Here is a 118,976-nt window from a genome sequence, read left to right as displayed (position 1 = left end):
GGGGCAAATGAGCCTAGCCCCCCCCCCCTGCCAGACAGAAGACGCCATCCAAGCAGTCTTGATATATAGTTGTCAGGCATTTTGTTTAGAAACATTAAATGAAGGAAATCTTTCAATGTTGATGTGAAACTCAAGATCCTTGACATCTGTTGAACATAAAAAATGTAAGATTAAACATTTGTTTTAGAAGGCAATAGGGCAAGAAGGGCAAGAGGTGAGCTGGTAATTAAGATTCCATGTAAGATATATTATTACTTATATGTCATATATATAGCTCTTTGTCTCCCTTATAAGGGCAAGGAAGTGGGTGTATCTTTTGTGGGTGTATCTTTTGTGATTGGTTCTACCAAACAGCCAATAGGAATTTCAACCAGGCTGATTGGACAGAGGCAGCCACAGGAGGAGCAAAGGGGGCTGGATTAAGGGAATATAAGTGCTGGCCAGAATGGCAGGAGGCCAGGCCAGAGCTTGGTAACCATGTACCACTGTGCCTCTTATTTATTTGTCTGACAAATAAATTACTATTTTAATTTCTCTATTGCTGCGTTGAATATTTCATTCCAGCTAAGCGTTAACCACAAGCAGGGTGCTACATTTTATGGTGCCGTGACTCGGATAAGTGGTCTGCTGGAACGCAGCCCCTTCGCCCTACTGGGCAGGGTACAAGAGAGAGGACAACTGCTTACCCAAAGCGCGCACTGGTAAATTTTTCCAGGGGAACGCAGAAGACTCGTCTGTCTGATACCCTGCTCACTGGCGGCGACGGACCGGGGGAAACAGGGAACCAACCAAGGGTAAGTGCACAAAGGGATTTTTGGCCCTCCAATTAATTAGGAGGAAGAGAAGTCTTGATCAAACTTCTGCGTCTCAGTAAGGGGAAACTGAGTACGCTAGGTGGTTGGGTACATCAGATGGTGATCTGGTGTAGGGAAAGGGAAAAATTGGGAGGTAGAGTGTGGTGAAGTATCCAGCGCATTGTATGTGTGAGAAAGTACAGAGCAATCTGTAGCTGACCCGAGTGTGGAGTGGGCAGTACTTCGGTTCCTAGTAAGGCGACTTCACTAGGCAAGGAAACCCACAAAGCGCGTCTGTGAGTGACTGAGTGGATACTTCACAGGGCCATACAATGGGAGTTGGGGGTTCAAAGGGGGAAAATACACCTCTTGAGTGTATGTTAAATAATTTTAAGAAAGCCTTCTCAGGGGCATATGGAGTCAAAATGACGCCAGAGCGCTTGAGAACGTTATGTGAACTAGAATGGCCAAAACAAAATACTGGATGGCCATCTCAGGGAACTTTTGATATAAATTTAGTGAGCAAACTTTGGACTGATATCGCCAAAGAAACTGGAGGGTGCCCAGAACAATTTCCATATATAGATTCCTGGCTGAGCACATTAAATAAAAATCCTCCATGGATAAGGGAATGCAAAGTCAAACGATGCAAATTATTGGCTGTAAAAGCCGAAGCTAGGAAAGGAATCTTGCCAAATAAACTCAAACCCATTTTTGAGGGGCCAGAGGAAGAGGTGCTTCCACCTCCACCCTATGCTCCACATCGAAGGGAGCTTAATCCAAACACTCCACCAGTTGTAACCCCAAGGCAAGAAACTGGAATGAATAATGGGAGTGGAGTCACAGAGTTTGATTCCTTGATAGATTATGATAAATATCTTCAGGAGGCATTGGAGTCCTATAATAAAGCCCAAGCAGAAGTGGTTATTCCACCTGTGACTCCTAATAGACCTCCATCTACAGTCTCCTTTAGTGGAACAACTGATTGCCCACCCCAAACCCCTGTACATCCAAGTCCCAGAGAAATATTACAGAAGTTACAGGGAGACCTTGCTAGGTCAGCAAGCAATACAGCCAGGCGTATAAAGCTGCTAAAAGAACGCCTTGCGACAGATACCATCCCCTATGATTTGAGGCCCCTAGAGCAAAGTGAAGAGAAAGGTCACGTAGTAGCCCCTCTTAGAAGAGTATTTGATGCACTTGAGGAGCCTGCGCTGGTTAATGGGCAACCCGGACCACGGCCACCTCGAACTTCGACCCTGCAATATATTCCATTCACAACTACAGATCTGATGAATTGGAAAACACACACCCCATCTTTTGCAGAAAAACCTCAGGCTATGATGGACTTGGTGACTTCAATAGTAAATACTCATAGTCCTACTTGGACAGATTGCCGCCAGCTCCTGAATACTCTGTTCACCACTGAGGAAAGGAGAGACATAATTGAAAAGGCACAGATATATTTGCGTGAGCAGGCCAGAGTGGGAAATATTTATAATATTGACCGTCATCTCCAAGATAACTTTCCCTTGGAAGATCCTAATTGGGATCCAAACAATGCAATTCACCTGGCCAGACTTACCACCTACCGCCAGACACTTGTGCAAGGTATCCGCAGGGCATGCCAGAAGCCCACTAATATGTCTAAAGTCTCAGAAGTAGAACAAAAACCAAATGAGAGTCCGGGAGACTTTTTAGAGAGGCTGCAAGAAGCCTATCGTATATGGACTCCTTTTGACCCTGAAGCCCCTGAAAACAGTAGAATGATTACTGCTACATTTGTGGCCCAGTGCGCTTCTGACATTCGTAAGAAAATTCAGAAATCAGAAGGATGGGAAGGGATGCTGATGAGCCAAATTATGGCCATTGCACGCCGAGTTTATCGGAATAGGGATGAGGCTGAGAAGCAAGAGAAGAAGAAGTGGCAGAAGGAAAAGATGGTAATGCTAGCCACAGCAGTGAAGCAAGACCACCGCCCCTTAAATGGAGGGCGAGGGCGAGGAAGGAATCCACCACTGGGAAGGAATCAATGTGCAAATTGCAAGAAGGAGGGTCACTGGAAGCGGGAGTGTCCTGAACCCCTGAGGTTGGAAGAAGTACGCCCAGGCCCAGGCCCAGGCCCAGGTCCAGGCTCCGGCCCAAGAAACCAGGGACGGGGACGGGGAATGATCCGAGATGGAAGATATCAGAGACCAGGACAGGGACGGAGTAGAGACAATTTCATTGGACTGGCAGAAGAGGATTTTACTCAAGACTAGGAACGACCGGACTCCATAAAGTTAGGCTTCCAGGAGCCCACGGTCACGATTCAATTAGGGAGCCATTTAATAGACTTTATGATTGATACTGGGGCTGAATACTCAGTACTCCCAGAACTATTGCAGAAAAAGGCATCCAAAAGTGTAATCATTAAAAGTGCCACTGGACAGTCAGCTAAGAGGTCTTTCCTCCAACCTTTGGAATGCCAGATTGGGGGACATCGTTTAACCCATCAGTTTTTGTATATACCTGAGTGTCCAATACCTCTCTTAGGCAGAGATATGCTGTCCAAATTGCAGGCCCAAATCACTTTCACTCCTCGAGGTCCAGAAATGAAACTGCCATCAAAAGCAGCAGGAATAATTACCCTCTCAGTACCTAAGGAACAATCATGGCGCCTAATGTCAGCCTTGCAAGTCCAACCCACATTGGATACAGAATTAAACAAGCTCCTCCGAACTCTACAGGTGCCACCAGGAGTATGGGCCGAAAATAGCCCACCAGGAATGGCTAAGAATATAGCTCCAATTGTAGTAACCCTAAAACCTATGGCTACCCCTGTATCTGTAAAGCAATATCCCTTACCCCGGCGAGCAGCGGAGGGCATCCAGAAACATTTGGACCGCCTATTAAAATATGGTCTGCTTAAGCCTTGCCAATCAGAATGGAACACACCCCTTTTGCCTGTTCGAAAACCTGGGACAGATGAATACAGGCCAGTGCAGGACTTGAGGCTCGTAAACCAGGCTATCGAGACCTTGCACCCAAATGTACCAAACCCATATACCTTGCTGAGTTTGATCCCACCAGAAGCAACATTTTTTACTGTATTGGACTTGAAAGATGCATTCTTCTGTTGCCGGCTGGCACCACAGAGCCAACCTATATTTGCCTTCCAGTGGGAAGACCCTTTGACAGGAACAAAAGGCCAGCTAACCTGGACAAGATTGCCCCAAGGATTCAAAAATTCCCCAACTTTATTTGGCACTGCCTTGGCGAGGGATCTAACAAGTTACCCCTCAACACCGGGAGAAAAGGTGGTTCTGCAATATGTGGATGATCTTATACTAGCTGCAAAGGATTTTGATACCTGTAAAGAAGGGACAGAGGAACTGCTCCACTTGCTCTGGGAAGCTGGCTACCGAGTTTCCCAGAAAAAGGCACAGTTATGTTTAGAAAAGGTCAAATATTTGGGCTTTGACATCTCACACCAACAACGAGCATTGAGACCAGAGAGGAAAGAAGCTATTTGCCTTATCAAGGAACCTACCACAAGAAAACAACTTAGGGGATTCCTGGGAACAGCAGGGTTTTGTAGACTATGGATACCTGATTTCAGTAGTCTGGCCAAGCCCTTACATGAAAGCACTCGAGGTGCAGAAAAGGACCCATTCGTATGGGGACCTGAGCAGAAACAAGCCTTTTTAGTTATCAAACAACGACTTATGGAGGCACCAGCCCTTGGATTGCCTAATTCGGAAAAACCCTTTCAGCTGTATGTACATGAACAGAATGGGATTGCAGCGGCAGTCCTGACCCAGAGATTAGGAAGTTGGAACCGTCCAGTAGCTTATTTGTCTAAACAATTGGACTCAGTAGCAAAAGGATGGCCTCCATGCCTAAGGGCAGTAGCAGCCACTGCGAGCCTTGTCAAAGAAGCTGATAAATTTACCTTTGGCCAGACGATGTATGTGAATGTACCTCATGCTGTTCTGACACTCATGGAATATAAGGGTAGTTATTGGCTAACGAACCCAAGGATGGCTAGATACCAAGGCCTATTGTGTGAAAATCCCAGGATTCATCTACGAGTAGTGAATATGCTCAATCCAGCGACTTTGCTGCCCCTACCAGAGGTAGATGATGAGGAATCACATGATTGTCTCCAAGTAATGGATGAAGTTTATTCCAGTAGACCTGATCTGAAAGATGAGCCATTGAAAAATCCAGATGTTGTATATTATACGGATGGTAGCAGTTACCTGCATGAAGGTGCCAGACGAGCAGGATATGCTGTGGTCACCAATGAGGAAGTTGTGGAAGCTGAAGCTTTGCCGGCTGGCACCTCAGCACAAAAGGCTGAACTTATAGGTTTAACTAGAGCTCTGCAATTGGCAGCCGGATGTAAGGCAAACATCTATACTGATTCAAAATATGCCTTCTTAACCCTGCATGCACATGGAGCTCTATGGAAAGAAAGAGGTCTAATCGGAGCCCACGGGAAGGCCTTGAAATATGGACCTGAAGTAGAAATCCTGTTAGAAGCAGTATGGGCTCCAGAACAGATTGCTGTAATGCACTGCAAAGGTCATGGACGAGGAAGGGATCCAATAACCAGAGGAAATCATGCTGCTGACAAAGCAGCCCGAGAGGCAGCCCAAAAGCCTGTGGGAGGATTTATAGCAGCCCTCATACCAGAGGTAGTTCCAGAAGATGTTAAACCTCACTATACCCCAGAAGAGAGGAAGTGGGCTGAACAGGAAGGAGCAGTTGTGAAGGACGGTTGGATGATCCTGCCGGACAATAGGATTTATGTACCTCATCATCTAGCAGGCACAATTGTAAGAAATTATCATGAATCTACTCACCTTGGCGGTACTGCAACTAGAGAGAGTCTCAGTCGGAAATTGTATATTATTAATCTATCACAATTAGCAACTTGCATTTCACAGAAATGTGTTCTTTGTGCTAAAAACAATCCCAGGCAGGGACCAGTACAACCTCCTGGAATTCAGCATGTGGGATACGTCCCCATGGAAAGCCTAATTGTGGACTTCACAGAGCTGGTCCCTTCTAAGGGATTCAAGTATCTCCTTGTGTTTGTAGATACTCTTACCGGATGGGTTGAAGCTTTTCCCACCCGAACTGAAAAGGCACGAGAGGTAACTAAAAGACTCCTCACTGAATTGATCCCAAGGTTTGGATTACCTAGATGCATTGGAAGTGATAATGGGCCAGCGTTCATTGATCAAGTAGTACAAGAAGTATGTCGAGTCCTACAAGTAAAATGGAGACTGCATACAGCATATAGGCCTCAGAGTTCAGGGAAAACTGAAAGAATGAATCGGACTCTGAAAACCCAATTGGCAAAATTAACCCAGGAAACGGGATTGGGATGGGTAGATGTGTTACCCATAACACTGTTTCGTGTTCGGTGTGCACCCACAAAAAGACTTAAGTTGTCACCTTTTGAGCTCCTGTATGGGAGACCGCCCTCCTTTGTTCAGGATATTCCAGCTGACCTTAAACAAATAGGAGATCATGTGACACAGGGACAAGTGCAATCTCTCTCCCGTGTTTTTGTTTCTCTTAACAGGTGGGCCCTCGAGCGCACGCCGTGCAGCATTGCCGAGCCGATTCATCAGTTCCAGGCTGGCGATAGCGTATGGGTGAAAGTGTGGAAACGTGATCCACTTGCACCTAAGTGGCGTGGACCTTACACCGTCTTGCTCTCTACTCCAACAGCGGTGAAGGTAGCTGAGGTGACCCCCTGGATTCATCACTCTCGTTTGAAGAAGTCCGAAGGCAGTTGGACGTGCAAAGGTGACCCCTCTAATCCTTTAAAACTAACTCTCTCCAAAAACCCCTGTATCTAGCCCTACCGGGAACGGGCTAGGTCACGGGCAACATTTGACGACCGGCCTGCTGCAGCCACAACCTGGAAGCTGGCTGACCTGCGCACGCCTGAAGCTTGAGGAGCGTCTGAACCAGCGACTGTGAACGGAAAGATTCTCTAATACAATTGATTGACTGCCCCCCTTGTGGAACAATTATCAGAGATATTACTCATTGGGGATCCTCGGGATATATGTTTTGGTCTTGGTGGTTCCCCATTTCTGTCACTGGGGGAATTATATTGGGGCTAATAATTATTTGCTATCACAATAAGGTAATCTTTTGTGGAAGGAATGCATATACTAGACATCAACATGATTTTATTATTAATCCTGATCCCTTGGGAAGGGGAAGGGTCCTTGAATCTGACCAAATTGGCTAAATATGGATTCAGCCATGACCACAATATGTGGGTAGGTTTAGCTGAAATGGTAGCTAATGTTGCAAATAGGACCAATTGCCTTGTTTGCTCTCTTGGGCCAGATGATTCAGAGGGAGGTATGCCCTTATTACCGATACCATTAGATGCTATTGGTATGGTAAGCGAAATGCCACACCAAACTGAAATACAGAATTTCCCCGGATGGAACTCAACTAAACCATTACGAGTTATACCTGTACAAGGGGAATTCTGTGTACATAAATCATCAGATGCAGCTGATTCTCCCATGATAGGCTCTTCTCATTGTCACTATACTTGGGATTATAAGAAGAATAGTCATACCTGGGCACACGGTACTACCTATCGAACTCGGAATACCTTGCCCTGTGCACCTCCTTTTATTCACGCATGGAAAGTGGTGTGGAACATAACTGTGACAGAGAAAGGCAATCTAACATACTGCACTGTAAACTCTCTACCCCTTTTGGTATTTCGCCTTCTGTATTCCCCGTACCAAAAACCTCAGACCCGATGGTTGTGGTGGATATGTGGAGAATGGGCGTACAAGAAACTCCCTTCCAAATGGAGTGGGACTTGTTTCTTGGGTTGGGTATTACCACCAATGTGGATTATGCCCACTAGTTCGGCCAGGCGAACACGAAGGAATGCTGATATTTCTCATATAGCAGGAGGAAGTACCCAAAGTTGGAGCGGTACTGATTATTGGCCGCCAGAGCGCATTATAGCCTATTATGATCCTGCCTCCTGGAATCCTGGTGAGCTCATACAAGGGGCACGGGATCCTATTTATAATCTAAACAGAATAATTCGATTGCAAGCAGTAGTGGAACTTGTAACCAATGCAACGGCCCAGAGTTTGAGACTTATTGCACAACAGTTGGATGAAAGTAGAGCCGCCATTTTGCAGCTGAAAATGGGAATGGATTATGTACTTGCCAGGCAAGGAGGCCTATGTGGAGTCTTGAACTTGACAGGGAATGCCTGTTGCTTTAACATTTCTGATAATGGTGAGGCAATCCGTGTGTTGGCCACAAAGATGGAGAATATAGCACATGTCCCAGTACAAACATGGGAAGGATGGGATATGGGATGGCTCACCAATTGGTTACCTAATGTCACAGGACTCAAAGGGATACTATTGTCTTGCTTGTTTTTCTTGACAGTAGTAGTATTGGTTTTATGTATGATGCCATGTATCATTTCATGTTTTAGAAGTACAATTAGCAAGATGGTTTCAAATGAAACTCTACCTCATATCATGGCCCTATACAGAGCTTTACCTCAGGAATATGATGAAGGTCAAGCTATCAAGGACACTTGGGATGAAGGTCCTTGAGCTTGAAAGGGGGGAATGAGGCACCTAACCATAAGCCTGCATTTTTATCAAAGCTTCTATATATTTCAATCAAGGCTTGTATTTAAAAATGAGCTTAAAACGGATTTTCAAATGTTTCATGCCAGGCAGAGAAAACCTTGGCCATTCTCCTAAGACAAGAGGGCCCCATTGATTTATAGTAGAAAAACAATTCTCAAAGTCATAAAAAGGGAGAATTACATATGCTGCCCCAAGGCTGAAAAAACACCATTAGGAATGGGGTAAGATAATACTAATGTGCCTCCCAGTAAAATGAGCCAGATCTTCTTTCTAAGGTTGAAAGGCCAGGAGCAAATGGAAAAAAAAAAACATTTAGCTAGAAGAAAGAGAGCATTTTTGGGGAAGTCTTTTTCTAAAGCCATTCTTTCTTAAACTGAAGAGGCTTCTTTTAAAAGCTGTTTTACTGAGTTTCTTCCTTTTTACTTTGAAAAGCTTTATTCTTTTAAGAGGCTACCTATGATAAATGTATGAAATATATTAGCTTAAATATATTGGCTTAAATGTAATTATGCAAAGGATTTAAGGAATGCTAGATTCTTATTTCATAGAGTCATATTGCAATAGGAGACCAGAGGGGCAAATGAGCCTAGCCCCCCCCCCCCCCGCCAGACAGAAGACGCCATCCAAGCAGTCTTGATATATAGTTGTCAGGCATTTTGTTTAGAAACATTAAATGAAGGAAATCTTTCAATGTTGATGTGAAACTCAAGATCCTTGACATCTGTTGAACATAAAAAATGTAAGATTAAACATTTGTTTTAGAAGGCAATAGGGCAAGAAGGGCAAGAGGTGAGCTGGTAATTAAGATTCCATGTAAGATATATTATTACTTATATGTCATATATATAGCTCTTTGTCTCCCTTATAAGGGCAAGGAAGTGGGTGTATCTTTTGTGGGTGTATCTTTTGTGATTGGTTCTACCAAACAGCCAATAGGAATTTCAACCAGGCTGATTGGACAGAGGCAGCCACAGGAGGAGCAAAGGGGGCTGGATTAAGGGAATATAAGTGCTGGCCAGAATGGCAGGAGGCCAGGCCAGAGCTTGGTAACCATGTACCACTGTGCCTCTTATTTATTTGTCTGACAAATAAATTACTATTTTAATTTCTCTATTGCTGCGTTGAATATTTCATTCCAGCTAAGCGTTAACCACAAGCAGGGTGCTACATATTGACAAGATAAATCACCATGAGGAAAGTATCTAAGACTGATGTCAAAAATCACACCGATCTGTGCAGACGTGCCACCTTCAAGTCCCCCTCCCAAGAAAAGACATATTATGAAAACCCTATTCATGTGTGCTTAAAGTGGAGATGCAATGTGATGCACTGTATCTAGCATGATTATATAAAATTATCATTTTCTCTCTCTGCAACCTACACTTCTTTATATTGCTTACCTTACCACTGCAACCTACACTTGTTTATATTGCTTACCTTAACAGTATGATTTATAATATAACAGTTCGCTGCCTGTGAGACTTGTGACAAAGCAACAAGACTAAAAGCTTTGGGATCATGGTTCTGGTACTAGGCTTATTTATAAAAATATTTATATAGTGCTATTTCATTTTTAAAAAATCAAAGTGCTTGACAACAATAGTACATAAAGCCAGACACTGACCCACTGAAATGGACTTTCCACTTCATTAGATGTACAGTATGTATATATCTATATCCAACACGTACGCACATCAAAAGGAGAGAAAATTTAAGTTAAGAGGTTCCTGGGAAGCAAAGCCCATGCAAAATTGCAGACTGACAAAATACAGCTAGCGAAACCTACAGCCGACCTGCCAGGAAATCCTTAATGATCCACCATGATTTGTATCTCAAAACCCTGAGCTGTGTCACCTCCTCTAGAGCAGGAGTGAGGACTAGGTTCGTAGGTTTCCCTTTGCTTCTTCCTAGTGCCCCTAGGATCGCCAGTGGGAACCAAGTGCCAAACAGCGGCTCAGAAAGTGGGAAGCGAAGGGCTCCTGCAAGGCACACATTGCTGCTGTCTTCAGTCCCAGAACTGGAGCTCGCACACAAAAATATGTTCCTGTTTGTCCTCCTCCACCCGGTCTTCCTAATCTAGGCAGCCTAATTTAAGAAGGGAAGAAGAGGAAAGGCTTTGGACTGCCGCGCGCCACAATCTACCCGGGGGATCACTCAAGAGATCCATCTACGAGTATCCCGATCTACTTTCTGCCTGCCCTACTATAATCTAAATTTCTCCAGCTACTTGAATTTCCCGGTGCCAGTGGCGGAGTGGAGGGCAGGTATTTTAATTACCGGCTCTTTATTTAAAGCTCTGGAAAGCCTTGACTGCAAGAGACAGTGAGCACAAAACCCCAGCATGTTTGGTACAGAAACTCCACCCGCCCCGAGCCCCACCTCCTTCCCTCCGTCCCCAAATGGCCGCGGCAGGCGAAGTCACGCGGTTACACCAGGCGCGCGTCTCGCGAGACTTCCTGGGCTAGTTCTGGCGGAAGCGGAAGGAGGCGTGTCCTTTCCCTCTACGAGCGAGACGGCAAGATGAGGTGAGTCTGGGTGCTGTTTCGGGCCTTTGGGTTATCCGTCGCCATCCGTGCTTTCAGGGCTGTGTTCGAAGGGCCGCCATGAGGCGGAGGCGGAAGGCGCTTCAGCGGGGCGAATATCGAGGAGGATGGGCTCTGGCACGGGAGGCGTTCGCGTAGGAGAGGCTCGCAGGGATTCATGGCTGCCTTCGACGTGGCACCGTTCTGGCTCCTGTCAGAAAGTTAGAAGGGTTTTTAGAGGCCCGTAGCTGCTCCTACAGGCTGTCAGATCCGAGCAACACAGGGAGTCTCGACCTCTGAAACGCTCTAGAGGCTGAGGGTTGTAGGGCCGGCTTCCCTTCCAGGACCTCATGCTGGAAAGAGAGGCCTCCCTGACAGAGTCCCTGAAAAAGGCCTGAGTTCGATGCGCTAACTTTCATTCCCCAAACCCTGGATAAGGGGCGCGGAGTGTGTATACACACACACACATTGTAATACCAGCATGTGTTGTAATATGGGACATATGTGGTGTCACATATTCACATTCAGGAGAAGGGGAATAATAAATCCCACCGTCACATAAACGCATAGAGTACCTGGATATGCAGGTGTACAACATAGGGTGTGGACTTTGGGGGAGAACGTTTTCTTATACCGCTTAGCCTAATTTGTGTATTTTGTGACTTTCTGGAGTGATCTAGTTTAGCAGGTTTATTTGAATTCTATTTTAGCAAACGGAACTAATTTTTTAAGAGGCTTAATCATTAGCAACTGGTAGGAATGTACAAATTTGCGAAGCCATTTATGAATCCACTCATGAATATACAAAATCGCCTTTTTCAGAAAATATGCTGCCCCCAATAACTTGATTTTGTCACCTGTTGCCTTCTGCATTTAGTCATTGCTGCTGGCACCCATTTCTGGCTGTGGAATATGTGTACCAGGTCCAAATGTCACATTAGTCCTAAAGCATTAACTGTAAAAGTCAAACCTATGTCAAGAGTGCATACTGATTTACACATTCTTTTTCATTGCCCTTTCAACTGTTGGTAGAACAGTTGGTGCATTACAGTAACAGTAGTATGCACCTGTACCACCATTCACATGTTTAAAACTTGCTCTAGATTAGGCTGGGCTTGTATGTGGTCCAGCAGTTTTTGATAGGAAATGTTAGGGATGTGAGATTAAAGGAAGTGCTACATCAGAAAGGCAAATGTATAAAGCAGTCCTAAAGCTTGATATGAACCCCAACTATGCAGCCTAGTGGTTGAGAAAATTATACAGTACTTCCAAATACTTTGCCATTTCTGTCTTTATGGCAGCCAGGAGGGGGAGGGGATCATGCCTCAAGTGAAAATGGTAAAGGTACTGAAGTCTGTTCTTAGTCTTGGCACAGCTTTGACTACCTAGGTATTCAAGTCCTCTTATTCGTAATGTGTTAGCCATCCTGTTTGTGGTTCAAGTGATTAAGTCTATGGGTTTATTAACTGGGAACACCTTGTTTCAAGTAATTTCTGCTTTGCCAGACTCAATGATTCAGGCAACATTTCCTGTGCCCACCTTAGGCAAATGAGTGGCAAAATCTAGAATAGAACTAAGTGATTATTGCAGATAGGTTGATATTGAACAGTGCGCACGCCAGAATGGGCACCCCTAAATTTCACAACTGCTGGGGAAAATAGTTTTTGAATTAACTCCCCTCAGCATGACCAGCAGTCAGGGTGATGCTAGTTGTGGTCCAACATCTAGATCAGGGGTCGGCAACATGCGGCCCATGACCATTTTACTGGCCCACAAGCCACCACCCACTCGGTGAGCCCCCACTCCCCGCACTGTGCTAAACCGGTGCAGCACGGGGACTTACCGAGCGGCGCCGGAAATCGCTTCTATGCAGGCGCAATTTCTGGCACTGCACCGGCCCGGTCCACAGACAATCTCCGCAGAAGTGATCCAGCCCATGGCTGGTAAGCCTTGCCGACCCCTGTTCTAGATGGCCACAGGTTTTCTATTGCCCTAGCCTAAATAAGTATGTGCAACATGGTTATGTTTTTTTTCTTTCCTCTGCAGCAAAGTCTCCCGTGACACGCTCTACGAAGCCGTGAAGGAAGTCCTTCAAGGGAGTCAGGCAAAGACACGCAAGTAAGAAGTTTCCTGCACCTTCTTGTTCTGTGCACCACATCAAAAATTCTTCTGTCTGTGAAAGCCCAAGCAAGAAAGTGGAGATTTAAAAAGAACTTAGGTTGCATTCTGGCGTGCGCACCCCCTTTCTTCTCAACAGCAAATCCACAACTTCTATGGTTATGCAGAAGAGTCCCATTGAAATTCATGGGCCTAGGTTAGCCGTGTTTCCAAACTAGGGAACATGGCGGGATGCTTTCTGCGCCTTTGGCAGAGAGGGCAATGCAACCTTTAGCAGATAGCTTGTACAATGGTCCTTTCTTCCCTTTCTGTTAACTGAGGAGTGAAAATATGACCTGAGAGCATGTAGCTGGGCAGTGCTGCAGCTGCTAGTATTCGGTTGGCAGCATTGTTGAATCTTGTTTGCATTAGAACTGGAAGGTTCTTCCCAGTGTCTTCTTGACAGCGTGAATAGAGGCTTGCAGATGTCCAAGCACATCAGTTGTCCGCTTTTCCTTTGTGAATCAAGGGGAAAGACACTTGCATAGCATGGAGTGGGGCATTTGGGTAGCTGTTGAAATTTAGGGGAAGCAACACAAGCTGCTCCCTCAAGGAACAACTGCAGCAACTTTGCCTAGAAATTGAGAAGGAGGGGTTGGTGATGCATAACAGGATGATCATCCATCCCTTGGGACTCTATAATCAGTTACAGAAGTTGTATTTGTTAAATTTATAAGGACTAGAAACATTTGTTTATTTTGTATGTGTTCATGCGTATCAGTGGATCATACTATGAACAGCCACTCTTTAAATTTCTGTGGTTTGCACTGTCTTAGTTTTTGTTTGTTTTGTTTTTGTAAATAATTGTAAACTACACTTTCATAAGAACTATCATAAGGTAGTGTAGAACATGAAACAAAATGTTGCAATAATAACATCAGTAATGGCATGCCTAGAAAATGGTTTTAAAAAAAGTTTTACAGGCCTGATTAAAGTGTACAGTTTTTAAAAGATTCCTGGCTCATGCACCTTCCAAGAGCAGTAGATTATTCCTTGGGTGGGGGCAAAAGAGAATAGGATTGCTATCTTTGCTTTTTCCCCTGGCAGGAAAATGCAGCTAAAAACATACCCTGATGCTATATCTGTACTGCTGGGAGAATCCAGGAGCAAGAATAAACAGTGCTGAATAATTGAGTAATCAACATGACATCGTTTTACAGGAGCTTATTGGTGATAGATACATGTGGTTGAGCTGCAGAAATTAGGAGAACATAAGTATCTTGCCCACCCACTTCTCAAATAGTACTTGGGTGTACAGCTTAATTCATCCGTTGCCTAACTGGTTTCTTTTCCTGTTTCTTTAGGTTCTTGGAGACTGTGGAGTTGCAGATCAGTCTGAAAAACTATGACCCACAAAAGGACAAGCGTTTTTCTGGCACTGTCAGGTTTGGCACTGTTCCTGTACCACCCAGCCTTCAGCCTGCACCCCTCTCCCTGTTACTTCAAGGCTCTTCATTCAGCCTACCTACCCTGCAGCATGGTGACTGAAAAGTACATGGCAGCTGGGTGCAATGCTGAATTGCCCGGGTAGTTCAGATCCCCCTGCTGCAAAGTGGGTGTGGCTGGACGGACCCCTACCCTGGGTCTTAAAACATGAGGGAAGGTGTGGTGAAGCTCTTCTGCTGATCCCACCGATCACTTTATGAAGCCAGATTAGACGCTGGTGGGCGAAGACGTTCTAGCTGGCTGCGGTAAGGCTTTTCAGCCATTGTGCAGTGCATCCCTTTAGCGTTTCATATCGCTGGCAGTTGTGAGGTGGCTAATGGTGATGCTTCCTTTTCCTCTTCCACCAGGCTCAAGTCTGCTCCACGGCCTAAATTCTCAATCTGTGTATTGGGGGACCAGCAGCACTGTGATGAGGCCAAAGCTGTTGACATCCCTCACATGGACATAGAGGCTCTGAAGAAACTTAATAAGAACAAGAAGCTTGTAAAGAAACTAGGTGAGCAAAATTGGAAAAGGGCTTCTGAAGCACCAAGGATATTGTACAACATCAGCAAATAAGAATTAGCATGAAGGAGCAAATAAGAATTAGCATGAAGGACATAGCTGTCAACGTTTCCCTTTTTTAAGGGAAATTCCCTTACTCCGAATAGGATTCCTCGCAAGAAAAGGGAAAAGTTGACAGCTATGATGTAGGAGTAGTTAAATATAAGGCATGGTTAAGATATCATTGGTCTTTCAAGCAGAAAATGGCTTAATTGCACCTAGGCAAAAACCTTCCCCCACCTATCATAGAGTTGGAAAGGTACCCCAAGGATCATCTAGTCCAACCCTCTGCAATACAGGAATGTGCAGCTGTCCCCTACGGGGATGAACCCTGCAACCTTGGTATTATCAGTGCTGTGAACTATCTGCATATTCTGGCTACCATCAGAGCATGTCTTTTTTATCCAGTGCAGTCAATACACATAAAAATTTCCACTTGTGCAGTGTTGCTGCTGCTGCCGGCGCCACCACACACCTCCATAATCTGCTCCAGGTGGTTGGGAGAATTGTGGGACAGAATTTGGCATTGTGCTGGGTAAGGAGAGGATGCTGAAATCTTGTGCCAACCAAAAATCTGCCAAGCAACGTTGGATTTTTTTTGTTTGGTAGTGCTCACTGTCAAAAGTGGGGAAACATTGATAAGAGTGGGAGAAACAAACCATGATCACTGTCTCCCACATAACATTAAAGCCAGCCAGCCACTCTATGCCTTGTTTTCCTAGAGAAGGAGGAGCAAAGCTGAGATAGTTCAAGCTCTGTGCACCAGCACACAGCTTTAACACACATGCCAACTTGCCTAACCACAGTTTGCAGCTAGCATTATGTGCAAACATGGCTGCTATGTTGGGGTAACTTGTGATTTCTGAGCATCTTATCTAACTGGTGCAGTAAGAATGCTCAGAAGTCTTGTGCAAACAAAAGTCCTTACATAAGCCTTTGGATTGAAGGCTTTGTTTTCATGTAAATTAAATTTTGTCATACAGTTGAAAATGAACTAAAGTACAGTGGTGCCTCGCAAGACGAAATTAATTCGTTCCGGGAGTTTTTTCGTCTAGCGAGTTTTTCGTCTTGTGAAGCACGGTTTCCCATAGGAATGCATTGAAAATCAATTAATGCGTTCCTATGGAGACCGCTTGCCAGGCTGGCGGTGCCGAGAAGGGCTTTTCTCCCCACCGCAAGCCTTCAGGACAGGTACGGGAACAGAGGGGAAGGCGCGCAGCGCTTCTCCTCTGTTCCCGGGGCTTGCGGTGGGAGGAGGGTTTTTCCTCCCCACCGCCAACATTCAGAACAGCATTCTGAAAGTTGGCAGTGGGAAGGAAAACCCTCCTCCCACCGCAAGTCTTCAGGACAGCCATCCGAAGGCTGGCGCAGGGAGAAGGTCTCTCCGCCCCACCGCCAGCCTTCGGAGGAGGTCCGAGGACAGTGGGGAAGACGCGCTGCTCTTCCCCGCTGTCCCGGAGATTTCCCTATGGGCTTTCGTCTTGCGAAGGAAGCCCATAGGGAAATTCGTCTTGCGAGGTGTTCGTCTTGCGGGGCACCACTGTATATGGAACCCAAACTGCTTCTCTTGGGATCCTGTTGGATATGGTTAGGTTAGTTCTCATTTTCATTTCAGGTTTTATTTAACCTCTGGTTTGAATTTCACTTAAAAAGTAGGTGTATACAAGGAAAGTATCTCATTGGTGGTTTTTGAAGATGTCTGCTTTGCAAGCTTTTGAGATGGGCCTCAGATGGTCTTGATGCCATATGCTCATCCTTCTGTTTTTTTACAGCCAAGAAGTATGATGCTTTCTTGGCCTCCGAGTCCCTGATCAAGCAGATTCCTCGAATCCTGGGGCCAGGACTGAACAAAGCCGGCAAGTTTCCTTCTCTCCTCACTCACAATGAGAACATGGTGGCAAAGATTGATGAGGTCAAATCCACAATAAAGTTTCAAATGAAAAAGGTAATTTTCTTTTAATTGCACAAATATTTCCATTTTCTGATGTAATACTGAAGCTAAAGAACTTGATAGTCATCTTTACTTGACTGAATTTGGTTGCATTTCCCTGGGTAAGGTTTATTTACAGATACACAAATCTGGCTTATGAATGGCTGAATTTAAAGTACTATTGTACTCCTCCTATAAGGCCCACAAAAAGTCTCTGTTAATATCCCTTCAAAAATCCACAATACAGAAGGAGACTTCTTCCAGCTCAGTTCCTGATTGCACTGGCTCAGTCTCTCTTGTTAATTAGATTTATATACCGCTCTTCTCTCAAAAGATCTCAGAGCAGTTCACAAAATAGCACCCTTCCTTAAAGTGGTGAAAAATAACTTGTCTCTGTCATCAAATTCAGTGGTAGCTGATGCAGGTTCCTTTTTCTGCTTAGTGGGGCAGGTGATTGGTGGTGGTTTTGCCTTTTTCATTTTGTGAGTTTATTCTGTTCTTTTAGATGTAGCAACCATTTTGTGTTGTGTTATGCCCTTGTGGCAGCCATTTTGTGACTCGCCCACAGTGTTCTCTAAAGAGTTTATTCCCTAGTAACTATTTAGGAATTCATCCTGTGTGAGCCATTGTAGTTTGCTGTGTAACAGAACAGGATAAGTACAGTGGTACCTCGCAAGACGAAATTAATTCGTTCTGTGAGTTTTTTCGTCTTGCAATTTTTTCTGTGAATGCACAGTTTCAAGAAAAAGGAAACAAACTTGCAAGACGTTTCCGTCTTGCGAAGCAACTCAAAAAACGAAAAACTCTTTCGTCTTGCGAGTTTTTCGTCTTATGAGGCATTCGTCCTGCGAGGTACCACTGTACAGTGGTACCTTGGTTCTCGACTTAACCCGTTCCAGGAGTCTGTTCGACTCCCGAAACGGTTCAAAAACCAAGGTACGGCTTCTGATTGGCTGCACGAGCTTCCTGCATTCAATCGGAAGCCGCGTCAGATGTTCAGGTTCCGAAAAACATTCACAAACCAGAACACTCACTTCCAGGTTTGTGGTGTTTGGGAGCCAAGCCATTTTAGTACCAAGGTACCACTGTATTGGGACAACCCATCTCTCCCCCCCCCCCCCCCCAATTATTCTGCTCACTTGGGTGAGGCCTTGCTGTAAGACTTGTGACATTTGGGATTTTTTGTATGCTTGTGTTTTCCCAAGCCCTAACCGCTTTTATCTTATTGAGACAACTGAATGAGTAAATACTTTTCTGTGTCCTCTCAGGTGCTCTGTCTGGCTGTGGCTGTTGGGCATGTGAAGATGACTGAGGATGAGTTAGTCTACAACATTCATCTGGCCATCAACTTCTTGGTCTCTTTGCTGAAGAAAAATTGGCAGAATGTGCGGGCCTTGTACATCAAGAGTACCATGGGGAAACCCCAGCGCCTTTACTGATGAAAATATAAATATTTTTGACTACCTTAACATGTGTGGATTTTGGCTTTATAAAAGTCCTAGTACCTGGAATCTCTGAATACTTGTCGTTTTCTGTTAAGCAGAGATTCCCCTGCATGCTAACAGTGTTGGGGAATGTACAGAACACTTGAAAAGGCCAAGGACTGGTAGCACAAAGGTCCTTTCCAGCATGAAAAATGTCAAGGGGTTTAGAGATAGAGCAATTGTTACTTATTTGATTTATATACTGCCCTTGCAAGATCTCAGGGTGGTTCACAGGATAAAAATGCAGTGTAAAAGCACAAATAGTTAAAACTAAAACAACAAAATAAGGACACCCCCCCCCCAAAAAAAATACCACATTTAAAATGCTGTAGAATGTTAATCAGCTAAATGCTTGCTAGAAGAGGAACATTTTTGTCTGGCACCTAAATATACATAATGAAGGCACCAGACAAACCTCTCTGGGGATAGCGTTTCAGGAAGCTGCTGCATAGAAAGCCCATTCGTGGGTTGCCACCCTCCATGCCTCTGTACTGTGGAGGGGCACACAAGGACCTTTGATGATGAATGCAGGGTCTGGGTCAGTTTATATGGGTGGAGGTGGTCCTTGAGGTATTTAGGTTCTGTGCCATTGGGAGGCTGAGGGTGGGAAAGGAAGCTGCCCAATACAGAGTCAGACGAGAATAGCCCATCTAGCTCAGTAATATATTTACTGATTGGCAGTGACGCCAGGATTTCAGAGGATGGAGAATGTTCTCCTTTCAAGAAGAGCAAAGATGGGGATAGGATGTCCTATAGTTTGTTACTTCCCAGTAGCCACTTCAGTACTTCACCTGAGCTGCTGAAGGCACCTAATTCTGTGGGCTGAAGCTTTTCTCAATGTGCTACTCTCCACCTCACTATGGAGCATAGAGTACCATATTTTTCTGTCTATAAGACGCCCCTTATTTTGGGGGACTCAGATAATGGGAGATGGCCCAATGTATAAGACTCCCCCTAATTTTTTGACATTTTTTTAGGGCAAAAACCTAGTCTTATGCAAGGAAAAAAATAGTTTCATCTTGCCATGATCAGTATGATATACTTACAACTTGCTCTTAAAATTTGGTTTCCAGATTCCTAATCGTCTTGGTTGCTTTCATCTGGACACACTCCAATTGCTCAATGTCCTTAAAATGTTTCCAGAAGAGGACATGCAGCCTGACAAGTGCAGAATAGAATGGAAATAGTATACTAGTGATCTGGACAGTAGGTGATAACCAGCTAATTTATACTCATGAGTAGACCCATTGAAATAAACTTACTTATTAATGGGTCTACTCTTTTTAACTTTGAATATTTTATTTACAGTATTTTTAGCCTGCTCTTCATTTGAGTATTTTCACTTTCAGAACGGAACAAAGTAATAATAAACGGGGGGCGGGAGGGGATACAAAAAATACAAAATCATACTGACTGGTCCAATAAACTAACTAACCTTCTGTCATAAGATAAACAAAAATTAAAATTCATACTCTTTCTAAATAGGTAAAAAGCAAATTCAGGACATTCAAATATGAAGCAACCAGTGGGCTTGGCAACAGTTCCAGCCTCATTTTTCACCTAGGGCAGCCCGCTGTGTGCCAGCAGCCTCTCACTATGGCTTTGGAGCAACTTAACACCTTTGACTTTGTATAAGAAAAAATAGTCTTCAGAATCAGTTTAGGGTTTGAAACTGGCAAGATCTCTGCAAAGAAATACTGCTTTGCAGAGTTACAATGACCCAGCAAGATATTTTTCCGCTAATCGGAAAGCACTCTGGCCCAGGCAGAGATTTACACAAATTTGTAGTACAGTGCAGTCACATTGCAAAAAAAATCAAATTTGTAGTAAAATAGGTGGGGTTGTTTCCTGCTCCAAGGGTTCTGTGTATACATGAAAATTGTGTATATTTGGCCTCTGTGCCAAGTGGGTCTTGCTTTATGTGGCTTGGGGTTATTTGCTCAAAGTCCTGACATGTACAGTGCCTATATCCATGCTATGGAACAGATGTTACAGTACTGCAAAAATAAGAGTTTAGCAGACCTCAGCAAGATACTGAAAATCTGATGGGTGTTTGGGGAATGCAGGTTCTACAAATTCATAAAATTATTGTGTCATAACTACATAACTTTTAAATAACAGAGATTTGACAATATCAAATCTTAGTCATTTATTTTATAAAATAAATGACAATATATTTCATTTATTTATATCAACAATATATTTCACAATGCCGTCAGGTTTTTCTTATAATTCAAACTGGAATTTGCAGATAGAAATACGAGCTCAATGCACCTTTGTAGTTTGTGTTCAGATTCATGCCTATGTCGGAAGGGAGATTACCCAAGGTCTACTTTTGAAAATGCAATCCCATATGATTAAATTTGATACTTTGCATCAAAGAATAAGGGAGACGACTTGTGGGTTTTCAATAACTTAAGTCTATGGAGTCAAGAGGTCTATTACCAAAGTAGATTTCAAGAACAGACTGGCAGAAACCTACACTGCGTTTTATCATCTATGGCTTCAGTTAGAATTGTTGCTGAGTACAGCCTAGTTTATAAGTTATCAACAGAGCATGGAAATCTCTTCCATCACCTTAAATAGGGTACCTATGAGGAAAGCTCATACACTTTTGAGGTTTCAGTTAATACTATTTTGTCATTTTAGATTAAAGAATTAGTCATTTCATATAGTCTGGCGCCATATAGAATGGGAAATAGAAGATTTATAATGTTTTGTTTTCTAGTACTGAAACAACATCAAGAACAGATTCATCCTTCAACTGGGAAAGAAGCTTGGGATAATATGCTGAAATTTAATAATCTGTTTTCAAAAAGTGTCCAGGAAGTTTACCAGCAAATGAAAATTTTTGCATTGAATGATGTCAAAACAAAAAATTACAGTAGCTCATATCCATGTACTTGAAATTGACCCAAAATGCAAATCATATACTCAGTTGTGTAATTAGGATGTTCAGTTTCATCTCGTCTTAATTTTATCTGAATTGTATGGCAGTCTTGATATGACTGAACAAAAATAACATAAGAAGAGCCTGCTGGATCAGGGCAGTGGCCCACCTAGTCCAGCATCCTGTTTTCATAGAGGCCACCCAGGTACCTGTGGGAAAATCACAAGCAGGATTCAAGCACAAGAGCCCTCTCCCCTCCTGTGGTTTTCAGCAACTGGCATTCAGAAGCATGGCTGCAACTGAAGGCAGAGCATATAGCCACCATGACTAGCAACCATCCATCAATTTGTCTAATCCTCTTAAGAGTTATCCAAGTTGCTGGCCTTTACTGCCTCCTGCGGGAGCAAGTTCCATACTTTTAACAATGCACAGTGTGAAAAAGTACTTCCTTTTATCTGTTCTGAATCTTCCAACATTCATCTTCATTGGATGCCCTCGAGTTCTAGTGTTGCGAGAGAGGAAAAAGTCAGTTGTATACATTTCAATTATATATTTATTGCCGTACCTACATGTAGAAATAAATTTGGGGAGCTGTGCCAATAGGGAAGGTGCAGAATCTGGAGAAACATCCTATTTCTTATTTGAGTAATGTCAAAACTCCGCATGTTCCATGTGTGCTTGCTTTGCAGGCATAAAAGGGAGTAAGATGCAGAAGTTTCAGGGCGACCCAGCAGCCCTGTTTGCTGAGCTGCTTCAGCAGGGCACCTTCACATCTGATTTGACATGGTCTTGAGCGTGTGACATTAAGGAGCCGGTGAAGCTCCTTTCTGGCCAGTCAAACAATCTCTGCTTATCCTTATGCACAGGCATCACTGTAGCTTAAGTCTGATCAAAAGCAACAAAGCTGCTTTGAGAATGGATGGGGGAGAGATGAGGTTAGTTGGCAAGAGCAGCTATGTTGTGGATTAGTTCAGTGCTGGAGGTGGAGGGGTGGAAATTAGCCAGAAAGCAAGGCTGCCCTTAGCCACTTGGTTGCCTGAGGAAACGAGTTGACGGGGTCAAAACTAGCTTGCTAGCTGTGTAAAATGTGATGCTTGCAATTCAGTTTTTAGCAATTCTGTACTGAAAATAATTTAAAATTTTCTCTTAAAAATCTGCCCATTTAATTGGGCACATTTTAAACTGGTTTATCTTAACTGAATTGGTTAGTCAGTCAGCCACACACATGTTCTACAGTTCAGTGATGGAATGTCGAATTCTGGATACAACTTCTGTTGAGGCTTCATCATTACTTAGATAAACCCTGACTGGGCTTACCATGGACACAGCTGCAGTTTAAATGTCTTGAATTCTGCTGATGCAATTTCTGAAATGATACTCTTTCTGGAGGCAACAGTAGACTTCTGGGCCCTCCCAGTTAGGTTAGTATCTGAGAGATGCTTGCAGTTCTTGCACAATTTGTTCTCCAACTGCAGTATGGCATTGGGGCAGGATTTTGCAGAAATCCAGGGTCCCACTTAGCAGAATGAACAGGAGGGCCCCAAACACAGCAGGGCTGGCTGACTGCATTTGGTAGTAAGTTTACTCAGGAGGGAACCACTCCCTTTCCAAGCTGAGACACTGGAACTGAGACAGTCTCCTTGTCAGTCTGTAAGCTGCTCTAACATACGACTAGAAAGAGCTGAAACCATGACAAGCATGCAGTGTTTACAAGGCAGCAGCCATCCGGCTTATAAACAAGGGGCTTCTCCAGCGAGCAGCAGCAGCAGCAAAAGTGCATTCCAAAGACTGCAAGCTTGGCAAGAGGAAGTTGCTTTGAAGGAGGAGAAGCACTGCAGCCTGGTCTTCCTTAGCGGGCGGTTTTGTTTAGGGGCAGACTGTTCCTGTCTGTCCAGCTTAGGCTCTTGCACTGCATTCATCAACGTAGGAGGAGCACCCTCTTCAAAGGGATTTCCTTCGGTGCTCATGCTCAGACTTTGCGGCTCAGCACTGGACAGTCCTTACATCCCTGTGTCCAGGTAGGTCCGTTGTCCTTATATATTTGCTGCACAGGCGGGGAAACAAGCACAAAGGGGGAAAGGGTCAGAGAGCGCTTGTGGCCATTTCATGGCAGGACTGCACACACTCAATCTGCCAGTGTCCCAGATCCCTTAATTTAACAGTAGAGCATGTGCTTAAGTGAGGTTTGAAATGAGATGTGGGAGAGAAGAAATTTTAAAAAAGCATTACTCTGTCGAAAGGGTATGATGCAGTATTAATGAAAATATCCTTGCCCAGCCTGGTGCCCTCTGGATGTTTTGACCAAAGCTGTCATTCTCCAGACAGTGTGGCTGCTTTCAGACACTAGTAGACCTGGATGCCTGGATGTGACCTAGGAGGCCAGCTGAGTGAGCCCAGACACATCCAGCTGTCTGGATGAAGAGAAATTCCTAAACAAGAAAAACAATGGAGTGGATCAGGGTTGGGGAGAACCTGTGATGCTCCAGATGTTGCTGGAATCCAGTTCCCATCATCCCTGACCATTGCCATGTTGACTGAGGCTGATGGGAGTTGGACTCCAACATCACTGAGTGAGGATGGGGGCAACAGATCTCTCTGTGTTATAGTTGTGGAAATGAGAAGAATGAATTTCCAAGGATAACTTTTGTCTAACTTGGATATCTTGACATATTTTACCCTCTAAACCAGGGCTGGATGTCAAATATATGTTGCCCTGCTCTCATGCTTTGTTTTCCTCCTATTTCTTATGTGCTCTAATGGTTTACATACCTCTCTCATTTTAATTATTGTGTTTATCTTATGTAGTATTGCTTTAAGTTGTACAACACATTGGAGACCATGCAGTCAAATTATTGTAAATAATAAGCCTCTGCTCCCAGGTCTCCTGAAGTCTCAGCATGTGGCCCTTAAGAGTAGATTCCCATGGCCAAATCCAGCCAGTTTTGCAAAAGAAAAAGAAAAAAGCACCTGTTAAGTTTGTGGAGAATAACAATATCAATGCAGCCTGTGTCCATCTGATTTAGAGGTGGGGAGCCGACACATTGAACATGTTTACTAGTATACAGGGAGATACCTGTTTTGAAGCAAACAGTCTGATGGTGGAAATGACAAATATCTGACTTCCTACTTATCCCTTCTCTATTGTCTTATGAGTTTGGAAGCTTTAATGTTTGATGTGGCTAAGGATCCTTAGATGGAAAAGAGCTAAAAGCGTTAAGTCAAGCAATCCCTTCCTGCTTACTGCTTTGGTCCTGGACTCCCGGCTCTGTGCCCTTGGCCTGGATTAGAGTTGCTTTCTGTGGGAAAAGCTTTGGAGTGGGAGCTCCCAATAGCACCTGTGTTTTGCAGGGATGATAAAGAGGCTGTGAGAAGAGATCCATCATAGGCAGGTGCTCTCAGGGGAGAAGAATGTCCCACTGGGCATGGCGGTGAAGGCGCTGGTGCAACAGCAGCGGCTGTGAAACCCCCTCCATCGCTTTCTCCCTCTCTCACCTTCCTGACAGCTGCTGCTTTAAAGCCAACTTGGGATCTCCAAAAGGAAGAAGGGCCCCAAGGTGAGATGAGGCAACAGCTCTCCCTCTTTGCACACATAGAATTGTTGTTAGAACAGTAGTCTCGAAAAGAGTCAAAACTGTTTGTAGTGACCCCGGAGACTGGCTCCAACCAAAAAATATTTCACAAAACGCTGAGGCATGTATATTTCATGAGTGTGTTTATATAGTGGATTAGTTGCAGTGCGTAATTGCTCTTATATGGCTGCTCTGTTGGTGAATGCATGGCTGAGAGAGGCTTTTATGAAACCCTGCTCTGTCTAGGCATTCAGCCCTGCTGGTTTCCATTACATATTAGTAGTACATCTTGGGGGGGGGTGTACGTTTTTGACTGTATATGTCATTGGTACAGCTGTGATTGTACATTCACTTTATTATCTCTACGGTCTGGGGGCAGGGAGAGGATTAAAATGCTATTTGGCTCTATTCCCTTGTATTTTATGAGCTATTAAAATATGCAGTTTTAAGGAAGTGTGAAATGAGAATAACAATGAAGCTGTGAGGGTGGAATCCTCCTTTACGAACCAAGATAAAACTTCCACTTGCAGCCTTGTTGCCTCTCAACTGTGATATGTACTTATTGACCATCTCTATTGGACATTCTATTTTTCATCTTCCAGTCTCTGTCTTTTTTACCTAGGCATTCTTTCACGTGTCTTCTGCGTTTATCTGTAAGGCCAGACTTTTCACAAAACCCTCAGAGCTTATAGGCTGTTGCAATGTTTCTCTCACATTTGCAAACCTCCCAAAGTGTGTGTGTGCAGCAGCTATTATGGTGAGCAGCTTAAAGCAGCCTTCCATGTGATAGCAATTTTGTGTGTAGAAACCCTCAAAGCTTGTCTACACACCAGTGCTGAACTGAATTTGATTTACCTGACAGCTAGTCTTCAGTGTCTGCTACACTGAATACATGTGACCATCAGTGTACAGGTGCTACTAAATCTAATATTTGATCAATTTACATTCCACCACTTGGAAGAGTATAGCAATCATATACACCTGCTTTTCATGGTCACGACTTGTCTTTCTGTGTACTTCCTTGTCTCTTCTAATGTGTTTCCTCACTTCTCCTGTTTACTGCAAAACTACATGTTAATGCACCCAACTAAACTGTTTGTTTTCCACCTGCTTTGCAGTATTTTGTTGTTGTTGGGTGCGTGGGACTTGCACAACTACAGATTTGCTGCCTGTCCATGAGACCAGAAAAGAAAACAATGGCTTTTATTTAGAACAACTCCTGGAGTGAGCGTTCTTCGGATGTACTTGAGACTGAAATATTAAGCCTCCCCAGCAGATGGCCTGCTTTCTCCATCCTGGAACAAATTTCCATACCTCCTGGATTACAGCAGATAGTTACTTAACAGTAGCAGCCTGGAGACTGCAAGGCCCATTTGTCAATGTAGTTGAAATGTGATGAACACAAAACCTTTGCCAGAGGTTTGTGACTCATAGCTTTCCCCCCCCTGAAAATGCCTTTACAGGGAGCTTCTTTGTCCAGTTTACCAGGGAGGGAGAGGTCACAACAAGGACTCTGCAGTCTTGGCTGCCAGCCACCTGGTCCAGGATGGCGAGTGGAGCGGTGCTGCAGAGGTAAAGATGCTGAGTCCATGCCAGCCAGGATCCGTGGAGTAGGGGATGCTCAGAAGGGAGTGGGATGGTTGGGAAGCTGTGCCTGCAGCACATCAAGCCAGATCACACTGCAGAAGGTGACCCAGCACCATGAAACTTTCCCTTTGACACATTACTGGCAATTGCTCCCAGGGTCTCCCTTCTGGAGTGGCAAAACTCATAGGATCTTGAAAGCCTGTGGCGGGGTGGGCAGAGGGAAGAGTTACTTGCCTGCTTGGACTGCACCTTCCTCTCCATGCTGGTGAGGCTCTGTGGTCGTTAATCCAGCCTGTTTATCTTTCAGCAAAGAGCCGCTGATGCAGCATCGGGCAGAGCTGGATGGAAGTAGGCTATCTTTGGATTCAGGTAAGGAAACAGAGAAAGCCTGGGGATGGAAGGAGCAGTGGCGTAGCGTGGGGGGTGCAGGGGGGGCCGGCCGCACTGGGCGCAACATCTGGGGTTAGGGCAAATCCACGGGTTAGGGGGCGCAAATCCACGGGTTAGGGGGCGCAAATTACTTGCCTTGCCCCGGGTGCTGACAACCCACGCTACGCCACTGGGAAGGAGGAATCAATTTCCCTGGGTAGGAGGAGGCTCTCACAATGCCTGATGTGGTTTGTAAGCACTGCTCTAAATCCTGGAAGTTGCCAGGGTCTTCATTGCTGAGCAGCTGATTTAAAGGCTCACAACCCTACAGGATGGTGGGGTTAGCTGCACTTCTAGGAGGCAGCCCTCTGACAGCTGACCTCTTGCACAGGCTACCTGCAAAGAAATGCTTTCTTCTTGCATGGTTTAGTGGCTTGACTTTGAACAGCATCTCTGACGTCAGGTACTGGTTCAGTGCTCCATGAGCACCTCAGGCTCCTATTGACCAGGTGAGAAGACTATGCAAACTCACTCTCACAGAACAGCATCCAGATCTGGGTGCCACAATTTAAGGAGGGTATTGATAAGCTGGAATGTGTGCAGAGAGGGGCAACCAAGATGATCAAGGGTCTGGAAACCAAGCCTTATGAGGAACGGTTGAAGAGCTGGGTATGTTTAGCCTGGAAAAGAGACTGAGATGAGATATGATAGCCATCTTCGAATATCTAAAAGGGCTTTCACATGGAAGATGGAGCAAGCTTGTTTTCTCCTGCTCCAGAACCAATGGCTTCAAGTTACATGAAAAGAGATTCTTACAAAACATATGATAATAAGAGCTGTTTGACTGTGGAACAGACTCCCTTGGAAAGTGGAGGACTGTCCTTCCTTGGAGGCTTTTAAGCAGTGGTTGGATGGCTATCTGTCATGGATGCTTTAGTTGAGGTTCCTGCACTGCAGGGGGTTGGACTAGATGACCCTTGGGGGTAGGCTTCCAACTCAGTAATTCTATGATTCTAGGCCCCAGTTTCTGTTCTCTTTCTCCCATCCCAACTACAATGGAGCCACCACTCCCTGGTCTTAGATTTTGGATCACATGTCTAGTGTGCATTGACATTAAACAGGCATGGTCCGTCCTTCCTTCCTTCCTTCCTTCCTTCCTTCCTTCCTTCCTTCCTGAGACTGTGTACACACTATATTTTTCAACCACATTTGAAGCGCTTTCTTTCCTGAAAAGAATTCTGAGCACTGTAATTTACCCCTCACAGAGTCACAATTCCCAGCAACCCTTAACAAACCACAGTGGCCAGAATTTGAGGAGTGGGGCGGTATTTTGAATGTGCTTTAAAGGTATAGTGTCCTTGGGAGCCGCTAGCTATCTTGTTCCACCCTTGTTGTTCAAGGGACAGGGAGGTGTATGTTGATGCCTCTGATTCTGTTGCTAGCTTCTGGTTTGGAGTTGACTGGGAAATATTCCATGCTGACTTCGCTGACCCAGCACATTAGAAGCTGAGATGAGTACAAGTCTGACCTTTTGCCCTCCATTCTCTAGGAACAATGGCCAGTTCAGAAGGTGAATCAGAAAGGGTGATGGATGAGAGAAGGCATAGCTCTGATAGCACAAACAAGGTGAGCAGCACTATGGGGACCACTTTACTTTTAGTTGACTTATTCTTAACAGGAAGTTCCCAAGAAGTGTCCATCTTAGGTGCTGATCAGCTCCAGAACTGCTTAGTTTCATACATAGCACTGTGGGGGTGGGGTCCCCCTTCTCATAATCCATTTACCAGCTGGAACCTGCCTTGTTCCACCCTAGCAAGTCTTTCCCCTAAAAGGATGTTCCAGCGTGCTCTACATGGAAGGAGACATTTTCTTCTGCCTCTGCTCCTCACTACTGTGTGAGCTTAGCATCACTGGGGTTCCTACCTGTGTCACTCCTTCCCCTTCTAGGAGAGCCTAGTCCATCACCGCAGGGCTGTGTGTCCTCCTCTACACCGGTCTGCTGCTCTTTTCCCTTTGCAGTGTTGTGCTAGGAAACTCCAAGAACAGGCATGCAAGGAGAGCACGAGGGGCAGGGAACCAACGGTGCACTTTGAAGATAGTGGTGAGAGTGATGAAGGTTGGTGAGTGAGACTTTGCCATGGCTTTCCTCATTTGCCCTTCTCCTCTGGGAGGGTCCCCTTCCCTTCTTTTAATGTTATTTATTTACATTTTCTAGACTCTCCCATCCACTTTCTTTTCTGCCATTCACTCTCTTTTGTTTTGCTTCTCCTTCTTTCCAAAATATTTTTTATTTGATTTTACAATTATAAAAATATAATACACATCCATAGTTAAAAGATTCCTCTGAATTTCTGGACTTCCCACCTTCCTCTCCATGGGTTCAGTTGTTAGTTTTTTTTTCTACTGCATCTTTTTCAGTAATCCCTATTTTTTAATAACTCCATTATCTCCATAGTACCCGGTTACATTACAAGTGTTATTGCAAACCTGCTAATGTTTTCATCTATTTACAGTGGTTCCCAAGATAAATTTTCCCCCATTCCTTATTAAAGTTTTGGTCTTCTTGGTTCCTGAGCTTCCAGTCAATTTTGCCATTTCTGCATAATCCAACAATTTAATTTACCATTTTTCTCTCGCAGGGACTTTATCTTCTTTCCTGTTTTGCTTCTCCCTTTTCTTCTCTCTTTCTCTCCTTTTGTTTCTACTTGATTTATTTATTTATTACATTTATGTACCGCTTTTCCTCCAGAGAGCTCAAGGTGGCATACGTAGTTCTCCCCGCCCCCTCCATTTTATCATCACAACAACCCTGTGAGGTAGGTCAGGCTGAGAGACTGTGACTGGACCAAAATCACCCACTGAGCTTCATGGCCAAGTAGGACAAGGGTCTCCCAGGTCCTAGTCTGACACTGTAACCACTATGCCACACTGCCTCTCAGTTCTGTTTCTGTCTCCATCCATAAAAGATCAACACATTCCTTTCTAAGCCCCAAGGAGATTACCTGGAGGAGTGTTTCTTCCGGTGTAGGTCACCAGGAACTCCCCTTGGTGTCTTCCGCACAGGTCTTGTCCTGCCCTTCCTAGCTGCCCTGGTGAAACTGTTCCTCCCTCCCTTGTCTTTCTTCACCCTCAGCTGCTCGCCTTCTTAAACTTCCTTGTTTGGTGTTTCCTGCTGAAAGTGACAGGCTGTAAGCAGCTAGAGCCTACCTTTGTTTTGCGTTGAATCCAGGGTTATGAGACAATGTACACTGTTTTGCAAAAGTTAGCATATTTTGCTTGACTTCCAGGTTCAGGTGGCCCTTTCCATCATTTCCCCTATATTCTTCCCTTATTTTTTGTTTAAAACTGAGCAATAATAATCTGTATTTTGGAACTGCATCATTTTAAAAAAAGTGTACTTGCTGCTCTCCCTCCTAATTTCCTTGTCACAAAAATCCTGTATGGTAGGCTAGACTATGAGAGGTAATGATTGGCGCAAGTTAGCCCAGGGAACTCCATAGCTAAGCAGGGATTTGAACCCTGGTCTCCCGGGTCCTAGTTCCCCACTGTTTTATTTCCTGCTTTATTTTAGCTATGTCATTCTGTTTGCTTGTTTCATGGCTGAAGAGCAACAGATGGATGGTTTGCCTCTATCCTGAGTGGGAAAAATCTACATTGCAACTGGTCTTGATCTAGGCTAGAAAGATCTTGACTATAAAGGCCTGGCAGTAGCTGGTATCTTGTAAATCTAGTGTGTGGGTGACCTGTAAATCAAGTGCTTTTGACCAACCTCCAACTCAGGGGTCAGAAAACATTTTCAGTAGGGGGCCGGTCCACTGTCCCTCAGACCTTGTGGGGGGCCGGACTATATTTTGGAAAAATAATAATGAATGAATTGCTATGGCCCACAAAACACCCAGAGATGCATTTTAAATAAAAGGACACATTCTACTCATGGAAAAACGTGCTGATTCCTGGACCATCCACGGGCCGGATTAAGAAGGCGATTGGGTCGGATCCGGCCCCCAGGCCTTAGTTTGCCTACCCATGCTCCAATTATTAGCTTGCCATAGCTTGGTGTTTTCTACTCAGATACAGAATGATGTCATGGAGCTCCCATAGTGCCTTGACTTTCCTTGTCTGGCTCTGGTTTGGCTCTGTTTCAAGGCTGGTCTTTCTTTACCTAGACCCAGATCCCTCTGAAGATGCGCTGACTACCTCCGCGATGGAACTTTCTGTGCTGCAAAGGCTGGGCCTGCATAGGTAGGAATCTTCCACGTATCTGTTTCTTGTGAGCAGGGAGGGCTGTATGAAGCATGGCACCTATTCCAAGAAGGTGGCACGAAAATGATCTTGCAGTCAGACGGAAGCAAACTGCTGCATTTGGGATCATGTCGACCCACGTAGACAGTCTCGCAGGACATTGTGAAGCCATGGGGAATCTTACCATATTATTTCCCGACCGGTTCCCTTGTATACCTTGGCCTAATATTGGTGCTGCAACCCCTTTGCCCTTCTTCTTGTACAGAGGTACCGGTATTCCCATCTAGATCTCTTTGCTCAGAGTTTTTGCAGATAAGAGGATCAAGAATGCAACATGTTGTGGATGTCATGAAATCTCTTATGGCTCTGCTTTCTCTTCCTTCGCAGGGTAGCTTTGACAGAGCAGGATGTGGAGGTGAGTTGAGTGCTGTTGTCTCCACTTGGCTTCGATGTCTAGTATCACTTTTGTGTGCCACTTTGAATGAAACATTCTGAGGCTTAGCGAGACCATCGTCAGAACAGCAAATGATCATAGCAACCAGCTTCAGTCTCGCAGTTAATTTGGGGGCCTTGCTTTCCAGCTGGTAGTTAGGCAGTGGCCCTGGTCCCTGTGATGCTCTGACTATTCAGTCAATCAGGTTGTTATTGTTCGTAGCCCGTGGCCATAACAATATTAAATCACAAAACAAACAAACAAGACAATCCGAGCATGAGATAAAACATCCATGAACTGCAAATTGTCAAAACTTAAAGTTTACCCAAATAATTTAGCTTTCAAAATTCCCTTGGCAATTTACACTGTTTTAAATAGCTAAACTATACACAACAAATTTGTCTACGTTGGTCAACAGCTTTCTAATTTTGAAATCATTTCATTTACCTTCTTAACAATTCTGGAATGAACAGAGAAATCTGTCGGAACCAAGTTGATGGACTATGCCAAAATGGGAAAAATGGGAAGCTCAGAAATCAAGAAGACAAGAACTTTAAAAAAGAATGGGGAAAGTTCATAATTTATTTACGAGACCATTGTTAGCAGGTTAAAACATTAGGAGGATTTTAAACACCCTTGTAAAGTAATGGAAAGTATGGATAATTTGGAAGGATAAAAATTTGGATAAGTGTTGACATGCAGTTGTAAATATTACCATCAGGACCCATGGAAGAGATGGGGAGAAATCAGGAGATTCAGAATAATTTTGATAGTTAGATCTTGAATTGTTTTTTGTTGTATGTTTACATTTTTAAGAAATCAAACTAATATATATATAATAAAACCACAACAATAACAAATCTGCTGGTAGGTGAGGGTGTGTGTGCAGTTCCACCCATCCTTGGGTGAGAGTCTTGGTGGAGCACAGCAAGCTGCTTGAGAGCCAGATTGCTTGGAGGAACAGTCCATCTGCGTGACTGATGGGTGGGGTGGCTGTTTGTATTGTTATTTACATTGTTCTGTCCATGAATGGCTTCATTGTCTTCTTGGTTTTTCCTCTTCATTTTTGTTGAGTGGAAGGAGTGACTGGTGTTAGCGGTTGGTGACTGAATGGGTGACATTAGAGTGATTGGGTGGATGATGTGTTTGTGTGTATTGGTGGGAGCAAAATGGGACAAGTGATACTGAATGAGTAATAGGTATTTGTGATTTGTGCAGAGGTCAGGTAGAATTTGAGTCTCACATGTAGTATTTTGCAAGTCAGGGTGTGCCTTGGTGAGAGGCAAGCTGGAGACGGAAGGGATCCCTGACTCTAAAGATGTTTTTAAATGTCATTAGTTTTAGTGATTTTATTGTTTTATTGCATTGCAGTTTTGCCGTTTCATTGTTTGTTGTATATGTCATATTTATTGTTTTGTAAATCACTTAGAGACTGATTTCAGTATTAAGTGGTATACAAATATTATATAATGCACAATGTTTCCAGTATGGCTGATGCTCTGACTAACCACCTGCTGCCCTTGGTGGGGAACATCCCGCACTCATCTAAAGTTGTCCATAGAGCAAGTGTTAAGCTCATTGCACACAGTTGGTAAATCTCTACATTCATAACTGCTGATCATTCCCAATCCATTTGCAGCACGTTCCAAGGGCCTTGCTAGAAAGTATAGCATGGGAAAATGCACTGTTCCCAATATGTAGTCAAGTCACATTTTCCCAATAGTTAAATCACAAATTATTATTGCTGGGAGGGTGCTATACTTTCTTCAGCTATCAGGGCGTGTCTTGAACAATTAGGACTTTGAGATGTGCCTGGAAGATGGATTCGCAAGACTCCACAGGCACCTGCTTGATGGTCATGATGACGCCAATAACAATGGGCCTCCCAAAGTCTTACTATCTCCACCCAGTGCCCAGCCTGAATGTGTAGACATTAGACTAGAAACAGCCAAAGTTGACTGACCAGTCTTCAGGCACAGCCTTGAAGTGCTTCTTATCAGTTTAACTCACACACAGAGATGTATACACAACTGGCAACCTGATTTGCCCTTCTCCCCCCCCCCCCCGACTGGCTGTTGAGGTGAAACTGAGCCAGTGTGGTGTAGTGGTTAAGAGCGGTAGTCTCGTAATCTGGTGAACCAGGTTCGCGTCTCTGCTTCTCCACAGTCACCCTTCTCTGAAGTCTCTCAGCCCCACTCACCTCACAGAGTGTTTGTTGTGGGGGAGGAAGGGAAAGGAGAATGTTAGCCGCTTTGAGACTCCTTCGGGTAGTGATAAACTGGGATATCAAATCCAAACTCTTCTTCTCTTCAAGAGCGTGAAAACTTCAGGAATACATTTGCATAAAATTATTAAAATATTTAAGCAAAATATAGATGCTTGCTTCTAGAACTGGCCTTCCTTTTCTCACAAGCCAGGCCATAAACATTTCCCCTAAAATGCTTTTATTTTTGCAATGGTGCTGGTGAGTTTGCTTTCCTTTTTTTTCTTTTTAAACCTATGCTTGCATTTGAATGCCGGTTCCTGAGAGTCGTTTGCTGTGTTTTGACCTGCCCCCTTTCTTGGCAGGCAGCTTTTGCACACTTGGCTCTTGCCTTCCGCTGTGACGTGTTCACGCTGAGGCGGCGAGTGCAGGTGGAAGAGCGAGCGAGGAACACAGCTGAGGAGAATATTCAGCATGAGCTTGGGGAATGCCGGGCGATGCTGCAGGTCAGTGAAGCCATGTCCCAAGAACCCTTGGCCATTTGGACCATTCGTTTGCTGCATTCCTCTTAAAGCATTGTGACTAAATTTGGTATGAAGGTTCCTGAGATTTTGGTGTTTTGATGCAGTTGGGTGCCATTTTGAATCAAGATGGTGGGCTGAACCTTTCAAAGCCGCACTGATTATTTTGGTTTCTTAGAATTCTCAAGCAGTGCCAGGTATGAGGCTGCTGGTCTGTTGCAAGGTACAAACAGGATCACTGTTTGCTATAAGCACTTTAGGGGATGTGGTGCTTTTTGTTGCTTGTGTCGTGCTGTCTTGCATCTATATAGTACACAGGACATAGTCCAGTGAGTGGTGCTGTCTTCTCCCCTTTACTGATTCTCATGGTTACCATATACCTCTTTTCTCAACATTTTTAAGTGGGTGTCCCTCACCATCATTTTTGTACCCCATTTAGTGTGTCATTTTAAAATTATGTTGCTTGCACTATTCCACCATGGTGCAATTGCAGAAATCTGAAAACTGCAGTTATTTCCGAATATGGTTGGGTGACAGCTGTTGGTAAGCAGCACTTAGTTTCTATTTAAATAAATGAGACTTAAATAAATTAACTTGATCCCATGGATTTTTTATTGTGCCTAATTTCAACTATCTTCATTTTGATCTAGCTGTTCACAGAATATCATAGATATTCACAGAATATGCGGTCCTGTTGGAGGAAAAGTGGGAGGTGATTTTGACGGATTCCCCCTGAAGACCTCATGGCTACCTCTCCACACTATTTCAGAGGTCCCACAATCCTCCAGAGCCACTTTTTCCTCCGGAGGAGGGCAAAAACAGAGAGGAGGAATCAGCAAAAACCACCTCCCTCTGCTTCCTTCAGCTGGAGTACCCTGTAAACAGAGGTCTGCTCATGGGAACTGTGGATCCATGCAATTGTCTAAACCAAACCTGATTAAACTGCTGGTGAATATGTCTAATGTGTAAGTAATGATCCATTGCTTGGGATTGCCTTTTTATCAAGGTCTGGTGAAGAACCTCAGTTAGGAGTTAGGCTGATAGTCCAGTTAATCCAATATTTTCCATCTTGTGTTTTATCTCTCCAGAAGCTGGATCAGGCCTGCCTGGACCCCAGGCACAAGGAATTGGTAGAACATTTGCAAAGCACTCTTGCTGTCCTAGAAGGAGCAATTGAACGGGCAACGGGCGCAGCTGAGAAATTAGGAGCTGTCCATCAGGTCAATTACCAGGCTAGGTGGTGAACATAAGGCAAATGACTGTGGGCTCTTCTACAAGTGTGTCTTTTTGCCAGTGTAGAACTTAAATTCACACTATCGGTTGTTTTAAAGATTTGCCATAGGCATGAGGAATCCCATTTAGCCCTAGAGTCAATTTCCCTTCTAGCCAACCTTCTTGGGGGCCACATGCCACAGCAAAAGTGGGCAGAACAATTGCTATAAATTTTACCTTTGTACAGCAGGCTAATTTTTGCAAACACTTGCACCCCCCCCACACAACCCTTCATCCAGACAAGTAAGAGGTGTTTGCAGAGTCCAAGGACACATTCCAGCCAGGCAAAAACACCCAAGGAGAGTGGGAAGCAGGGCTCATGAGGGATGTGACTAAGGAGGGAGTCTGGCCTGTGGAGAATTCTGAGGGCCAGATTGCGTTTGGCTTCTGGGCCTGAGCTCCACCAACTTACTGTATCGAGATCTTGAAGCTCTTTTATTAAAAGGACTCTTGTTGTTTTCTTTCGAGAGCTGATACAGCACAATGGCAAAGAGAATGTGCTCTGGAGGACCAGGAATTCCTCAGTTTAATCTGCTATTAACTCTATAGGTTATTAAATCTATAGGCAATCCACCACCTCTCACCTCCATGGCCAATCTGCCATACAGAAATAAGTAAACCCGCAGCAATATCTCCAGGCCCCTTCCCAAGAGGACTGTGCTGGCTTTTGGTCTCTGAGCTACCTTGCCCCACTGCTTTGCTTTAAACCACCCCTTGCACTCTCTCCCACAGGAGGCCCGCATGAGCCGGGCTGCAGAGGTGATGGTGCAGCACGTCGAGAACCTGAAAAGGCACCACCTGAGAGAGCACACGGAGCTGGAGGAGATGAAGAGGCTCATTCAGCAGAACTCGCGTAACCGGCAGCTGGCAGAAAACAGGGGTGAGGTGGGGCCCGCTTTTGTGCAAAGAGTGGCTGTGCGGTGCCTTGAGATGAAAACATAATGTGAACAAATGCTGATGTGTGGACAGAAGGGGCATTAGCGGGAATAAGAAGACACCAGGCGCTGGAGTCAGTTCTCAGGAGCAAGTTGCATGGGGCTTTTTTGGGTGTTGAAATGGATTATAGATAACAGCACACTGGTGAAAAGCCAACACTTGCAGTGCATCAGTTCAGTTGAACTGCAAGTACATGAGAGGTGATTCTAGATAAACAAAGCCAGCTCTTTGCTACTGCTGCCACTCTCCTCATAACCCCAACAGAGTCCTTCCCTGGCAACTTGCAGCACATGTACCAGTGAAGCCCTTGAAGCTTTGTTCAGCTGCCAGCAGAAGAAGCTGCCTTATACTGAATCAAACCATTGGTCCATCCAGCTCAGTATTCTCTACACCCCAGGGTTTCAGGTCAAGGTTTCTTCCAGCCCGCCCTGCAGATGCCAGGGATTGCGCCTCAGACCGTCTGCATGCAGGTGCTCCTATCCTATAGGGAAAATATGGGTGGAAAGACTTCATACTTGACTGATATACTTTATTTTTTTTGACTAAGACCCTCTCCCCAAAAGATCTACCAACCAGTACTTGGAGCAAAGGCCATATACAGTGGTACCTCTGGTTGTGAACGGGATCCGTTCCAGAGGCTCGTTCGCAACATGAAAAGAATGCAACCCGCAGTGGCGTGTCTGTGCATGTGCGGGTTGTGATTTGCCGCTTCTGCGCATGTACGTGATGTCATTTTGCACTTCTGCACATGCGCGAGCGGCAAAACCCGGAAGTAACCCTTTCCAGTACTTCCAGGTTGCCATGGGACATAACCTAAAAGAATGTAACATGAAGCGGACATAACATGAGGTATGACTGTAGTTAGAATTAAAGAACAGGGTGCCTTTGTGTACATTATGAGCCTAGGAATTTGTTTTCAGTACCTCACAGTCCTGTCAAACAAAGTACTTTCCTAGCTGCCCTTTCTGTACTTCAGCAGTCTAATTTACGATGGGCTTTTTGTTGTTGTTGTTCCAAATATTTTCCATTATGTTATGAAATCATAAATTATCCATATTATCCACAAATTGTCCAAGTTATTGCAGATTATCTGCAAGTTGCTACTAAATTCCAATCTACCTTCTGCTCAGGTGTGCTCTAGAGCATAAAGCAGTTCAAGGCAGATGCAGTGATTGCCTTTATGAACATGGGAGGCCTTCCCATAGTCAGGCCATTGGTTCATTGACCTCAATGTTGTCTACACTGACCAGCAGCATCTCTCCAGGGTTTCAAACTGGAGATTTCCCCAGCCCTACCTGGAGATCCCAAGGGCGGAACCTGGGACAAAGGGTGTGCCGTACCACTGAGCTACAGCCCTTCCCCTGTTTTTGTCTCCCTAGACGATAGTGAGCAGAGACTGAAGCATCCTCCATTGCGAATGTTCCAGCAGGTAAAGTGACAGGGTGGAGGTGGGGGGGACTGTGTGCATCTCCTCCTATGTTTTATGGAGCACAGGACCTGTGCTGCTGCTGCTTTCCCTGAGATCATGCCAGAAGGCAAATGGGTCATTTTGGCCCTTCAAGTATTGTTCAGTTTCATGAATAGCCCCTTTTACAAATGAGCTCTTGAGCAGAGGTCTACCTGCCCTAACCATACTAGATAGATTTTTTGGGGGGTGGGTGGGGGGTGTATATGCTAAAGGGACATCCAGTGGATGGGGGAGAAATCCATTCAAAACCAAAAGGCTTTCAGTACAGGTGACCCAATATGTTAGTTATTTTAATGATACTACATGTTAATAACATAAAATGTAACAGAATCAAATGTTTTTAAATGCCTGCTGCTTGTTTCAGTTTCCTTGCACTCATTGACTTAATGCAGCAAAATTGGCTTTCTTGTTCCTGAGCAACTGGGTATAATATTACCTGCAGACTTTCCCGTATATTCCATAACCCAACATACCACAAGTCTCTTTAATGAAAGCTGAACATTCAGGGAATATGCATTCTTTGCAAGCCTCCCTGTAACTACTGCTCTGCTAACTAGGGTTGTTCTTCTATGTCCCAGGGATCAGCTCGTCGTAGAGTCAGCATTGCAGTGATTCCCAGACAGCTGATGGTAAGGAAGGTCTCCCTCTATGATGAGCTTTTTGCAATGAAGGATATGCCTGATCTTCATTGCTTGCTGGTTTGCAATGCACCAAAACACAGTGACGTCCCACATTCCAACTGAACTGCCCGTTATGCATTGCACACATGTGTCTAATTCCACCTGGGCACATTCTGGAGTTCCTCCATGAGTTTATTCAAATCTAAGTTGAGATCATTTTTGTATTGCCTGAAGCTGGAAAAGCAAGCTTTTACTAAGCCATGTTTATTAAAGCTTACCAGTATTGAAGGCTGTGTAATTCCTAAGTGCCATTGCAATGCATGATGGGAAAAGAATCTGTTCATTCCCAGTCTGTTCCAATTCCCAGCATGCACCTTTAGGCCTGAAAGTGATCTGAAAACTTGTTGGTAGTGATGATCTGGTAAATATGTTCTTATTATCAATTTGTTGTTTTACATTGGTATGCGTCAATCCCATTCATTTTGTGGACATTGTTTCCACAGCACCACATTCAAGACCAGCCTTGGGTTGCTCCAAGACGGGCAAGTTTATTGAACATGTGTCCTGATTTGCTTGCACAATATCTGCAAGAAAGTTATATGGCGCGGCCATCAAGTGGTAGTTATCCCACAGTTCCAGTGCTTTTCCCTGTCACTTTTCTTACTGCAAAGTTTTTGTTTTAGCACAAGAGCTCTGTATTGCAATGTGCCCACTTTCACGGGGGTGAGTTATGAAGGTGTTTTTTATTCCATGAAAGACATATGCTGGCATCCACTTGAATGGGTGAGAGGTCAGTGCAAAAGTCCTGACAGTCTGGAAGCGAACTTAGTTATAAGGATTCCAAGTTCTGTTCCAGATGCAATATATGCTATTCTAACAAGCCTGGGGCAACAGGACACGGTGCAGGAGTGGTGCCTTCTCTCCTGTTGCTGCAAGTTTGCCTATTCTCCTTATCCACTGGCTGTGAAGCTGAACTGGAAGGCCTTCTTTACATTAGCTTCTTCAGGATTAAGCAAAACTGCTATACACAAAGGAACTAGCGTCAACAAAAGGGACTGGCTGGCAAAAATGAGAGAGAAGTAACTGCACATCATGCTTTTGTCTGCTTTCAGTGTCCATGTGAGTCCATGTGACTCACTTTTATCTGACTCTTTGCTTCATGCGGCTTTTTGTTTTCATTAAAGTTAACAATCACTGGCAAAAGTGCTTTGTACCAGCCTCTGAGGCTTCTAGTGAGCTACAAATTCCTAGCAGCACTGTTAACCACAGGGAATCAGCAGCCATGAGTCATCCCCACACCCTCCTCCTCAGATCCTGGGATTCAGAATGCCACATTTGGAATTCCCTTTAGTTACTCAAGTTTTCAGGCTTGAGGGCTAGGAGACTCCCAACTGCCAGTATTTTGTGGGAGGGATTTTGAGTGCAAACTGGGAAATTATAGTTTCCACAATTAAAGTGGATCAAAGTGCTCTCACTCTAGTGTGGTAAATCCAGTTATAATTTTGCAGTTAGGAACGTGATGAGGAAATTAACTGAAAAGTGTGGAGTGAATAAATAATTAACAGGAAGATGTGTAAACACCCTGCAAGAAAATCAGGATGGATGCTCATTGTTTTATAACCACCCGGCAAACAAATCAGAACAAATGCTCAATAAATATTGGATATAATTTAATCCCCGTGTAAGCTTTGTACCAAGAGACCAGTGTTCAAATCCCTGCTGAACTTAACAGGTGAACTTGGGCCAGTCACAACCTCTCTGTCTAACCTACCTCACAGGGTTGTTGTGCGGGTAAAATTGGGGTGTGTAAGAACCATGTACGCCACCAGGAGCTCCTTGCAGGAATGGTGGGATGTAAGGAAATAAAAATTCCAAAAAATAAAATAAATACGTTAAGCTCTTGGTTAAGCTCTGGAAAAGCTCTTGGTACTACCAAATCAAAGCTGTAGTTCTCAGAATAGTGCAGTTACAAACGGCTCACGCTCCATTATTCTGTTGATCCAGTTGTTTATGCTTGTTCTGTTTGAATTTTGTTACTTTCCTCCAAAGAGCACCCCCCCTCTAGTCCCCAGAAGAGATGATGCAAGTGGCTCAAGGCTTCCCAGCCTCTCTTCGTCTTTTGATCACAATCTTCCTTGATTCTTATTGCAGCACTTTCACAGCCCTGAAAATGAGCAGAGCTCTGAGGGGGAAGCAATTAAGTCAACGGCAGTGGAGGAGGAGGAGGAGGAGGAGGAGGAGAACCCAGACAGGTAGGGATGGGTTGGTGCAAGAGGCAAAGCTTGATTCAAGTGTGCGGAATAGTCTTGCTTGGTCCTTGGCATGTCCAGTGTGGTAATCTTATAATTTCCTTCCCACAGACAACCCCACAGTCTCCAGGAAGACTCTGCTGACAATTACTTTCTCCTGCATGCAGCATCTCCCAGCTTCTCCCAGCAGAGCATGGCAGGGATAACCAGAATCGAGTATGATGTATTATTATTATTTATTAATTTTGTGTAACACTTTTCATCTGAAGATCACAATATAAAAATGCAAAATGTGAACACAAAATATGTAGTTACAGATAGGTAGCCGTGTTGGTCTGCCATAGTCAAAACAAAACAAATTCCTTCCAGTAGCACCTTAAAGACCAACTAAGTCAGTTCTTGGTATGAGCTTTCGTGTGCATGCACACTTCTTCAGATACACTGAAACAGAAGTCACCGGACCTTTCTATATAGTGAGAAGGTGGGGAGGGGTATTACTCAGAAGGGTGGTGGGAATGGGTGATTGGCAGATAGCTGTGATGAGCCTGTTGACGACTCTTAACGACTGCAATAGGTCTTACAGGAAAAAGCAAGGGGTGAAAAGGTGAAAAATGGCTTTGTCATGTATAATGAGATAAGAATCCAAGGTCTTTGTTCAGACCAGGTTTCTCCATGGTTTTAAGTTTGGTGATAAGTTGTAATTCAGCAGCTTCTCTTTCCAGTCTATTTCTGAAATTCCTTTGTAGTACAAAATATGTAATAAAACAAGTATAGTGGACGCTTGGGTTGCGAACGTGATCCATGCGGGATGCATGTTTGCAACCCACAGCGTTCGCAACCTGCAGTGGCGACTGCGCATGTGCGGGTTGCGATTTGGCGCTTCTGCACATGCACAAAGTGCAATTTAGCTCTTCTGCGCATGCGAGACCCCCAAAACCTGGAAGTAGCCCGTACTGGTAGTTCTGGGTTTCGGCGGGTCCGTAACCCGAAAAAATGCAACCTGAAGCGTCTATAACCCAAGGTATGACTGTACAAAACAAAACCAATAACCCCCACTCCAACAAACACATTTAAAAGGCAATAGGATGCCTGGTTGTAGACAGATGTTTTCACCTAGTGCCTAAAGATATGTAATGAAGGCACTAGGCAAGCCTCTCTGGGGAGCGCATTCTACAAACAGGGAGCCACTGCAGAAAAGGCCCATTCTTGTGTTGCTGCCCTCTGGGCTTCTCGTGGAGGAGGCGCATGAAAAAGGGCCTCACATGTTGTAGACAGAAGCCACTACACAGAAGGGAAAGCAGTGTGATCTCTGCCTCCTGGAGGGAGAATCTGGCCTCTTTAAATGAGAGCAGACATCTGAGTGATGAAGACATCAAACTATGAACTGAGACCCAGGGTTTGTTTCCCAGATAATATGTTTTGGCTATTCACTGTGCAGCAGGCATTTTGCTGCAAGTGGATTGCTGGTTTCTGCAGCAGACAGGCCCATGTTTTAAAATACACACACCTGGGAGCTCCCAGCACATGTACACAGGTGCTGTGAGGCTGCCACTTGTCAGTCACACTCCACTTTATTTGATGAGAGAAACACCGGTATGCCTGGGTATTGCCATGTAAAGTGAAGCTGTTCTTTGTGCCAGGGGACATGCCAATTAGTCTATCTCTGTCTCAGGGCCCGTCTCCAAAATGGCTCTCGGTCTTCTTTAATCACCTCCTTGGGAGGACAAATATATTTTAGGCTGAGTCAATCTGCTGTTGCAAAGATGGGAGCCCAAAGAAGCTCCTTGAGTGATAGATAGACTCCATTTCTCTGAAGTTTCATCCAGCATTACTAGAAATGTACTCCATTGCTAGCTGAGCTGTGAGCCTCTTTTTCTGGGGTTAGTTGACCACTGCAGGATGCACACTGTCTTCTCAGGAGGGAGTCAGAACTTCGGTGCAGAAGCAACATCAGTAAGACTGTAGAGGAAGAACTCAAAGAGGAATCAGGCATTGAGGAACTAGATGAAGAATGTGAGGAACTGAGGGGAGAGACGCTTCTGTAAGTGAACAATGCTTTCTATGCCATAGGATTGTTCTAGCCCTTCTCCACATGGGAAGTTTTCTTTGCAGTCTGAACAGAACTTTCTGTAATCCACAGTTTTGGTTGCCATATCTCAAAAAAGAAAAAGGATATTGTAGAGCTAGGAAATGTGTTCTATTGAATTTGGGGTGTTCTGCTGAAACAGATTGGCCAGAGATTTGGAGCGAGACAAAGGGACATACTCTTCCTCACATCACAAAATTAGTTTATGGAATTTGTTGCCACTGGATGTGGTCATGGCCCCTCTCTTAGGTGGGTTTAAAAGGGGGGGGTGAGACAAATTCATGGGGGTGAGAAAGTCTATTAGTGGCTACTAGTCATGAGGAGAAGATTCAGAAGCAGCATTGCCACCAAATGCCAGCTGCTGGGAGTAATCTCAGGAATGGGCTTCTGTCTTCATGTGCTGCTTGTGGACTTCACTGAGGTATTTGGGTTGGCTACTGTGGGGGAAACAGGATTCTAGTTTGGGTGGATCTAGCAGGCCTGTTCTGCTGTATTTTCATTTCTGGGAATTCAGCATTCTGTGAGGGACTATTTTTGTAAAAGAAATGTAAAATGTTTAGCCTTTATGACCATGGAATTGATAAACGACATGAAATAATACAAAAATGTGTGTAAATGTGCACATTCAGTATAGATTGCAGAATTCAGCTGTTTCAGGAGGGATGTATAAATTTGTGTTTATACATTTTACATAATTTAGTGTTTCCTTAGTGTTGTTAAAAGTACTCTCATTCTTATGAAGGCTACAAATAATGGAAGCCGGAGCTTACTGGGCCTAGCTTATGGCAGGGCATCAGACTGATAGTTGACTGACTGCACCAGGTGATTATTTTCTCTCTTTTTTTTTCCTGGCAGGTGCAAAGGATCTAAAATGGAGCTTTGCAGAGCCTGGTTCTCCATGCCCACCTACTATTGGGTTTTGTTGTGGCTGTTTTTTCTGGGGGTTGCTTGCCTCATTCTGATCAGGATCCTGGAGCTGCAGAAACAATACCCATTTACAACCTCTGACTCTTAAAGTCACATAAGGAGCAGAATAACCATGCCAGGACTTTGCACCATCAAAATCCTGGACAGTTTACTTCTGAAAAATAAAAATAGAAAGGAGGCCCTGTTTCATGTGTGACCAGTGAACACTGCCTGGGATGTGGTTCTAACAGGCTGGCTGGTGCGAAAAGAGCTGGAGAGGTCTGCAGGAGGGACTTCATCTGAATCCAAGAGGTGGTTTTAGCTGCTACTACTCCATTGGTGTCCTCAGCATAAGCCCAACAAGCCTAACAGTTGTCTAATAGAGATAATGTTTGCAACTCTTCAGAGAACTCCAGCTAAGACATTTCTTCTATCTTTGGAGGTTAAATATCCTTCAGAGTCCCTGTGAAGTGGCAGGTATATTAGAACATTAGGTTTGTATAGTGTTGTTCACACTGAGGTTCACCAGAGAGTAGTTTGGGACTATAGGGCTCAGACCACCTTTGTATCTTGCTACTTCATTTTAGCACTGCTCAGTTGAAATTGAATCTCATATTTACAGCCTGGCATGTGAGTAACCCTAAGCCAAGCCATAGCTAAATATGAATGAGAAGTTGTGCAGGTGCACCATTAGAAAATTGCTTCACTCAGGGCTGCTGACAGCGGGGTATTGGGGGTATGCATGTACCAGCAGGAACCACAGATTTTTAATTTTCACTTTTTAAAAAACATGACTTTGGCCCTCAACAGACAGCACCATTGCTCAGGAGGCTTGTTCGCTTAATCACTGTTGCTAAGTGACCGGAGGAAAGAAGGTTGACCACCCCCACCAGGAAAAACAAGCTCCTTGTTGCTGCTACCGCTGGCATGAAACACTACTCCAAACCATGGCTTCTCTGTCAGTTGTGCAGCAGCAGGAGGAGGAAGCAGCAAAGCGCACTCGCATGCTTGCTTGTTCACTTAGCTCATGGTTAGGCTTACCATTATATGCAAACAAGGCACGTCAGCAGTTTTCCTGCCCTTTGTTTAAAAGGTTGCCCTCAGGTTTTGTTTGCATTGCAGCAGCAGTATGGTAGAAGCACATCATTGCAAACATTGCTCTGCGAGGCTACAAAACGTTTTTAAATTATTATTATTATTATTATTATTATTATTAAAGAATCCGTAGTGAACTTGGATCATTTTAGCCTCCAGATCACCTTACCGGGGGATCCTCCTTAGATGAGGTGTATTACTTCAAAGTGTGATAAAACGGCCCTGTTGTGTTTGGGGAGCCCTCCTGCTCCTTCTGCTGTGAGTGGGGCTCTGAACTTCTGCTCCTGAATGTACCCAGACGTGAACACGGAAAAGGATTTGTTGTACAGTGACAGCTGTTGCACGGTCGTAGTGCATACAGATGGGTTGATGTGTGGCGCAGCATTTCTCTCCGCCAGCAGGTGGTGCCGATGCCCACTCAGTGCAGCTGAAGGGCATTGCTATGAGAAAGGGTATTAACTTCCTCATTCACTACTACAGTGGTATTAAGTACTTAATTCGTTCCGGAGGTCCGTTCTTAACCTGAAACTGTTGTTAACCTGAAGCACCACTTTAGCTAATGGGGCCTCCTGCTGCTGCCGTGCCGCCAGAGCACGATTTCTGTTCTCATCCTGAAGCAAAGTTCTTAACCTGAAGCACTATTTCTGGGTTAGCGGAGTCTGTAACCTGAAGCATATGTAACCTGAAGTGAATGTAACCCGAGGTACCACTGTACAATCCTAATCGTAATTATTTGGGAGTGTGCCCCATTGAATTCAGTGGGACGATCTTCTGAGTAAGGATGTAGACGGCTGGTCTGCAAGAAGGAAAGGAGAAGAGGGCGCCTCTCTTCTGCCCGATAAGTGCCATTGCGCCAATAAGGAAAAGACAATAAAATTGGATGGTGAAGAAAGTGCTCATCTTTTGTGAAGCACAGTGCCTCCTGCTCCCATTTGAAAGTCAAAACAAAGCTGGATTTATTATCTAGGAACATGGGATGGAGGGGGGGGGGAGTTGAAAGAAGGATGCAAGGCAACCCTGTAAGAAGTTGTTTAATGTGACAGGTGCTGTTTACCTCAGGAAAGGATGCATGCAGAGGACAGGAAGAAAGCCGGGAGAGAGTCAATAAGACCTTTCAGGAGCATTGACATATGTGTCTCCCGCAAACACAACACACCTTCCTTCAGTTGCAATCTGGGACTGTGGGTGGTGGAGGCTCAAAAGCATGACTGTTAGAGACTCTCTCTCTCTCTCTCTCTCTCTCTCTCTCTCTCTCTCTCACACACACACACACACACTATCAACAATGCTCACCAAGTTTTGTATACAGAGGGAACAATTATTACTCCACCCAGAACAGTCCCGTGCCCAAAGGTTGTGTGCCTCTTAGGAAACTCCTCCAACCAGCTCAGTACTGTGTACACTGACTGGCAGCAGCTTTCCAGGGTTTTTGTATAGGGAACATCCCCAGGGCTACCAGGAGAGAAGCTTGGACCTTCTGCATACTAAGCAGATGCTTTTACCAGAGCTAAAGGTAAAGGTAAAGGGACCCCTGACTGTTAGGTCCAGTCATGACCAACTCAGGTTGCAGCGCTCATCTTGCTTTATTGGCCGAGGGAGCCGGCGTACAGCTTCCGGATCATGTGGCCAGCATGACTAAGCCGCTTCTGGCGAACAAGAGCAGCGCATGGAAACGCCGTTTACCTTCCCACTGGAGTGGTACCTATTTATCTACTTGCGCTTTGGTGTGCTTTCGAACTGCTAAGTTGGCAGGAGCAGGGACTGAGCAACGGGAGCTCACCCCATCGCAGGGATTCGAACCGCCGACCTTCTGATCGGCAAGCCCTAGGCTCTGTGGTTTGACCCACAGCACCACCCGCGTCCCTCTTTTACCAGAGCTACAGCCCTTGAAAAGCAAAGTTAACAGATTCAAAATCTTTTATAGGGCCAAACATGGCCAACTAGAAAAAGAGACGATCACAGAATTGGAAAGGGATCCCAAGGGTCATCTAGTTCAACCCACTGCAGTGCAGGAGTTTCAGCTAAAGAATCACAGAAGACCTGCCTGTACTTCTGGCCAGAGGGGTTTTCAGGTGCTGCAATCTGAATTTGGCACACCTGGCAGCAGCAAGGGCTAAGGCAGTGGTGGTCAGACTTTTTTCTCTAGGCCACACTTTTGGAATGAAAATTTGTTCACGCCACACTGAATTTTTTATTGGAAAACAAAAAGAAACAACTCATAGTTGAACACAGAATACAACAATTTTATAATATGTTCATGGGACATCCAGAAATTATAAAACAATGCAGCTGCATAATCATACTGCTACTGAATATAGCTACTAAATATTTCCTAAAATAAAATATTGATTGTCCTTGAATCTTCCTGCCACACTTGCCGTCCTCTCCTGCCACACCAGGTTGGCGTGCCACATCCTCTGAGAGCCACTGGGCTAAGGGGACTGTCCCCTGGTGCCGAGTGCTGTTAGTCCAAATGGCAGATTGGGAGCTTAAAAGATTGTTGCAGGTGCTGACACAATTCAACAAAACAGGAACTGAAATATACAACCTTCAAGCTAGTTGGTACCTCTTCCCTCCTTGCTGTACTTCCCCTCTGCCTCTGGTCGGGCACTAAATCAGCGAGACAGGAAACCACCATCTAAATGTAGCCTTCAGGCAGAGAACGAGCAGATAACCAAGAGGAATATGAAGATGTGAGAAGAGAGGGGCATTTGCAGCAAACGAAGTTGATGCTGAAAGCGGCAGATGACGCAGGTGAACCTACAACTATATTTTTAAATAGCATGTTAATTTCATGGGTTGCCTGTTCTTGTTGTAACGTTATGAACTGAATGTTCTTGTAGCATTTTGCACCACAGCAGGGCCAGCTGTACCATGGCACCCCTATAGTTAGCCTGCTGCCTCCTGGTGGAGGCCATTGCCATCGTTGAAATATTATTCAGCTGTCCTGTTGACTTATGTACCTGGAACAGTGAGGGCACTACCATGTCCTTTGCCTCAGGCAGAAAATGACTTCAGCCAGCCCTGCACTACAGAAAACACAGGTGCTTTATTTTCTTTTCAAAGCTATTTATGATCATATATATCCTATTGTCTTTTGATTGTGGCGACACAACCAACACACTGTGTATGCATGTGTTTCATTGCGCAGTACTAGCACATGCGAACACCCAGGCCCTGCAATTCTCAAGCATCACCACAGATGAGCAAAAGGCGGTGTGTGGTGAAATCGAGGTGGGCTGTCACTTCATGCATGTCATCAACCCATCCAGTGGATCAGGATAGCATTTCCTGTGCAGCCACCACACACGTATGAATCAGCCCTAAGGAAAGGGCAAGTAATGCTTAAAGGAATTTCTCCCCTCCCTGCTCTCTGGTCACAAGTGACGCTGAATTTCCTGTCCCAGACCACCGGTCCCGGATAAAGTCGGAGGGCACAGGATGAAACACCCTCGCTGAAGCTAAGCCGATCTGGGATCCCGCCGGTGCCTGTCCGGGAAGCTTCCTGGCTTGAGGACCGTGGAAGAAAGGTAGGATATAATTAAAAAACGTTGCACCGGCAGAGCGTTTTGGGGGCAACTCGTTTCCGGTGGGAGCAGCGCGCATGGGCAACACGTGAGGCCAAGAGGGCTTCACTTTTAACTCGACATGTGTGATGGCTACACGGCAAAATAAAATAAAATAATAGTTCATCCTAGGCTCCTCTATGCTTTATGTTAGCATTTGTAAACGGATCCCACGCTAAGCATTCGCGCATTTATTTGTTTTTCCAAAAAACAAAAAAACGCCAGTGAAGGGTTACCCTCGCTTTTGGATTATCTCCCTTGCTACTGCAGTCTTCTTTAGGTTGCACAAGGAGTTTTTAAAGTGCCCGGGCAAGAAGCTCCGCCTCCGGGCTCTGTGGCTCCGGCAGACTCGCAGCCCCAGCGCGCGATGCTGCCGTCCCCTCTCCTCCGCCCTGCGGAGCCGAGGGAGCAGTTGAGCCGCGTTTTCCGATCCAGAAAGGCAGCGAAGGGGGGGTGGGGAAGCAGTCTCTGCTGGCGAGGGGTGTCTCTTCCAGCAGCCTAAGCACAAGCCACTCCTAGCGGGGAGAAGCCGAGGAGCCCCGGCGGCGGAAGAAGCGGAGCGCAACCGGGAAGGAGGAGGTAAAGTGGCGACGGAGCCGAGGGGCGCCCTCGATCGCCAGCCGGGCTGCGTGCTCGGCAGCCCCAGAGACCGGCGCTATCGCTGCGCGCCTGACTCACCCGACCGGGCAAGGCGGGCAGAACGGAATTGCCGTGCGCCTCGGGTGCCAAGGCTCGACGGGTCGGTCTAAACGCGCGTGTTCGTGGCAAGCAGCCGCGGCTCAGCCTTGGAACGCGAGAGCCAATGGCAAACCCGGGGTCCCTCTGAGCATGTACAGAGTGCGCGGCTGCCCTGTTCTCTTCCTCCCTCCGCGGCCAGTCATAACTAGGCCCTCTTTGGGTATGCGCTGAGCCGTGGGCGCGAAAGGTAAAGGATGCGGGAAACGGCTTTGAGAAGCGACCTTACGCGTGGGACAAGGAGCTCAAAGGAGAGGGACGCCCCTGCGGTCGGAGTTTAGGTAGGAGGGAGCCTCTTGCAGCTTAAAACTTTGATCTGGGAGGGGGTCCCCGCCCCCCTTGCCTTCCAAAGCAGCAGAGGCTAACCAGGAAATATTAGGGCTCGGGTGTCCCCCATTAAAAGTGTGGGGGAATCTTGGCCCCTGGGGGCTCGGGAGAGGTACCCATCACAATGGGGACGGGTAGGACTGCGGGCTGATGGTTGATGGGCGGGGCAAGGGTAGCCATAGAAGCGCCCAATAAAAGTGCGTGATCTGCGAGCTGCGCCCCAGCATTCTCTGCGACCTCGCAAGGGATCCTCTTGGATCCTGCGGTGTGGATGATTGAGGGCTTGGAGCCTTGGACCATCCCTGTTGGTTGGATTACGGGCTCGGCTTTCTAGACCACGTGCCTAGGGAATGGGAGGGGTTCTTTGAGAGCTCCAGCTGGCTTGAGTATGTTGTGTAAGATGACGTCTTTGTATCGCCTTACTTTTTACGACTGGTTGAAAGGGCTCGGTTCCTCGTTTTTTCAGTCCCGAAGTAATACGAAGAGTGCGAGTCTGCATTGGCGGTGGTGGAGAATGGGCACTTTGCGCATCTCGGGTTAGTAGCGAGGCTGTTAATTCACACTGTGGCTTTCAAACTGACTTAAGTCTTACATTTTTTTTAATTCTACAAATTAGCACTTGCCTCCAGCAAATTAACCCTTGCCAACATCTTGCCTACACCTTTTGCTTTCGGGGCAAATGGTATTAACTGCATCTCCACACCTGAAAAAGTTGCCAGTTGAATTTCTGCCTATCCTGCACCTGCAATCTTACTGACAACCCTGTGACCAAGTTCATTCATCCTCAATTTGGAGACAAGGAGTGTAATTTTAAATTTTCCCAACAATGAGAGAAGATGCAGCTATTGGGCTTCCTGCCCTATTCTTTCATTGAGCCTTGTGACCATCCGAAACCAAGACCTCCCACCCCTTTTGCCCCATTGCAGGTGCCTTATGTTTAATAAAACTAGGGCACATCTAAATTTGTGCAGATAATGTGCATGTGCTACCTGCACCCTTTAGCACCTACGTGTGCTTGGCAGGCTTGATAACCACTGCAGCACCTTGACTAACAGAGTTTACACTTCCTGGTTCTCATGCTTACTTCCTCCTTGGCTTAGGCAATTTTAATTGCTGAAACGAAGTTAAGCTTATCTTCCATCTACTAGGTGCTTTGCTGAAAACAGGAAATGTTGCTCTTCTAGGTGTTGGAAGGTGAAGGGGAGAAGGACCATAAAATTTATTTCTGTGTTGTATACCTACTTGTAGCTGGTTAGGGATGCATGACTATGAAAGGGAGATTGGTGTGTAAGGCCTCCTATAAGCCACCTCCACAGAATAAGCAGAGAGAACTGCTTGTGTGTGTGTGTGTGTGTGTGCTGGTAAAGTGCAATGCTGAAATATGAATGCAAGTTGCGGATGCTGCTGGCTACCAAGGAATAATCAAGATTGGCTCCTTTCTTTTTTAGCAGCCAGGTGGCATGTCTTTTGCTGCAGCAGATGTGCAGACGACAAAAAGGGATGGCTGTAGGGCTCTCTCTAGTTCTTACTCACATCACCTGTACCTCTAATTGTTTAACGGTCATGGCAGCCGAATTCTCTTGCAGGAAAAAAACAATTACCGTATTTTTCGTCCTATAGGGTGCACCAGCCCATAGGACGCACCTCATTTTTTGGGGGGGGGGGAATGAATAAAAAAAAATTATTTCCCCCCCCCCCAGCCGCAGCTGCAGCCCCAAGCCTTGCGGACACCCGCCCAAAGCACGGGGAGCCGTCCGGAGGGCTCCCCATGCTTCAGGCTGCCGCCCCAAGCCTCACGCGTCCGGCGGGACCTCCCGCCGGGCGCGCAAGGTTTGCAGACACCCGCCCGAAGCACAGAGAACCCTCCGGAGGACTTCCCGTGCTTTGGGCGGCAGGCTGCTGCCCGCAAGCTTTGTGAGCCCGCGGGAACTCCCGCCGGCATTGCAAGGCTTGCGGATAGCTTCCTGAAGCCTGGAGAGCTAGAGGCATCGGTGCGCACCGACCCCTCTCACTCTCCAGGCTTCGGCGAAAGCCTGCATTCGCCCCATAGGACGCACTCAGATTTTCCCTTCATTTCTGGAGGGGAGAAAGTGCGTCCTATGGGGCGAAAAATATGGTAAGTGTAACTCCTTGCTGACTTTAAAGGAAAAGAGTGTGTCTGTTGAGTCCTTGATGTTGTTCCTTACAATGTAGAGTGTAGCTCAGTTCCCTGGGGAGGCATATTGTTCAAGCCTGTCCCATGTTGCTGGCTTTTTAATTAAGGACAGAATGAGCATTAGAGTGGTCTTGAGGGTCTTTCACAGCAGAAGTAAACAGCATGTGAGAAGTGTCTTCTGGAGGAGAGCAAAAATCCAAAAGTTTGGTTCCAGATCTAGACTTCTGGGATTTCAGTTGTTGAGCTTACTCAATTAAGTTGTAGGTTGTTCTTTAGTTGAACCAGCAGCACTAGAAGCTTTCGGTGGGTTCTGAACTCTAGATGTTGTCCTACATTTTTGTAAGCTTGCTACATTTTTTGTAAGTATTTTTCTTTTGTGTTTATATTATGAGAACATATAACTGAATGCACTTCATTTCCACATAATAAATAAAAAAGGAAGGAAGGCGGTATGTGTGCTCACATGTCGCCCTAAACAAGGTGGCTTGTTTTAAACAACCCATAGTTAATGTTAACCTCAGTTTGCCAATTTGGACAAAATGTTTCTGAATTACTCCTGACTGTGCAGGAGCAGGGGAGAAGCATGCAAACACAAATCATGCTGCAGCTAGTTCAAGTTTGTGCATGTCACACTGAACTATGGTTTAGCACAGGCTTCCTCAACCTCGGCCCTCCGGATGTTTTGAGACTACAATCCCCATCATTCCTGGCCGCTGGTCCTGCTAGCTAGGGATCATGGGAGTTGTAGGCTAAAAACATCTGGAGGGCCGATGTTGAGGATACCTGGTTTAGCATGATGGTTTGTGTGCATCAGTTCTGTTGTGACCAGATTGGCTCGCTAAATGAACTGGGAGGGAAACCCAGCAAAAGTTCAACATTTTTGTCAGTTATTATCTGGCAGGAAATATGAGGAAAAGCCTAAAGGTTCAGAAAGTATGAGGGGTAGAGGAGGAAAGTTCAGAATGTTCTATTTGTTTCCCTTCAGCTCATGCCCTTTTAACTGTTGCAAGTCTAATGCAAAGCATGATTGCATAAGCAGCAAGTATCCTAAGCCTGCCCTACTGGATAATCTGTGACATACAGACCAACTTGCTCCTCCAGCAACTTCTACCCTTCTTCTTGTGATTTCATTGTTCTGAAAGATCTTATTCTTCAGCACTGTAGAAATCCAATGTGCAGGGCTCATCCAGGCTTTCTTTTTTTTTAAAAAAAGTGACAAGTAACTTGCAGTGAAGCCCTGCCATTTCCTCAACTGCTTTCCAATGTGTGTGCAAACCATCCTTTTGTTACCTATATATCCAATGTTTTCTGCAGCATCAACACATTCTCCCTGGCTATTCTCCCTCCACAATTATCAACACATACTGTCCCATCGATAATGCTGAAAGGCTTTACATTTCACATTATGGCTAAATTAAGTTGGTGTGATGCTTTCACTGATTGCATGGGAAATCCTTAAAGATCTTAAGTTTTGCTTTCATCCAGCATGTGCTTATTGCAGCTTTGCCCTCCAGATGTTTAGGGCTACTGCTCCCACCAGCCCCAGCCAGAATCACTGTGCTGGCTGAGGCTGATCAGAGTTGTAGTCCAAAACATCTGGAGCCTGCCTTATTGCATCTGCATTAAGTTGTCATATTATGTCGGTTGACCTTCTTGGTGTGATCTAGACATTGGCTTTCATATATCTGACTGTGTATCATTGATGGAATGGGGTGATCACCACTAGTGTTATTGAGTCATGTGTGTACACTATGTTGGCATCTGTCTGCTGTCTTGAGGGACAATGGAGCTAGAGAATCACAGCACCTGCTGTGGCTGCAGAGACTGGGAACTTGTAACTGCTGCCTCTTGCCTTGTTTTTGTTATGTTAGCAGAGCTGAAGTGACCTTTCTGAGGCCTCTTATGGGGCACCAGTGCAGTACCAGGTGTGAAGAGATGGAGAATGTATGATTCTGTGGTCCTTGGAAATTACACAAATGCAGTGTCCCCCTCTCCTGGTATATTCCTTGATATTGCTAGCTTGATACCCATTGTAGTCACCGGGGAAGAGTGCTGGGGATGTGAACACTTTTTTTAAAAACTTAAAATAAGGACATTTCTGCAGGGGGATAAGGTTGTGGGGACCATTTGCTTTATATTTCAATGTTTGTAACAATTCATAAAGTGGTAGGGGCATGGGAGGAAGGGTTGTGTTGCTGTTCACTAATTATGACAAATATCTAACGGGCACCAATTAATATATGTGGAGCCACACTACATTCTACTTGGTGTATTCATGAATAGCATGATTCCAGTTTGGGAAAGAATGCAATTTTCCTAAGTATGATTGGCTGAACAGGACACTAGGGAAACATGATATTTGGAATTGCAATCTAGTGCAGAATGTCGGAAGGAAATGGTAGGCAGGTGCAGTTTACAGTGCAAAGTCTTCAGCACCATACTGTGCCACCTCTTCTGTTTTGCTTTCGTTGCCCAAGGATTAATAATTAATTATGCCTTTTAGCACTCTTTTAAATGTCTTCCTAGGTCAGACCAGAATACTTTGCATTCAGATTGCTCCTAGCACCTCAGGGTTTGTTCCAGTAAGGAAGTAACATTGTACAAAGGGTCTTCCAACCATTGTGAAATGGTTACTCCTCATGGTTGCAATTTTGTTTTTTTGCAGCTTCCATGCAATATTGGTGGTATCGAAATACTAGCCTGTATTCCTCACCCTGTTTTTAACCTGGATTTACCCTATATGCTTTTTAAAAACAACCCATCTGCAATAGCAGAAGAATATGTTTACTGTGTTATTGCGCCCCCCCCCCAAGCACCCTAATTCTCCTTCACCTCACTGTCACATGGGTGTTTTGGCATCTCTTATCGCCAGATCTTGTGAAATTGTCAACTGAAAGCCTGCTAATCACTGTGATTCATGATGATGTCCTTGGTCTAGAGTCAGTGGTCAGTCTTCAGTCATTCCTTCCTACCACTCAACAGAGAAGTGTATTGTCTGTGATGGTTATAATCACCAACCAAGAGCTGTAGATAAGGACTGCAGAACCTTGACAGTTGCTTTTTCTTCTAGCAGATGTTAACATTTCGGGATGGGGAGAAAGTGCAAAAAGGAAAATGCTTCCTTCATCTAGTTGCGCCTGCTTTCTTTAGAGTGAGGACCTGATTTTTAATGTGCAAGATCTCCTTCTTCATAACATGGGTAAACTAAAGATGTAACATTTTGTAATACAGTCCCAGAACAAGTTTGTAATCTGTTAGATGGGGAATAAAGCTCGGGCAGGCTGGCAAACAAGTTTGGGTGGTGAATTTCCAAGCGATAACAGAGAGAAGGATTTGGATGTTTGTTTTTGCAAAACTGAAATCGAGTTCTGGATAGGTTTAGTGAAGAAATGGTAGCTAAACTGAAGCTCAGTCTAGGCAAGACAGAGGTACTGTTGGTGGTTTCTTCTGCCCTGGAAAGTGGTGTTCACCCCACTCCAGAGTAGGTTGCATTCCCCCTTAAATCAGGGGTGAGGAACCTGTGGTCCTCCAGATGTTGATGAATGACAACTCCTGTCCATGTTGTCCAAGTTGGCTGGGGCTGCTGAAAGTTGGAGTCCAACAACACTGCAAGGGCCACAGGTTCCCTAACCCCTGATCTAGACTACGGTTGCACCAGCAATCCTAGAGTGAGCAATGGGTGCTAAACTTTTTTTTAAGAGATGTTTCTTTGCCCTCTGGATTGCCACAGACTCTGTAACCTTTTATCTTAAACTCTGCTCACCCAGTGCATTTGAAGCTGATTATTCCCCCCCAAAGTGTTCTGGGAACTGTAGTTTGATATGGGTACTAGGTATGATAGCTGTGTGAGGTGTAAAGTTCCCAGAATTCTTTGGGGGAAGTAATGTGCTTTAAATGTATGGTGCATACATCCTCTTATCCCTCTCCCACAATGTCCTGCACTAATTGCCGAAAAATAAAAGCAGGTTAGGGTTGGCTAAAGGAGAAACGACTTTCGAACTGGACTGAAGTTAGCTTTTTGTAAGGCCACCAAAGTGGAAGATAGCCCAGTCTGCATCTTAGTGGTGTGCTGTGTTTTTTTTTAATATCTGTTGTAAATGTGAGTCACACAACTAGGTGTGTAATCATGCCAGTTGTGTAATCACTCTTGATATGCAGGTTCTCTGATGAAATGTGTAGTAGCCGAGAGGTGCACAGTCTGTTTATTTCTCTGCATAAGCTTCTTTCAATCCTGCACTGCATTGGGGAAGGGCTTTTGTTTGTGTGTAATGCTGTTGCGTGCTTTTGAAAAGATAGGTTCCTTCTTTGGTTAAGGCAGTGGTTTGGGATTTGGAAGGTCATTGCTTCAATCCTCTCTTCCTGTCTGGGAGCAATTACTCAAGATCACTTAGCAGGATCACTTACTCCTTTAATCTTCTAGTTGAACTCACACCTACAAAAGCTGAGGAGTCCAGTGTCAGGGCTTGTTCCTCCCCTGTGCAGTGCATGCTTGTGGGTGAAGAGAGGGTTGTGAGTATGAAGTCTGGGGCTGGCAGTTCTTTTCCATCAGAGTGGTGGATGCAAAGCACAAGGATGTGGGGGGGGGCATAGGAGTCACTGTGAAGTTTCAAAATATTTGGAAGGATCTCAGAGTAGGGGTGTGGCTTTCACAGGTATTTAGTATGCAGAAGTTCAAAACAAATGCATGTGTTTGGCAGCCCTGGAAATCAAGCCGCACACGGGGTGTCGGGGGTTTAGACAGTCCTATTCAACAGTGGTTGCAGGATGGAGGCATGATGAAGGCAAATATCTGCAGTGCTCTTTGTATCTTCCTGCTTATGTGTGCAGTATTGACAAACAGATCGTTTTCAGGTCAGATTGCTGCTCCTGCAGTCTATTGCTCCGGTTAAGTCTCTTTGGAATACAGTGGTACCTTGGGTTACAAACACCTCAGGTTACAAACACTTTGGGTTACAGACTTCACTAACCCGGAAGTAGTACCTCGGGTTAAGAACTTTACCTCAGGATGAGAACAGAAATCACGCGGTGGCAGCAGGAGGTCCCATTAGCTAAAGTGGTACCTCAGGTTAAGAATGGTTTCAGGTTAAGAATGGACCTCCGGAACGAATTAAGTTTGTAACCAGTGTTACCGCTGTATATTGAATAGAGACAGAATCTGATAGACACAAATGGTGTCTCCAGGCCTCCCTCTACATTGCTTGATGCAGTCAGTGCTGCAGAGCCTTTAAACAAGCTATGCTGAGCCTGCCTGTCTGAGGGCGCAAGCATTTCCTCATTGGTTAAGGAACCAGCTGGTTGCTTAGGATATTACATAAATAATTCCAAGGTGCAATTGGTTAATGTTCTTGAGTGTCTCCCCTGATCTCTGTCTTTGTCTCTAAAGCAGGTTTTTCTATATCAGTGCTATTGGCACAAGGGTGGGTGGGGGAATGGATTCTGAGATGTTCTTAGCACTGCCCAAGGCTTTTGCTTCAACACAATGTTGCATGCTGTGATGATCATATGATTACTGTCACTCCACTTCACCTGAGTGGATCTCAGGGCGGTTTACACCACAAAACCACAATATAAAAAATGCAAAATACATAACAAAAATAAGATAAAAAAAAAACCAATAATCTCCCCTCTCACGATACATTTGAAAGTATATCAGATGTTAATCAGCCAAAGGGCTGGTTGAAGAGAAACATTTTCACGTGGCGCCTGAAGGTATATAATGAAAGCGCCAGACCATGGGTAGGCAAACTTAGGCCTGGGGGCCGGATCCAGCCCAATCACCTTCTAAATCTGGCCTGCGGACGGTCCAGGAATCAGCGTGTTTTTATATGAGTAGAATGTGTGCATTTATTTAAAATGCATCTCTGGGTTATTTGTGGGGCATAGGAATTCATTCACCCCCCCAAAAAAAAATATAGTCCGGCCCCCCACAAGGTCTGAGGGACAGTGGACTGGCCCTCTGCTGGAAAAGTTTGCTGACCTCTGCGCCAGATGAACCTCCCCAGAGAGAGCATTCCACAAACAGGGAGCCACTGCAGAAAAGGCCCATTCTTGTGTTGCCACCCCACAGACCTCTTGTGGAAGAGGCACATGAAGAAGGACCTCAGATGGTGATCTTGGGGTCTGGGGATGGGATGTAGCCAACAAAGTTAGCGCAAGAATTTCCACCTGTGCAGTAGTACTTCCTCTTCCTCTTCTTTCCTCTCCTTATGCAACTCCTGTGCCCCTCTAAACAGATCTTTTTTTGCACTGGTGAGGTGGGTTGCACAGGGAGTGGAGTGGGACAAGAAACCCTATTGCATAGGAGGTCCTTGCGCTAACAGGATGACTCCGTTAAATGCAACCAGATTTTGCGTGTATCTCAAATATTTCCCTGAGTTGAAACCTTGGGAAAGAGTCTCTGGGAAAGGGTCCTATATGCTGTTCAAACAACTGGCAAAGACAGTTACTGATTAAGCCTGGGCAGCATATAGTTTGTCATGATTCAAAGTTTCGAGGAAAACAAGCTTTACTGAAATATTCACAAAAGTCTATGCCGTAAAATATTTCTTTGTCTTTAAGGTAACTTCCGTTGTGTGTTTTCACTAACAAGGTAGCTCGTTTCACAAATTTGTTTCAAAATTTTGGTGGGTGTTTTTCCCCACAGTCAGAGAAATTTATTGCATGGCGGTTGGGGTCTGGATTACCAAGTATTCAGAATGTGAGACGTATGCTTTCAAATTGCAAGTGTCAGAAGATACTTAATCTTTAAGTTTCAAGGACTGAAAGGAGAGGGCATTGAAACAGCCCTCAAAGACTTCCTTAGATAGCGAGTCTCCTGGCTAATATCCTGTTTACTAATACTTGGCACTGTTGGTTCCCTCCATACCTATCCCCCCCCCCTGTTTAATTTACAAGTCAAATGTACCCAGACAGTTTCCTGCCTTACATGACCCTCACTGGGGAATGAGGAGGAATTAATCATACATGGGGAGGGATTATAGTCTTGGTTCCCATTGTCCTTTGTGTTCACTGTATAACGAACAGCTTCCAGTTCTGGATGATGTCAGCATAGGCTTATTAATCCCAAATGTTTGAAATGTAACAGTTAGCATTAAAAAAAAAAATTTTTTTTTTGGTTGCTTCTAGGGTTAGCATGTACCCTCATGCATACATTTCCAGCAGTAAACACCACTGGGTGTACTTCTGAGTAAATCTTGCAGCACAGAGCACTTTTCAATGTTATATATTCAAATCCTCCTCTCCAACCATAGCCAAAGTGTAACTCCTGCCAGAAGAAAATGATTGAAAGAGAGGAACTCATTGGGTTGCCAGACCCCAGTGTATTTCATGTCTGGAAGATAGAGAACAGAGGAAGTGGGAAGGCAGGCAGGAATGATGTAATAATCCTCCCCTGAACCCCTCATTTTGAGGGAATAACCATGTGACACACTGGAGATTTGTAAAAGTGGTTCCCAAGACAAACAGCATGCTTGACAAACTGTGCAAACATTTGCATGTAATCAGGAAGTGTCAGTGAAATGCACTTTCTTTGTATGTGTGCGTGTCCAGGGTTGGTATTCGTTTGTCTCAAGGGACAATGGAGTGCGCCTCTAGGGGTGAGGTAAAACCACTACATTAGCAGCCAGCACTAAAGTGACCTCTTTGGGACGCAAGCCTGGGCAGTGTGTGGGTCCTGGGATGCCCAGGAGACAACACACACACACACACACACACACCACCTTGCTGATACGGTCCAAAGGAAAGCAGAGCAATATGTTTGGTACCAGCTTGGCTGCAGGAATTGCTGGAAGGAAGTGTACAAGGCACCATCCAAATGCCTTAGGAACTCCACTCCAGATTTGTGTAGGGTTTGCTCCTTAGTCTTGTCTTCTTCCAAAGATATCCCGCAAGGCAGCAGAGGTTTAAGATCAGAGTCTTGCTTCTCCTAGTTGAGCTACCTTTCCTGGTTGACGAGTTCCACATGCACCCTACATCACATGCAGAAACCGCCTTCTTGACTGTTGGACCCACTATTGGTCTCATCCGCTCAATCCACTAAAGCCTTTCTTCACATGCAGGGGAAATTCCTGACTCACAGAGGGTTTGAGACCCATCAGCTACCCTCACCTGGTTTAGCTGGCCAGTTGAAGCCGTTTCCTGGGGTGTGGCCACTGTTGCATGCTGACAGCTTCTAGGAGTCACAGATCAGAGCTGAGTGCAGGGTGAGGACCAAAGGTGGACAAGCTACCCTAGAGGGAGCATTATGTGTCCCCACCTCATGGCATACTACCCCCCAACACCCCAGGGTAATGTGTGGTAAAGGGTAACTCTTGCATGTCCTCTCTGGGGAGAGGCTTGTGCATCTCATGTGGGGGAATTTTTTGCACTAAACCAAATTATTTCCTTCATACATTTCTCCAAGTAATCCAGAAAGAGGATATGTGCCTCATGTTTTCTTTGCCATACCACGAGAAATCACACTGGGTTTGTTCTGGCTGAGTGCTATGATGCCACCAACCAGCCTCCCCATTTTTTGGTTCATGTGGGGCAACTCTGGAGATCTGTGAAAAAAGCAAAGGGAGTCATGTTGGTTCACAAGAAATATTCCAAAATCCACAGCATTCTAAGAACCAACAAAAATGTTACAAACTCTGTAGTGGACATAGCTTTCAAGCCCAGAGTTTTACAACTCAGCTGTTAACACTGAGCATAAAGATGTTTGTACAAGATGAAACATATATTGGGGGAAAATGTATTTTAGAGTTGGAAGGACTCACAAACAGAGCAGGACATCCACTGCCACACCACCACTGATAGGTAACTGTCCAGCCTCTGCTTAAAAACCTTTAACTAATGAGAGTTCACCACCTTCTATGACATGAGAGCTGCAGTGTTTAATGTTTAGCTAAATGCAGCCATGGAATTTGTGAGTGCTAATTTGATTAGGGAAGAAGCACAGAGGTGAATATTTTAAACTTCTTATCCCTGCACTGTTTGCCTGATTTAAATTGCTCTCACACAGATGTGTGTATATGTGCACACACACACGCGCGCGCGCACACACACACTTGCTATTTCTTCCATTCAGAGAAAAATACTGGCATGATACAAGTTCCTGTATCTTTTTTTTTCCCCCTGCATAATTTTTATTGTTTTTTAAATCATAACAAACAAGAAAATAAAACAGTTTACACCTTGTTATCGCAGATTTCTTTCTATAAGACTTCCTTCAGCTTCCCCTGAAATCATCCATACCCTAATTTAACAAATTCACACAAATCCTAGCTTATATTGACATTATTTTCTCTTTCCTTCTTTTTCTCTTTAGACAATATTCCAACCTTTTCACAGAGCTTTTTTAAACCCAACTAGTGTTATCTGACCTTCACTTATATTTTCCAGATATTCCACAAATTTCCCCCAGTCCTCAATGAACCTTTGGTCTTTTAAATATCTAATTTTCCCCGTCAATCTGTCCATCTCCGCGTATTCTAGTAGTTTTGCTCTCCATTCCTCAAGCTCGGTATGTTCTGTGGTTTCCAATTTTGAGCCAATAGGACCCTTGCGGCCGTTGTTGCATATTGGAAGAATTTACTGTCATTGTTCTTTATATCACTTCCTGCTAGGCCTAACAGAAAAGCCTCCGGCTTTTTCCCAAAGTTATATCTTAATATACTTTTCATTTCATTATATACACTTTCCCAAAAGCCTTTGACCTTTCTGCAGTCCCACCACATGTGGAAGAAGGATCCCTCTTTTTCCCTGCGTTTCCAGCATTTATTGCAAGTTTTATATATTTTTGCTAATTTTGCAGGTGTTATATACCAACGGTAAAACATCTTCATGAGGTTCTCTTTTAACGTTATGCAAGCTGTAAATTTAAGGGTTTTTTTTCCAGAGTTTCTCCCATTCTTCATAGTATATATTATGGCCGATGTCCCTTGCCCAATGAAGCATCACAGACTTCACTTCCTCATCTATCAAGTTATACTCTAATAGCATATTATACGTTTTAGAAAGAATTTTGTAATCATTGTTTATTATTTCAGTCTGGAATTTAGATTCTTTATCCGCGTATCCTCTCTCTTTAACGTCTTGTCTAAACATTTCGTTTATTTGGAAATAGTGTAACCAATCATAGACTTTTTCTTTAACCTGGTCATATGGTTTCAGTTTCCTGTATCACACACAATAGGCATCTTGGGGAGGGCGAGTTCAATCAGGAAAACATGGGGCAGATGGATTAAACACCTGCACCAAAACAACACTTCCTTGATCAAATTGGCTGCCCACTGACTTCACAGCTGCATTAAGTAAAAAAATAAATTAATGCCCTGGTGCTGTGATAGGAATTTTGAGGTCTTAAATATATGGTAATGTTCATAAGTGTACCAACCAAGCACGTACATAGATCAGCACAGGAAGACCAACCTGGAACCATTTTACTTCCTAAACTGAGCAAATGTTTTCTCTGCAAGGTCAAAGTGGGAAACCTCCCCATTGTCTCTTTCCTCATAAATCCTGTCTTAAGGGCACATTGAATAGGGTGTGAGCCTGTGACCTGGCTCAGGAACTAAGTATTTATCATTACAAAAGACTGGCCAGGCTCCCCAGTCAATCCAATCAAGTAACCTGCCAGACAGGAGAAAAACAATGACAGGAGAAAAACAACTTTCAAATTTCTGTTTTAGACCGCCTTTTTTGTGATGTAGGTGTGATGTATCTGGGGGGTGGTCTTAGGTTACACCACTTCTGTGATGTATGTATGATGTTTCTGGGGGTGGTCTTGATCTGTTGTTTAGTCGTTTAGTCGTGTCCGACTCTTCATGACCCCATGGACCAGAGCACGCCAGGCACTTCTGTCTTCCACTGCCTCCCACAGTTTGGTCAAACCCATGCTGGTAGCTTCGAGAACACTATCCATGTCGTATTTTTCTTTACAGCATTGGACTTTCCTTTCGCTTCCAGGCATATCCGCAACTGAGCGTCCTTTCGGCTTTGGCCCAGCCGCTTCATCAGCTCTGGATCTACTTGTACTTGTCCTCCGCTCTTCCCCAGTAGCATGCTGGACGCCTTCCGACCTGAGGGGCTCATCTTCCAGCGTCATAACTTTTATATGCCTTTTGTCTTTGTCCATGGAGTTTTCTTGGCAGGGATACTGGAGTGACTTGCCGGTTCCTCCTCCAGGTGGATCACGTTTGGTCAAAACTCTCCACTATGACCTGTTCATCTTGGGTGCCCTGCTTGGCATAGTTCATAGCTTCTCAGCATAGTTCAAGCCCCTTCGCCACGGCAAGGCAGTGATCCATGAAGGGGTGATCCATGAAGGTCTTGATCTACAGGGTGGCAATTTCAAAAGTCTTTATAAGGCCTTGCGCGCCATTGTTCTGGGTTCCTCCTCCCTCCCTTGTGTGGTAAGTGAGGACCCTGTTGCAACAGATCAATAAAGATCAGGCTTACTAGCTGCTTTGCTTCTCAGTATTCTCTGGTTGGCCTCTGTTATTTTCTCCTACCAACAGGGAACCTATGTAAGGACTCTGTATGGGCTCCTCGATACCCCATAAGGGAAAAGGGCAATTTTTGTTTACAACAGTGCTAAGAAGCCAGCATTCTAGGCAAGGAAAGCTGACTGATTTCAATGAAAGACAACTTTCTCCATGCAATGCATGCCTGAAGATATGCAAAGCACTTGAAAGAAACTTCATTAGCAGAAGTTACACCAGTCAACTGTTTTATTATCCTTTCTGTGTGCAGAAGGCAAGACGGAAATAGCTCTTTCTCCATGGTTAGTAAACGAGATTATATATATATATAATGAGATGTGTGTGCACATTGGCTTCCTCAAACCAGAAAGAAGTCACCTTTCTCTTTAGACACTGCAAGGAAATTTCCCAGCCTGTGTTAGTCTTCTTTAGCAACAAATGTGGTTGAGTGGGCGCGCAGGAAGTTGCTAACCACGAAGCTGGGGGAAATTAGTACAGAACGCCGAGCAAGTCACTGTGTTAGGAAACTTAGGGCTGCGGTTAGGAAAATGTGCAGGCTGCTTTGTAGTGCTTTGAAATTACAGCTGTATCATTGACAGCAGGTAAACACATCACTCCTTCTTCTCCTGAATATGAATAAGCTGCAGCAGGAAAAGTATATCAACTGCCCATAACATTCTTGTTAGAAATATACAGACTCCTTTCTTGAAAATCAGTACACATGTGCAGATTAATCACTTCATCAGTTTCCTTGTTTGCTACAGTCTTTTGTATTCCTGCCTTCTTTGCTAAAGTCTATATATCTTGCATTCCAGAATTAATATTGATTAAGAAAGAGCAGCCGAATTTTGTGTAACCTCCAGTCTTCTATAGATCTGCTGTTTAGCACAAAGCAAGCCTGAATTAAGACTTTTCATGCGTACTCTGTAGGCCAGACTTGGTGAGTGGGATGCAAATGGACTAAGGGGAAAAGGAAGTGGTTTTTCCCCACTTCAGATAACTTCCCAGCTATTTCTCTGGTCCCGACATGCATGAGTCAACCATGGTGTGCAACATTTTCACACTGACTGCTGGCCTTGTTTGTGAAAGGAGACAGACCTTTGCTTGGAGGTAGAGCTTGGATTTTTCCTAATGCTGCTGAGGGCAAAATGTGCGCCCTAACTGGGAATAAGCATATGTTTTTATGCTCTTTCCATTTTCTGTGCTAAGTATGACTTAGGGCTTTTCAAATACGTAAATATGTTTCTTTGGGATTTGACAGTCTGTATATACCTATCACAGTTAACATCTGACCTCTAGATGCTAGAAGTGTTGTTGTTGTTGTTGTTGTTATAATCAGGAGTGGGGAGCTTCTAGGCCGTAGGCCAATCTTGACTAGGCAGGGGTCCAGTCTGGCCCCATGGGGCCATTTCCCCCATATCAAGCCCACTTGTCAATCAGCTGGTGTGCTCACTATTTCTCTTGCATCTATTAAGTTGGGTCATGGGGTGCAGGAAGATAAAGACCTGGCCTGCCAGGCCAAAGAGTTCCCCCACCCCTGGAATAGCTCATATAAGACACATTGCCTTCAGACTTAGGCGTCTGCTCATACTGCATGCATAACTCTAAGAAAGATGACTTTCTGTATTGAGCTCTGCTCTCATGCCTAAGCTTGAGCATGTCTTGAGTTCAGACATAACCCTTCTCCTGAACAGGACCTATGTATAAGGCTGCATATGGGTGTAAACAGATAGGCATGTTGCATTCCCCTTCATCTCCCAAGGGGGGAGCAGCTGGAAGCAAGGAGTTATCTCCTGCTGTTGGGTGTTGCCTTGCAATGCCAAAGGAGCTGTTGATGCTCACCTGTTGCTTTCTTTCTTTTCCAGGCTTCTTCTTTGCCCCTGAGTTCCCAGGAGGATGAACCAGCAGAATGGGGAGCAGTCCAATCTGTCTCATGCGCTCTTTGACACTTTTCTCCATGCCAAGCAGTGCAAAGAGGTGCTGGGAAGTTTTGAGGCGCTTTGCAGACACCTGGGACTGGAGCATACTGGCCAGCTCCAGTTCTATCACAAACTCAAGTCTCGCCTCAACTACTGGAGTGCCAAGGCTTTGTGGACCAAGCTAGACAAGAAGGCCGGGCACAAAGACTATGATCAGGGGACAGCATGCGCCAACACCAAGGTAAGGTGGCAGAACTGCAGTTGCTATGCTGCAGAGAATAGCCTACTTCAGGGTTGGGGGAACCTTTTCAGCCTGGCGGGCCACATCTTTATCTCCACCACCCTGAGCGGCCAACTTTTGACAGGTCATTTGTGCTGCCCACCTGTCAACGTTTGCCCACCAGGGGAGATGCTACACAAGGGAGGACTGAACTTTCTATGCATCAGCTGATGTGCCAGGAGTTCAGTTTTTGCAGCCGTGTCTCTACCTGCCTCACACCTGATGTCACAAATGACATCAGATGTGCAGCAGGTGCAAGTGGTTTTAGAAAAATGGCCGTGTGGGCCAAATAGGAACACCTGGTGGACCAGGTTTGGTCCATGGGCTGAAGGATCTGCAGCCCTTGTCTACTTGATGGTCATCACATGAGATGCTGAACATACTAGGCCTCTCCCCTGGTGGCCAATACCAAGGACCATCTTCCCGTGTTTCCCAGATGCTGAAGCAGGCCTGTTTCTTAAATGTGTGCTAAACTTCAGCAGTACAGATGATCATATCTGGGTTATTTTTCTTATTCTGTGGTTGCTGCACCTCTAGCTCCAATTCCTGATTTGTTGCTATACGTAATGTAAACATTAGTTCTGCCTACCTCTACGTGCATTGCTACAATGTTTTTATCATTACTTCCTAGTTCTTAACTTACAGAAGTAGATTGTCTGTTGTGTTCCTGTTATTCTAAAAGATAACTCGCACTGATAATGGTGGGGTTTCCATTGATTTCCAAACGTGTAGGCAATTGTGCTCCTGAAGAACCCTTCCAAAGTTCACTTTATGCATTAAAATCAAGATTTAATTGCATTGTCACCAACAAACCGATCATCACATAGCACATAAGCAAATGGAGATGATGCAGTATGGTTTCTTCATAAAACCTCAAAACAACAAAACGTCAATTAAAATTAAAAGGAACAATTGAGAAAGACCAGTGTTGTGAAAATCTTTCAAAATATGTAAACACTTGGAATTGTGAAACCTGAAGGAAAGAAAAGAAAGAGAAGCCATTCCTTTATATATATATATATTAATTTTATTTATTAAATTTCTATCCCACTCTCCCTCCCAAAGGAGCTCTGAGTGGCTGTTAAAAGATTCTGTCCATGAAACCCTGTAGCTCAGGAGAACCTCCTTCCCTGCTTAACATCACACCCAGGGATGCCTAATATAATTGACAATCCAGCCATGTGACAAATGCAGGGAGCCCTTGCGGTCGAGACTCCAACTGTTACCGCACGTAAGAATGTGTTGCAGGGGGATTAAATGCCCTACTTTTGTGCTAAATCATATGGCCAAGTAACCACGGGACAGAAAAGCCTACAGGATGGTAAATTGGTACTTTGTATTGTTTCCTAGTTGCATTTCCTTGGGGGTGAGCTTCTGTTTCAGAAACACTTAACATCTTCCTAGCACTTAAGCAGCAACAGGTTGTTGCTGGGAAAACGTGACTCTTTGCTGAGCTTGTGGAGCTTTGGGAATGTGAAGTGTTGAACATTCTGGACTCTGGTTGTGTGAACATCGCCGCTGATGATGAGTGACTCTTAGCTCCATGTCACTTTGTGACTCTGTACTCTGTCCAGGGCTGGCTCTAGGTTTGAGAGAACTGGAGACAAAGGGGACTCTGGAGGGCCTAGATGGGCTTACTTAGTGGCAGCACAAAGCACTGGATGGCAAGGAAGGTGCCCTGTAAATCTCTCTGAGCCTTTGCCAGGCAGCTAGGGATGGTTGATTGAATTTCCCACAATGCCCTGTCCTGGAACAAAGCTATGCCATCTTATGGGAGATTGCCATTTTGTGGCTAGACTCGGCTAGGAGCATCAGGCTGAATTTCTTTTTAAGGGGGGAACCACTGGCAGGAATGGGGTTGACCTTTGGCAGCTTCCCAAGGATGTTTGGTGCTGGTCTGTGAGGTTCTGCTCTATGGAGCAAGGGCTGCCTTCCTTCCAACCCCATATACGGATTAAAACTGCCTTTGAATGGAGGCTAAGCAGTTCAGCTTGAGGCGATTGCCAAGATAAACCTTAAACGTACGCTCTGAGAGTAGGGCTCAGAAGTATGTAGCAGATCTCGGAATGCTCTGCAAAAATAATGTTTGGATCTGCAGTGACTTGTTGGGGTGTACAGGCAAGATGGGCAGCATCGGGCCTTAGGTGGTTTAGAGTGTAAACATCTGTTGCAAAAAATCTTGGTGGATGTTTAAGAACTTCCCGTATGGCTGGATCTGTTGCAACAAAGCATGATTCAAATTCTGACTGTCCGCTCATGTGATTGAACGGCTGCTTTGCTGAAGGAGACTGAGACAAGTCACTCTGTGTGGGTTTACCATACTTTTAAGTTCCGTGCTAAAACAGGGTTTTTTTTGAAAAAAAAAATCCCTGAAGAAGGCATTTATAGTAGTGAGGGGACAAGACCATGGTAATGGCAAAAAACAGTTAACTGCAGAGTAGTGGTATCCAAACTTTTTTCAAAGAGGGCCAGATTTGATGAAGTGAAGGGCCGTGAGGGTTGACCAAAGGGCCAACCAAAGTTGTTAACCTTTTTTTTTAGGACTGAAGTTGTTAACCTTTTTTTAGGTCACTCAGGAAGTAAGCTGCTACAGGGGCCAGATTAAACCAACTGGCAGGCCGGATTAGGCCCCTGAGTTGGACTTTGGACATGCCTGCTGCAGAGGCTCCTGGGTCTTCCTTTGCCTCTGAAAAGCAGCATTGTGCCCGCCTCCTCTTTTGACACAATGCCAAGCTCACAGTCACTCTTATGGATTGTATGTTACCTGCCCGCTCCAGAGGCTGCGGCCACGGCAGCTTCAAAGTGTAAGCACTGTCTCCTTTATGGCACCATTTTATAAACTTACCACCCGGTGATAATTCTTTTTCCAGTGCCTGATTATTGGGGCAGGCCCTTGCGGCCTCCGCTCGGCGATTGAACTGGCCTTCCTTGGAGCCCACGTGGTGGTGGTGGAGAAGAGAGACTCCTTTTCCCGGAACAATGTGCTGCACCTTTGGCCTTTCAGCATCCAAGACCTGCGGGCTCTGGGAGCTAAGAAATTCTATGGCCACTTCTGCACAGGATCCTTGGATCACATCAGTAAGTAATGCAGAATGGACCAGGGCAGGGAAAGGATCTTCAACATTATGGAACAGTGGCAAGAAACCAGCATTACCAGCTAATGGGAGCTAGTAGTGGTGGGAGTGGGTAGGTTGGAATAAGAATAAGAATAAAACTAACTAACTAACTAACTAACTAACTAAATAAATAAATAAATAAATGGCTTTGTCTGGAAAGTGTTTACTGAAAAAGCCATTTAAAAGTGCATTTAAAGGTCCAGCATCCCTATGTAAACTGAACATTTACTGCAAAATGTAGCATTTCTGCTTTTGAAAGGGCATTCTCAGGAATTGGTTTTTACTAGATAGCTCAGTCGATGGAACATGAGGCTTTAATCTCGGGGTTGTGAGTTTGAGCCCCACATGGAGCAAAAAGATTCCTGCATTGCAGGGGGTTGGACTAGTTGACCCCCATGGTCTCTTCCAGCTCTACGATTCTATGGTGTGTCTCATAAGGAGGATTGTGTTTCATTGAGGGAACTGCAATGGGTACCCAAATTAAACTGTACATCTCAAGAAAGTAACTGTACATCAAGGTGGTACCAATTCAGAAAGAACAGCATTGGATCAGTGTTTCAAATAAATTACCGTATTTTTTGCTCCATAGGGCACACCGGACCATAGGGCACACCCAGTTTTTAGGGGGGGAAATCAAGGGAAAAAAATCTTATTTCCCCCCCAGCCCCAAAGAGCAGCGTACAGGATGTGCGTAACCTCTCCCTGCCGGAGGGGCTGCGCGCGGCTATGTCACAAGCCAAGGCAGCCAGCGGGATGGATCCCACTGGCTGCTTTGGCTTCCTCTTTAGCCCCACGCAACCTCTCCCTCCTGGGAGAAGCTGCGGGGGGCTAAAGTAGCCATAGCCTCGTGCAGCTTCTCCCTGCTGGAGGGGCTGCGCGCGGCTATCCCTGAAGCCTGGAGGGCGAGAGGGGTCGGTGCGCACCGACGCCTCTGGCTCTCCAGGCTTCAGCGAAAGCAACATGAAGCCTTTGGAGTACAGAGGGAGTGCTCCCTCTGCGCTTCGGAGGCTTAGCGTTGCTATCGCTGAAGCCAAGGAGCCTGCATTCGCTCCATAGGACGCACACACATTTCCCCTCAATTTTTGGAGGGGAAAAAGTGCGTCCTATAGAGCAAAAAATACGGTAATAAATTGTGTAAGTAAATAAATCGGTCAAATTGCCAGTGTGGCAGAGGAATTAGCTGACTTTAATGATCATTCCTGTCTTTTGGGCTTTGCTTTCACTTTAACACTATTGGCTTATTGGAGTTTAGCTTGTTGCACACTCCTCCCCCCCAACCTGCATCTAGAAAACGCTCCATGGTGCCATATTCGATAGCTCTTTGGGACTCAGTACCCCTCTTGTTGAAGCTGGGGAGGGCCATGATTTTCCAACCCCATGACAGGGAAATCATGGAACAGACTTCTTTCTGAAATTGGAAGAAGAGGTGGCTGGAAGGTGGAGCTGCGGTTTAAGGCAGTGCTTGCCTGAGGGCAACTTTGAAATGGGCACAGATGGGCTTGTTTGTTTGTTTAATTGGGCCAGCTCTGCTAACCCTCTCCTTCTCCGTCTTGCAGGCATCCGTCAGCTGCAGCTGATCCTGCTGAAAGTTGCCTTACTCTTGGGAGTTCAGGTTCACATCAATGTGCAGTTTAAGGGGCTCGTTCCACCTGCAGCAAATTCAGATGGACAAGGTAAGAACGACAAAAGTCTAAAGCCTTTGGAGTCCTTAAGGGCAATGCACCAATCCACACCCCTCCCACACCCCTTGTTTCTGCAGGTGAGAAGGTAGCTCAGGACGTCACAGTGAAAAACTGTTTCATGGATGAGTTTCTTCTCTGTTCTGCCTCCACTTTCAAATGTTCATTTCCCCCTTACTTTGCCATAGAAGCAGAACCAGAAAGAAACCAAGCCATCAGACACACCCTGCCAAAAAAATGATCATGGTCTCTCACAGCGCATGGCTCTGAGGCACGTCTTGGTCAAGCTGTTACATTTTCATGGGTGTCCTGTTGGCTACAGGTCCCTCCACAAAGGCAATCCCATCTCCAAAATTGTGAACAAATGCAGTTCTTGAGTTTCAGACCAGGACATTATGGTGCCCTTAACACATTCCAAGACAGGATTGGGTTGCTTTTGAGACTGAGACCTGCAGCTTCTCCTGCTTTGTTCCTGCTTTCTTTATAAACATGCAAGTCTGGGGAAGGGTCTGGTGGATTTGGCGGTCTTTGCAGCAGGGATCCTGATGATTCCATCCTCTGTTATTACAGTCAGTGGCTGGAGAGCCATCCTACATCCTCCTTCGTGTCTCCTGAACCAGTGTGAATTTGACGTCCTCATCTCTGCCGGCGGTGGCAGGTTTGTGCCAGAAGGTAAGCAGCCCTTTAACGCCTCTGGTTAAGGTTGTGGGAGGATTTTATTTTGGGTTTTTTATGCTCCCAGTGCCTTATCAACTTCTCCTTAGGCCTCTAATGACATCTCTCCTCAACACTGGAGGAAACTTGTGCCTCTGGCCTTGTGATGATCAGGTTCTCCCCTTCCCCTGTACTGAGCACCTCCAGCAGATAGAATAAAGGGCAAAGCTACAAGTTTTCTAGGAACAAACAGGGCAACTCAATGCAGATGCAGTCCAGTTTGTAGATATGGTGCTTAACCAAGTGAAAGGCCAAAGCATTATTGCAGATTTTGGGGATGGTAGACACTTCCCCAAACCTCAGCTTTTATGACACTCAGAATTCAGGGGAGCCCTGCTTCCTATATTTTTGGTTGTTTGGGGAAATGTTTGTACAGTATTAATATTTGCCCTGGAATCTGCAAGCTGAGTGAAGTAGAGTAAACTGAAATTGCCTCTTTTTGAGTGTGTTTAAATGTTTTTCATTTTGTCAGTTGGGGAGTTGGCCTAGAGACCATGAGTTTGACACTTAAGGTTTTGGATTCAGGTAGGTAGCCGTGTTGCTCTGATGCAGTAGAAATAAATAAATAAAAAATGTCCAGTAGCCCTTAGAGACCAACTAAGTTTGTTCTGGGTATAAGCTTTCATGTGCATGCACACGAAAGCTTATACCCAGAACAAACTTAGTTGGTCTCTAAGGTGCTACTGGACATTTTTTCCCCCGACTTAAGGTTTTTCTTTCATCTGCTCTGCTTCTCCTGATCTCCCTCAATACCAAATCAAGGGCTCCTCAAGAGGGCTTTAGGTGCGTCGGCAAGAGCAGCTGCCCAGCCTACCACAATGCCAACCACAGATAATAGCTTGGGTTATAAAAAAATCTGAAAGGCATCTTGCCTTGGGGCAGGAGAGGAGATGAAAAGCAAAGGGAGAGGGAACATTCTCTGTAGACGCTTTGGCACCAGGAAGCTGGCTCTGGTGGCAGCTTTTACTGGGGCTTGCCCAGACCATTTTCAGAGCTGACCTGCCACTCCACTCCAGCATTTCCTTGCCCCTCTCCTTTCATTTCCCACATCTTTATAGGAGTGCTGCAGTATTTTTCAAGCCCTACCAACAATTCCCCAAACAGAGAGACCCAATTCGGCTTTTGTGAAATGCTGCCAGCATTTCAGATCATAATAGATGAGTACAATTGCCGTCCTGCCATGGTGCTGAGCTTTCTTGCAACGTTCAATCAGAATTCCTCATGGTGTCACCTTGAGAGCTGGTAAATCCCATGCAACTCTTCAGAGATCATGATAGTCAATGGAGCTGGGGCTTGGCGTTTGCTACTCCACTACTAGAAATAGAGTGGCTAGTCTGGACACTTTTGGGGTGTTACCATATTTCAGATGAGGGAACAGGCCCCATGTTCTGTTCTTCTATCCTTTACCTAGTCCTTTCACAAACTGCCAACCCTTCCCTTTCCTTCAGGACTAGCGCTCTTTGTGTGTTTATCTCCAGGCTTTAAGCGGAAGGAGACCCGTGGGAAACTGGCCATTGGCATCACCACCAACTTCGTTAATCACCACAGCAGGGCTGAGGTGGAGGTGGCTGAGATCAGCGGTGTGGCTCGCATCTACAACCAGAAATTCTTCCAAAACCTCTACAACAAAACAGGTCTGGGCCGGATGCTTCTTACCTACAGTTAATGACACTTTCCCCTTGTGCCTTCAATAAAATCTATGTCATTCCGTAGTTTGCAGTGAGAGAAAACGGGGAAGTCCACACAGCAAATGGAAAAGGGTCAACCTGTTTCAAATACCTTTTTGACCAGTCCTGGATCCTTGCCATTTTGGATACATTCCAATAGAAGCTGAATAAATTATGTAAATCTGCTTGTTTGGGTAGTTTAACAAATCAGGCTTTCTTGGCATGGGATTTTTGGCAGATAGGATATTTGTTTCCTCAAGTGCCAACTATATAAAGCTCTGTAAGCACAAAGGAAGAGCTCTCTTGGATCAAACCAAAGACCTGCTTTGTCAAAAATCCTGCTTTCTTACAGTGGCCAACCAGATGCCTTTGGGAAGTCTGCAAACCGATCATGAGGGCAATGGCCAGCCTCCCCGACTGTGTTTCCCCAGCAATTAGTATTCAGAGACACGCTGCCTCTGGTCTTGAAAGCAACATGCAGCTATCATGACTAGTAGCTATTGATAGCCTTCCATGAATTTAAATCCATGTAAGCCATTTTACATGTAAATAATAATAATAATAATAATAATAATAATAATAATAATAATATATTTATACCCCGCCCATCTGGCTGGATTTCCCCAGCCACGCTGGGCGGCTTCCAACGGAACATTAAAATACAATAACCTATTAAACATTAAAAGCTTCCCTAAACAGGGCTGCCTTCAGATGTCTTCTAAAATCTGGTAGTACAAAGTACCATGTTACATCATCAGAAGGCTTTCCTCTTGTACAATGGAAATTTCCTCCTCTTCTTCCTGCTGTGTGTGTCCTGTGTTCCCCCAAATCTACACCAGAGTGTTGGGGGAACCCCTGGAACAGATTTAGGGGCACGGGGGGCAGGGGCGTAGCGTGGGTTGTCAGCACCTGGGGCAAGGCAAGTAATTTGCGCCCCCTAACCCATGGATTTTAGCACTCGAGTACGAGCGTGCCCCCCCCAGATGTTGCGCCCGGTGCGGCTGGCCCCCCTGCACCCCCCATGCTACGCCACTGACGGGGGGAGAAGAGGGCAGAAGAACATTCCTTTGCCCAAGCAGAAATCCTTGCACTGATGGAAGCTTTGCGTAGTGCTAGGCTGAAAACAGCCCCCAGCCTTTAACCTTCTGCTTGTGTTTGAACAATTATAGGCATTGACTTGGAAAACATTGTCTACTATAAAGACGACACTCATTACTTCGTCATGACAGCCAAGAAGCAGAGCCTGCTGAAAAAAGGAGTTATCTTAAATGTACGTATAGAGACTGAAGCTCCTGCAAGTACCATGTGGGAGGGGATGGCGACCCCAAACCATCTTTTGAATTTACATGCTTTGGAGGTGAAAGATCCTGCCAGGCCAAGAGCTGATTGACACACCTGTAATCTTGAACTCTGCCACATTCCAACAAGATTTTTTTACTATTACTATGGAAGATATCTTGGTCTCCATTCATTTCTAGGACAAGTCAGACATAGAGAGCCTGCTGTCTCCAGAGAATGTGAACCAAGAAGCTCTTCTTGCTTATGCCAAGGAAGCTGCCAACTTCTCCACCAATTACCAGCTGCCTGATTTGCAGTTTGCACTGAACCACCGCAGCCACCCAGATGTTGACATGTTCGACTTCACCTGCATGAGCCGCTCAGACAACGCAGCTCTGGTGCGTGACTGCAATGGTGCCAAGCTGCTCATTGGATTGGTGGGGGACTGCCTGGTGGAGGTAAGTGTCCTCATAATGAGACCACAACAAGCATATGGACATAGTCCTTTTCACAGTGGGAGAGTGGGTGTGGTGGTGGTGCAGCTCAGCCATCCTTGATTGCAGTTCTCATTCACTTATCTTTCCATATGAACTGACCTACTTGTTCAGAAAAATCACATGGCACACTGCCTTGAGATTGTACAGGTTCAGTGGGGAGTGGGTGGTGCTGTGGTCTAAATCACTGAGCCTCTTGGGCTTGCTGATCAGAAGGTTGGCTGTTTGAATCCGTGCAATGGAGTGAGCTCCCGTTACTCTGTCCCAGCTCCTGCCAACCTAGCAATTCAAAAGCACACCGGTGCAAGTAGAAAAATAGGTACTGCTGCAGCGGGAAGGTAAATGGCGTTTCCGTGCACTCTGGTTTCTGTCATGGTGTTCCGCTGCGCCAGAAGCGGTTTAGTCATGCCAGCCACATGAGCTGGAAAGCTATCTGTGGACCAACGCTGACTCCCTTGCCCTGAAAGCGAAATGAGTGCCGCAACCTCATAGTTGCCTTTGACTGGACTTAACCGTCTGGGGGTCCTTTGTCTCATGCTGGTTTTATTATTATTACTGGTTCAGAACTGGAGAGGGTTTCATTCAAAGCTTTCTCATCTTAAAAAATTGCTGTCAGTTGGGAAATGTAGGTTTAAACAATTTGTGTGAAGTTTGTTGTAACTGTGTTACATGGGAGCTTTACTTTGGGATTTTTCTGACACTGGCTAAGCTTTCATTCCGATTGATTTCTATGAGTGCTTATAAACTTGCATTACAGTAAATAATGCTGTACCGATTAGAAAAAAAACACTTTCCTCTTTTATGCATTGTGATGGGAACCATTGCAGAAAATGTGTTGAAAGCTGAAATGTTCTTTAAAGTTAAGCAACCTGCTATCTTGTTTTAAATCTGCATATTTCTCAGACAGACTGTCTTTCACCTGGACTTAGCAGGGAGCTATGTTACTTGACTATCTGGGCTTGAAGGCAAATCTGCTCCTGGATTTTGTGAGGCCTGAAGCTAACCTTTGGCCGGGGACCATATGCATTGGGTTTTTTGTTTGATTGTTTTTGTTTTTTAAATAACCCTGCCCTTCTGTTTGTCTAGCTTGGAGGGCTCATCCAACATCTGGGAAACCTGCTGTCTCTGATCTAGCACTTTATCCTTTGCACTAATTCACTTCACTATGCAGCCCCCTTTATCTGACAAAACAGAGCTAGCCAGCTGACACCTGGTGTGAGTGGGGAGTGGGCCCCCATTTAGTGCAAACATTTGCCAAAACAACATGCAGCACACAGAGGGGCTGCTGTGAATTAACCATGACTGCCAGAATCACCCTGGAATCCCTATTTCCTGCTGCGTTTTTGATGCAGCTGAGCTGCTGGCCAACATCTGCTATATCTGATTGACTCATTTTGCTAAGAGACCCCAAAACATCTCTTTGTTCTTTCTCTCTCTTTTTGTTTCCCAGCCATTCTGGCCTTTGGGCACTGGTGTGGGCAGAGGGTTCCTGGCAGCTTTCGATGCTGCCTGGATGGTGAAAAGATGGGCCTCGGGGATGCCCCCTTTGGATGTGCTGGCTGAGAGGTGAGCACTCTGAGAAGGGGCATTCTCTGACCACAGTGATGGAGGGGTGATTGGCGATGGTGGTGGTATCTTGAGGTCTATAGATGTTCCAGGTTATGCGTTCAATGTAGGGAGGAGAACTATTGATACAGTGAGCCAGGACTGCCTATTTTGTCTAGAAGTAGTGCTTCAGAGCCTTGGGCAGTTTTCTCCCACTGAACCATACATAGACAGTCTTTTCTGAAGGGTCTTCTGCTTCATGCTCTCTTGTTCAGTCTTTTAAGCCCTAGCCTGGTAGCCATAAGACACCAGGAACTGCACACAGGCAAGTGAGTGAGCTGGTGGAGCCCCTTTCTGTTCTGCTGCCCAACCTCAGGAAGTTCCCAGCATCATCTAGGAGACTGCAGGGCTGTTGAGTAACTGATCTGGAGCATGGAATGGGGGACAGGAATGGGTGTAACTGTCTGATGTAGTGGGAATCTGAGAGTGCAGGAGAACTTGTTGATGCTGCTCACCCCACAGACCCAGGCAAGGGGTGAGGAGGGACTGCTGTGAAGATGAGAAGGGTGAGAGCATGTTGATCTTCCTCTTTTGCCTGAAGGCTCCTGAAGGCTGTGAGTGCCATGTACACAATGTATCTTGGTGCTGAGAGACTAAGAGGGGGACATTCCTGCTTAATCTCCCTGCAGGGAGAGCATATATCAGCAGCTGTCGCAGACCTCACCTGACAACACCAACAAGAACATCAGTCAGTACAGCATTGATCCTACTACGCGGTACCCAAACATCAACCTCCAAGCCATCAAGGCCTCTCAGGTATTGCTATACATATAGGGTGGTGGTGAAGAACACAATATCTCCTCCTTTTCCTTGTCAGTTTTCTGATGATTCTCTTTGCCTCATGCACTCTTCTTTGCAGCTTTTAAACACTGGCACCATGCCATGTCCCTGAGCCATGTTCCGAAAGTAACAGAAATGTATAAGAACGCTGGCATTCGCTGCAATAGGGCTTGGAGAAGAGACTCCCTTGCAAGACATCCTTTTGTGCTGTTCTGGTGCTGAAGGCTGTTCTTTGTTGAGTAATGGGGTGTGGTGTGTTTTCCAAGCTGGGATGCTAAGGGCCACACAAGAAGCGTTTGGGCAGCTGCAGACCTGGGGGAATTAGCTGGGTCTTGTTCTGGATCCAAGCTGTGGTCAGTGATAGGAAATAAATAACTGGGTGCACCTGCTTCCAGGTTCGTAATCTGTATGTGACGGGAGAAATTGAAATGGATATGAAGAAAGGAAGAAATCGTGGCAGCCCTGAGATAGTCAGCAAAGGCAAGTCTGGGTCATGTTCTCCCCTGGATACTGGTTGCATGGATCTATCTGAAAACCAGTACCAGACCCCTCCACACTCGTTCATACTCGCTGTTCTCTTCCTTTAGATGAATTGGATTTCTCTGCAACAAAGTGCAGATCCTCCTCTTCTGTTTTTCTACCCATATGACCTCTCTGCTTGCTTGTCCTTCCCTAGGACTCTGCTTTACCCTCAAGCAGCAAATATCTGGGTCAATATTGCTGTCTCTCAAACTGGGATGTGGAAGAGTGATCCCAAGCATTCACTCTAACAGACTTCTTATGTAGTAAGAAAATGAAGCAATGTGTATATATTTAGTTGTTTTGCGAGTTCCACTTTTGCTAGATATGGGCAAGGCACCAATGTACCTCCTGCCCCCCTGAAGTCCAGTTTTAGTCATCTCTTCCAGACCCCTGCAGTGTAGGAGTCACATTGACAGATGGTCATCCAACTTCTGTTTTAAAACTTCTACCACCTTCCAAGGTAGTCTGTTCCACTGTTGAACAGCTCTTACCATCCAGACATTGCTGACACATTTTTCAAACCTTCCTTTGTCTCCACAAAGGCTAGAAATGTCCTGTTTTGAAATAATGAGGATTGAGATTCTGGAGATACTCAGTTCTGCATGTGCAGAATCCACACCGCTCTGCACATAGATTAAACATAAAATTGGGAGAGACTCAGTTGAGTCTGGAACAAGAGATCCACTGCCTGCAGCATCCCAGACAGATGTTTGTCTGGCTTTGCTCAATGATCTGTAATTTGCAAAATAGTCTCTGAAGGCAGGTTTTCTTAGCAGAGAGGAATCAGTGTTAAGGCTGACTACTTTCAAGTGTTCTGGCATAGTGCATAGAGTCCACAAGTCAGTGTCAGCAGATTGTTACTAGGGGAGACCTTTTTCTTTCTTTTTTTGCTGGGTTTTTGTTCTCTGATCTCAGTGCTTTTTGCAATTCTTTTTCTCCCTCCACCCATTCTCTACGGTTCCACTTCTGGAAGTGCTTCAATTTTGTTACCCCAGAAGAAAACTGGTTCAGGATATTCCTTTGGGGGGGGAAATACCAGGAATACACCTGCATTTTGGGCAATATTCCCATGATCCACAAGCACACAGCATGCACCTTAGTAACAGAGTAGCAGAATCCAGTTGCCTTAATAGGGTTGAGGAAACTTTGGTCAATTATAGTCAGCCAGCCAGTTGACTCTGGACTGTATCTTGGTTAGCTCTGTGCAACATGGCTGGCTTGTCTTGGGGCTGGTTTGCCTCTTGGTTGGCGAGAAGCCCAGAACTAAGGCCTTGCCGTATTTTTGCCTCACTGCAGGCATGCCAAGGTCCCCTGGAGAAAGATGGTCCAAATCTTTCCACAGTGAAATTCCCTTTTATTCTGGTGTAAACTTGGGTGTAAAAACTTCTGCCTCCCAACAAAATAACAATGCTGAAACATTTCTGCCTACTGCATAGGCACCCTCTATTCATCTCCCAGGAGAGAAACACACATTTGTCACAATCTTTCACTCCCAAACTATCACTTCTGTGGGGAAAAATCCCCTGCTGCCCAGTTCTTAAACAGTGGAGAGGGTGTTTATCTATTACATTTTGCTCTAGTTGTAGCATTTTCCTTCCCAGCTTTCTACGAAATAAACTAAAAATGCCACAGATCGCTCTTCATTTCTTGAACTGTTTTTCTGCCTTCTCTTATGTGTGTGTGCGCATTTCTCTGTCCCTCTGGCTCTCCCTTCCCTCTTTAAATTACAGCTCTCTTGTTTCTTCTCTGTGTTTTCTCATGTTTCCTCCCACACTGTCATTGTTTTCCATAACCCAGTCTGTTCCCCTTGGCCTTGCTCTGCTTATGGAATAGCCCTTGTGATGGTTAGCAAATAACTGTGTGTTTTGGGAGGTGGGGAGATAATGTGACCTGCCCGTTCACTGTCACCCTGGTTAGAAATGGAGTGCTAGCTACTAGGAAGACTTATCTGATTCACTTCCACTCAGCTTTTAGGCTGTGCGTTGATGGATTCTAAGCTAAGGATGTTGTTACAAGTCTATTGCATGCTGATGTGTAAATCAGCGGTGCAGATGATGGCAATGTGATTGTTGTGGGTTCCTGTGTGGCATCAGAGTAGGGTCAGTGGTGCTAGGCTAGCCCTGTGATGTACTGCTTTTGATGGAAGCAAAGTATACTTTGATGGTTATTCTTCCTGTCGCAACAGAGCTGTGGTTTAGGCAAAGCAGTCACATGTTGTCAGCATAAAAGCTGGCTGAAGCTCCCTATTTAGCTGGACTTGGACTACAGCAGTCTGCCCTGATCCTAAAGTAGCACACACACAGTCTCATCTCTGTTGGTAGCTATGTGTTAGGCTTCTCCCCTTTTCTGAGCTCTGATGGAGGAGGAAAAGTTCAGACAATAAACCCCAATATGCTGCCAGACTAGGTACTGTGCATTACAGAAATCCTATTAATTCCTATTAAACTGCTGGCCCACAGGCTAATCTTGGTCTGCCAGGGGGTCCAGTTGGACTCATGAGGCCATTTCTCCTCCCAAACCATGCCCACTTGTCTATCATCTGATGTCACTGGCTGATGTCAGTGGTGGGAGGCGGTTTTCAATCCAGCTGGGTGTTGCATCACAAGTGTAGCCCAAGCAGGGAATGGGCTGGGGGAGCTGCTCATCAGCTGGTGAGTGGAGGGTTCAGTCCTGCTGGGTGCTGCTTTGCCAACCCCTTTCCTGTGGGTCAGCTTGGCTAGACGGGTTGTACTGCCTACCTGTCAAGTCACCTGATGCCATCATGACATCAGAAGATTAGAGTTGGCCCCTGGGGGAGGGGGTGGAAAAAGATTGGGCTGAAAGGTTCCCAATCCCTGCTTGTCACTAGGTACATCTTGGGAATTGGACCAAGTTTCTCTCTTTCATGTACCCTTAGCTTGGTTTGCTCTTTCTCTCTCTCCTCTTCATCATCCTTCATCCACCCTTCTCCAGATTCCAACAGAGCCTATGAGGAGCTGCTTAGCTGGTGTCAAACTAATACAGCAAATTATCGCGGCATCAAGGTAGAAGACTTCACATCCTCCTGGAAAAGTGGCCTGGCCCTGTGTGCCCTCATACATCACTTCCGACCAGATCTTCTGTGAGTGAGCCTTGCCAGAGGGAGGGAATGCTTGTGGGCACATTAGAGGCAAACTTTCTAAAGGCATAACGATTAGCCATTGCTGTACTGCTCAGGAAATGCTACTTCAGAGTGATTATACTGTCCATTTGTAGAAAAAATTTGTTGTGCAGGTCAACTCATTCTGCGGCTAAGTGCTTTTTTCTAAATCTCTCTCTCTCTCTCTCTCTCTCTCTCTCTCACACACACACACGTGCACGCATTCAGCAAACTGTGTATCCCAAAGGCCTAAATTAAGGGCTAGTCCATATATGCCTGTACATCACTTTATTTCTTGATTCTTTATAACACAGCTGAGAGTGTGAACGGACTGCAGTGAAATGTATTATGTACAAAGTGATATGCAGAGATTTGCAAGAAGTTTGATCTGTGGTGGCTCACACACACATGCAAGTTGCCATTTGATGCTGGAATAGAAGCTGTGTGTGTGAGCCACAGATCTAGTCCAGCCTAGAGATCTCTGTTACAGACCTGGTGATTTGCTCCCATTTTGGGAAGCTCAGCATCTATCCCCCAGCCCTCCTCTAGAAATCACATGGTGCTGCTGCCTTTGTGTTGTAAGTGGAACTCTCCTACTCTATACAGTTCTGCTTCAGAAAAGCAGAGCTGAACGCTTCCATCCTAGCCTTCCTTTGTGTTGGAGGTTCAGAACCAAGGGGAGTCCACTGAGCCTCAGATGTCAGGGTCAAGCTAGGCCAGGCATGGGAAGACCTTGTGGCCTGCAGGTAGCTTTTGCCTTGCTGATCTAGAAGAGGTATCAATTCTCTAGCCTCTTCCCCACAGCAACCATCCTTTCCTCCTTCTCTCTTACCAGTCACGGAGAAAGGGGTGGGGGCCATAAAGGCAGATGTGACTTTAAAAGATGCCTCTGCTCATGTTTATGTTGCCATAGAGCAGGGATGGCGAATCTCAGGCCCAGGAGCCAAACACATCTCTCCAGGTCTCTCCTGTGGGACTTTCCCCATAACATCTTTTCTTCAGCCACACCTTTATTTTGCACCTCCTTGAGTCCCTATGCCTGGCTGGGATGTGTCTTGAGATCCGATCAGGCCTCTCACTTACCTGGATGGAGGAGAGAGAGGGAGCTGCAGGTGTGAAGAAACCAGCTACTGTACAAAGATAGAATTTACACTAATTGCTCTACCCACTTATGCTGCTGGTCTCCCTGCCTGCCACTGCCATGGGACACTCCACCCAGGCTGTGGGAAGGGAGTGTGGTCTTCAGTCTGAAAAAGGTGCCCCGCCCCACCCACAAAGCAGTCTCTGCATGTTTCTCAGGTGTTTCGGGGGTTAATGGCCACAAAGCCACAGACTCCCCAAACTGGGAGTCTGTTGCTTCACAGTCTTGCCTGCCAGATAGGATGGCAGCGACGTTTCATTTGCCTGTTTTTGGTGATCAAGTCTTCCTGTCCTTGCATAGTGAAATGAGATGGGAGCAAGGTTGTTAAAACAGGGGTGGGAAGATTGCTGGCTGACATCCCATTACTGGAAGCAGTGCTGTGTGTGCTTTTCTTGTTTTGTTTAAAGTGTAACGAAATTTGTGTGACTGCCTCCTGGTGCCCAGTAACGCACATGGCAGCCGCTTCACACAAGCCAGCTTGTCATGAGCTGGGAGTTGTGCTGCTATCGTTTTTAAAGAAACCGTCACACACTTCACCTTCTGCTTCAGGTGTCTGGTTAAAGTTTCTCTCAGTCTGAGCTAAGTCCTGTCAGTCACCTTGACTTTGTAGCTTCCTTCTCTAGAGACGTCAACACACTCAACCAGAACGACCCCATTGGGAACAACCAGCTGGCCTTAGACGTGGCAGAGCAAGAGCTAGGGATCCCTCCGGTCCTCTCCAGCACTGAAATGGCTTCGATGTCTGAACCTCAGAGGCTTGGCTTGATCACCTACCTGAGCCAGTTTTATGATGCCTTCAAGAACTCTCCAGGTAGAGAATCCCAAGGAACCCAGCCCTGGGGATTTTCCTACAAGGGGAGTGGAGAACCTTGTTTCCAGGCCTCTCTGCCTGGTCCTTGGGGACTCTTCCCAGGCCATTCCAGGTTCAATCTGCAGTATCTCCAGGTAGTTCGGGGAACCAGTGTGGTGTAGTGGTTAAGAGCGGTAGACTTGTAATCTGGTGAACCAGGTTCGCTTCCCCGCTCCTCCACATGCAGCTGCTGGGTTACCTTGGGCTAGTCACACTTCTCTGAAGTCTCTCAGCCTCACTCACCTCACAGAGTGTTTGTTGTGGGGGAGGAAGGGAAGGAGAATGTTAGCCGCTTTGAGACTCCTCCGGGTAGTGATAACGCGGGATATCAAATCCAAACTCTTCTTTGCTGCTGCTGCCACAGTCATTGTAGACAGTAGAGTACTGAGCTAGATGGACTAGTATCTGGCAGCTTCCCAAGTTCCTAAACACTTCATTCTCTCTTCCAGAACCAGAAGAGAAAAGTTCAACACTTCTGTCGACACGTGGTACCAAGGGAGCTATCCTCTTCCTCAGCAAGCTTCAGAAAAGTCTCTCTCTCTCACGTAAACGTGCCCTGGTGAGTCTCTCTCCAAAGCCATTGCTGGCCCATCACCAGACATTCCCAGCAGTGTGTTTGTTTGTGCCTTATGTGCTGGCTAGTGGCCCTTTGGCAGCTGGTATGATCTCTTCCCAGATCACTCTAGCCCTCCCCATTTTCAGATGTCCCTAGTACAGGACCATCTGCACAGGACGGGGCGGGGGGTGGCAGTGGGGGCTACGTTTATTGCAGGAGCAAATTGTCTTTGGCCTTCTGTCTTTTCTGCTGCTCCAAAGTCATAATTTTCGATTGCAGGAGAGCTCTTCAGTGGATGACCAAGCCAAAAAGACCAAGCAAGAGGCTGGGGTAAGTTCTGCTGCCATTGCACTTAGGGGTTCATCTGGTACTAGACAAGTTTTGGAGGATGTCATATGTGATGATTCCACATGGAAAGTACTGGCTTGAAAAAATGAACATGAAATCTGCATGTGGATCATAGTATACCAAACTCCTGTGGTATTTCACTGCCTGATGGGAAGCTTTAGCCATCTGCAGTTTCACACTGCATGAATATACGGGGGGGGGGGAGGGGAACTCTTGAGTGCAGCATCTTCACACTTTATGGTTACATTTTGGGTTTCCTGTGAATTTCTACATGGAAATGCCTTCATTGCAGGAATCTGGTTATGTGTGAAGTTAACATTAGATATGTCTGGGTCCAGAGTAGTGATGGGAATGGATATTCATTGCTTCTGAAAATTCATTGCTTCTGAAAAATTCCATTTTTTAATCCAGTGTGTATATCAGGGAGTTTCATTTACGGAATGAATCCTTATTTGAGTCATTGCCATTGACTCTGTAGATTTTCTGACCTTTTAACACATGATGGGAAATCCAGTGCATGCAGTTTATTGACTGCAACTGCAGATGACTAATATAACTTTAAGACTGCAGTTCAAAGACTGATCCCAAGGGTCAAATTCCACCTGTGAAAATTGGAATTCAAATGGCATTTGGGAAATCCCACCCTGCCTCACTTCCAATTTGAACTTTGCTGTGGCCCACCACAAATTAATTTTTAAGGTCTCAAAGAAACATTGATTCCCTCCCTTTTTACACAAAACGTTGCATCTGAATTCTGGCTGGTAGGCTACACTGGAGGCAAATAACAGTTGCGAGGAGGTTGGATGCTGCCTATGAAGGCTGACCACTTGCACATACTCAGGGCGGCTGCTAAATGTTCCTCCCTGTATCAGGCTGCAGGCTGCTAGCTCTCATGCATAAGCCAAGCTGAAACAGCTGTTAGGCCTGGAAGAAGCCAGATGTCACTGGGCAAAAAACGAAGATTTTTATTGCATTCATCTGCTGCAGTTAGATACTGGCAGAGAGCCTGGCAGCTCTCTTCTCTCGAGACTCAAACCCGCCCTTCCTCTTATCTGACGGAAAGGAACGACTTGCTGGACCTTGTAGCCATTGTCTTGTTGAGGCTGTTTTCTTGGAGGAAGACATTGGAATGTAACTTGTAATGCTGCCTGATACGGTTATCTCACTCAGGATGGAGTTAGGTCATCGCTAGATGTCGGAGGCAGAGAGGCCAGAGGGCTGGGGATGGGGGACCAGCGGCTCTCCCAGATGTTCTTGGATTACAACTCCCATCATCCCAGCTGGAGCTCAGGGATCATGAGAGTTGTAGTCCAGCAACTTGTGGATATTTGTTAATGTGTCTCATTGGGTTGAACCATGTATTTTGAAACCAAAGCACAAGATGACTTGGAACGTGTGGTCCTAAAGGTGTTGGTCTTTTGGCAGAGCCCTGTCACCTCCTCGGTGAGGAGCAGCGATGCCTGCTATTTCTGCGGAGATCGTGTGTACATCCTGGAGCGAGTCAGTGCGGAGGGATGCTTCTTTCACCGTGGCTGTTTCAAGTGTCACCGCTGCAAGACGACACTGCGGCTGGGGGATTACGCCTTCAATGAAGACGACGGTGAGTGGAGTTGAGAAGACGCAGTTGGTTAGCCTGAATGGCACAGCCGTCAGTGCAGACGGGGGCATTGATTTCTCTGAAATCCAAACTGGCTGCCTTTCTTTGCATTGTGTCTCTACTTCCTGCAAGTGCATATCAAGATTCATTTGCGCCATTTGCTTTTATTCTCCTTGAGGTATCTGAATCTGCCCTGGCAGTCATGTTTATTGGCAAGTCAGGTGAATGTAGGCAACATACCCTACCTGATTATGGCTATCTTGATTTTACTCCTAGGTAATTTCTACTGCATGCTGCACTGTCCTGCCTCCAAGGACATAACTACACCTAGCAGCACAGCCTCTGTCATAGCAGCACGTAAGGTGAGTGGGATGTATGCCTTTTCAGAATTTGAGGCATTTGGTGCTGACTAGCTAGGCCACTCCCTAGCTGATAATTAACCTAGTAACTCTGTCTAGTAGCGTATTCCATGCTACTTCCTGTCACGCTCATGGGCGACAGCTTTGCAACTTACTTGCTTGGAAAACTGGCTTTTTTATCTCCCTAGGATTCTTCCAAACTCCTCATTCCTTCAGACAAAGGCACTCTGGACTTGGCTGCTGAGGACAATAAGATGGGAAAGGGTCCATATCAACCAAGCCTGGATGAGAACCTGTTGTCTTTCGAAGGTCAGCTGCCAACAGGTCAACCTACAGAACTTCATAAATCAGCTGCTGAAGGCCACAGCTTACTCCCAGCCGGAGTAAATGGAGGCTCTTGTACTATGAACTCATCCTGGCATCCACATCGTCAACCATTAGTGGAGGTGGACAAGAAGTTGGGGGACTCTGTTTCTGAGGCTGGTTTAGCTTCAGAGGTTGTAGGCAAAGGCAGAGATGGAAACAAGGCCAGTCCAAAAAGAGAGAGACTTGAACCAGAAAATTGGACTGGCAGCCAGTCCCCAGAAGAGACACGTGACAGCCTGGTGACAGGAATTCAAGGAACTGATACAGATCCTTTTCTTTCTGGAAAGGTGCCAACTGCTCAGAGCCCCAAACTAGAACAGAAGGAGTGTGGAAATCTCCCAAAGAAAAAGATTTGCTTGTCAGCCCTGGAAAAGCTTGAGTTATCCCGACTGAGTCCAATATCAGCCTCATTTCACTTTCCAGATATGAAAATAGAAGAACCCAGCTTCAGCACCATCTCAGAAGGTTGTTTTATTTATATATCATACGCCTTATCCCAAAAGTTTGGGGCAGACCATAAACATGGGAGGAAACCTCAGCAAAACTGAATAACATCAGAGCCATTGAAATGGCTCCCCCACCTTTGATTTTAAACCTAGGCGTCAAAGGCCATGCTCAGCTGTCACCATGTGCTCTTTCCTGTACAGCTGCATATGGCTTCCTGGCTTCCTGAGTAACATATCCATTTGTGTGTGCTGTGCGATGTTCACCCTGCTCACATGGGATTTCTCCACCGTGCAATCCCATATTAAAACACATTATTCTTTGTGACATTGAATATTTAGCTTGTTGCCTCTGAAACGGAAGCATTTGGGATGTTAGCAGATCAGAGTTGCCTTCATTGTGGCCCAGAGAGCTGTTTACTCTGGTCCACTTCCATGGTAGTGTCTTCTAATAAACCCGCATCCTTTAAGATGAAGTGGTTTAAGTAGGTGGTGGTGGCAGCGGCAGCAGCAGCATTCTCCACATTGCCTGCGTAATCCAACTCACAAAGCTTACCAGACCTGTTTCTGTTCTTTGACATGGGAGTTAACCCTCCCATATTGTGCTTTCCTGTTATCTTTCTTAACCTTTGTCCTCTTTCTGGAGACCATAAAACAGGAAGCACGTGCTGTGTTCTATTAATGCTTCATAAATGTTTAAGGGCTATACTACCAGCATCCACTGACCTCTATGAAGCAGTTTTGTTCTGGGTCTCAGACCACTGCAGTACTAACTGGTGATGAGGAACCCCACTTCATTATATAAAACCAGTTCTTCTCTTGGATATCTCTAGCTATAAAAGATAGCTTCACTCCACCCCCAGCCCCCAAATCACCCTTTAATTTATGACATCATTCCACAAGTCACTGGAATGAAATATTTTTCTCTTGTCCTTTTTTTGACAGATTCTCTGGAGATTGACAGTGACAGTGAAGAGGAAGAAGAGGAGGAAGAAGCAACGAGCCAAGATCTTGCAGCATATATTGTGAGTGTAGAAGCCCAAAATTCAATTCCACCACAGCAGACAAGCACAACTCAAACCACTTTCAGGACCATTTTCATTTTCAAGTAACTCAGGAGGGCTGTGTTATCATCACGACATCCAAACATAGCAAAACTGGGATAGCTCAGTTGGTAGAGCATAAGTCTTTTAATCTCAGTGTCATGGGTTTGAGCCCTGTGTTGGGCAAGATTCCTGCATTGTAAGGGGTTGGACTAGATCACCCTTGCGGTCCTTTCCAACTCTTCAATTCTCTGCTTTTAACAGCAGAAGAGCATTTTCTTTTGGTTTTTAACATAATCTCTTCAGCAAATCATGGGATTCGTCTCACCACCGCATCTCTCAGAACCCTTCTGTTAACTCTGCTTCTTTTTCTCCCCCCCATTCACTTTTCTCCCTCTCCATAGCTCCTTTTTTGTTGTTTTCTGTTGTTTTGTTGTTTTCCCTTCTTTTTCTCTCTCTAGCCTATTAATTTTTGTGTTTATATATTTTTGTTAAAAATCTGCATCCCATCATTTGCTCTTCTCCCCCTATACTGTCACAAGTTTCTCCACATCTATTACCCACCTTTTCTCTTTCCTTACCCTACAGGTTTCTCTGTACAACACATCTTCGTTCTCCTTTTCTTCCCCAAACCCCAACTTCCCATTGCCCCATCTCCTCCATCTCACTGGCAGCAGGCCACAAGTCTTTCACACTCCCAGCAATTCACATCAACAAAGAGAGTCTCAGAAGTAGTTGGCCAAGTGGTGTGGCTGGTTGGAAGCTCCAGGAGGCACCTTCTTATCCATGGAGCTCCTCCCTGTCCCCAGTTTGGATGGGTGGTGCTAGGCCCTAAATTTATGACACACATCTGGAAAAGGACCACAGACAAATATTTGGAATTCCCCCTCAAGGAGGCTGCAGTTGGCTTGGGGGTCTGTAAGAACAGCAGCAGACATCCGTGTTCTGAAAGGATGACTAACAAGAACCTCACAAAGCCCTGAAGACAACCCTCTCCATTGTGCATTCTGGGCATGGTCCTGTCTACACAACAAGTTTTGACTGGAGAGTGAGTCACTCTGTCAAGACTTCTTGCAGCTGCAGGGTCAGCCAGACTTAGACTCTGAGCATTAAGTTGCTCTCGATTTTGCAATAACAATTCACTTGTCTTTTCCCCAGTGATGTCATACCAGGCACCTTGGGCTTATGTATTTATTTTTGTACCTTCTTGTAACGGGGCTGGGTCACTGTTGGTTATAGCTAGAAAGTATGCAGTAGTCTAGCCCTAAACTGTGACTGCAGTTTAGATGGTGGACAGCGGCTTTTAAAAACATCTCATCTCACTTGATTCTTGTTTGTGTGTTGTGGCTGCAGCATTTCCTGAGCTTCACTGAAGAACCTCAGTATCCAACGTGGAAGAAGACACTGATGCGACGAGCCAAAGAGGCGCAAATGAAAAGGTTTTGCAAAGCGCAGGTAATACTTGCATGCTCCGCTGGTGGACGGGCACTGATACTTTTACAGGGATCATCCCAGTGAGGAACAGGGCTGCAGAAATTAAGGGTGGAAGCTTCAGATACCTTGCAGCCTGCTATTTCACATCTCAAGCCCCGAGGCCGTTAGGTGTCTCTAGAGAGTCTCCCTGTTATTATAAACAGCTGCACACTTTATGTGGTGAATGTTTGCTTGCATATATCCAAGCTTTACTACCATTTCCCAGAGAAAATTCATTATGTAGACATCCAGCTGTTCCAGGAAGGGTTTCCAGCACACAAATGCTTAAAGATTCACTTGGGGTAGGGAATCACTCTTGTTGTGTTTGCTGCATAAAATGGGGAGCTGCCCTATACCAGGACTAATGATGTGTGACATTGTTGACCTGTATAAAAAGTATTATTTAATGGATTTTGAATCTGCCCTTTAGGAGACACACACACACACACACACACACACACACACACCCTTCTAAGCTGGATTGTAACAAATGAATGAATGACTAAAAAACAGTGTTCACTTCTAATGTGAAATAGCCCATTTCCACTGACTTGATAGTACCAGTTCCTGGCTTTAGTATCACCCATTTTCTCCACTTTGGAGCCCTCCTCCTGTTAATTTAGATGTAAACTCTCACTTAGCTTCCCCCACTTTTCCTCTTGTATCCTAGTTGCTCCCACTGTTAATGTCCCACCCCATATAAGTAGGTTAGGCTTCCTGAAACTGGAGTGTGCTGCTTCCTGTGCCGAAACACCTTCTGTGTGAAGCCCTAGGTTGACTATTTTGCTCATTCAACTAATTGTATAAAGTATTTCAAAATTTAATTTATAGAACTGTATGAGCGTGATGATTATAATAGTTATAAATCCTTTGTGAGTTATTTCACAACAGTTGATAGGTTCTAAACTGTTGCAAATGGTACGCACATATAAAGTTAATGGCAGAAATATTCTAGAAACTGTAAAATGACTAAATTGCGCTTATAGTATTAAGTAGCCTGTACATCCACAGTTTCAGGTTCCGGAGGGATTGGATCATGCCCTTAGATTTTTAATGATGTAACACATGGGCATTTTTTGCTTCATAGGCAATCATAAGCACTGCCAGGTTTTGCAAAAAAATGTACTACTACCCTATAAGAGTTCCTGCCAGCTATTCTGGGAAGCTATCCACCCGTGTTTGGGTTCCTCTTCCTTACACTTTGAAATGCTTTCTTCATTTGACCAACTCTTTATTGCTTGGGCATTCCAGTCAATCCAGAGGAGGCTGGAAGAGATTGAAGTGACTTTCCGAGAGCTTGAACAACAGGGAATAGAGCTGGAGCGATCTCTGCGGGAAGAGAGAGGTAAGAGCCTGGGCTTCCGCCAAGAGAGATGGGGGTGAGGCTGCAGCCTATGGATAATACATGCAATGGCAGCTGTACTCCTGGGATAACTTCTTCCCTCCTTTATCCTCCAGGAACAGATGCTGAACTAAAACAATGGATGAACCAGCTGCTTTCCCTGGTCCAAAAGAAGAACAGCCTGATGTGCGAGGAGTCTGACCTCATGATTGCGTAAGAGACCCTGCCTCTCATAGTTTTGAGACCTGGTACTCATGTCAGTTCTGATCACAGGGGAGTTGGTACAGCACTGCTCCTTCCTGTACTATCACATGTAGTGCTCAGTTTTTCTTGATACCCCAGTGGCATTATTCTGGTTCCTGTGCTACCTTGAATGCCGTTAACAACCCAACCTAGTTCATATTCAGAGTGCTGGAAGATGGTGTGTCACACAGACAGCATGAATAGAACTACTGTGCCAGTCAAGGGTGGGGAAGGGAGGTTAAGGGGTTTAGAGTTGCTCTTGGACTTAGTGGCAGATCTTAGTCCCCTAAGCCATTTTAAAAAGTCATTTTTGTCCCCTTTCCTTGCTTGGTTTTAAACAGCTAGCTCATTTGAAACAAAACATACAGCTGGCAGAATACACCAGCCTTTCATTGGACTACAGCTCCCATCATCCCTGTCCACTGGCCACATGAGCTGGGGCTGATGGGAGCTTGAGTCCAGCAACATCTGGGAGGCTGATGCAGACCAGTAGTGGGAATTCTGAGAATGAACCCATGCAAAGTTGGCACTGGACCAGACCTTATGTTGAAAGTCTGCCATGTGTATATAGAAGAACTACTCCCCTGGTAATGTTCTATAGATAGAAAGGCCTCTGTAAACTGCAGAAGTATTGGCTATCTCAGGGAGAACAGGACCTTTCCCTGGGAAGCTCCAGTTAGACAAGGCAGACATGCCTTATTCATTACTACTTTAACTCATGCCCAATAGTCTGTTCTTAATGAGGCTTAAAGTATATGGATATTTGAGCCGACAGTATACAGAGGACTGTTACTAACAAAGGGAGAATCAATTGGAAGACTTCTCAAGAGTGGATCTTGTATACTATCATGAGCTTCTCAATTATGGATGACCAAAGTTCTCCGTTGTTATTTATTACCCCATAGGGTGCAAGAGCTGAAACTAGAGGAACAGCAGTGCCAACTGGATCATGAGCTGCGCCAATACGATAATATGGACGGTAAGAGAGAGTATAAGGGGTCCAGGTTTATACTAGGAAATGTAGAGAAACCCAAGAAATGCTTGCCAAGCTATTTTTTGTAACTGCTGCCCAGTTAAGTGGGAGCATATTTTTATTCATTCACAGAATTGATTACTGTAAATCAATTGATTGAATGAGGGGAGGGAAAGGTCATTTAGGATGGATACATGAAACAGAAGCTTGCTACCCTGCTATTTACTATATCTGATTCTCTTGGGCTTTAAGCTAGTTGGCAAAGGAACTCAAGTCTCTTGCATCAAGCAGAATTGTTTTATGCACTCAATTATGCCTGCTGTAGTCTAGTTAGAGCCCGTTAGTTATCAAAGTAAATGAACTCTGGCATCTTATATGTACCTGCTTCTATCAGAAAACCTGCGTACCATTGCAGAAAGCAGTGCATGTGATTCCTGCCCACCCCTGCTAATTTAGCGTGGCTCAATTATTCAAACTTTGAACCAGCTCCTTTGTTCTCATGATCTGTTGTTAGGGTTAGATATTTTCATTGTGCGTATAGAATGTTTCTAAATACACACTGGTGATGGAGAAGACGGGGTATGTGGATTAATTTGTCCTAAACAGAATGCAATTCTGGGAATGTCATAATGGAGACACGCTGTCTGCCTGATTTCACTTAACTGCTGAGAAGAATTACATATACAGACACTAAACAGAAATTTCATTCACAGCAGGGGTGGGGAGCCTGTGACTCTCCAGATTGTTGGGACTACAATTCCTGGCCAGTGGGCAGGGATAATTTGAGATGCAGTCGTGTAATATCTGGATGACCGCAGGCTCCCTATTTTCTATGCCATAATAGTGACTGACTTGGAGCCGCATTTTTGTGTGTGTGTGTTTTTTTAAAGAGACTTCAAAAACCCTAGAAGACCAGCTGAAAGAGAAGGAGATCCTGTCCCAGCTGCTGGAGGTTGTGAACCAGCGCAGTGCTCTAATTGAGATGCAGGAGAAGAAGCGTCTAAGTGAGCTTTACGAGCACGCACCAGCATTTGGGGACCTTGGGAAGATTTGAGAGTTGGCTATATTGAAGCTTTTGTCTTTGTGCAGAAGCTACATTTTAAGACAAGTTCCGTTTTAACGCGTATCTGCAGAGGACTGTGATCTTCAGCAAAGATCTGTCTGAGGCACCCCAGTAATAATGAAGGCCAAGGTGCTGGCTGCAGCTCTGTGCTGTAAGCATCAGGCACTTCAGTGAGTTCGTTCATTAGCAGCCTAGGCCAGCTGCCTGGGATTGAGTCCCTTGCCCTCCCCGCCGCCCTGCAGATTAGTGTTTGGTAGCTGCTATTAGGTGTAAGGAGAACAAGCCTGACCTTGATGCGAGTGTTTTTAAGTAGTAAGACTGGAAATATGGCCATTTTTTTATTATATTCTTTTTGCCAATAAGTGATTTCATTATAGTGTGACTTAAGGTTGTCCTCCAAATTCTTCTTTACACTGGCTACAGGGAGACAATATTGCACATGTAACTATCTATAGCTGCCTGCATTCTCCCCTATGAAACAGGCCTCGCTTACCAGGACAGCTCCTCTTTCATGCCACTTCAGGCAGCTGCAATGTTTGCCACTTGGGTAGCAGGGGGCTGCTGCTGCTGTGCAAGTGAGCATTTCTGCCTTCACCCAAGCTCCAGCAGAGCAATATTACTTGCACCTCCCACTCCCAAACTAGCATGAGATATTTGGAGGGGCATAAATGCTAAATAATTTAATATATAAACCAGCTGTAGGGAACCTGTGCCCCCCCACCCAGTGTTGTTGGGACTACAACTCCTATAATCCCTGATCATTGGCTGGATCTGAAGGGAGTTGGGAGTCCCAACAACACCAGCAAGGCCTTTCTAATATAAACAATTTACAGGGTATTACTAGGGAGTGGGCACAGACCTGTCAGTTGAATGAGCAAGGCTGCATGCAGCCTGCCAGGAATTATAATAAAAAACAGCATGGCCACTGGAGAAGTGTGATCCTGTCACACAGTATCTGGATAGGTATCTTTGCCACTCACACTCTACTTACATGTGTAATGGATTGCCAGCTATAAAACCACACAGGTGTGGTCTGAATATAGTATCCCAAAGCAATAAAAGAACAGCCACTAGAGAAGAATTAGGGGCGCTTTTTCATCACCATAAACTGCTCCTGCAGCAAGCCCCTTTACAGAACAAGGGTCAGACCTCTGTGGCTGAGGAGATGGCTACCTGTTAGAATCAGAAGGTTGCCATGCCTGAACTGCTGTTAAGCCACAGCTCTTTTTATGGGCTGTGTGCTCCTCTTTCAATAAAGATGCATGGAGTGAGCTGGAAGTGTTGTCCTGCCTTTTCTCATCCAAGCTAATTTAATACAAGGGGGGGGGGGATATCCCACAGGTATCTTCTGAAGTTTTCTTGGGCTGTACTAAACTTTTTGAGAAGACAACTGTGATGCCTGCCTTTCTCTCACTAAATGAGAATGGCAAGGAAGGGCACATAATGAAAGAGGCGCAGGTAATGTGCCCAGATGGGAGAAACCTCGATGAAAGCTGCTCTGAACCCTTTGAGGAAGAGTAGGCTACTGGATGAGCTTATAAACAAACACTCACATGCATCAAAAAGATGCTGTTCTAGGCTGGACATGATTACCTACATGCTTTCACAGACCTGTCTGCTATCTGGGCTATTTGCATGCAGCCTCTCACAATGTTCTCAATGTAACCGTGGTTGACAACTACGTCTTCAGTAACACACCAAACCATTTTCTGCCTGCTAGATGATAAGTACTTTTTGTCAGCTTGGCACAGTGAAGAGGGGCATGGGGTGGTAGGATGGGGGTCATCCATGGTAAGAAAAATATATCTACATACCAAAGGTAGGATTCCTGGTCTCATTTGTATATAGGTCTCCATCTCTCCCAAGATGTTTTAAGCTGCTAAAAGGGTGAAATTCAGCCTGAAGACTGCTAATCTCAGCTCTACAGGTTGCCGCTGGTGTCAAAGGAGGGCTTTTCCAACAGAAGAAGAGTATTTAAGAGATTTTTAAAAAGACTCACAATTACATAATACGCTACTAAGAACTGTGCTGAAGGCTAGCTCCTTAGCTGAGAGCCAGAAGTGCTAGTGGCATGTCTTTTGCATGCAGGTCGCAGGCTGAGACTGGCATCTGCAGATTCCCAGGATCTTAGGTAAGACAGCTGGGAAATGCCCCCTGCCTGATACCTGGAGGCCTGCATGGTTCAATGGTTTGACTTATTAGGAAGCAGCCACACCAGCCTTAAGCTTTCTGGCTGGTCTGCAGGAAGCCCTTTAGCATCACTCCCCCCCCCCCCAAAGAAATGCAAACAACAGTGATCTACTTCACAAGAGCTGCAGGAAGTATGATGTCAGTGAAAGGATTTTGGTACATTCAAGTGCTAAGCAAGCAATTAATAAAAAGGGTTTCAAGAAAAAGAATTTCACCAGTAAATGCTACTTTCTGCTCTGTTGTATTTGAAGACTGATTTATTCTGTTTTCAATTCAAAAAGGAACTTTGTATAAACTAGAAATGCTATACACATTTTAACTCGTCTGCTTAACACCAGGCTTTTACAGTACTAATTCAGCCACCCGACTCGGTCGGAACAGCGTGGTTTGGTTTGATAAATGCTGGTTTCTAAACAGCCACAAGCTGAACCGCATGCAGTTGAACTGCTTTCGTTTCAAAATTCCCTTCTGCACGAATCGTACTTGTGCTAGAATCCCTTCAGCAGAAGGTCAGAACTATTCGTAGAAAGTTTTATTGCCCTAGAATTAAGCTAAAAATAATAATAATAAAACTTCTACGGCAATCGCTGCCACATGCTTAAAAAACGACTAACCCTTAGAACCTGGCGGCACAGAGGAACTTACGGCTCCCGGAAAAGCTTTCAGCACAGTCTCTTGGTCCCTGTTGGAGTTCCGGCAAGCGACAGGCCTCACCGAGAGCTCAGCTTGTCCTGGAGTGTCTGCAGCCCCACCCGCATCTGCTCCTCTGTCCCCTGGAGCACCTTGACCTCGATGGTGTGGAAGAGGTAGAGCACAGCTGAGATGAGCAACACCAACACCCCCAGCAGGCTGAGCAGCGAGAAGGAGAACTTGGGGAAGGGCTGCAGGAGGGCATCGCCAAACATGGAGCTCAGGCCCATGGTCGCCTGCATGAGCAGCAGCAGCACGGCCAGGACGGCCATGCGGCCGCAGGAGTACTGCTGCCGCTCGGCCGCGTGCAGCCCTACCCGCACCTCCATACGGGCTTCGTTCAAGACGTCCACCAGCACCGGTTCTAGGAAGACAGACGGCAGCAGGACTCAACCACAGTGCGTGTTGAGGCAGTAAAAGCCCTAACACATTTGTGTCCAAGCCCACTCGCTGGTCTGGAGAGGCAGGCCAAGACTGCTACTTTATGCAGAGATACTGGCTTCTTGACTATGGTAGTGCAGGCCTGCAGAGAAGCCAGGGCCCTAGCGCAACGGCCACACTCTTCTCTCCAGGGAGGTTAATGGGCGAGAGCAGGCCTTGAAGGAGCACCACTGGGGATGGAGCAGGCAGGCTTTGCCATCCCTCCCCTCTTCCCAAAGGCATGAGTACTTGCTCCCTCCTGTGCCAAAGCAATGAAACTGGGGTACTCACCAACTCTAGGGTGGTTTAGGCTTTTGCCTAACTCTCTCTTGTTCACAGATAGTGTGGCTATGACAGCTTCATGGTCAGAATAAGGTATGTCCTTGTTGGGAGCTGTTCCAGTAGTTGTCTCATGGCGGTTGCATTTTACTTCATAGTGAGACAAACCCTACAAGAAGGGAAGTTAAGCAGGAGAGCAAGGTGCTTATTATGTGTGTCTTAAATAAGTAAGGCTCCCAGAAATTCTAGGCTGTGGACTACAGGTGAAGAGGGTGGGGAACTATCTTATTAGAGTCCTCTTTGAATGGCAAAAGTAATTTGGAAGTGTCCTCAAGGATCAGCTAAAGAATTCCTATGTCTGTTCTATCATGTGCTTATTTGACCATGCAACTCCAAGGAAAGCTATTCAGCAATGTCCCTGGGCAACTTGCTCCCATGGCTTGTTCTTTCAGCAAATTCATCTTAAATCTAAACTTTTGCCATTTAAAATCCATTGCCCTACATCTACAGTGTTTGGCAACAGGCGCATGCATTCTTGCCATCAGCTTTGGGGTAAGATTTTAATACAGACTGAAGATTATTTTCAGGCTCAACGTCAATCTGATTTTCTCATGGGTAATAGATGTGCTCAGTTCTTTTCACCTTTTCTCAATGATGTGACCTTTTAACCATATTTGCTACCCTCTTCTGAATTCTCCCCAAAATCAACATAGGGCCACGGTTCTCACAAACGTCCACCTCAAACCGAGGAATTAGTTACAACTGTAGTTCCCCTCTTACAGGAAAGGCTGGGTATCTTGGGCAACTTTCCACGCCCCTGTGTCAGAATAGGAAGGAGCAACAGCTGTGGTTCAAGTAGTACCCACATGTTTACAGAGTTCAGGAAGTGATCAAGCAGTGCAAGCTAATCTAACTCCCCAAATGCAGCAAGTTCTTGCAGAAGTGTGCTTAGTGCTTTGCTCATTTTGGCTCTAAAGCTTTAAGTGTTATCCTCATGTCTTGAAAAGCCAGTCCCAGCTGTTACACAGAACATGCCCAAAGACAACAACAGCAGGAAATCAAGCAAGTGAGTTCAACCCGGTGCCAAGAGGTTGCCCGAGGCCATACCAGTCTGTGAGCACATAGTTTTGGAGACTATTGGACAAAGAAGACATTCCAGACTGAAGATACTGACAGGAGACAGACCTGTCATGGGGCTAGTGCCAAACCATATTTGACAGCCTTTATTGCTTAACTGCTTTCTGAACTCTGTACTGTCGCAGTCTGCTTTCTACGTGTTGAACTTGCACATACCTTATACAGAATGTAGTCAATACGAATCCCCTGGGGATAGCACCGCAGTTCTTTCTTGCTTGTGAAGCAGTTGGTGGGCAAGAGTGTAGAGCCATCCTCACCACCCTAGGAGCAAGACCAGAGTCTGAATTCCCAGTTCTAAAAAAACCAGAGGTGGGGGAACTTTCTTAGCCTGAGAGCTTCAATCCCTCCTGGGCAACATTTCAAGGGCCATATGCCAGTAGTGGGCGGGGCCAGGGACAAAAGCAGATGGAATACCTAATGCACATTTGCGTACTGTAGGCTTATTTCTACACACACTCTCACATAATCACTGTCCAGGCAAGCAACGTGCATTATCAGAGTTGAAGGACACATTCCAGCCACACTCTTAAGTATGGCAGCACAGGCAGTGAGGGGTGTGGCCTGGAGCCAGATAGGGAGGCCTGGAGGGAGGGTCACTTTTGATCACTGGGCCTGAAGTTACCCACCCTTCTAATAAAAGATACTAGAGCATCTGCAGCAAGCTGTGTTGTGGAAGAAGCTGCCAACTGAGTCTGGCTGACAGTGCAGCCTGCAGAGCTCGGAGCTTTCAGGAAGGCAAAAGAGAGAGAGAGCCATGTGGATGGAAGAGGCACCTTTAATCTGGTTGGTATAACCTATCTCTTGACATTCTTACCCAAATAAAGGTAAGGTTCTAGTTTCCAGGCCCCAAGGGCAACTTTCTTTTCCTTTTACTGAGTGACCAAAGGAGGGAGAAACACCTCCCCTTTCTGGACCATTTCATAGGGCGGTACACGGAGACTCACCTCAACCTTCTCTGCGGCAATGAAGGAGTCCCGAAGCCCTGCCCAACCTCGCAACAGCCTGATGCCCACGTCTTCTGGGTGCATGTTCAGATCCCCACCAAGCAGCACCACATCAGCTCCTTTCGAAGTATGTCTGGGAAGATGAGAAGATGCCACAGACTGAGAGGAAACAAGCAGCCCTCAATGATGCAAGGATGTTTTTTGTCATGAGATCTAAGCCATGTTAGACTTGAATTCTACTACACACCCAAAACCATGGCTGCATCCTCTCCCCCTATCCACCCATTCATTCTGTCGCCGGAGCGATAGCATTAGATGGACTGAGTATGTTCTAAGCCAGAGCTCTGAATTACTGCCAAGGAGGGAAACCAGCTAACAGAGAGAGGGACAAAGCGTGCACACACAAACCTCATTATAAAGATTTTTGGAGTCTCCCCATGACTTACTGTATAAACTGGGCAAGTTCCCAGGCCTGAACTACTCGGTGGGGCAGGTAAGCATCCTTCTCCCGACAGTACTCCGCATGGAGCTTGGGAGGAAGAGAACAAGACACACATGAAATTCACACTTGCATAGTAATCTATGTGAAATCGCAAAGCAAATGTACTCGCCTTGCTGCCCCACTTTAAGCTGATCGGGGAGCCTGTGGCAGAGATCAAAAGCAACAAGATAAGGATTCTATAACAGACAGTGGGATTTCACAGTTTCAGAGACCCACAAAGCAAAGAGTACCATCTGGTACAGATACAATGCTAAACTACTGTTTCGCATTACTGGTATAAATCTTGGGCTTGTGTGTGCACTCTTCTTCTGCTCCAGCAAGATCACAAGCTCCTGCTTCCACTTTCAACTAACCATGCATTATTGCTAAGCCCAAACGTTGGAACTGTGGTTAATCTTAACAATGTTATAGAGAAACTAGACTACAGATTGAAGTTGACTTGAGTCCTTGGACCAGGGATGGGGAGCCTGTGGCCCCCACCAAATGTTGGTGGGCTATAGCTCTCACCGCCCCTGACTATTGTCTATTCTGGCTAGGGCTAGTGGAGTTCACCAGCAATGGGAGGGATACAAGTTCTCCATCCTTGCTACCAGTGTTTGCCCAAGTAACTCAATAACAAGGAGCCACAGTTAGCTGAAAATAGAAGTGAAAGCTTCTATCTCCTCTTTGTGACTATGCCAGAGAAGACAACGGGAGCTTGTGATTCCAAAGCTTATTCGCATTAATACCAACCACAGTTGCGTCCGAAATGCTGGTTGTGTGAATGGATGAACTAGTCCCTTGTTTCTGTAGGCAGGGTTTGTTATATCCCAAAAGGTGCCCCAGAATAATATCCTCCGATCGTGTAACCCAGGCTTCACCAAAGGAATGATCTTGAGATGTCATTACACTACAACTCCCAGCATGGCCAAGTGTAAGTAGACCTCAAAAATATTTCCACATGAAGCTTTTGGGCTTCAGCAGACTAGGCAACACTGACGCTCCTGCATTAGTACCAAGCTTGTGACATCATACTGCTCATTAAGGCTGCCTCCTGTGGGAGTTTCTCTCACCCGTTTCATTGTGCCGGCTTTCTATTCCTCCTCAATGCTAAGATAATTTAGACATAGTCCCACAAGCAGAAGTTAGTTTATTGATCTTTGGGACTGCACTCACTGCTTGCCTGGCATTACACAGAAATTTTATTTGCATTACCTACTAGGCATAGCAATAAAAAAAAATACAATATGTTGAGGATAAAGCTAAATGCTTAGCTATACAAAATACGTTCTAGAGGTTTACATCAATACAAATGACAGAATTGATACATAATCCTTTAACCACTTAATCCTTTAACAGGCAGCTTCTATTCATCTATGCAATGTGGCTTGCATTTATTGTACCTTGGGATAAGAATGAACAGCAGCTTTCTAATGATGCATACATTTGAGAGAACACACAAAAATCCTTCTTTAAAAGGTTGTGTGTCTTGTTCATTTTTAAGAAGGTGCCACCCAAGAAAATAAAAAGCCTTGGCTGTTCATGGACAAATAGGCTGTAAAAACAATGAGTATCACTTGTGAAGTCCAAGTCAGTTGAGTCCCACCTTGGAAGTCAAATGGAATCCATTCCGGAAGTCCATTTGACTTCCAAAACATTCGACAACCAAAGCGCGCCTTCTGACTGGCTGCAGGAAGCTCCTGCAGCCAATCGGAAGCCACAGAAGCCCCGTCAGATGTTCGGCTTCCAAAAATAGTTCCCAAACCAGAACAGTCACTTCAGGTTTTGTGGTGTTTGGGAGCCAAAACTTTCGAGAACTAAGCTGTTCGAAAACCAAGGTATGATTGTAATCAAAGGATTCATTCAGCAATCTAAGCAAATCTGAAGTGCTATCCTGTGTTCCTCATGTAAATCCTACTCACATTTAGACACACACACACACAGATGATTTCTGTAATCTTGCTCCAGGAGTTGAATAAGTTTGTAACACACAAATAAAAAGAATACAACAAAATAAATAAAACTGCTCACATGAGTCACATAGATGTTGAAAACAATCTCCTGTATCTTCAAGACCACAAGCCCCACCGATTTGCCACCAAACCAGTCTCCGTGCTGGAACTGTAGAGAGAAGAAAGTGGAAGACTGTAGAAGAAACGTAGGCAATGCTGGTCACAGTGAAAAGAGCCCTAGAAGAAAGGTGCTCTTTGGCCCGTTCCCCACCCCCAAGCAAGGCATCGCCCACTCACCATGTAGGGGTAGCCATTCACAGAGTATTGGTACAGGAAGGTGTCCAGGATTTGATATCTGGAGAAGATGCAGAGCCCACTGCCAATCACTCCACTGTGAAAGACACAGGCACCACAGGCATCAGCTGGGGGGGGGGACATTGCCAATCCTTGCTGTTCCCATCCTCCATTTGAAATCAATAGCTAGAGTTTACAGAAAAGGGCTGGCATTTGGGACTCCTTGAAATTATTCCTGGTTCTAGGGACAAAGCGAAGTCTTCTGACACCGTGACAGAGTCAAGACTGAAAAGGGATGCTGCCTCACCAATTATTAGCTTCTGTAACAGCCCGCAAGTCAAGTCACAGGTTCCCACCAAAATGTACATTTAAGAAGAGTTTAATGCCGTGTCTGCCAAAGAAGTGAACCATAAGGTTTGGTAACCATCTATAATCAAGTGGCCTGTACAAGGTGAGTCTGTAAAACTCAGATTAATTAATGTCACAAAATGTTATTGAGATTCCCTGTGTTCCAAGCTGTGTCCCCTACAGATGAAGGTTGGTTTCACAGGTTGGTCTGCAGGTTGGTTTCACACCAGGTATATGCCAACATGCATCCAACCCATGCGTCCTGCACCATGCTGCCCATGTAGTGATCCAGTGCGCAACCATGGGCTCTGTTTCACAAACACAGCCTTAAAAATAGACCTGTGGGCTATTCAGTCAGCATGCCACATCTGGAAGACAAGGACTGCTAAGGGAACAAGGGCAATTAAAGAACAATTATCTGTCACAAGGGGTGAGGCTGCTGCACAAGCAACAAGGCACCTGTTTCCAAGAAAATATTATTTTGATCAGCTAAAGACCCAACTTATTCCAAGGCCTTTTATGCTAACCTGTCTGAGCTCTCAGAGTGGAAATGATTTCCTACCAGTGTCTGAGAGGGTCCTCTCTAAAAATCATATAAATTGCACATCTATGAAGTCAAGCCTATACTAATTGAGCTCAGCCATTGGCATGGACTATTCAAGCTCCTTTTTACCTTTTAAAATAGTGGGAAGAAGGGTAGCGGGCACACAGCTTCTTTTTCAGCTCCCAATAATCTCTCTCGCTCCACACCTGGAAAAGCAGAGAGGTTGTAGTCACAGTGACTGCAAACCAAAGAACAGAAGTGGGAATTGAATCAGAGGGCTAAGTTGAAGCTAGGCATTGGGGGGGGGTAACCCCTCCCCTAGTATCCCCCTTCCCCGATTAATCATGCTTATACAGCACTTCAAGATCTTGCCATGCTCTGCCCACAACCTATGCCAATACTAGATGCACTATAACAGATTTAAGTACTCACCTCCTGCAAGAGCGCCAAGTCATATCCCTCCTGGTTGAGGACATTGCCAATCAATTCAATGCGCTGCTGCCGTACTTTGCTCAGGTAGCGAATGGCCCTGGAAGGGAGAGAAAGGGAAGGAAACTGAGTGAAACATTAGGTTCCAACTAGGCTCACTGCTCATTTCAATCTTAGCCCTTCATTACTTACACCTGGTAAAGAAGGCAGTATCACACTGAGAGCCAAAGGAAGCCCTCCTCCCAATGCAAAAAGCACACCTGGAGGAGCAATTTTAATCAGGACTACAGTAGGGAAGGAAACAGTTAAATCCCCTCTCATGACCGAGGCAAGCAGCCCTCCCACAGCAGCTGTTGTTGCACATTAAGGAAAAGATCTGCACATTAAATGCAAAGAAACATTGAATGCATTTATGTACAAGCAGCACTATAAGAAAAACTGGTCAGACACAGACAGAGTCAGGCCTGGCTGTTGCATGCCCCCAAATGAGGTCATAATGGGGTGGAAGATTCCTGGGGTAATAGAAGGGACTATACATTCGCCAGTGCAAAAAGGAATTAGCTGAAAGGAGTTTTCCTCCATGACTTGCTAGCAGCTGCTTTGTTTGTTTTACTTGTTTTACATGGGAGAGAAATAAAACAGATGGCCTCCCTCCCCCATCCTGAAACATGGCACGATAGACTCCATCACCTGATAATTTGACCATCTAATTATACTTTATACATGAGCCTGTGTTGGAATTGGAAGGACATATGCCTGGCTGAAATGTGTCACTGAACAGTGATAATGTCTCTTTTTTACCTGAGTGAAGAAAAGAGAGAGAGAGAGAGAGAGAGAGAGAGAACAAGCACGCGCATGCCGGTGTAAAACCTTTGACTTTTGTGTGGCTAGAATGTAGGACACTGTACAAAATTAAGGGTCACATGCGTTGTTCCATCTGTTTTTTTCTCTGGCCTGCCCACTTGAGTCTCTGCCCCACCCCCAAAGTTTGTCCTCAGCATGAAAAAGATTCCCCTCTCTCTCCATTTAAGCATAGATGCATGTTCAGCCAAATCACTTAATCATTGGGTTGGAAAAGGGCAGGAACAGAGAGATTTACAATACCCTGTTTTATTTACATAAAAACAGCCCCAGACACGGGAGCTTCATCATTTCCTCTCTGCAAACAGGGAAACAAACAGGTGAAGAATGCATTTGCTGTAACCCAGAAGACTCAGCAACTTCTTGATCAGAAAACATGACTGAACCTTCGCCAATAGTCATGCAGATCAGAGCCAACCCTCACCTGCCTTAAACAAACACAAAAAAATAAAGCAATGGAAAAACTCACCAGCAATTGAGGTCAAAGACACGCAACTGCAATCGAGGGTCCTTATCCATCACAGTGGGGACAAGACAACGCAGAGGTGGGTTTCAGATGGTTGCACTCACAATGCTGACAGGTTCTGCCTCCACCTCTCCGGCAAGCAAGGTGTCAGACTTTGGCTTTGCTCCTCTGCCAGAAGAACAGGAAGTGTGACTGTAATATTGCAAGCTAAGACAGTATGCACTGGCAGCTGGAAAACAAGGAAGGATGAAGCCTTGGTGGCACCGATTCAACAAGCAGCACATGCTTTTGTGGACAAGGCCTATAATGCCTCTCTCTGCTAAAGCCCTCTGGGCAACAGCATCTGAAAGGCCTTGATAGGAGGGAGAGGTGCAAAGATAAGATAAGACCTAAAGATTAGCAGAGTTATAAAGCATTAAAGGGACACTCTCAGGTCAAGCAAAGCCCATCTTTTGCCTGTTTCAATCCTGATAGCAGGAGTCTTTTGCTTCAGTGCTGTCACTGCCACCAAAATGCCGCAAATGCACACCTTTCCAGGCAATAAACCCTCATGGTAAAGACAATACTCTTGTAATCATTTAGGGCCCATCAAGCTTTTAAGGTCCACAGGCAAACGTAGATCTTTGAGGGTGCTGGTGCCCCATTATTCCCTCTCTGGGCACTTCTCTCTCATCCCAACGTCACCCCAGACAGAAAGAGAGAGAGAAAGCACACACATACAAACTTAGCTTTTCCAAGGAATCTGGGTGAAAGCTGGAACCAGCAGAATTAGTCTGAATCTTGAAAAGCATATAGAACTGAAAGAAGTGGGGAAGAGTGGCACTCTTCCAACTTCCTCCTTTAGCTCTGTGTACTTTTCGACGGAGAAAAAGGTAACCACCCTCACCAAGGGAGGTGTGTGTGTGTGACTTCAGAAGCTATGCAGGTACCACTGCATGCCACACTGATGACCAACACATCACAGGGCTAGTCCTTAAAAAAATATAAAAAAGCATTATGAGTGATTCCACAGGCCTACCCACTTTTTAAAAATATCATGTGTTTACTTGGTAGATTCTAAAGCTCTCTCCTACTGGCAATCTCTCTGTGCAAAGTTCCAAGGACAAGAAGCCGTGTGCTCACAGGTCAATGACACCCAATCCAAGTCTCAGTTCTTGAATTTCCTTCAAGGATCTGTTTTCAACCATGCTGGAGTGCTGGGACACCCATGACCAAACCTACAGTATTTACTTATATATCTCAATATCACAATTCCTCACAATCATTTATGGTTTTTACCAGTGCTTTTCCCCCTAGAAAAATAGTTGCCAGTACTCACCGTGAAGTTCTTACAGTAAGTGCCACACTTTCTAACCCAGAGAGAGGTGCTGGTATTGTGTGCCCTGGAGTACCCCCTGAAAATAAGCACTGGTTTTTACTGCCCTTGAGGCTAGGGATTTGTGTCTTATTGGATTGAATCAGACTCTCTTGCCCAAGAACCCAGGAGGGAGTGCATGGCAAAGCAGCCGGGGTCTGCTCTTCAAACTGCTGCTTCCACCCTGCCCTCAAACCATTCCCTCCCATCTTCTTTGAATGCATTTTCTTACACTTGTTCACCAGGTGGAATTAGCAAGAAAGGGAAAGTAGCTTTCCTTGTGTTCACTGCCAAGATGAAATAAAATGGCTGTGGTAAATATTTTGACTCAAATATTTTCAACCATATACAAGCAGCAAGAAATGACAACCACATGTTGAAGACATGTAAGTAAGGATGGAGCAGATTGTAAAATACATATGCCAATCTACCGTTCAATTTATGTGTAAACATCCAGCTCCCAGAAAATATATTCATTGTGTTCATACTGAGCCTGCCTTATCCCCAAGAGCTTTGGGAGCACAGCACTTCCCTTGTGCTTCTCGGCGAAAATTTACTGCCTTTATTTCTTCAGTCTATAGCAAGGATGCTTTAGTTAATACACAGCAATGGCAAACTGCATAATGCAGGTGTCAGGATTACCACTGCATATCACTGCAAATGTTCATTGATTTCTGTGTTCAGTCTGAAGCATGAAACTGTCCTACAACTCCTATTTGCTAGCTGTGCTGTGAAACGACAATAGGCCACAGCTTCTTCATGCATGCAATGATTTACACACAAGTAATACTGTCATGTGCCTACCTCCCGGGGTATTCATGTACTCCCCTACACACAACTTCCTTATAAGAAGCTGGCAACAAGGGAAGGAACACCAATTCAAACAAAAAAAACTGGAACAAACAGAGGGGGAATGAAGGAGCGCTGAAATGTCCACACTAGCACAGACTAGTATCAAGATCTACAGGCCCATAAATTAGTTGCTAATAAGCTTTTTCAAAATAATAAACGATCTGGCATCCATTCAGCAGCTTTTTACATTCTTGGAATTTAGGGAGCAGAGTATTAATTTATCTTAGGCTATACATTCAAGTTGTGGTTGCTGCACCGTAAAAATACTGCAGACCTGGAAAGGGTTCAGAAAAGGACAATCAAAATGACAAGGGAGTGGAGCAACTTCCATATGAAGGAAGGTTGTAACATTTAGAGCTTTTGAGTAGAAGGGGAGGGACACAGCAAAATTATAACATTACACAAGAGTCTGGAGAAATAATATTTTATTCCTCTTTTAATAGTAGTATAACCCAGGCACATGCAATGGAGCTGAATAGTGAAACAAAATGAAGAACTACACACAGTCCATAGTTAAACTAGAGAATGCAGTATCAGCCACTAACTTGAACGGATTCCAAAAGGAGCCTAGGAAAATTAATGAACCAGAAGGCCACTGACGACTACTAGGCATGATGGCCCTGTACTAACAAGGTGTAGTTATGACTAACTTTAGACGAATCGGAGACAATATGAGAGACTAGAGTGTATGCACATATCTGTAAAGACAGGCAAAATCCAGAGATGGTCAATGCGTGCTGTTGGATCCAGCATAATCAGAGATTACGGGAGCTGTCGTGCAACGGCACCGGGAAGGCCACAGGTCCCCAACCTCTGTTCCGATGGCGGCTAATGCAAATGAATAAAGTCGCATTAGCTGTCAAAAGCCAAGAGCAGATTGCTTTAAAATCATATATTTACTAGTATGCGTACACCCCCGTTTCTTTTCGGAGGGGGCGGAGGAAGGGCGGCTGCAAAATAGCAAGAGATTAAAAGTGGGGGGGGGGGGGGGAGAGAGAGAGAACAAGCCAAGCAAAACAAATCCCTAAATCACACTAACACAATGTGGCAGCTTGAGATCAATTCCCCGGATTGCGCTCCCTTCTCTTGGTCGCATTTCCCCCAAAGGGAAGGCGACTTTGCGCTTTAGGATCTTTTCCCTTAAGCCCTATATAACCTGAAACGTCCCACGGGAAGGAGCCACAATTAAGCGTGTCTTCCGGGCTTCGATCCCAAGGCGACCTCGGAGCGCAGCGCTTGGCGCTCGCGGGAGTCTTCCAGCCGCGCACTTTATCGATCCACTATGTTAAATCATCGATCGCTCCGAGGCGAGAGTTGCCGGCTCAGGCAGAGTTTCGGTTACGGCAGAGCAAGACCAGGCGCGGCTGGAAAGAAGAAACGGGGGCGCGCGGCGGGGGTTTGGGGGAGTCTTCGAGAGCCACTACGCACCTGGCGGGAGACGCTGTCTAGACCGGCCGGCCGAGCCCCACTTCCCCCTTCTTGCTTCCCTTCACTTCATTCTTGGCGCGGAGACCTGCCTAGCCGGCAGCAGCAAGAGCCGGATTCCGGCAGTCGAAGAGGGCCAGCCTCGCCTCTAGCCGTAAGGCGCGCAGTGCATCCCGGGGTTTGTAGGCCTCCTTCCGCGCAGCAGCCTCATCTCTAAGGCGCGCCTCCTGCCCTGAAGAACTACAAGTTCCAGGAGGTGGCGCTGTCGGCTCGGAAAGGAGAAGTGCTCGCTAAGTGGGGGCTTAAAAAAAAGAAGAAGGGGGGACTGCAAGTACCGAAATGCTTTGGGGCGGCCGCAACCTCTTCTGTCGGCAACTCTTGTGCTTTTGAAGAACTTGTAGAAAAGTATTAAAAACTGCGCTGCCTCCGCGAAGAGCGGTTGCAATAGAATGAGATATGAGAAAGCACGGCAGAAAATGGCTGTGCTTGCAAGAGAGTGTGAGCGCGGGCGAATCTTCACTTCTCTTGTCAATCACCAGAAGCCTGTTTTTGGAAATTACACCCCAAAAATAACATAGCATTCCTTAGTTGGTGGGTTGTTGTAGTGTTGTTGTTTTTAAGCCCATTATCTTTTCAGGCATTTATTGTTAAGTACCCCAAACGGTGCTTCAATAGAAGTTTACATAAATTTGTGACCCGAGAAGGTTGAAAATCAGGCCCACAAGTGGGCCCTGAGGGTAGGAAGTTCAACAGCCCCTGCGCTACAGCATAACAACAGTTTGTCACCCTGATTAGAAGAAAGAAATTCTGAGCATGGTCAGTTTCACATTTGAAACTTACTTATAGTGCCATAGTGATTACAGGAGTAAATGGAGTTTGCTTCTCCTGCCTTAAAGTTAAATGCATTTGCATGGGAACTAGCACCATTTTGTTGTAGAAACATCAGAGTATATACTTGAAGTAAAAATAGTAAAAGAAGCACTTGTAATGTCTATCTGCCAAGTTGTTTCTAGCTGCAATTCAAAGTGCTGGTTTGGACCTTCAAAGCCTTTACATGGCTCAAAACACTGTATCTAGAGCATCACCTTTCTACATATGAAGCAGCCCAGGGAAGTGCCTGCTGTTGAGCTCCAGATTTGCCCACCTCCCATCATCCACCTCTTATCTTTCCTGGCCCTGACTTGGACCCTCAAACCCAGCCCTAATGGCACCACTGGAAGTACTCACAGATTACACAGCTGGCAGGAACCCTCCTCAAAGAGGTATTTCTCTTCTTGCTCTCACAAGAGAGAAGGCCCTTTCAAGAAAATGTCTACTGAAAAGGATGCTGCTTTCGACACAAACTATTTCTTTATTCCTGTGCCCATTTATGCAAAGCCATACCAGTAGTTGGGTTGCTTGAAACCGAAGAATCCATATTCTTAATCTCTCTTTGCTGGCACCTGTTTGTCACTTCCCCCATACCAAGACCATAAGTACTGTTTGATCTGTTGACTGAGAGTTGATTCAAAGCAGCAGAGTTCATACTTTAGCTAGTCAGAGTGGCTGTTTTATTGTTCAAGGTGAACATAAACATTTGAATAAACCCTAATACCACCAAGGGACCAAACAGTAAAATTCAGATATTCCAACAGTGAAATTCCATGACACTGTCTGCATTCAAACCATGGTTTGGAGGATTAGGAACAAACCATATGCTTGAGGGCTCTCTTCTTCCCCACTTTCTTTTTCCCCTTTTGAGAACAGCTTCTGCATTACTCCCTGTTCTAATCAAACCATGGATTGCTATTACATCCAGCCTAAAATCTATGGTTTCAGCAAGCCTTAATAAACCAGGATCAAACTAGTTTACAATTCTAATTTGGATGGCTCACTCAAACTCTATCGTTGCATGTAAGTGGCAAAATATGGCTTGATTAAACTACCTCAGATATGCAGATGACACAACCTTGATGGCAGAAAGTGAGGAGGAATTAAAGAACCTTTTAATGAGGGTGAAAGAGGAGAGCGCAAAATATGGTCTGAAGCTCAACATCAAAAAAACGAAGATCGTGGCCACTGGGCCCATCACCTCCTGGCAAATAGAAGGGGAAGAAATGGAGGCAGTGAGAGATTTTACTTTCTTGGGCTCCATGATCACTGCAGATGGTGACAGCAGTCACGAAATTAAAAGACGCCTGCTCCTTGGGAGAAAGGCGATGGAGAGACATCACCTTGCCAACAAAGGTCCGTATAGTAAAAGCCATGGTTTTCCACGTAGTGATGTATGGAAGTGAGAGCTGGACCATAAAGAAGGCTGATCGCCGAAGAATTGATGCTTTTGAACTGTGGTGCTGGAGGAGACTCTTGAGAGTCCCATGGACTACAAGATCAAACGTATCCATTCTTAAGGAAATCAGCCCTGAGTGCTCACTGGAAGGACAGATCGTGAAGCTGAGGCTCCAATACTTTGGCCACCTCATGAGAAGGGAAGACTCTCTGGAAAAGACCCTGATGTTGGGAAAGATTGAGGGCACAAAAAGAAGGGGACGACAGAGGACAAGATGGTTGGACAGCGTTCTCGAAGCTACCAACATGAGTCTGACCAAACTGCGGGAGGCAATGGAAGATAGGAGTGCCTGGCGTGCTCTGGTCCATGGGGTCACGAAGAGTCGGACACGACTAAACCACTAAACAACACATCTGTGAGGGGAGGAAAGTAGTCAAGCCCACAGAGGATCATCTCAATGCAACCAGTCACACTTGTAACTGCATACTTTGAAGCTAGTATGTATTATTATCCAAACACATTTCTATTTATTTCACACACCCACATAAACATACGTTTTGCAAAATATACATGGCTTCCATTTTGAGAAGGGGTAAATGAAGAACATATGAAGAACAGCTGTGAGCCTATCCCTCACACCTTTGCAATCTGCCAGATTCACTGGCTTATTTGTCTGTCAAAACTCCAGCTCAGCTGTGAGCATTGTGATTTCCCTTTGGGCAGCTGGCAGTTTTAAAATGTTTAAAACAGAACACATTCACAAAACAGTGCAAATTGCTTTGGGGGTTGGGAAAGCTTCTTGATGACTTCACGGAGTGCCAGTTCTGTAAGCTTCGGAAAAGAAAAGTACGTTTGGACTGAACACAGTAGTATTGCTTCCAAACTGGGTTCAGCAAATTAACTCTCAAGTATGAAAGCCAGACCTGAAATCCTACCAGTCATAACTTCACAGTCACAAAGCAGATGTTAAACACGATTATTTTTTTAAAACAGCTATTTACACAAATGAAGGCTGAATGCAATACAAAATCCTCCCCTCACCCAGTGAGATTGTAGACGTATATAAATACACAGACCAGTGTAGATTATGGCCTGGTAAAACATTATGGACAAGTGGTGGAATTAAAAGCTGCACTCTTCTCATCGTTCAATCTGTGCAAGCATCCAGCTTGTCAGGTGGAATGATACGCCGTACTGTCAGGTGGAATGATACACCATGTGGAATTTTTCCTGACACTCCTTCCCCAATTTTAGAGGACGTGGGGGGAGCACATGGGGAGGAGAGTGCCCAGTTGCACGAGTCCCTGCGGAGGACTTCTGCTGATAGGGGCTGATGAGGTGGATCCAACTGCAGCTTCTTATTGTTGGTAAAATGCTCATGAACATATAAGAGAAAATAAAGGGAAGAATGCGAACAGGTGTTTGAGCCAACCCATGAACAAATAAGTTTAATAGTTTTCAGCAGACCATAGCTTTCTAGAAGCTCCACTGTCTCATCTACTTGAAGATGGACATACAGTAAACACAACAATATATGATACAACCCATCACAGCTGGATTAAAAAAAAATACACAAAATATAATACATAAAAATGGTTTTACAATGTGGACTGACAGAGCTCTAAAAAAGGTGACCATAACCCTGGTAAGCTTTACAAAGTCTTTAAAAAAATAAAACAGTACTTCATGTGAAATTCATAAATACATGGGATGTGGGGTGACATGAGACTTGGTGACTTGAGTTTTTGGGTACCAGTATTATGTCCAACTAAGAGATTCATGAAGCTGGCGTTTCTTTAGCCTTGCTGCCATTCTCTGAGGGACACCCAGGTGGGCAGTGGTTTGTAGATCTATTTGTGCTCACAGACTTGTGGCCTGTGCAGGGGATTCTACAAGCAGGAAGGCTGGGGGATGGATCTAACTACGTTGCACTGAAAGCAAGAATGGTATGGCATGGAAGGACTGAAAAGGGGAAAGATGAGAAATGTAACATAGGCCAGTTTTGGAGGAGGTTTATTCCAAAGGCTCCAGCTGGGTTGAAGATTGTGGATAAAATACAAGAAACAGTTTTTATATAAGAAAGTTGGGGTTTAGGCAAGACTAAGGCTCTGCTCCACTTTCCCCATGTTGTACACTGAAGTCTCTGCCCCAGGGGTTTATATATGCCCTCCCTTAAAAAAGTATGTTTAGCAGAAAAGGGAATTCTATTGTACATAGGTTAAGGAGAACAGGGAAGGTTTTAACCTTAATTCCCAGAGTTTTTGATCTAGGAATGAAAATAAACATGCTACATATAAACTAGCCAGCTCTCCTCTCCTTACAGCTGCAGAGGCTCTGGCTGTAATCATAAGCAATTCAACATCCTGTCTCTTTTAACTACCTCCTCCCACTAGAATAGCAATAACTGTTATTCAGTTCCAAGGATGCTGTACCTCTCCCCCCGCCCAATGCACAGGGGTCTCAGAAACGTACCTGAACTTCAAGCTGGCTTTTACAAAGTAGCCAGTTCTTCCTAAGAGTAATAATACACTGGAGAAAGAGTTGTGGCACTAGAGAGACCAGTTTGCCCAAAACATCACACACAGAGATGCATGAGACCATCAGCTTTGCCAGAGGCAATGCAGTAGGATTATCACATTGGAGGCAGGGGTAGAGGATGTGCTCACCTGAATTTAGATTACAACTGCTTTTTAGAACTTTCTGCACCTGTTGCTCATCCCCCAAGAGTGCAACATGTGTTGCAAAATAAGGCACTGTTCCTGAGCAATTTGTGACTTGCTGCTCTACCAAACCAGTCCCCACGTACCATTCCCCTTAGCGTTACCACCTTGGGGGTCCCACATAACACACAGAGGAGTGTTCATTTCAACATTCTAGTGGAGTTTTCCAGAAGTTCTTGGGTGGCATCAATTAAAAACACTTCACAGGAAAAAAATTATTACATTAATTATAAATGTCCTTCAAAAAGCTGGGAAAGCATTCTGTCAGTTGTTCTCATGGTGTCACCTCTCAGCTGCATGTTGCACTCAAACGGCAGTCCGAAGGATCCTGGGAACATTCTTAGTCTGTGTTAGCTAGACTTAAGTTTGAGTTAGCCAATGCCTTTGTACCTAGTCCTTCATCCACAGTCGAAACATGGGTGCTAAATCAACAATGCAGTGGTGATACAGGCCAGGCCTGAAGGAGAGGCCCAAGTCAGTTATGAAAAGCCAGACATCAAGACTTTACGAGGCATCTCCATTACATTATCTCCTGCCTTTTAAGGCAGACAACGGAGAAGGGAGGAGCTCTAAATTTTAACCTGACCCTTATGTTTCAATGAAAGGCACCCAGTACTTCAGCGTCACCACAATCTGTTTTTAACAGACATTTTTGCCCACAGCCAACACACTCTGAATTCCTAGCTCCCTTCCATTGTCTCTTTGGGAATCTCTTTGCACAAATCTTGATACCACTATGAAAATGATCCTGGTGGTGAAATCTCTTCTTACAAATTGGGTCTGGTCCTAGCATTAGGTAGAGTGAAATGGTCTCCTCAGGCAGGTGTGTTGAGGTGTCATGGAAACGGCAGAAACATGTGAAGTTACTATAGTATTTATTGCCGGGGTGGGAAGATACACCTGTGGGATTTTCTGCCTCAGGTGCCAAAATAACTCAACCAGCCTTGAGAACTATGCACTGGGGGCCAACCTCCATTTAAAGCTATAGTCAAATACCCCAAGCATAAAAAAGTGTAATTGCAAACTCAAGTCTGTGGATTCCAATTTCCTCGTAAAAGTGGAAACCTCAAATTCTCTCCTTGCTTGCAAATGGCTTTTCTTTTTCTTTTGCATGGTATTGCACCTTTTCCAATGTTTTGAGGCTTCTCCATAGGAATCTCACCAGGCCCATGGAAGCATAGGGTGGAGATTAGTCTGAGTGGGTTGAGTAAGAGTATACCAGACTAAAGAAAGGATGGAGCAGCAAGGATAATTCTCTTAAAAAATGAAAATCAACCAACTTAAAAGCAAACAAATCACCATGTGGCCAGGGAAAAGCTGAAGGACAAAACAGAAAAAAGTTCAATGGTAAAAAAGAAAGGTAGGAAGGCACAAATATTACATTCTGTTAGTTCCTCTATTATTTAAAACTACAAACTAGCATTTAGACAAAGTATAGCTGAAACCTATGGGCCTGAGCCCTGGAGGTGCCACGTACAGTGAGGTTACTGATATCTTGGCACTGTTCATGTAACAGGATTCCTATAAGCACCAATTTAAATCATAAGCCCACTGTCTTAGTCTCCAAGCTTAAGGTATAGGGGCTCATGTTTATACTTAAACCCTACACAGAAACTTTCTTCAGCATTTCCAACAGCAAACAGTACAGCTTTCAAATGAAGAGGGATTCTGTATGACATATTGTACTTTGTTTCATCTTTCAGCACCTCCTTGGGTTTAGGCTGCCAGAATATGCAATTTTCGCTTTGGTTTTTGTTTTGTTTTAGCAGCCTCCACAAAGATATCCTAGGTGGGAAGTACATAATCCAGAGGAAAGACTTGCATCGTGATATTTAGATCATGCCCTTTCCTGGATGACTACCACAGATGAACAGAGAAGCAGAAGGGAAATTAATACCTTACCAGAACAATGCCCAGGCAGCAAGAACTTTGGTCTAAGCTTATCCCATGCTGTTTTTGACATGGCAGATGTAATAATAATGCTCCATTGAGAGCTGGTTAAAAACCCCATACAAATTCAGACCCCCCCCCCAAGTTACTCAACCTTAGCCAGCCCTAATATTTTTCCAGTCATCTCATTGCTCACCTAGAGTCAGCCTGCTTATCTGCAACCCTATGATTGCAAATCTATGCAAATCTCCAAATCTATGATTTCCTGAATTGCTCTTCTCCAGCTGAGCACCCCTCCTTCCTCTTAATACATACTCTAACCTTTTAACATCCCACAGACAGATATCTTTAAATCTCTCCATTTCTTGTTGGCGCACGTGCGCGCGCGCACACACACACACGATCCTGCAATCCTACTCCTGTCTATTATCCAAACATCTGGGACATGGATGTAAAAGCGCCACATTCCTGCCATAATCAACTCCTGGCGCCCTCCCACCACCACTGTATCCTGCAATAGAAAATGCCCAGGAAAATGTTGGAACATAATTGTTTTCTTGCAATTAACCCATGGGTGGCATGTGTGCCACATGACGCAAGTTGCCAATTCCCTGTGCTGGCTCTGCACGCAGCCTGCGTCAAGAGATGGAAGAAGACTCTTCCTCTTCTTTGTCGGTGTCTCGAACAGAGTGGGATCGGTCACATAAACCAAGGCAGCATCTGATTCCCCATCCCTTCCCAGAACAGACATCCTTAGCAGCCCTCTCAGAACGCTTTTCTCTAAATGAAACCACCCAGGTTTTGAGGACAAATTGGCACGGGATATATAGGCACATCCAGGTATTAAGAAGTAGTTGGCAGTCCCGTTTCACTAGATGCTGTTCTAGTGTTGTGTGACGGGAGAGATATCCAGAGGTACCAGGCCTTGGCGCCAATGTCTCCTGAAATACTGATGACCGAGCCCCCAGGAACAATCCTCCTCCTTGCTGCCTCCAGATACAGCTCTCCTTCCGTTATATGCTTTCCTGTCATGCTTTTCTTTTCTGCTTGTTTTTTTCTTTTTAAAAAAATTGTTCCTAAGTAGAAAACATCTGTGATTGTGATACAGTCTTTTTTGGCATTGCTTTTTGTGTGTGTGTTGTGTGTTCATTTTTCAAAAGACTTGCGTCAAGGCATCCTATTCGGGTGGCTTCTCTGACACGACTTCTTCTCTTCTTTCTCAAATTGCCCGATCACCCCAAGGGGGCCTCTAGTCTTTGACCAACTTGTACACATGATGTTGGGCTCCGTGCTCGCTGGTGGATACCTCAAAAACAAAGGCTATGCAGAGCAAGGTTTCCTGGGTATCTCTGTTCGTAACAACCTGAGGGAAGAACACACACATACCTTGAGATATGGGAAGATGGAGTGGGCAAGTCAGACATTGAGACCAGAGAAATGACATAGTTTCTTGAGCTGGGTTCCTATAGTACGAGCTTTCATACTGTAATTTGTACTCAGGTACAGAAGATGAGTACTTTATTTCTTTAGAAAATTAATGTCTCCCACTCTTCAGCAGAAAAGGGAGTCCCAGAGTGGTTTGCACATCACTATCTCAAGAGTCATGACACAAAATGAAAATGAGATTTGAGAGGAAGGTGGAAATTGCAACAGCTGCAAAGAGCACGCTTATTTCAATAGCCACCGCCTCTTTTAAAATATGGAAGCAGAAGATTGATCCTTTCCCTGTTGCAATTTAACCATACGCATCACAATCAACAAGCATAATACAGATGTAGTTATCTGCACCCAAGTACAAAATATTATTTCGATCTTCTTTACTTTTACCATCTATCCACTTGATTTCAGTAGAACTTATTTGATGAATTACAAAATCTCAAAAATCAAAGCCACAATTCTAAAGATAGGGGTGATTTAAGATTTAAGTGGTAACTTTTAACGGATTGCCTATAACCTGCGAAGTGGTGAAGATAAAGTTACCACTCTTCTGTACCTGAGAATGAATCTAAGACACTGGTAAAATTTACCTCCTCTCTACTTGCAAGGATGAGACAAATGCCCATCTGATCAAATAAAGATATTTTAAAGTGGGGATTAAGGACTGCAGCAAGTTACTCAACTGAGCCAACACATATAATGGATGGCAGGACATCACTTTAAATGAGGAACAGACAACATGAGCTTGTCCTTGCCAAAGAATCTCACATGTGCTGAACAAAATATTTTCCTCATAAGAAATGTCTTCATGACAAACCCTTGCCTTCTTGATAGAAGCAGATGATGAGCATGACATTGAAAGGTAGAATAAAAAACAACAGGAGGAAAGGAATGCAATTGTTATTTTGGTTGGATCCTTGTTGTTGGCATCCATCTGTCTTGGGGGACAATGGAAGAGTGTGCCTAAAGTCAAACCATTGGAGAGATACAGCACCTGCTAGTAGCTGTAGGGGAGAGAGAGGTTTTATTACAAGTGTGGCAGATGAAGGGGTCTGCTTTTGCTGCTACAGGCCCATATTTAGTCATATTACGGGTAAACTAATTCAAGTATGACCAAATCTGAAACTATCCAGTTGGTTCCTTCAGCCATGAAAAGCCTACTATGAACATCCAGAAGGAGAAGTTACTCCTTGCACCAGCTGGAAAGGATTCAGGATGGAAGGAAAATGTCATTTACCTGCAGGATGGTGAAATTCTCCAGGACGCTGTTCATCATGTATTTTTCTGGGAGGTGTTTCAGTTTATGGATAAAGTTGATCATATACTCGCACATGGGGGACCGATGGATTCGGTACACACACCGTCCGTTCTCCATCCGGGCAAATTCCGTCTGCAGAAAAAGCATCAATAAGGTATACAGTGGTTAAGAATTTAATTTGTTCTAGAGGTCTGTTCTTAACCTGAAACTGTTCTTAACCTGAAGCACCACTTTAGCTAATGGGCCTCCTGCTGCTACTGCATGATTTCTGTTCTCATCCTGAAGCAAAGTTCTTAACCTGAAGCACTATTTCTGGGTTAGCGGAGTCTGTAACCTGAAGCATATGTAACCCGAGGTACCACTGTAGACCCTAACAAAGAAGTCACTGAAGGTGCAATAATTTGAGAGAGATTTGTTAATTTATTTATTATTGTGTATCGAATGGCATTCAAGCTTAGTGTAGGAGAACTGGGGAGGTGGCACACCCTAATTATCCTTAATTAAGCAGCAGGGGGAAAGGAAGAGAGGACTATACTGACATTCTGATAATGCATGCATTGCTACTTATTACACATGTACTGTTAGCACTTAAAGTGTCTCAAAGCACTTTCCCCTTGGGCTGTACGTTCTTCCCAAGAACTTAACTTCCAGTCCCACATTAACTGCTATGCTCTTCACCCACTCTGCAACATTCTCTTCCTGCTGGTACCACACCCAAAGGAAGCGCAGGACTCACCTCCACCTTCTCGACTACTTGCTTTCCGAAGGAGCACACTTTAGTGGAGACTGTGATGGTCATGTTTTCTGCACTGCTATACTGACTGCTTACGCCATAAAAAGCACCAGGACCATCCTGAATGGTGCTGTTCAGATCCGCCTAGAGCAAAGGCAAGGAAGGAGGTGTTATAAATCAAGTACGGATTGTGGCTTTCTGCTTGGGGTGTGGAGGTCTCCGACCCAAGAGTTCCGGGATGCATTCACTGAGGGGAGCGAAGATGCCAACAGAGAAGTGTATTCATGGTGATATTGCTAATTATTGACATAAGTATTTAAAAATAGCAAGCTGCTTTCTAACCCTTATCTCATTCATCCTCACTGCGACTCTTTGCTGTTATGCCCATTTTGTAGATGGAGAATGGAGGTGACTCGCCCCAAGTCCAGAGGTGAGATGGAATTTGAAATGAAGTCTCACAAACATTCCAATCTGGACCACATCGGCTCATGTATTTTTAGCTAAGGGTTGAGAAGACGAACTGAAAATGCTTAGTGTGGGACGACAACAGCTTTTAAGATTTGGCGGCAGGGGAGAATGACAGCTTTTAGGCAATATTAAGTCACAGGTCCAAAGGAGGCTCAGACCAGGCTGAATGCCACAGAGTGGCATTAAAAAATTCAGATTCAGATGATAGAGCAAAGTCAATATAAAACACCAGCTGGTCTTGCAGTATGTGCTATGGGAGCCTGAATGTGTTCAGAGGAGGGCAACCAAGATGATAAAGGATCTGGAAACTAAGCCTTATGAGGAGTGCTTGAAGAAGCTGGGTATGTTTAGCCTGGAAAAGAAGAGACTGGGAGGAGATATGATAACCATCTTCAAATATCTTAAGGGCTGTCAAATGGAAGAGGGAACATGCTTGTTTTCTCCTGCTCTGGAGGGTAGAACTCAAACCAAGGGCTTCAAGTTACAAGAAAGGAGATTCCGACTAAACATTTGAAAAAAACTTTATGACAGTAAGAGCTGTTTGGCAGTGGAACAGACTCCCACAAGAGGTGGTGGTCTCTTCTTCCTTGGAGGTTTTTAAGCAGAGGTTGGAAGGCCACCTGTCATGGATGCTTTAGCTGAGATTCCTGCATTGCAGGGGGTTGGACTAGATGCCCTTTAGGGATCCCTTCCAACTTATAGAGTCTATGATTCTATGAACATTTGTGAGAGAAAAATACCATGGTATTGCTTACCAGTGTTTCCCAACCTTGTGCCTCCAGCTGTTTTTGGACTACAATTCCCATCATCCCTTGCCACTGGTCTTGCTAGTCAGGGATGATGGGAGTTGTAGTTCAAAAACAGCTGGAAGCACAAGGTTGGGAAACACTGGCTTAGACCTCAAAACATGCTATTGAATGCAGCTCTTTTTCTAAAGGATGAACCCTTTCCCCCAGACCCCTTCAGAATTTCATTTCATTTTTAATATCCCTTAGGCTCTTTTACCAAGATGTCTGGGTCAATCCTGATTAGCATATAAAGCCAGGCAAAACCACATCAAACATGTGACTGCCCACTGCTGTGTGGAAAATCTGAGGCCAGAAAGCATCCCCTGTCCCATCGTCCAAACAACATCCACATTCATATAGGAGAATAATGTAAACATGGTCCTCTGGTCTAATTTCCTTAGCCGCCTTGTCCGATGAAGAAGTGCTCAATAATGGCTTTTTCAGAGGCATTGTTCAGCTTTGGGCTGCATGATTCTTACCCAGAACTTGACTAGGAAAAAGGAGTTCTGGGGCCCCCTCTCATAGAGCTCCTTCAGGCCACCTTTCTTCTCAGGGA

At 45.1% G+C, this 118,976-nt stretch overlaps 5 protein-coding genes and 1 long non-coding RNA gene across 18 annotated transcripts in view; 3 read left to right on the top strand and 3 right to left on the bottom strand.

The window, feature by feature from the left end:
- The first annotated feature begins 10,891 nt into the window (after window positions 1–10,891).
- On the top strand, window positions 10,892–18,516 carry RPL10A (ribosomal protein L10a). The gene is made up of 6 exons (XM_081866660.1): window positions 10,892–10,974; window positions 13,018–13,089; window positions 14,433–14,513; window positions 14,922–15,070; window positions 16,890–17,062; window positions 18,316–18,516. The coding sequence occupies exons 1-6, from the start codon at window positions 10,970–10,972 to the stop codon at window positions 18,484–18,486; spliced, it is 651 nt and encodes a 216-aa protein (XP_081722786.1). The 5' UTR covers window positions 10,892–10,969; the 3' UTR covers window positions 18,487–18,516.
- LOC309344359 lies at window positions 18,388–22,646 on the bottom strand. The gene is made up of 2 exons (XR_014157692.1): window positions 19,810–22,646; window positions 18,388–19,762 (listed from the first exon to the last, which is right to left on the bottom strand). It is a non-coding gene; the product is annotated as an uncharacterized lncRNA (long non-coding RNA).
- Window positions 22,647–23,481: 835 nt separating this feature from the next.
- On the top strand, window positions 23,482–45,045 carry LOC309344336 (uncharacterized protein). 3 transcript variants are annotated; one of them, XM_081866625.1, is made up of 16 exons: window positions 23,482–24,975; window positions 26,454–26,562; window positions 26,885–26,946; window positions 28,496–28,572; window positions 28,966–29,062; window positions 31,113–31,188; window positions 31,576–31,603; window positions 34,190–34,330; window positions 35,434–35,565; window positions 36,350–36,497; window positions 37,933–37,982; window positions 38,600–38,650; window positions 40,793–40,893; window positions 41,002–41,106; window positions 42,809–42,931; window positions 43,832–45,045. In XM_081866625.1, the coding sequence occupies exons 2-16, from the start codon at window positions 26,537–26,539 to the stop codon at window positions 43,989–43,991; spliced, it is 1,377 nt and encodes a 458-aa protein (XP_081722751.1). In that variant the 5' UTR covers window positions 23,482–24,975; window positions 26,454–26,536; the 3' UTR covers window positions 43,992–45,045. The 3 variants fall into 3 exon arrangements, with proteins under 3 accessions (XP_081722751.1, XP_081722753.1, XP_081722752.1); XM_081866627.1 differs by lacking the exons at window positions 23,482–24,975; window positions 26,454–26,562 and adding an exon at window positions 25,132–26,409; XM_081866626.1 differs by lacking the exon at window positions 23,482–24,975 and having other exon boundaries at window positions 26,426–26,562.
- Window positions 45,046–48,113: 3,068 nt separating this feature from the next.
- MICAL1 (microtubule associated monooxygenase, calponin and LIM domain containing 1) lies at window positions 48,114–93,511 on the top strand. 3 transcript variants are annotated; one of them, XM_081866602.1, is made up of 24 exons: window positions 48,114–48,507; window positions 65,088–65,382; window positions 68,292–68,499; window positions 70,094–70,210; window positions 70,787–70,888; window positions 72,409–72,564; window positions 73,767–73,867; window positions 74,076–74,333; window positions 75,820–75,935; window positions 76,604–76,730; window positions 77,150–77,234; window positions 80,229–80,376; window positions 82,159–82,346; window positions 82,835–82,944; window positions 83,221–83,271; window positions 84,715–84,889; window positions 85,163–85,248; window positions 85,434–86,076; window positions 87,000–87,079; window positions 88,451–88,552; window positions 89,822–89,915; window positions 90,029–90,125; window positions 91,061–91,134; window positions 92,019–93,511. In XM_081866602.1, exons 2-24 carry the CDS (start codon window positions 65,119–65,121, stop codon window positions 92,180–92,182), a joined length of 3,546 nt encoding a protein of 1,181 aa, XP_081722728.1. In that variant the 5' UTR covers window positions 48,114–48,507; window positions 65,088–65,118; the 3' UTR covers window positions 92,183–93,511. The 3 variants fall into 3 exon arrangements, with proteins under 3 accessions (XP_081722728.1, XP_081722727.1, XP_081722729.1); XM_081866601.1 differs by lacking the exon at window positions 48,114–48,507 and adding an exon at window positions 48,912–49,122; XM_081866603.1 differs by lacking the exon at window positions 48,114–48,507 and adding an exon at window positions 49,992–50,141.
- A 1,109-nt stretch (window positions 93,512–94,620) lies between these two features.
- On the bottom strand, window positions 94,621–107,054 carry SMPD2 (sphingomyelin phosphodiesterase 2). 4 transcript variants are annotated; one of them, XM_081866640.1, is made up of 11 exons: window positions 106,861–107,054; window positions 103,230–103,455; window positions 101,903–101,999; window positions 101,600–101,676; window positions 100,582–100,675; window positions 100,364–100,453; window positions 98,298–98,380; window positions 97,852–97,984; window positions 97,064–97,168; window positions 95,783–95,939; window positions 94,621–95,435 (listed from the first exon to the last, which is right to left on the bottom strand). In XM_081866640.1, exons 2-11 carry the CDS (start codon window positions 103,277–103,279, stop codon window positions 95,092–95,094), a joined length of 1,230 nt encoding a protein of 409 aa, XP_081722766.1. In that variant the 5' UTR covers window positions 103,280–103,455; window positions 106,861–107,054; the 3' UTR covers window positions 94,621–95,091. The 4 variants fall into 4 exon arrangements, with proteins under 4 accessions (XP_081722766.1, XP_081722765.1, XP_081722767.1 ...); XM_081866639.1 differs by having other exon boundaries at window positions 103,230–103,394; window positions 106,861–107,053; XM_081866641.1 differs by lacking the exon at window positions 106,861–107,054 and adding an exon at window positions 106,589–106,757 and having other exon boundaries at window positions 103,230–103,394.
- A 3,493-nt stretch (window positions 107,055–110,547) lies between these two features.
- The window catches only part of TEAD3 (TEA domain transcription factor 3), a 90,466-nt gene continuing 82,037 nt past the window's right edge, over window positions 110,548–118,976 (bottom strand). For all 6 annotated transcript variants that reach the window (XM_081866632.1, XM_081866633.1, XM_081866635.1 and 3 more), the window contains 4 exons: window positions 118,900–118,976; window positions 117,168–117,308; window positions 116,411–116,563; window positions 110,548–115,099 (listed from right to left, as the gene is read on the bottom strand). The exon at window positions 118,900–118,976 is cut by the window's right edge and continues 97 nt beyond it. In XM_081866632.1, coding sequence (XP_081722758.1) covers window positions 114,986–115,099; window positions 116,411–116,563; window positions 117,168–117,308; window positions 118,900–118,976 — 485 coding nt within the window. In that variant the 3' untranslated portion in view covers window positions 110,548–114,985. The remainder of the gene's footprint in view (window positions 115,100–116,410; window positions 116,564–117,167; window positions 117,309–118,899) is intronic.

This window comes from Podarcis erhardii (assembly GCF_964252035.2).
Source record: "Podarcis erhardii genome assembly, chromosome: 6".
Lineage (NCBI taxonomy): Eukaryota > Metazoa > Chordata > Lepidosauria > Squamata > Lacertidae > Podarcis > Podarcis erhardii.
The sequence above is the reverse complement of the archived record's forward strand: the minus strand, read 5'-3'. Positions and strand labels throughout refer to the sequence as shown.

What these genes read in the sequence shown, in the direction of transcription:
- RPL10A (XM_081866660.1), top strand. An exon ending in AGTCAGGCAAAGACACGCAA is followed by an intron (nt 13,090 to 14,432) that starts GTAAGAAGTTTC and finishes CTGTTTCTTTAG; the next exon opens with GTTCTTGGAGACTGTGGAGT. An exon ending in CGTTTTTCTGGCACTGTCAG is followed by an intron (nt 14,514 to 14,921) that starts GTTTGGCACTGT and finishes CTCTTCCACCAG; the next exon opens with GCTCAAGTCTGCTCCACGGC.
- SMPD2 (XM_081866640.1), bottom strand. Translation starts at nt 103,279, where the DNA reads ATGGATAAGGACCCTCGATTGCAGTTGCGTGTCTTTGACCTCAATTGC. An exon ending in TCAACATCTATGTGACTCAT is followed by an intron (nt 98,381 to 100,363) that starts GTGAGCAGTTTT and finishes CTTCCTCCCAAG; the next exon opens with CTCCATGCGGAGTACTGTCG. An exon ending in TTGACTACATTCTGTATAAG is followed by an intron (nt 95,940 to 97,063) that starts GTATGTGCAAGT and finishes CCCTTCTTGTAG; the next exon opens with GGTTTGTCTCACTATGAAGT.
- MICAL1 (XM_081866602.1), top strand. Translation starts at nt 65,119, where the DNA reads ATGAACCAGCAGAATGGGGAGCAGTCCAATCTGTCTCATGCGCTCTTT. An exon ending in TGGGGGACTGCCTGGTGGAG is followed by an intron (nt 74,334 to 75,819) that starts GTAAGTGTCCTC and finishes TTTGTTTCCCAG; the next exon opens with CCATTCTGGCCTTTGGGCAC. An exon ending in CTGTCATAGCAGCACGTAAG is followed by an intron (nt 85,249 to 85,433) that starts GTGAGTGGGATG and finishes TTATCTCCCTAG; the next exon opens with GATTCTTCCAAACTCCTCAT.
- LOC309344336 (XM_081866625.1), top strand. Translation starts at nt 26,537, where the DNA reads ATGGCGAGTGGAGCGGTGCTGCAGAG. An exon ending in GAGGAGGAGAACCCAGACAG is followed by an intron (nt 40,894 to 41,001) that starts GTAGGGATGGGT and finishes TCCTTCCCACAG; the next exon opens with ACAACCCCACAGTCTCCAGG. An exon ending in CTGAGGGGAGAGACGCTTCT is followed by an intron (nt 42,932 to 43,831) that starts GTAAGTGAACAA and finishes TTTTCCTGGCAG; the next exon opens with GTGCAAAGGATCTAAAATGG.